General features: G+C 39.6%; 1 protein-coding gene across 3 annotated transcripts; it reads left to right on the top strand.

Moving 5' to 3' along the window:
• The first annotated feature begins 44,393 nt into the window (after nt 1-44,393).
• MED14 (mediator complex subunit 14) lies at nt 44,394-109,788 on the top strand. Of its 3 annotated transcripts, XM_053891703.1 has the most exons (31): nt 44,400-44,751; nt 49,592-49,618; nt 51,945-52,050; nt 56,360-56,533; nt 57,365-57,494; nt 57,964-58,092; nt 58,415-58,522; nt 59,023-59,155; nt 60,155-60,305; nt 61,393-61,504; nt 66,760-66,885; nt 68,883-68,961; nt 73,209-73,368; nt 77,959-78,153; nt 78,581-78,715; nt 81,817-81,893; nt 86,945-87,105; nt 87,235-87,381; nt 88,069-88,160; nt 89,324-89,476; nt 89,782-90,051; nt 93,605-93,745; nt 95,312-95,423; nt 98,005-98,136; nt 99,894-100,076; nt 100,981-101,216; nt 102,760-102,939; nt 103,473-103,580; nt 105,785-105,910; nt 106,330-106,522; nt 109,157-109,788. In XM_053891703.1, exons 1-31 carry the CDS (start codon nt 44,537-44,539, stop codon nt 109,228-109,230), a joined length of 4,365 nt encoding a protein of 1,454 aa, XP_053747678.1. In that variant the 5' UTR covers nt 44,400-44,536; the 3' UTR covers nt 109,231-109,788. The 3 variants fall into 3 exon arrangements, with proteins under 3 accessions (XP_053747679.1, XP_053747680.1, XP_053747678.1); XM_053891704.1 differs by lacking the exon at nt 98,005-98,136 and having other exon boundaries at nt 44,394-44,751; XM_053891705.1 differs by lacking the exon at nt 102,760-102,939 and having other exon boundaries at nt 44,396-44,751.
• The last annotated feature ends 3,649 nt before the right edge of the window (nt 109,789-113,437 follow it).

Below are 113,437 nucleotides of genomic sequence, written 5' to 3' on the forward strand. Positions count from 1 at the left end.
AGGAAATAATAAAGATCAGAGTAGAAATCAATGAAATAGATGACAGAAAAATTATAGAATAAATGAAACCCAAAGCTGCTACTTTGAGAACAATAAAATTGATTAACCTTTAACCAAACTGATCCAGAAAAAAAAAAAAAAGAAAATACAAATGACCAATATCAAAACAGAAAACTTGAAATGTCCTACATTGAATAAATGAAAATTTTAAAGACTTTCTTACAAAGAAAATGCCTGGCCTACATGTCTTCAGTGGCGAATTCTGTGAAATATTTAAGGAAGAAGGAACACCAATTCTTTGTAACTCTTAAAAATAACTGAAGAGGAAGTGATACTTCCCAACTTATTCTCTAAGGCTGGCATTGCCTTGATACTAAAACCTGACAAGGACATTATCAGAAGAAAAAAATTAAAGGTCAGTATCCCTCATGAACATCAATGTAAAATCTAAACAAAATTTTATCAAACTGAATCCAACAACATATTAAAAAATATTAAAAACTTGTCAATACATCTAACAAAAGATGAGAAGACTGTACACTAAAAACCACAAACTACTGGTGAAAGAAATTAAACACTGAAATAAATGGAGAGATATACTATATCCATGGGTCATAAGACTTATTATTAATATGTCAACTCCCTCCAAATTGATCTGTCTATTATATGCAAGCACCAATTCCAGCAGGCTTTTTGGTAGAAATTGACAAGATGCTTCTAAATTTTCTACAGAAGTGCCAAGGACCTAGAATAGTCAAAATAACTTTGAACAAGAGGAACAAAACTAGAAGATTAAAACTAACTTCATTTTTTTTAATGTTCATTTTTGAGAGAGAGAGAGAGAGAGAGAGAGAGAATCCAAAGCAGTTTCCTCACTTTAGTGCAAAGCCTGACATGGGGCTTGAGCCCACGAACCGTAAGACCATGACCTGAACCGAAGTTGGATGCTCAACTGACAGACACATCCAGGTGCCCCCAAATGAGCCACCCAAGTGCCCCAAAATGAACTTCCAAAACTTATTATAAAGCTATAGTAATCAAGACAGTGTGGGACTGATGTCAAGGTAGGCAATTAGAGCAATGGAATGGATTAGACCTACACATATATGGATGACTGATCGATGACAAAGGTGCAAAGACAATTCAGTGGAGGAAGCATAGTCTTTTCAGCAAATTGTGGTGGAACAACTGGCAATAGAAAATGTATTTAGAACCATATCTTACACCATAAACAAAAATGGATTCAAAATAGATCAGTGACCTAAATGTAACAATTATAGAACTTCTAATGTTTATTCATTTTTGAGAGGGACAGAGACAGAGCACGAATAGGGGAGGAGCAGACAGAGAAAGGGAGACACAGAATCCAAAGCAGGCTCCAGGCTCTGAGCTGTCAGCACAGAGTCCGACGTGGGGCTCAAACTCAGAACCTGCGAGATCGTGACCTGAGCTGAAGTCGGATGTTCAACCGACTGAGCCACCCAGGTGCCCCAGAAATTATAGAACTTCTAGAACAGAGCACAAAAGAAAAACCATGGCCTTGAATTACAAAAAGACTTCCTTGAAATAACACCAAAAACCTTATCCATGAAAAAAAAAAAGATAAATTTCATCAAAATTTAAAACTTCTCCTTTTCAAAAGATGAATGAAAAAATAAGCTACAGACAGGGAAAAAAATATATCTGATATATACATATCATATATGTGATAAAAGGCTTGTACTGAGTATATATAAGGAACTCTCGAAGCTCAATAATAAGAGAACAACCTGATCAACAAAGTGAACAAAAGGTGTTTGTAGATACTTCACCAAAGAAGATATATGGAAAATAAGCATGTGAAAAAATGGTCAAAATCACTAGTTATCAGGGAAATAAAAATTAAAACCACATTGAACTACCTCTTCTCACCTTTTTAAATGGCTAAAATTAAGAAGACTCACCATACCAGAGGTTGGTAAGAGTGTGAAGGAACTGTCTGACTTGCATGACTGCTGATTAGAATGTAAAATGCATAAGCACTTTGGAAAACAACTTAGAAGCTGCTTTGAAAGTTGAACACACACCTACCAAATGACCCACCTATTCCACTTCTACGCGTTTATCCAGGAGAAATGAGAGCATATGTCCATACTTTGACTTATACATGAATTTCCACAGCAGCCTTATTGTAATAGCCCCAAACTGGAAGCCCACTCAAATATCCAGCAATAGGTGAATGAATATGTAAATTTTGATGCATCCACACAATGGAATACGACTCACCATTAAAAAGGAATAAACTGTTGATACATATAACACCATGGATGAATCTAAAAATAATTACTCTCAGCGAAATAACCCAGACAAAAAGAGTACATGGTAGTATAATTTCATTTGCATATAATTTTTTTTTAATGCAAACTAATCTATAGTGACAGAAAACAGATCAGTGGTCACCTGGTGGGTGATGGTGGTTGGTGAGGAGCAAGAGGAAGAGGGCTGAGAAAACTTTTGGGTATGATGAATATGTTCATTATCTTGATTGTGGTGATAGTTTAATAGGTATATATACACACATCAAAAGTTACTAAGCTGTATGTGAAGACATCTGCAGTTTCTCATATATCAATTATACCTCAATAAAGGCATTAGAAATAGGATTTTTCAATAACAGTTCAATATTCGTTGCATTGTTATACTTAGCTATGTTCTCTTTGGTTATTTCCAAACTTTTGGCATTTTCTTTGTTCATAAAGCTTTGGATGCATTTTAAGTTATTTTCTTAGGATAATAAATTCCTCAGAGTGGAATTGCTGGGTAAAAGATTCTTAGCGTTTTTTTTTTTTTTTAAGCTCTTGAAAGGCTATTTCAATTTATACTCCTACCATCACTGTAGGAATTATAGGCTTGGGTCATTTTAAAGAAATTTATGTTAAAAACTCATTGAACACTTCATAAATTTACTCTTTTGCTTTCTGAGCAACCTTTACTAATACTATTGCCCTGCTCTAAAATTATCTGAAACTACTTACCTCTTTCTCAAATTACCCCTAATTTTTGCTTGTTGCTATGCTGTGCTTCATTTTACAAACATTCTCCCTTCTTTAAAAAATGTTTATAACAGCTTTATTGAAATATAATTCACATACCACACAATTTATCCATTTAAAGTATACAATTCAATGGTTTTTAGTAAAATTAACAAAGTTCGGCAACTGTCACCAGAATCAATTTTATTTATTGTCTTTTTTTTCAAGTTTATTTCTTTTTGAGAGTGTGAGTGGGGGAGGGGCAGAGAGAGAGAGGGGAACAGAGGATCTGTGCTGACAACAGCAAGCCTAATGCAGGGCTTGAAGCCACAAACTATGAGATCGTGACCCTAGTCAAAGTCAACCGACTGAGCCACCCAGGTGCCCCTTACCAGAAAACCAATTCTAGAACATCTTTATTACCTGTACTCATTAGCAGTCACTCATTTCCTTCTGAATCCAGTAGCCCCAGGCGACCCCTGATGTATTTCCTGTCTCTCTGAATTTGCCTCTTCTGAACATTCCATATAAATGGAATGAATACAGTATGTGGTCTTCTGTGACTGGTTTCTTTCACTTAGTATAATGTCTTCAAGGTTCATTCTTATTGTAGCTTGTATCAGTATTTCATTCCTTTTTTTATTGCCAAGTAACCTTCATTGTACAAAATGCCACATTTGACAATTCATTGGACAACAAATAGGCTACTCAACAAATCGTATTAAAACAACTGGACATCTGTTGGCAAAAAATAAATAAATAAATAAATAAATAAATAAATAACCTGGATCTAAGCCTCTTACCTTATCCAAGAATTAATTCAAAATGGATCTCATATCTAAATGTAAAACATAAAACTGTAAACCATATATAAAGAAAGACAGGAGAAAATCATCATTGTCAGTGGTTAGGCAAAGACATCTTAGACCTGACACCAAAAATATGATCCATTAAAAAAAAAGAAAGGATTTATATCTTGTATATACAAAGAGAGAACTCTTAAAACTACACAATAAGACAATAAACAGCCCAGCAAAAACCTTAAAATACAACCCAGTAATCATACTCCTGGGCATTTATCCCAGAGATATGAACATTTATGTCCACACAAACGATCACAGCAACATTATTTGCAATAGCCAAAAACTTGAAACAACTAAAATGTCCCTCAATAGTTGAATGGTTACACATACTGTGGTACATCTAGACCACAGAATGATTACACAGCACTAAAAATCAACACGTGATTGATATATGCAACAACTTGGATAGATCTCAAAGGTAGGCTGAGAGAAAAAAGGTAATCTCAAACTGTCACATACTGTGTGATTCCACCTATCTAGCATTTTCCATGTGCCAAAAGTATAGAGATGGAAAGCAAATTACTGGTTGCCAGGAGTTAGTGTTGGTTGGGGAGAGGTGCGTGGCTATGAGGATAAAGGGGTAGCACAAAGGAGATATTTATGGTGATCGGACAGTTCTGCATCTTGCCAACAGTGGTGATTACACAAATCTACACACACGACAATATGGCATAGAACTATACACGCACATCATACCAATGTCAATTCCTGGTTTTGGTATTACACTATAGTTATGTTAGATGTAACCACTGAGGGAAAGTGGGTGTAGGATACATGTGACATCTCTATGGTACCTTTGCAACTTCCCAGGAATGTATAGTTATTTCATAATAGAAGTGTTTTTAAAAATTTTTTTAATGTTTTTTTAGGGGTGCCTGGGTGGCCCAGTCGGTTAAGTGTCCGACTTCAGCTCAGGTCATGATCTCACAGTTCTTGAGTTCGAGCCCCGCGTCAGGCTCTGTGCTGACAGCTCAGAGCCTGGAGTCTGCTTTGGATTCTGTGTCTCCTTCTATCTCTGCCCCTCCCCCACTTGTGCTCTGTCTCCCTCTGTCTCTCAAAAATAAATAAATGTAAAAATAAATAAAATAAATAAAATAAAAAATTTTTAATTTTTTTATTTTTGAGAGAGAGAGACAGAGAGATAGAGCACGAGCAGGGGAGGGGCAGAGAGAGAGGAAGACACAGAATCCGAAGCAGGCTCCAGGCTCCGAGCTGTCGGCACAGAGCCCAACACAGGGCTCTAACTCACAAACCGTGAGATCATGACCTGAGCTGAAGTTAGCCGCTTAACTGACTGAGCCACCCAGGCACCCCAAAGGGTTTTGTGTTTTTTTAATGGCAAAAGACTTGAACAAGCATTTCACCAAAGAAAATATACAGATGGCAAATAAGCACATGAAAAGATGTTCAACATCATTAGCCACTAGGGAAATGCAAATGAAAACCATAAGGAAATACCACTACCTGTCTATTAGAATGGCAACAATAAAAAATACTGACAATATCAAGTGCTGGCAAGGATGCAGACTAACTAGAACTCTCATATGTTATTGGTTGGAATGCAAACTGATACAGCCACTCTGAAAAACTCTTTGGCAGGTTAGTTTTTACGAAGTTAAACATACGTTTACCATATGACCCAGCAATCTCACTACTAGGTATTTACCCTAGAGAAATGAAAATTTACATTCACCCCAAAATCTGTACATGAATGTTCATATATGCTCTGCTTATAAATGCCAAAAAACTAGAAACAACTGAAATGTCCCTCAACAGGTGAATGAATAAACAAGCGGTGGTACATCCATACAATGCAATTCTACTCAGCAGTAAAAAGGAAAGAACTATTCATGAATGCAACAACATGGATAAATCCCAAAGGCATTGTGCTTCAAAGTCTCAAAAGGCTGCATACTGTATGCCATTTGTATAACATTTTCCAAAAGATAAAACTATAGTGACGAGAAAGATTAGTGGTTTCCAGGGGGTATGGGTGGGGCATGGATGTGGCTATAAAACAGAAGGTCAGCAAACATTTTCTGCAGAGGGCCAGACAGTAAATATTTTAGGCGTGGTGGACTGCATATGGGTCTGTGTTTATTTTATTGTTATATTATTCTTATTTATTTTTGTTTGTTGCTTTTGTTCTTTTTACAATGCTTTATTTTTAATTTTTTAATGTTTATTTATTTTTGAGAGAGGGAGAGAGCACAAGCTGGGGAGGGGCAGAGAGAGAGGGAGACTCAGAATCTGAAGGAGGCTCCAGGCTCTGAGCACAGCACAGAGCCCGATGCAGGGCTCGAATTTGTGGACCGCGAGATCAGGACCTGAGCCAAAGTTGGATGCTCAACTGACTGAGCCACCCAGGTGCCCCAGCAACACTTTTAAAATATAAAAACCATTCTTAGCTTCTGGGCCCTAAGAAAATAGGCAATGGGCAAGATGTGACTCAGATGTAGTTGGCCAACTCCTACTACAATGAGATAGCACAAGGGAATCCAGAATGTGGTGTGTGATGTCATTGTCCTGTATCCTAACTGTAGTGGTAGTTACACAAATCTACAGATGTGTCAGAACTCATAGAAGTGCAAGAACACAAAAATGTCAATAATATTGTATGCTAATTAAGATAAAAAGACCTCAGTAACCTATCAAATCTGTTCATCTCTGGTACAAGAGATCAAAGGTTGCCTTTTCCCTAAGATACAGAGATCAAGAAACCTTTTTAAAGATATAGTTGCTTATCTATTCTATATTTATAAAACTGTTTACTGTAGTGATTCCCTCAATTAAAATGGAACTCTTGTTCGAATGTGATACTGAATTCTATTATACGTTATTAGGTTGTGGTGATGGCAACTGTTTCTTTGAGGACAGGAAAGGCACGTGTTGATTATTCTCGGTTACAGAGACATAAATGTATTTAGCACTTACAATAATGTCCAGTTTATTAGCTGAGCAATGAACATTGAAGCTCAAAGCAGTATGTGAGTTTCAGCCTGCAAACAGTAATTCAAGCTGAATTGTTTTCGAATAAGGCGCCTTTGTAAGTGCCAGAAATTATAACTTGTGTTATAGAGAATATGCCCTTTCTTAACTTTTCCAAATTAGAGAAGAGAATCTGAGATTTACTTGAATTATCTGGAGAACAGGACCATTGTACCACACCAGTAGCACTGTTCCACAGGCCTCGCTTACTGTCAGAGAGAATACTCAGCATATTATATTAAAAAAAAAAAAAAAAAAAAAAAAGCCAGAGAACTGACTTCTGTGGTCTGGCCAAATGAATAAATTTTTAATGTCTCCCTAAAAATAGCCTTTAGGAGAATAAAAATATTTAATCTTTAGTAGTGATTCTCAAGGTGGTGGGTTGCATACCTCAGAGTCAGTGGTGCGTTGGGAAATTATATGACCTAATACAAGAGCCACTGGCCTGGTAATCCCTTTGGAAAACAGTATAAAATCTTTCATCTGGGTAGTCCTTCAAACTATATTTATCAAGTATATACTTGAGAGCACTGGGTGTTGTATGGAAACCAATTTGACAATAAATTTTATATATTAAAAAAAAAGTATATACTTCAGGTAATCATGTGATATATAACAGAAATCTTTCCTTACATTTCACTCTGGACACAAAAGGATTTCAAAAGTGAGCATCAAACATGAAGCATAAAAAGACACTGAATTTTCTCTGTCCTTGCAGGATGGTGTTATACCAGTGGCTGGCATGGCACTTCTCGCTGTTTCTTTAGAGGCCATCTCTTCCCATCATCCCCAACCGCTGCCCTGCACTCCAAACTAAGTGTTTGTACTCAGGTGATAGACCTCTTCTCCCTTTATGCCTATAAAAACATGTTCACGCAGCAAAAATTTATTGAGTGCCACTATGTGCCAGGTAATAGTCTATACTATTGCATAAATAAGCAAACAAAAGTCCCTGCCCTCATAGAGCTTGCATTCTAGTGGAGGGAGACAGGCCACAAACAACAAATATGATAAATCAGTAAATTATATAGTATGTTAGATACATTTGGATTGCTTAAGGTGCCTGGTTAGCTAGCTTTGCTGAGTTGCTGGTAAATTACCATTCTCCTCCTTCTCTTGTGCATCAGTTTCCCCTTCTCTGTTGCACTATGCTACCAGTGTACCTGTAAAGAAGCTATTATTTCTCTAATCTTGAAAGGACGCCGTCTCTTGATTCATTCTGTTCTCATTATGGCAGTCAGAGTGATCCTGTTTAAACCTAAGTCAGATGATACCACTCCTCCAAAAACCTTCCAGTTCCTGTGCTGCTCACTCAAAGTCAGGTTGTAAGATGTCACAATGGGCTGGGGATGAGCTGCCCTGAAGTACCTCTCCGGCTTCACATCTCTCTCTCTCTCTCTCTCTTTAAGGTCTTCAATGTCTTTCAATAAAGTTTTATTTGTATTGGTTTTTTAATTATGGTTTTCAGGGGCACCTGGGTGGTTCAGTCGGTTTAACGTCAGACTGCAGCTCAGGTCATGATCTCATGGTTTGTGAGTTTGAGCCCCACGACAGGTTCTGGGCTGACAGCTCAGAGCCTGGAGCTTGCTTCGAATTCTGTGTTTCCCTCTCCCTCTGCTTCCCCTGCTCACACTCTGTCTCTGTCTCTCTCAAAAATAAATTTAAAAAAATTACGGTTTTCAGATCTATTTTGAAATAATTATAGGTTCACAGGAAGTTGCAGGGACAGTACAGAGAGATCCCAGGTACCCTTCACTAATTTTCCCCCAAAGTGCATCCCACCTACCTGAAGAACAGTATCAGAACCAGTAAAGTGACATGCGCACAGTGTGTGTGTGCAGCTCTATGTCATTTTATCACATGTGCAGATTTGTGTACCCTCCACTGTAATCAAAACAGAACATTTCCATTGCCATAAAGAACTCCCTTTTTGCTACCTCTTAATAGTCACATCCACGTCTTCCCCCCTCATGCCACAAACTCTAGTTCCTGGCCACCACTAATTTGTTCTCCATCTCTATAATTTTGTCACTAGAGAATGTTATATGAATAGAATCATATAATAGGTGGCCTTTTATTTTTTTATGTATTTTTTTAAAGTAGGCTTCATGCCCAGCATGGAGCCCCATGTGGGGCTTGAACTCAGGACCCCGAGATCAAGACCTAACCTGAGATCAAGAGTCAGACGGTTAACAGACTGAGCCACCCAGGTGCGTCGATACGTGACCTTTTAAAAATGGCTTTTGTTCACTGAGTATAGTGCCCTTGGAATTCCTCCAAGCTGCTGTAAACACCAATAGTTACTTCTTTTTATTGCTGAGTTATATTCCATGGCACAGATGTACCACAAGCCGTTCACCTATGAAAGACATCTGGGCTGTTTCCAATTTTAGGCTACTATAAATAAAACTGCTCGAATAATCATGTATAGGTTTTGATGCGGGCATAATTTTTATTCCTCTGGGATGAATGCCGAAGAGTGTGATTACTAGGCCATATGGTAAGTGTATGTTTAGGTTTTAAAGGAAACGCCAAACTGTTTTCCAGAGTAGCTGTACCATTTTACATGCTACTAGCAGTGTATAAGAGATTCGGTTTCTCCACATCCTCACCAGCACTTGATGTTGTCATCATTTTTTCCCAGTTTGAGATATAACTGACATGTAACAGAATATAGATTTAAGGTGTGTAACAGAGTGATTTGATAATATGTATATACAGTTTCCCTCCACTATCCAAAAGTAGGGTGTTCCTATGAAACTTCTCATAAGCCAAAATGGCATAATTACCATTATTTACATGGAAAAATTTTGAGTGTTTTCAGCCCCTCAAAATCGCTCTCTTAGGCTTGTCTGATACCTTAGGACACATCTTGCCAATGGATGTGCAGAAAAAATCGAGATAAGGCACAGATGCTCACAGATGTAGTTGAAAACTCTGGGGGCCTGATGTGGAGTTGCTGAGAGTGGTTCTGGGGGAAGGAGCTTGGCGGGGCTGCTCTCACTGCTCTCGGGGTGTGCTCTCTTTAATGGCTCTCCGCAAAACAAATGCTGAAAGCTGTTTTCGCTTTTCACCTCTTTTCGAAAAAACAAAAATCCTCTTTGGATTTCTTTTGGTTAGCAAAAATAGGTACTGATGCACGTTTTTTGTAAAAGCGAACTGGTATAATGTGAACTTTTGAAATGCGGGGGATACCTGTGTTGCTAAATAATTACCACGATGGCTTTAGTTAATAGCCATCACTTATCCATCTGGTCATGCCACAGAAGTCAGTTCTGTGTATGCTGTGTACCATATGATCTCACTTACATGCAGAACCTAAAAAAAACCAAATTCATAGAAGCAGAGATCAGATTTGTGGGTTGCTGGAGGCGGGGGTTAGGCAGTGAGAGAATTGGGTGATGGTGGTCAAAAAAGGTATAAACTGCCAGTTTGTAAGAGAAATAAGCTCTGGGGATGTAATATACAATATGGTGACTACCATTAATAATACAGTATTTCATATTTGAAAGTTGCTAATAGTAGATCCTAGAAGTACCCACAAAGAAAAGAAGATTTTGTAACTGTATCAGGTGACCTCAACTCTCATTCTTCGTTCCTTCACTCACTCTGCTCCAGCCACAGTGGCCTTCTGGTAATTCACTCAGCACATCAGACAAGCTCCTGTCTCAAAGTTTTGGCATTTCTTTTTCCCTCTACCTAGAATGCTCTTTCTCCAGATAGTCTCATTTCCTTTGGATATTACTTAATGTCACCTTCTTATTCATCTCCACACCACCACTGCTATCACTCTTGACTGAGACATCGTATCCTCCTTCCTGGCTTTATTTTTTTCTCCATAGCAGGTAGCACTATTGATTGATAGCTCTTTTTATATCTGTATTCTAGAAGTTTACTTATTTATCCTGTTTTTATCGGTTTTGCCCACCAAAATATAATCTTATGAAGGTATGAATTGTTGTCTGTTTCGTTTTCTCTTTGGTCTCAGTGTTTAGAACCAACTCTGGCACATAGTAGGTGCTCAACAAGCATTTTAAATGAATTATGTTGCCTATTTCGTGTTTCAAAAGGGAACGACTGGTTGACTATTATGCTTTAAGTGCTGGTCACGGGGCAAATATTTTCTATAACCTATTTCTTCCACATCTTTCAATCACATTTTCACTATATCAATAGGTATAACTCTAAATAATGAAAGAGAATTTTGTCTCTTAGATCCCCATCCAAAGCATATAAAGGAATTGTGAATATAGGCTCCTCCTTCTTCTTCAGGCTACAGATCTTAATGAGCCAGGATTTTGTTAGTTTTTTCTTAGGTATATATTTTTCTTTCTTCTAGAAATTTCTTTGTGATCTCTTTCCTTTCTTGTGTCATTCATCTTCCTTCCCCACTCTTTGCCCTAAAAAATTTAAGAGAGTAGTTGATATCCAGGAAAACCTTTCATCTTTTACCTTGATCTCTTTTTCAGTGTTATCTCAATTTTGAACAGGCTTAGTTGAAAAAAATAAACATTTCTTAGATATATGTATTATTAGACATACAGTTTTATTCCTCAGGCTGTGCTTACTATAAAGCTCTCTCTGTTGACAACATGTACAGACTGCACTGGCAGGATGAAGAAGGAGGCAGGGGAGGCTTCTTGAACTAGCATCTGTTTTCCTTAAATATCAGAATTACTTGATGATGTTTAATGAGGCACTTGCCCATTAATTTTAGGTTGGTTTTTCAAATTATTTGGACATATCACTCTGCAATATATTTTTAATTTTCCAGACTAAAACCTTTACTTATTCTTCCTATAATTTAAAACTTTTTTAATGTTTATTTATTTTTGAGAGAGAGAAACAGAGCACGAGTACAGGAGGGCCAGAGAGAGAGGGAGACACAGAATCCAAAGCAGGATCCAGACTCCGAGCTGTCAGCACACAGCCCAAGGTGGGGCTTGAACTCAGGGACCACGAGATCATGACCTGAGCCGAGGTCAGACACCTAACCAACTGAACCACCCAGGTGCCCCTCTTCCTGTAATTTTAAAGCACAGCCAGTCATTATGGTATTTAATGGGAATATATTAGGCAGTCAGAAAAATTTTTGAAACTAGATTGATTTAAAAGTTAATGTATGCACATTAAAAATATTTTGCAAGTGTGTTGGGGCGCCTGGGTGGCTCAGTTGGTTAAACGTCCAACTTCGGCTCAGGTCATGATCTCACGGTCCATGGGTTCCAGCCCCACATCGGGCCCTGTGCTGACAGCTCAGGGCCTGGAGCCTGCTTCAGATTCTGTGTCTCTGTCTCTCTCTGCCCCTCCCCCACTCGCGCGCACGCGTGCTCTCTCTCTATCAAAAAATGAATAAACAGGGGCGCCTGGGTGGTGCAGTCGGTTAAGCGTCGGACTTCAGCCAGGTCACGATCTCGCGGTCCGTGAGTTCGAGCCCCGCGTCGGGCTCTGGGCTGATGGCTCAGAGCCTGGAGCCTGTTTCCGATTCTGTGTCTCCCTCTCTCTCTGCCCCTCCCCCGTTCATGCTCTGTCTCTCTCTGTCCCAAAAATAAATAAAAAACGTTGAAAAAAAAAATTAAAAAAAACAAAAAATGAATAAACATTAAAAAAAATTTAAATATTAAAAATATTTTGTAAGTGTGTGTGTTTCCTTCTACGGCTCCTAAATAAAATATAATGACAAGAAGTACATCCCCTACTTTTTATTATGAAGGCTCAATATTCAAGATAAATGCTTTTGTTAATCTTTACTTTTTTGATTGTAACTTTTAAGAAGTTACTCTCAGCAAATGAACTAGAATTACATTTCCACACTTGGGCACCATTAAATTACTAAGTGTACTAGGAATTTTTTAAGGTTTAAAATGCATGATTTTAAGCATTTGGGGAATTTAAGACAAAAGTATAAAGTTATTTGTGGAGAAATTTAAAATGTTACACAATGGCTGAAATAAAATTCTTGGGATAAGAATAGTGTGTGTGGAGGTGGGTTTGAAATATCCAAAAGTCCAACATCTTACTTTTTAAAAATGGAAATTCCCTGTTTTAGTCACTGAGAATTCTAATCACATAGCATGCCAGATTTAAAAATATTTATTTTTAAATTTGAATCTATATATTTGTCTTTTTTATAAATCATCTTATGGTATGCTCAAAGGCACAGTTATTTGGTTTTCAAGTATTTACCTAGAGCCTCTAGATTACTTTTCCGGGTTTCAAATTTGTTGGACTTTATTGAGTAATCACTTATACTTAGGTTATGAGTATTTGTTTATTTTACTCGTCTACTGATGGCACATGGGAGTAAAATCCATTTTCAAGGTCTCCCTCTTTGAAGAGAGAATATACCATAATAACAAGCCTCATTATTTCACCATGATAAAAAAAAAAAAGTCCAAAATCTTTGTCTGAAGGATTCAAATAACATCTGTTACAACACCAAAGCACCAGCTCATTAACTGCCTTTCTTCTCCACTCATAACTACCTGTGTAAAATATAATTCCAGGCTCCCTCGTGTAACTTAATTTTCATTAAATCTTTTAAAAAGAAAATTAGTAAGTTGAAGCAGTGGAGGTGAAGACTGTCACTTTTTTTTTGGTTGTTTACTCCCTGTCCATTCCCAATTATTTCTGCCACCTGGTGCACAGAAGATGTGGTCCAACAAAAGGGATTATCTCACACACATACACATACATCTGTCACAGTCCTGGTCCCAGGAGTTGACATGTTTTACTTTTGTTCTTTGGTTTCTCGTTTTCATGTTCAAGTTATGTAGCTGCTAGCTTTCTTTCTAAATAGGAGTTATTTGTACAAAACAAAACAAGCTGATAAATTATCCCCCCACCAAAAAACCAAAATATGAGCAAGTGGGGACAGACTAGTGACAAGTACAATACTGTCCAAAAGTATTATTATTTTATTATTTTATTATTTTATATCCAGAAGGAATCACAGGGAAGCAATAGGGCCTCTCACTGACCTGAGAACAACAAAACAACAAACAAGTACTCACTGAAAGCTCATAGAGCCAACATGAGGACAGGAGTTAAAACTGTAAAGGGTTTAATATTCCAATGTCAAGTGAGTACCATGGGCCTGCAATAAGGTCTAAGAGGGCTAAAACAGTCTGGCTAACACATACAAACTCTTAGAACTAACCAGCTAAAGCGTCCTTTAAGGGTAAAGATCCACACTGAGGATCTTTACCGGTGAATCTAAATTGAACAGGATAGAGACAATAGAGACACAGGAAAGAACAGATTCAGAAAAATTAAAAGAGGGGAACAGAGTCTGGAAACCCCAGCAGTTAAGCCACCATAGTTTCTGACACTTCACAAAGACAGTAGGAGAGGGCCCTAGCCACAAATTTATAAATCATTTCTAAAAGTTCAGGAAAAGGAATTCAGTGGAAAATGAACAACAAAATAAAATAAATAACAGAAGCTACCTAATCACTAGATAGATATAGAAGCAAGCATCCGATGTTCATAATACAAACTCTCAAGAAACCTAGAATAGAGGAGAAATTCCTTAAGCTGATAAAGACATGTACAAAAACCCTGCAGTTAACATGATACTTAATGATAAAAGACTGGATATTACCTCTTTAAATTGGGAACAAAGCAAGGATGTCCATTCTTGCCACTTCACCGTGGCTACTTCAACATTGTACTGAAGGTTCTGGCCAGTGCAATCAGGCAAGAAAAATAAAAGGCATCGAGATTGTGAAGGAAGAAGAAAAAATGTCTTCATTTGCAAATGACATGAGCCTATATGTAGAAAATTGTAAGGAATTAACAAACAAAAAACTATTAGAACTAATAAATCAGTTCAGCAAAATCTCAGGATGTAAAATCAGTATATGAAAATCAATTGTATTACTCTTTACAAGCAATAAACAATTCAAAATGAAATTAAGAAAGTAATTCCATTCACAATAGCACTAAAAAGAATAAAAACACGTAGGAATAAATTTAATAAGTACAAAACAGGTACACTGAAAATTTAAAAACACTGATGAGGCAAATCAAAGAAGATTGAAATAAATGCAGAGACATTCTGTGACATCCCCAAATTGATCTACAGATTAACACAATCCCTACCAAAATTCCAACAATTATTTTGTGTATGTGGAAATTGATAGGCTGACTGTTGGGAGACGATTCTCCGTGGATATTCTACAGTTCTGCACAGTGTAGGTCTTCTGAGCAAAGAACATGTTTGAACAGCAAAGACCTTGGAAGCTAGCGATTGAGAGATATGTTTCCCTAAGAGACATTTGCTCACATTCCAAGGTTATAAATCTAGAGACCTTCTCCCTCCCCTCCCCAGAGAAGATTTCTTTACATTCCAGAGTAAAGGCAAAGTCATTCTCTCTTCCAAAAGAGAAGAATGGGCAGATATGCCAGCAAACCTTATATGAACTTAGAGTCTCATAATTTGGGGGGGGGGGCGTGCATTCCTGCAGTGAACCCCACTGCACATACAGGCAAACATCTGACCTTCATTTGTGTTTCTCTGTGGAGAACTGCTGCATGGGGAACTGATGCAAGATGCTACTCTGGACGCCACTTTTACCAGGAGTAATCTACCATCTTTGTCCCTGACACAGGGATCTGACATCCTTTGTCAGTATATGCATGTGAAACTGTGACTAACTTAGTTTGAAAGTAGGGTAAAATCTCAGACCCCTCACAGTTTTTGACTTAATACTGATCCTAAAATTAAATGAAATAGACCTAGAATACTCCCCCACACACATAAAGTTTGAAATGAAAATTGGGACTTTCACTTCCCAATTTCAAAACTTATTATAAACTATAGTTATCCATATAGCAGGATGCTAGCACAAAGACAGGCAGATAGATCTAAAGGAAAGAAGTGAGAATCTAGAAATAAACTTTTACATTCATGGTCAACTGATGCTTGATAAAGGTGCCAAGGCATTTCACTGGGGGAAAAGATAGCCTTTTCAACAAACGGTGCGGGGAAAATTGGATATCCACATGACATGACACTCATACATTAGCTCAAAATGAATCAGAGATCTAAGTGTAAAAGCTAACATTATAAAGCCTGTAACAGAAAACAGGTGAAAATCTTAAGGACCTTAATTAGGAAAAGATTTCTTATGTATGACCCCAAAAGTATGATTCATAAAAGAATACATTAATAAATCCAATGTCATCAAAATTGAAAGTTTTTGAACTCTTAAGCTCAAAACACCACTAAGAAACACCAGTTAACACCCTAAGAAAATGCACATAAAAGCCATAGCACTGGGAGAAAATATTTGCAAATTACATACCCAGATAAAGGACCTGTATATCCAGAATATACAAAGAACTCTTACAACTCATTGATAAGAAAACAAACCAATTTTATAAATGGACAAAAAGCTGGACTTGTTCCCTACAACTAAACAGTACAGCCTGCCTATAATGATTAAGTAGGGTCCAGAGTTTCACAACATAATACCCAAAATATCCATGATACAATCAGAGATGACTCATTATACCAAAAATCAGGACGATTGTGTAGATGCCAACAGAGATGACTCAGATGTTGCAATTATCTGACAAGGATTTTAAAGTATCAATCCTAAAAATGCTTCAGTGAGCAATTATGAACACTCTTGAAACAAATGAAATAGAAATTCTCAGCAAAAAAAAAGAAGATATTTAAAAAAAACCACAGAAATTATAGAACTGGAAAGTCTTACCGAAATTAAAAAAAAAAACAACCTCATTGGTTAGGTTCGACAGTGTATTGGAGAAGACAAAAAAAGAATCAGAGAACTCAAAGACAAATCAATAGAATTTACACAATCTGAACAATGGAGAGATCTTACATTTAGGTCTTTGATACATTTTTTTTTTTTACTGTTTAAGGAATTTTTATTAAGGTGATAATTTTATAATCCAGGTTATATTTCCTTGCTCAGTCATCAATTCTGTTATTTAAAACAGAAGTGACATTCTGAGCTATTCCACAGTAAAGAACTACAAAATTAAAAAAAGGGATGCTTTTGAATCTTTGTACTTTGCTGAACTGCTGGGGAGAAGGCAGTCTCTGATGTTTTAATTTTTGTATATATGGTGAAGTATCAATCCAAATTCATTTTTTTGCATGTGGATATCCAGTTTTCCCAGCATCATTTGTTGAAATGTCCAACTGATTTTTGACAAAGGTCCAAAAGCAATTCAATGAAGGTAGGATAGCTTTTTCAACAAATTGTGCTAGAACAATTGGGCATGCATACAGGGGGGAAAAAGAAGAAAAAGTTAAGCCTTGACCTAGACACCTTACCATATAGAAAACTTAATTCTAAATGAATCTTGGATTTAAATGTAAAATGTAAAACTGAAACTTTTAGAAGAAAACACGTGAACATCTGCAGGACTCAGAACTAGTTGAAGAGTTCTTTAAAATGACACTAAAAGCACTATTCATAAAAGAAAAAATAATAGTTTAGACTTCATCAGAATTAAAAACTTTTATGCTGTGAAATATTTTAGTAAGAGGATGAAAAGACAAGCTACAGTGTGGTCAAAATATTTGCAAATGACATTTCCAGCAAAAGCTTTCTTTGTAGAGTAAGTAAAGAACTCTCAAAACTTAGCAGGAAAAAAATCCAATTACAAAAGAGCAAAAGACATGAACAAACATTTCACCCAGAAAGAGATGTGGATGGCAAATAGGTACCTGAAAAGATGTTTAACATCATTACTCCCTAGAGAAATACAAATCTAAACAACAATGAGATATCACTATAAACTTATTAAAACAACAAAAAGAAAATATAATGATGATACCAAATGCTGGTGAGGATGTAGAGAAGCTGGACCTCTTATACACAATGTATTTGCTCATCACTGCTTCCTGCATCCTGCACTACCCTTCAGGATTCAAAATTTTTTTTCCGTAGTGAATCCTTCAGGGGTTCCTAGACTGACATTCTGTGAGTGATAACGTCCTTCAGTCTTTGTCTGAAAATGTCTTTATTTTGCTCCTTTGAATATAAAATTGAATCACGCGGTGTGGTGGCTATGAAAATAGGCCACTCAGCTCTCTTGCTACAGGAGTGTAATTGACAGATGGCCTCAGCTGCTGCACTCTGAATCCACCACCATGTTAGCATGGAGGCCACACCAGGCCACACTTCACACAGGCTGCTCACAGTCAGTGACTAAGCATGTCAAGGAAAGTAAGGCAGACCCATTCCTGCAAGACATGTGATTCCTTTGACAGGCTACTTTGACTTGAGGATTCCTCATCGGCCTGGCTGAACTTGTCTTACAACCACACTGCAGTCTTTACAATCTGCCTGGGCAACCCTCCTTCTTTGACAGGGGGTCAGATCTGCATGGTCATCGAACACTCTTTCCACCTTCTGGGGCTCCCTCCCCTTTTACACTCAAAGGCAATTTCCCCAATGGGGCTCTTACATATCCAATCTCATCTTGCCTTCTGCTTTGCAGAGGACCTAAACTAATGCAGAAGGTTTGTAAATTAAATGAATATAAAATGTATCCAAGTAATAAAAGTCTCATTCCCACCCTTGCCCACATCTACCATTTTCCCTCATCACCACCATATTCGCGCACATGTACATTTTGCCAATTTTTGTGTGTGCCTTTTCTTATGGAAATATAATAAAATATGAATACACAGTTTTACTTTCTTCTTACACACATGGTACCAAAGTATAAACACTGCTCTGGGTCTATATATTTTTTTTAATGTTTATTTATTTTTGACAGAGAAAGAGAGAGAGAGAGAGAGAGAGAGAGAGAGAGAGACAGACAGAGCATGAGCGGGGGAGGGGCAGAGAGAGAGGGAGACACAGAGTTGGAAGCAGGCTCCAGGCTCTGACCTGTCAGCACAGAGCCCGATGCGGGGCTTGAACCCACGAACTGTGAGATCATGACCCGAGCTGAAGTCGGATACTCAACCCACTGAGCCACCCAGGCTCCCCTGGGTCTTATACATTTTATCTTCTAGGCCTCTTAAACTTTTTAAAGTATTTTCAATCTTTGTGTCACTCTGTATCACAGAATTCTGGACATTTCCTTAAATCAATTTTACAGGTTATTTATTCTCTTTTTATCTGTGTCTAATTTGCTTTTTAACTCATCGATTAAATTGCTTTTTGGTGGCTGTATTTTTTATCTTTATATTTCTGTGGTTGTTTTTCCTAATCTGTCTGTTCTTTGTTCATAGCGTCTTGCTCTTTTCTTAGTGTTTTGATCCTTCTTCTGGGCTTCTAAAGTCTCTAAAACATACTGATTTTATATTCTCTTTCAAATTTTATTCTATTATCCCTGGTTTGAGGGGCTTTAATCCTTCCCCTGATTATGTCTGCTGACTTCTGCTTGTGCTGGGCTGTTTCCCTGTGAGGTTTTATACGTTTTTATTCTAAGTTCAATGTGTGTGTTGGCGGCATTTATTTTTCTATGTGTAGCCAATGCAACCTGGGCTCTTGGCATTTACTTTTGCCAGGTGTATCAATTAGAGTCCAGTCAGGACACAGAAACCATGCCAGTAATTGGAACATAATTAATACAAAGGATTACTAACAAGCTAGAGGTTATTACTAAAAGGATAAAAGAGAACTCTGAAGAATATAGGAATAGCATTGCAGGGAGCAGCTATTACCTCTAGAGTTGAGGGAGAAGATTCAAGGACTTGAAAAAGCACTGCCTCTTCTACCACCAACTCAGGCTGGGACTCAGACCTTGGCAGAGAGGGTGGGTTGCAGCCCACCGGATGGTGAAGGAGTCCTCTGAGGTAGAACAGATCAGAGCTGGCCCATAACTGGTAGGCCAAGGCCGGCAAACGGGGAGCTGCTCACCAGGGTGCTGGTGTGCTGGGGCTAGTGAGCTAGAGCTAGAAGACAGGCACCTGCCTGTTTGGGTGCAAGGGAAATTCACTGGACGCAGGCTGCCCCTGGGCCTCCTATACACTGCTAGCAAGGATGCTGCCTGCTTGGAATCTGCTGTAAATTGCTGAATGAGCACCACTTGGTCTTCTGCATACCACGGGCAGTTGCATGATAGATTCAGGGAAAAAAAAACAAACCCACTCCAGACCAGAAAGATAAGCTCTTGCCTCTGCTTCCTTGCACTGTTCCTCCAGCACCCTCACCTGACAAAGCCTAACATTATACTGTCCAGCCAAGGAGAAATGTTTACAAGGTCCGGTATCACAAAACACGACAAAGAAAGGTAGATTTAAAGCTTAAAGTCAATAAACTGATAATTGGTGCAACAGGTCCTTTAGGACCAGGTCTAATTTTTTACATTTTTTGCCTATTTTGGGATTACCAAACCATGTGGGCAGTGTAAATATGGACTTCAAATCCAGAAGAGGCATATTCCTGGAATTTTGATTTTTCAGGGAGACTCCCTCCCCTCAAAACTTCCCATATAGCATTGCCAGCTCATAAAGGAGGCCTTAATCCTATGTGGCAGGTAATTATATAGCCATGATAATGTTTATGCAAAAATACTTGTATGTTTTAGTACTGAAAGAATTGTGCTACAGATTAATTCACACAACTGAAACCTATCTAGAACCCCTTACTGCTAACAATGCCAAATCCATTACATGGAACAAAAATCCATAGACAGAATAACAGAGTATCTGAAGGAAATATAAGCACAAAATCAAGAACAACCATGAAAGAAAATTAGCCAACTCCCCAAATGTTAGAAATAATTAACACAGCAAACTAAAGAAGACTTTAGAATTAAGTATAATATCCCAGAGATATTCTAGATGATATACATGAGAGAAAAGATATAGCTAGAGCTTTTAGAAGTGAAATATATGATCATTGAAATAAAAAACTCGGGATGCCTGGGTGGCTCAGTCGGTTAAATGTCCAACTTCAGCTCAGGTCACGATCTCACGGTCTGTGAGTTCGAGCCCCGCGTCGGGCTCTGTGCTGACAGCTCAGAGCCTGGAGCCTGTTTCGGATTCTGTGTCTCCCTCTCTCTGACCCTCTCCCGTTCATGCTCTGTCTCTCTCTGTCTCAAAAATAAATAAATGTTTAAAAAAAAAAGAAATAAAAAACTCAAGAGATGGGCTAAAAAGAATAACAAACACACCTAAGAATGATTTAAAAATATTTACTGACTAGTATGACACAGTTATCGAATAATCAGAATATATGCCTAACCAGTAAGACTTGGAATAGTATGACCTAACAGTGTATACTGGCTTAATTTCAGTCTTAAACACAGATGAAGAATGAGCCAGATGATTTTTCCAGAATACAATGCACAGGGACAAAAAAATGAAAAGACATACCAAAGGACATAGAAAATAGACTCAGAAGTTTAAATATCCACATGATTGTGATTCATGGTAAAACAGTGAAAGGGAAGGGAAGGAATAAAAAAAATAATGGGGACATCTGGGTAGCTCATTCGGTTAAGTGTTCAACTCTTGGTTTCAGCTCAGGTCATGATCTCATAGTTCGTGAGATTGAGCCCTGCTGTCAGCATGGAGCCCGCATGGGATTCTTTCTCTCTCTCTCTCTCTGCTCTGCACCCCCCCCCCCACCGCCACCCCAGCACTCATGCACTGTGTCTCTCAAAATAATAAAGTTTATATATATATACACACATATACAAACTATATATATAAAGAAATAATGAACATTATCAGAGTTCAGGATGTCAGTCTTCAGGCCACCAGGTCCCACCAAGCACACACATGGATTTTTTATAAAATCCTCCACCTATATACATCTTATAATTTAAAGAAAATCCAAAAGCATTCAGAGAAAAATTAGCTGGTTACTAATACAGAAATGAGAATAAAATTGACAACCATGGATGCTATAAGACAATATCTTGAAAGTTCTGAGGGAAAACTTTTGATCCTAGAATTTTATACCAAGCCTCACTAGCATTCAACCTTGAGAGCTAAATGAAACATTTCTCTTTAGCACCTCTAAATTGTTTTTCCCAGACCCTAACAACTGCAAAATTTCTCAGTGTCTAGACATGTAAACTATTTTTGAAAGAATTATTTCAAGATGTACTTTGTCAAAATAAAAATGAGGCAAGAAGAAAAAAGAAAACAAATCTAAGTCAATATTGCTGTGTACTGCAAAAACAACCACCCCCCCTCCCCCCCAAAAAAAACCAACAGAAACCAGTCCAACTAAATCCCCAGGTGATTTCTATATGTGAGGAGCACAGGTAGCAGAGGAAACTGAATGCATGTTAGAGTTCTTGTTTTGTCGGGGTAGGGTGTGGAGTTAGAAAGATATAGGTATTTATTGATGCTACTTGTTTATTAAAAATACATTGAAATAATGTAACCAGAATTAAACAAACAGAACTACTCAGTAAATTATTTGTAGCAATCCATTTACATTACAGCCTGTTAGGTAGGCCCATCTGAAAATGGTCCCTCTATTCTTACCATCTTTAATCTCAATTTGAAAAAGGGCTATTGAAAAAATAAATAATAGCTAACATTTATCAAGCAATTACTTTGTGCCAACACTGTTTTAAGTACTTTATATGTATTATTTTATTTAAACCTAATAAAAATAACTCTGTAAGACAGAGACATTATTTCTATTTTACTGGCAAGAAAATTGTGGTACAGGGTAAATGACCTGCTCAAATAAGCCAAGATTCAAACCCAGACAGTCTGGTTTTGAATCTCCTTCTTACATACTACTTTGCTGCCATATTGGCAGAGCCTTCAGCTTTACTTATTTTAAAAAAAATTTTTTTTAATGTTTATTTATTTCTGAGACAGAGACAGAGCATGGGTGGGGGAGGGGCAGAGAGAGAGGGAGACACAGAATCGGAAGCAGGCTCCAGGCTCTGAGCTGTCAGCACACAGCCCGACGTGGGACTCGAACTCACAAACCGTGAGATCATGACCCGAGCCGAAGTTGGTCGCTCAACCGACTGAGCCACCCAGGCACCCCCAGCTTTACTTATTTATTTAATAACTTTCTGAGTGCCTCTGAATATCAAGGCAGTGAATGAGTAAAGGAGGGGAGGCTAGTTAGAGGAGAATAAGACTCTGTTCCTAGCTTAATTTACCCTCTTGCAACCAGTGGGTAGATAAAGAAAGTAGTATGGCATAGTGTTAAGAGAATGGATTTGGGCATCAGATAGAACTGGGGTTAAATCTTCACACTAGCACTTACAAGCAGTGTGTTCTTGACTGAATTACTTCATCTTCCTAAGTTTCAGTTTCAACAACCATAGAATAACAATAGTACCTACCTCACTGGGTGGTTGTGAAGATTGAGATGGTCTATGTAAAGAACTCAAGCTATTGTTATTTTAGGCAATAAGAATGTGTCTTTGGAGCTCACAGATAATTTCAAGCTGGGGAGAGTAGGGAACACTTTATGAGAGAAATAATATTTGAGCTAGGTTTTGAAGAACAAATAAGATGTTTAATTTGTAGAAATGGGAAGAGGTCTATTCAGGCTGAGCTAACAGCGTGAGAAAATGCATGGAGGCAGGAAATCAAATTGGGTCAGATCATACAGTACACTAAAGGAAATATTAGTAAATAAAGCTTGAATAGTAGCTTTGATTTCTATTTTGGGAAAATAGATGAAAGGACATTATGAACTCCAGGCAGACAGAAACTCTTTGATTTTCTCCTTAATTTTGCTGCCCTGTGTCACACAGAATAGAACTGAATAGCATAGAAGTTACATGTGTTTCACATGTGTTGATAGGGTAACCCCAGGTCTGTACCCATCTGCTTTTGCCCCCTCCTTGTCTCCATTCTAGAGGCTACAAAAAGCCTTGGTTTCCCAGTCTCCCTTGCAGCCATTGGTGGCCATGTTTCACTGTGTGACTGATGAACTATAAGCAGAAATCTATCGGAGGACTCCTGGAAGAGTTCTGCTTTATAACGAAAAGGACAAATATCCTGTGTCCGTTTCTTTTTCTCTATTTCATGCCATGTCTGGAGTTACAGCAACCATCTTGCAAACATGAACTTATAGAGCAGAGGATCCTGATACAGTTGAGACATTAAACCAATTCCCCAGCAGCCACAAATCTCCAGACACCTTGTTATGTGAAAGAAATGAACTCCTGTCCATCATTAGCCACACTGTCTGTTCTTGCAGCCAAAATCATTCCTAGCTGATACAATGGAAGATACTCTGGCTTTGAGAATTAAAAAAAAAAAGTAGAATTCATTTTTATTTGGGCAGAGTTTCATTTATTCTGTTTTTCTCAAGTCAGTGTCCACAGTCCTAATGATTTCAAAACCTAATCTAGTATTTGGCTGAGGTAAGACCAGATGTGGGAAAGGCTGAATGGGCTGTGACAACTACATACCAAAGACAGATGCTTTACTGTTCAGTGGCACTATCCATCAATACAAGTTTCTGCATGGTCTCTTAAATCTATTTATTATTTGTTCTATCTGCAAAAGTGTTCTGTTGTCAAAGAGAAAATACTTTGGCATTAAATAACGACCTACAGGGGCACCTGGGTGGTTCAGTCAGTTAAGCATCTGACTTCAGCTCTGGTCATGATCTCGCGGTTTGTGAGTTTGAGCCCCGTGCTGGGCTCTGTGCTGACAGGTCAGAGCCTGGAGCCTGCTTCAGATCTGTGTCTCCCTCTCTCTCTGTCCCTCCCCTACTTGCACACTCTCTCTGTCTTAAAAATCAATAAACATTTAAAAAATAACCTACAATATCAGAATAATTGAACACAACATCTATAAAGGGGAAATAAATGGCCAATATGGAAATTCAGCATGACAGAACTGTTACTCCACTGCCACATGTAAAGCAATGTGCTCTAAGTTTCGTGCAGTGAAAATATTGTCACCTACAGTGATTCCAGGGGATGATATAAGCTTAACCCAAAATCAGATTTCAAGGTATAGATGTATCCACGTGTATTTTTATATCTTGGTGGCCCTCAAAATCAAATCGTTTGGGCTCAATGTAGTCTAGGTTCCAACACAACACATACATTTCTGGTTGTTTGAGTTGGCAAAAATAGAAAACTCTGAAAGATTAAGAAAACATATATAAAGGAAATCAGTGAAGAATCAACAATGTCATCATATTTGGCAATCGTATTTTGGACCTTTGGTTTAATGAATACGCTGCTATACCACTACCTATCTCTTGATAGTAACCAATTCAACAATCTTTTGATAACGTCCAGAGGAAGTAAGTTTGGCATCCTTCATAAGTATCAAACAAAAACCAAAGTTATAAATCACGTTTTCCAAGGAGCATTGTTTTCTCTCTAAACTTTGCTTTTGGCTTAGAATTAGGAGTTTCCTTCCCTTTTGGCTCATTCTATCTTCTTCAAAAATCTCTAGAAATAATGGGCTAAAGGTTTTTGAAGTCAAAATGCATTCAATACAAACATTTTCACTGGTTTATAGGAGAGGTGGTCACCACAGGGCTGACGCATCCTTACATTGCCTTGCTAAGGCCTAACCATCCCCTGATACCGACTGGTTTGTATAGAGTCACACACACAGTTAGCTTGGTCAGGGTGACCGAAAGATGACTGCGATGTCACTGCTCCCTGGGAAAGGGGAACTGCCCTGTTTGATGCTTGCTACAGAACATGCTGAGTTCTTGGCACTGAGTTTCTCAGCCGTGGCACGATCCACTATGCGTGTAGCCCCTCACGTCACAACATGAGACTTGGGGGCACGGGAACTGCCACTGCTATGCAGATGCTCCTACTGCTTGCTATGCTGTAATAAAACGTCTTGTGATTGATTGAATCTTGTTGCCTACTTTTCTGACATGTGTGGAAGTAGGAATTTTACTCTGTTAGCCCCATCAGGCTACCAAAAACAAGCTTAGAGTACAACAAAATCAGGTTCATTGACCCACTGCAATGAGGGAGGTCACATCAGAAAAACCATGGGACATTTTAAAAAAAGGAAGGGTAAGATAGAGTCTTTATAGAATTTGGGGGGAGGTTAGAGTTTAGGGGAAATTTAAATGAAGCAGGAGGCTTAAAGCAAGGTTGTGTGTAAAGGGACCAACATCAGTTCTAAGCAGCAAAGTATACCCTTGGATTCCTTGGAATCTACCAAGTTAGGATAAATGCAGAATGTTGAAGCCAGAGCCCTTACCTGAAGCTCTGCACCTAGGGTGAAAACTGCAGCTGTTTCTCTAGATCAAAGTGACTTAAGATTCTCCAAGCAAGAATAGGATGCTTTATTTTTTTTATTTATTAAATTTCTTTTAATATTTATTTTTTGAGAGAGAGAGAAAGAGACAGCGTTGGGGAGGGGCAGAGAGAGAGGGAGACACAGAATCCAAAGCAGGCTCCAGGCTATAAGCTGTCAGCACAGAACCCAACACGGGGGCTCGAACTTACAAACCGGGAGATCATGACCTGAGCCAAAGTTGGCCGCCTAACTGACTGAGCCACCCAGGTGCCCCTGGGATGCTTTTTATTTTTTTATTTTTTTGTTTTTTAACATTTATTTATTTTTGAGAGACAGAGAGAGGCAGAGCATGAGCAGGGGAGGTGGAGAGAGAGAGAGGGAGACAGAGAATCTGAAGCAGGCTCCAGGCTCTGAACTGTTTATTAACACAGAGACCGACGCAGGGCTTGAACTCACAAACTGCTAGACCATGACCTGAGCTGAAGTCAGACGCTCAACCGACTGAGCCACCCAGGCGCCCCTGGGACGCTTTATTTTTAAAGATATATTTTCAAAAAGCAAAGTTTCTGATAGTCTATAATTTTAGAGACTAAAGTTTCTCCATTAGTATGGCAGCATTAGTCACCCAAAGAAGGTGGTTATTATGACATTCTATACCTATAGTATGTCCTTGGGAGAAATATTATTTCCTGTTAACTGTGCAATCATAGTTTTTAAACCCCAAATTCAGTTATATATATATATATATATATATATATATATATATATATATATATATATTTAAACCACAGTAATAATTAGCAGTGTTATTTAAAAAAGGAATTTAACTTAAAAAAAATAAAAAAACTTTTGTCAGAATTATTCAAGACTTTGCTAGAAGTACAAAAAGTAAAAAGAATGTTTTTGGTCTTAACAAAATATGCTCTATGATTTTTAAATAACTCACAACAGAAACCCTCTGTTATCTACGCAGAGAAGTAGCTGGTTGTTTTATTAAAAAACAAATCTAATTTTACTTTTTTTGTATGTCATCTATGTAATAATTTGCAGCAAGGCACTTATATACCTTTTTATTTTATTTTGTAAAGTTTTATTCATTCATTCATTCACTCACTCATTCATTCATTCATTTAAACCAATGTGGGGCTAAAACTCACAACCCTGGGATTAAGAGTCACATACTCCTCTGACTAGGCTAACCAGGTGCCCATATATGCATTTTTAAATAAGTAAACCTATCAACATTGGACATACCCTTTTTTTGCGATTTACAGACCTTTTAAAAATTAATATACTTTCATAATGAGGTAAAATTCATATAATGTAAAATGAACTATTTTAAGGTGTACAACTCAATGGCATTTAGCACATTTACAGTGTTGTACAACTATCACCTCTATCTAGTTCCAAACATTTTCATTACCCCAAAGGGAAACCCTATACCTACTAAGCACTCACTCCCCATTCTCTCCTCCCTCCAGCCCTAGGCAACAACTAATCTGCTTTCTGTCTCTACAGATTTGCCTATTCTGGGTATTTCATATGTGTAGAATCACACAATATATGACCTTTTGTGTCTGGCTTTTTTCACTTGGCATGTTTTTGAGGTTCATCTATGTTGTAGTATATGCCAGTATCTCACTCCTTTTTATGGCTGAACAACATCCTTTGTATGTATGTGTGTATCACATTTTGTTTATTCACTGGTTGAATGGACATTTGGGTTGTTTTCATCTTTCAGCTATCAGGAATAGTGCTGCTCTGAACATTCGTGTGCAAGTATTTGTTTACCTGCTTTAAGTTCTTTTTGGGTATTTACATAAGAGTGGAAGTGCTGGGTCATATGGCAATTGTTCGTTTAACATTTTTGAAGACCAACCAAACTGTTTTCCACAGCAGCTACACCATTTTACACTTCCATCATCCATGCATGAGGACTCCAACTCTCCATGTCCTCACCAACTCTTGCTATTTTCTTTCTTTCTTTCTTTCTTTCTTTTTTTTTTTAAATAACAGCCATCCTACTAGGTGGAAAGTGGTATCTCATGGTGGTTTTGATTTTCATTTCCCTAATGATTAGTGATGCTGAACATCTTTTCATGTATTTATTGTCCATCTGTAGGTCTTCATTTTTTTAAATGTTTATTTATTTTTGAGAGAGAGCGCACACGAGCACATGAGCATGGGAGGGGCAGAAAGAGATGGAGACAGAGAATCTGAACAGGCTCCCCACTGTCAGCACACAGCCCAAAGCCGGGCTCAAACTCACGAACTGTGAGATCATGACCTGAGCTGAAGTCGGAGGCTTAACTGACTGAGTCACCCAGGCACCCATTTCTGTATGTCTTCTTTAGAGAAATGTCTATTCAAGTCCTTTGCACATTTTAAAACTGTATGGTTTGTCTTTGGGTGAGGTGTAAGAGTCCTGTATATATTCTGGATACTAGACTCTTCTAAGATTTATGATTCACAAAGCACAAATTTTCTTTTGTTCTGTAGTTGTATTTTTACTTTCTTGATAGTGTCCTTTGATGTACCAAAGTTTTTAATTCTTTTTTAAAATTTTTTTAAGTTTACACCCAAGTTAGTTAGCATATAGTGCAGCAATGATTTCAGTAGATTCCTTTTTTTTTTCATGAAATTTATTGTCAAATTGGTTTCCATACAACACCCAGTGCTCATCCCAAAAGGTGCCCTCCTCAATACCCATCACCCACCCTCCCCTCCCTCCCACCCCCCATCAACCCTCAGTTTGTTCTCAGTTTTTAACAGTCTCTTATGCTTTGGCTCTCTCCCACTCTAACCTCTTTTTTTTTTTTTTCCTTCCCCTCCCCCATGGGTTTCTGTTACGTTTCTCAGGATCCACATAAGAGTGAAACCATATGGTATCTGTCTTTCTCTGTATGGCTTATTTCACTTAGCATCACACTCTCCAGTTCCATCCACGTTGCTACAAAAGGCCATATTTCATTTTTTCTCATTGCCACGTAGTATTCCATTGTGTATATAAACCACAATTTCTTTATCCATTCATCAGTTGATGGACATTTAGGCTCTTTCCATAATTTGGCTATTGTTGAGAGTGCTGCTATAAACATTGGGGTACAAGTGCCCCTATGCATCAGTACTCCTGTATCCCTTGGATAAATTCCTAGCAGTGCTATTGCTGGGTCAGTAGATTCCTTAATGCCCCTTACCCATTTAGCCGATCCCCCCTCCCACAACCCCTCCAGGAACCCTCTGTTTGTTCTTTATATTTAAGAGTCTCTTATGTTTTGTCCCCGTCCCTGTTTTTATATTATTTTTGCTTCCCTTCCCATGTGTTCATGTGTTCTGTGTCTTAAAGTCCTCCTATGAGTGAAGTCATATGATATTTGTCTTTCTCTGACTAATTTTGCTTAGCATAATACCCTCTAGTTCCATCCACGTAGTTGCAAATGGCAAGATTTCATTCTTTTTGATTGCCGGGTAATACTCCATTGTATATATATACCACATCTTCTTTATCCATTCATTCATCGATGGACATTTGGGCTCTTTCCATACTTCGGCTATTGTTGATAGTGCTGCTATAAACATGCGGGTGTATGTGCCCCTTCGAAACAGCATCCCTGTATCCCTTGGATAAATACCTAGTAGTGCCATTGCTGGGTCGTAGGGTAGTTCTATTTTTAATTTTTTGAGGAACCTCCATACTGTTTTCCAGAATGACTGCACCAGTTTGCATTCCCACCAACAATGCAAAAGAGATCCTCTCTCTCCACATCCTCACCAACATCTGTTGTTGCCTGAGTTGTTCATGTTAGCCATTCTGACAGGTGTGGGGTGGTATCTCATTGTGGTTTTGATTTGTATTTCCCTGCTGATGAGTGATGTTGAGCATTTTGTCATGCGTCTGTTGGCCATCTGGATGTCTTCTTTGGAGAAGTGTCTATTCACGTCTTTTGCCCATTTCTTCACTGGATTATTTGTTTTTTGGGTGTTGAGTTCGATAAGTTCTTTATAGATTTTGGATGCTAACCCTTTATCCGATATGTCATTTGCAAATATCTTCTCCCATTCTGTCGGTTGCCTTTTAGTTTTGCTGATTGTTCCTTTGCTGTGCAGAAGTTTTTATTTTGATGAGGTCCCAATAGTTCATTTTTGCAAAAGTTTCTAATTATGATGGAGTCCAATTTATCTCCCTCTTCTTTTATTGCCTGTGCTTTTGGTATCATATTTAAGAATCCATTGTCAAATCTAAAGTCATGAAATTTTACCCCTATGTTTTCTTCTAAGAGTTTTATAGTTTTAGCTTTTACATTTAGGTCTTTCATCCATTTTTGAGTTAATTTTTGTATATAGTATAAGGTAAGGGTCCAATTTCATTCTTTTGCATGTGTATACCTAGTTTCCCAGTACCATTTATTGAAGAGACAATTCTTTCCTCATTCAATGGTTTTGGCACTCTTGTCAAAAATCAGTTGGCCATAGATATACAGGTTTCTTTCTGAATTCTCAACTCTATTCCATTGATCTATGTTGTTGCTTGTTTAGTAACTTTTCTAAACTATATTTGTAAAATCTGTATTCTTTGTCACATATGGCTACCTAAGCCTGTTTTGTTAGCTTTGTGGTCAGTTAGTACAGAGTTTCTGTAAATACTGGGAGAGAAGAAAGAAGAAGAGAAAGAGGAGGAAGAAAGAAGAACAAAGGGGAAGAAGGAAGGAAAAAGAAAAAAATAAACTACTCTTCCAGTCTTCTAAGATTGGCTCAATGTGGGAGCACTTCTCCAATGCTTAGTCAGGCCATTTGTGACTCTGCCTTAGCCTTCACATCCTGATTGTATGGAGCCTGAAGTCGAGCTGGAGGTAAAAGCTTAGGGTCTTTTCAGGGTTTTTTTGAGGATGTATCCAGCCCTGGGCACACATGAGGCCTTCCTGATTCCCAGGTATATGTGGGAGCTTCTAAAAGTCCCTAATTCTCCATGTATCTCCTTTCCCAATCTCTTCCTTCCTAGGCTTTATGGTCTATTTGTTGTCCTGACTGTTGTCCCTTGCTCCCAGGCTGCTATAGCCAATATGTGGGCCTTTAAATGTTTTTGGTAAAAGCTGCTCGGGAAGGTGCCCCAGGTCCAGGAATGCTCTGAGTTGACAGAAACAAAGGTAAACATTGTGCGGGTCCTTTAGAGAGCTACCAGACAATTCTAAACCCACAAGCACAATTATTTGAGAATAAGGTCCATATTGCTCTCCTAGGCACTAGCAACCTGCAGTAAGAGTGTGGACGGCTGTCCTCTTGGTGCTCCCAATCTAGGGTGTGGGGGACCGTAGTGGGCAATTTAAAAGGCCACTATGTTCTCTTTCCACAGCACAGCAGCTGTTGCCTTCATCAAGCCTTCCTCTGGTAGTTATAACTGACTCGATTCTAGTGTTTTGCAAAAGCTGATTATGATAGCTTTTGCCAGCTCATTGGTTTCTTCTGGGGAGGATGCAGCCCTGGAGTTCCCTACTCTGCAACGTGCAGTGACATCACTCCTTAATATCCCTTCATATGAATGTGTTTGTATGTAAACATATAGCAATGTAAATACACAATAAAATTAAGGGCTTTAATTTTAAGACATAATTAGTGTTGACATATTAAACAAAATATGAATTACATTGAAATTACTATTTTAATAAGTTTAATAATTTAATAAACTTAATAATTTCCCTAACAGACAAATAATATCCATTTTCCTGTATACATATTCATGTTTTATGTAATTATTATATTGCATATAATTATTTTTATTATCTCCTTTAATCTCCCCGGCCAACTTTGGCTTTCTCCAGACCCAGAGAAAACCAATAGACAGGAAATCAAGAACCTTCTAGCCAAGATTCCCTGGATACACTTTTTAGATTATATTCATAGGGGGCCTGGGTGGCTCGGTTGGTTGAGGATCCGGCTCTTGATTTCAGCTCAGGTCATGATCCCACACTCGTGGCATCAAGCCCTGCATTGGGCTCTGTGTTGAGCATGGAGCCTGCTTAAGTAGAACACTGACTTGCAATAATTTTACAGATTAAAACCAAAAGAAGACACTCTTCTCACCTTGTAAGTCTACTAAAAAAGGCCACTATTTAAGTCTGTCATGTTTTCTAAAGCGAAAGAAAGTTTATTATGTTTTTTCTTCTCATAGACATTTACGACTATCTGTACTAGATATTCCTAGAATATGCACCTAATGACAAAATAATTTTTATGATAATCTTTAAAATTTCCCAAGTGAGGCAAAGAGAAAAAGAAAAACTGTAAAAGGAGAGAAGGAACCGGTTTCAGAATGAAATTATCACTGCAAAAGCTAAACACCCATTTTGACAGTTATATACACCTACCCACAACAGTCATTGGAGGTGTTTTAACCAATAACTTAGGGCCTTGGTAATTTTATCAAGTCATACCAGGAAAATTCAGTGCTTATTAATACTCAATGCATGGGAAAATAATGTGATTTCTTTTTTTTAGACAAGGTAGTCTCCTCATGAGTTTTTTTTTTTTTTTTGTTCTAAAGCCCCTCTCAGACGAACAATCTTATTCGTGTCAAAGTTGCCTAAAGTGGCCATTACAATTCTAAATTGTCCTCAGTGAAGTTATGCCGGAAGTTAGTATGTTCATTAGCCAAAAACCCCATGGGACATTAGCTGACACTCAGTTAAACATAAAAATATCACTTACGAATGACTTGGGACCTTGACTCTAATGTTAAATCACTTCAACTGCTGACTGGAGAAATCAGCAGCCTCCTGGAGGACAGAATATTTACAAAGATCTCTCCCAAGGCCAATCTCTAAGTTCTCAGACAACATACAAGATGATGGACATGCAGAACACAGAGGATGGTATTAAAAGGCATATTTCATCAGAGGCCACCACAGATTGATCAGAACTCTAAAATCCCAGGATGGTATAACAAATCTGACAACCAAAGAGCCAAAGAGATCATCAGGGTCCAGATTCAGTGCAAACTCCATGTTATTAGGGATAGAGATGTCTCAAGTGGATGCGATGCAAGGGGCTGCAGATGTGTACATTATTACCAAATGAAGGGTGCTGGTCCATAGCAGTGAGGGGCTTGACCATACCTGGGTAGAAACTCCAAATGATCCTACCCTAATCAGCCTAAGATCACCAGGGACAAACCTGGAGTCCAACAAAATCAGTTTTCAATCCACCCATTCTGGTGAGGGACACCCGGGATGGCTTTGGCTGACAGACTGGAGAGCTGTTGAAGACCTGGCTGGTATGTCTGTGTGATGAGGGAGCGAGAATGAATGGCAGCAGCTAGGCTGTCTCACATGCTTTAAGCTACTATGTAACTGGGACACAATTATGCCCTCAACAAGGCTTGCTACTTTGAATTTTTAAAAATATTTAAATATTGGGGCACCTGGGTGGCTCAGTCAGCTGAGTGTCCGACTTTGGCTCAGGTCATGATCTCGCAGTTTGTGAGTTCGAGCCCTGCGTTGGGCTCTGTGCTGGAGCCAGCTCAGAGCCTGGAGCCTGCTTCGGATTCTGTGTCTCCCTCTCTCTGCCCCATCCCCACTCATGCTCTGTCTCTCTCTCTCAAAAATGAATAAATGATAAAAAAAAAATTTTTTTTAAGTTTTTAATGTTTATGTTTGAGAGAGAGACAGAACGCGAGCAGGGAAGGCGGGGTTGCAGAGAAAGAGGGAGACACAGAATTCGAAGCAGGTTCCAGGCTCCAAGCTGTCAGCACAGAGCCCTACATAGGGCTTGAACCCACAAACCGCAAGATCATGACCTGAGCCCAAGTCGGACGCTCAACCGACTGAGCCACCCAGGCACCTGTGAATTTCTGTTTCAATGATGACATTATGGCCAAACCAGAAAGCTTTCCCCAATGCTGATTTTAAAAATGCCATGGAACACCATGGAAGAAGTTATTCAAAGCCTGAGTGCTGTAGATGCTCCAGACTGACTGCAAAATGGACACAATGAAAGCCCTCATGATGAGCCCCTCACTTCAGAGAATGGCTGAAAGGGTGTTGTGGTTTGCCCCCCCGCAGGTGGAAGACTCCACTACCTTTGTTTTTAGTACTCGAAGGCCCTCTGTGTGGGCACTGCTGACCCTGAGCCAAAAAAATGCCTGGGATAAAGATGGGCAACCCAAACAAGGCAAAGACTGCAATGCAAGACAAAACTAAGGAAGGGAGTATCAAATTCCCTCCAAAGGGACCCATAAGGCAACGTGGATATGGCTGTTCAAGCAGGGGCTAAGCACAGAAGACATGGAGAGGGTGAGGACCGAAGAGATTTGGTCCGGATATTGAGCTATGGGGGAGGGGGCAGCAGCCAGTTAGTCATCGACCCAGTTGGAACTGAGAGTGCCTCTGTGAAACCAGATCCCTCCACAGAAATCATTCTCTCTACTGGAGGAACTAAGAAGCCAAGCGGTTGCCTTAAAACAAATTCTTCCTTCAGCACCTTTACCACTTGACCATGAACTATGTATTCTGATTTAACTGCCTTTAAGGAGAAAGGGGACTAAGGGTGGGGGTTGAAGTTTCTCCACCCCCAGGGCAGACCAGAGGCCTTAGTCTCTAATGAGGGTACAATGAGGTGAAGGGAGGGCAAGGAAGCAGGATAAAAAATTTTATGACTTGAATACCAGAGCTCGTTCACAGCCATGCGTTCAATTGGCCAGAATTGGAAATGAAGTAATATGAGGAAGGGAATTAACTGTAACCATCTGAGTCTGGCTTTTTGGACCCTTGTCGTACACCTCTGGTGAAGGGAGGCTGCTTCCGCTTGGAGGCATCCCCTGGGACTCTGGACTTGCTGCCACCCTAGCACCTACCCACAACATTCCATTTGCAAAACAGCTACTGGTCTGCTATTAGGTGGGCACTTGGGGAGACTGAGCATCTTACCCAGTACTTCCAGGTAACACTGCACCTAGATATTCTCTTAGGTTGGGCCCACTCGATGGTAACAGAGTTGGAAAGGCACAACAGTCTTTTCTTACTTAATGAAAATAGCGTGCTTAGCCCCACAGGTGTGTCCTCCTCACATGAAGATATTGGGGCCACAGGTTTAGGGGCCATCGTAGCTCCCCCTCCTAGATCACTCGCAGGGCCAGCCTCCAGAGTGTCCCTAAGGGTCCTTGGGCTTGGTTTACTGATGGTTCAGCCAAACTAAAAGCTGATGATGTGTCCTGGGTGGCAGCACCTGTGTGTCCCCAACAGGTCTGGAAGAAAAACTGTGGTAAGGACTGGTCAGTACAATGGGCCAAGCTTATAGGTATTACTCTTCTCTTAGGCGGTACTGCTAAGGACCATCCATGTTATATGTTCAACTGCCTCAGGCTGTGGCTGATGCTCTAGCTCTCAGGTCAGGCACCTAGTAGTAAAAACACTGCTCTGTGGGGCTGTGAACTCTGAAAAGCCATTGCCACAGGCCAATAGCACATTCATGTGGCCCATGCAGACAGTGGTAGAAAGAGTCCACACCTGGGTGAGACTGAATGGAGCCATATTGCCTATTAGGCTTCCAAGGGAGCATCTCCTTTGGAACAGCCATGTAGGGAAGGTCAGGACTGAAAGGTTGGGAGCAACGGGAGTCTGGGACTCTGTGTTTGTGATTCCACCCTGACAATCTCTAGTCACTCCTCACCGTTTTCCCCCTCTGGTCCTAGTACCTGGGAAGCCTCACTGGCTTCATCTTAAGGTGGCAGTTGGACCACAAAGGGAAGGTGACTGCATCTGTTGCTTCTGCTACCACTTGGTTTCAGTTGTTCGGGGAGGAAGACTGCTGGCCATGAGGATAAGAGTCAGTTGGTGAAACTTATGAGCCCTGGAGTATCCCTACGGTGGCCTGCTTGATGGTGGGGGAACTCTTGGTTCTACCAAGTTCCATCACAGCACGCATCTGAAATGGAAGAAGGTCTGCATGGAGGTAGGAGTCAGGTGAGTGAAGAGAGACATAGTGGCTACTGACTTAGAACAAATGACCTTCACGGCCATGGAAAGAGAATAACCCTGGTACCTGATGGTGGAACGCCTGCATCCCTGTGAGGTGTGTGCGGGGGTGGGGGGGGAAGGGGTGGGAACACTGAATGCTTTCTTTGTCCCCTTCATCCAGCACTGCAGCATCACAAAACAATCACGTGGTTCACATGAGTCAAGCAGCAGCTACAGTTGACACTATGACCCTGCTGCTGGGTTTGTCATCTCATCCTTGAGCTAGGAAAACAGAAAAACTCCTGTGGGTGCGGCCACATTGGAACTATTCCCCTGTGCTGGACACCCTCGGGATGGCAGCACTATTCAGCTCTGTCCGATGCCCCGATGAAAGCAGGACTGCTCGGCTGTGCCTGACACTTCAGCTCCCTTCTCACGTGTGCACCAGTGTAATCTTGTTTCAGTCTGACTGATGATGATATGAGGGTGATCTGGCTGTGACATCTGTCACTCCATTGACCGCCAGGGTTGATTCGGCTGATCTGGCTGGCTAGGCGGGCCTCCCTTCCTACCTCACCACTCCATGTACATCACTCCCGAAGCTGCACACTTGGTTGAAGAGGACGACCTTCTCCGATAGAGGACTGTTCATCAGTCAGAGGTATACGACTATCTGTGCTTCCCTGCTGGAACCTCCTAACAAGCTCTCAATCTGATTGATGAGAATTAAGGTGTTGAACCCTTGGCCCTGGGTTTCTCACCCATGATGCAACTTGCTGAGCACAGGGTCTCCATCTGCGTCCATCACATCATTTCATGGGACTTGGGGGCATGAGAAGCAGAGCTATCATGCTGATGTCCCTGCTATTTGCTGTGCTGAGGTTTAATCTGGCCACTCTGATCTGTGCTGAGGATTACTCTGGCACCTATGGATGCCACCTATGGATGGTACCAACACCTGGCATCCAGAGGTTGGCATTCTTCCCTAATGAAGATAGAATAAGGCAAGATAAGATTTTTATCTTAGTGATGAATATAATACCAGCATTCTAAATATAGTTCTTATAATTCTTTTTCTTCTTCCTTTGTTCATCCATTAGAAATCATTTGTTTAAAAGATAATGAATTTTACAAAGAGGTATCTGCACCCCACATGTTCACTGCAGCATTATTCATAATAGCCAAAACATGGAAACAACGTGTCTGTCAATGGATGACTGGATTAAAAAAATGTGATACTCATCTATCTATGTACACACACACACACACACACACACACACACACACACACAAAGACACACAGAGGAATATTAATCAGCCATAAAAGAAGGAAAGAAGGAAACACTGCTATTTGGATAAAACTTTGATGGCAATATGCTAACTAAAGTAAGTCATACATAGAAAAACAAATACTGTATGGTTGCACTAACATGTGGGAACCCAGAAAGGCCAAACTCATAGAAGGAGAGAGTAGACTGGTGGTTGCCAGGGGCCGGGGGTGGGGGAAATGGGGAGACAGTCAAATGGTATAAACTTCCAGTTATAAAATGAATAAGTTCTGGGGATCTAATATACAGCATGGTGACTATAGTTAACACGTGCTGTATATTTTAAAGTTGCTAAGAGAGTAGATCTTAAATGTTCTCACCACAAAATTTTTTAAAAAGTAACTGTGAGGTGAAAAAAAAGATACTGAATTTTAGCACAGCTAGAAATTCTTAAGATTATAAATCTGGATAAGTTTTTTTTAGAGCTCCTTGCAAACATTCTTATTCCAAGGCCTGAAACCAAAATTGTTAAAATATTTGACACATTCATTTCTTTTACAAGCAGTTATAATTTAAATTTCCTTGTAGTTTTTTTAATGTTAAACACTCCATAAATTACAAAAATGTTTTAAAAACTCTCAAAGATTGAGTAGATACATATATTAAAAGCTGTCGATTAGGAAAGAAAAAAAGATCTGGACCTTTAGTTGAGTACCCAGTTTTGATTTTTCAAAACTTTTTATTATATATATTCTCGTGCATACAGAAAAGAGGAGAAAGAACAGAGTGTAAGAAACTTCCATGTATCCATCATCAACTTTAATAACTGTCAACATGTTGCCAATTGTAGTTCATCTACCTCCACCAAGTTTTTTTCTTAAGTGTTTTTGTAGAAAGCCTAGACACTTCTTTTTCACACGTAAATACACGTGAGTCAATCTTAATCCCAAATAGGTTAACGCAATATAAATAGAACTACAGTGTATAGGTGAAGGAATATACCTGTCCCATTCATTCATTAAAACCAGATAGCTAGGGCACTATGCTAGGTGCTGGGATTATCAGAGCGAGAGCCACATGAGGGCAGGGAAAGACAGTAAATTCATAGGTTATTAGGTGAAAAACCAAATATAAGAATTATTACTCCTAAGTGATGATGGTGGTAATAGTTAATATTTATAGATCACTTACTGTTTGCAAATGTTAACTCATTAGTTCTTCATGGTCATCCTCTGAGGTAAATACTATTATTACAGATGAGGAAACTGAGACCCAGAGAAGTGAAATAACTTGCTGGAGAGCATTCAGATGGCAAGTGGTCAAGCTAGGACTTTAATCTAAGTGGTCTGATTCCAGAGACCATGCTCTAAGGGAAAAAAAAGAGAGAGAGAGAAGACTACTTTAGTTTTGTGGTAAAAAGAAATATTCTTTGTTCGCCAAACCATTTCATTTTCTTCCTAGGCACACAAGAAGACTGTATTTCCCAGCTCCCTAGCCTTTATTTTTTAAAAAAATGTATTATTGAAGTGTAATTGACATACAATATTATATTAATTTCAGGGGTACAACATAGTGATTTAACAATTCTATACACTAAGCTGTGCCCACCACGGAAGTGTAGTCACTATCTGTCTCCATATAACGTTATTATAATATTGTTGACAATATTTCCTATGTGGTACTTTTCATCTCTGTGACTTACTATAACTGGAAAGTTGTACCTCTTAATCCCCTTCACCTAGTTCATCTACCCCTCACTCCCTGACCTACACTGAAGCATTATTTACGGTAACAAAGACATGGAAGCAACCTAAGTGTCTGCTGATAAATGAATAAATAAGATGTGGTATATGTACAGTGGAATATCACCCAGCCATAAAAAAAGAATAAGGTCTTGCCATTTGAGACAACATGGATCGACCCAGCTCCTAGCATTTAAAAGGGCTATGTAACTAATTCTGACTAATGGAATGTGGGTGGACATAGAAAAAAATCTCCCACTTAGAGCGATGGCTTCCCAAAATAGAAGGAGTCCTGGGGCACCTGGGTGGCTCAGTCGGTTAAGTGTCTGACTTTGGCTCGGGTCATGATCTCATGTTCGTGAGTTCGAGCCCCACGTTGTGCTGTGTGCTGACAGCTCAGAGCCTGGAGCCTGTTTTGGATTCTGTGTCTACCCCTCTCTCTCTGCCCCTCCCTGGTTCTCACTGTCTCTCTCTCTCAAAAATAAATAAACATTAAAAAAAAAAAAAAGAAGGAGTCTAGATCTCTGGGTTACTACTTAGAGAGAGCCTCTCCATCAGGTACATCTTTACTGAACTTTGTGAACACGAGAAATAAACTCTTATCATGTTAAGTCACTGAGATTGGGGGTTTGTTATGGCAGCTTTTATAAATTATACTAATAGAAACATTTTAATTTCAACTTAAAAAAATTATGAAATCTTGGGGCCCGAGTGGCTCAGTTGTTTGAGCATCCAACTTCAGCTCAGGTCATGATCTTACGGTTCAGTTCAGGCCCCATGTAGGGTTTTGCACTGACAGCGCAGAACCAGCTTCAGATTCTCTGTCTACCTCTCTCTCTCTGCCCCTTCCCCCTCACACCGTGTCACAAAATTAAATAAACATTAAACATTTTTTAATTATAAAATCTTTATAAAAATATTGAAAAGTACAGAACATATTTACAATCATCTCTCTCTCCCCAGATTTAATAGATATTAATATTGTCACATATCCTTCAGGTTTTTCTTCAGTAAACCCATTAGATATAACTAATAGCTAATATCCAATAAAGCACTACCTCGTCCCTTACCCCTCCCTAGAAGTAACTACCATCCTGAAAGTGCTATCATCTTCATTGACATTTTTTACCTTGACTACAGTATATAAAATTACAGTTATTTTGTGTGCTTTAAAAATGGACAGATAAGAGGGGCGCCTGGGTGGCTCAGTCGGTTGAGCGTCCGACTTCGGCTCAGGTCATGATCTCGCGGTCCGTGAGTTCGAGCCCCGCGTCGGGCTCTGTGCTGACCGTTCGGAGCCTGGAGCCTGTTTCGGATTCTGTGTCTCCTTCTCTCTCTGCCCCTCCCCTGTTCATGCTCTGTCTCTCTCTGTCTCAAAAATAAACAAACGTTAAAAAAAAAAAATTTTTAAAAAAATGGACAGATAGGGGCGCCTGGGTGGCGCAGTCGGTTAAGCGTCCGACTTCAGCCAGGTCACGATCTCGCGGTCCGTGAGTTCGAGCCCCGCGTCAGGCTCTGGGCTGATGGCTCGGAGCCTGGAGCCTGTTTCCGATTCTGTGTCTCCCTCTCTCTCTGCCCCTCCCCCGTTCATGCTCTGTCTCTCTCTGTCCCAAAAATAAAAAAATAAAAAACGTTGAAAAAAAAAAATTAAAAAAAAAAAAAAAAAAAAAATGGACAGATAAGAAACAAAACGAATGAGTGAAGGAAAAAAGAGAGAAAGAGAGAGACAAAGCAAGAAACAGACTCTTAAGTATAGAGAACAAACTGATGGTTACCAGAAGGGAGGTGGGTGGGGTAATGGATAAAATAAGTGATGGGGATTAAGGAGTGAACTTGTCATGATGAGCACAGGGTAATGTATAGAACTGTTGGATCACTATATTGTATATCTGAAAATAATATAACAGTGTATGTTAACTATACTGGAATTAAAATTAAATTTTAAAGAATAAAAAAAATAAAAATGGACAGAAATGGTATTAAAAAAGATGGCTGTTTTCATTCAGTATTGTTTTTGAGATGAATCCATGTTGGTACATGTAGGTCTAATTCCTTCACTTGAATAGTTACATGGAAATATAGTAATTTACTTAACCATTCTACTGAGACAGCTAAGATCATATGGTTTGGTTTCTACAATGCTGCAATGGAATTCCTTATATATTCCTAATATCAAATAGCCAAGGGAGGCCTCCCTAAGGATTTTCTCATTTAAGCTGACACTGGAAGGATGAGAAGCCAGAAACATGTGATGAGCTGGGAAACAAATGTTTCCCATATCTGGAACAGTGGACAAGCCTTAACACTGAAGGAACAGCATGTGCTAGACCCAGTGTGGTTACAGGTGTAGTGAGCGAAGGAAAGAGTAGTAGGAGATAGCAGTGGAGAAGCAGACAAGGATCACTCTCTTAGGGGCTTTGGAGACCACGGTAAGAAGTTTGGGTTTTCTTTTATAGGCAAAACAATTAAAGTGTTCTCATTTTTTCTAGGTTGGTCAGACCATACTCAGAGTGTTGTGAGCACCTTCCCTCAACTTCACCGTGAATGGAGCATCTATTGAATGAATGCAGTTACTGCTTTTGCTCTGTTTTAGAGGAATTAATTGTAGTACCTCACAAAAAGGAAGAAACAAACTACTTTTCAATCCCTTTCCTACTCATTTGTGTCTGAGGGGCAGCCGTATGTTTCAAAATGAAACTATATTTATCACAATTTCATTTTTCCAGCAAAAGGGCTTAAAAGGAAATGTTATTTTATTTTTCCATATTTTGCAATCAATTTCTTTTATTAAAATTGGACTGGCTTCATGAAAGATTTCAAGTGTTTAGTTCAATTGAAGAGCCACGGAAGTATCATGCTGCTAGTTCTGAAACTATCTGAAGTGTGACAGAATCTGGTAATGACCAAATAGAGGAACAATTGAAATATGTGAAAGAATTATGTATATATACTATAGTGCCAAACATTGTACTGTAAGTTTTAAAATGATAAATTATAGGATTTCCAAAAGTGATTTGGATGTGAGTCATTCCTTTAGTAACTCAGCCAAACATGCTAACATTCTTCCTCCATCCCCATTCATTTCTTCTATTTGCACTTCCTGTATTTGTTTAGTGGCTACATTATCAGCTTGGGAGGGAGGGTTATCACTTCTTTCAGGAGCTTTCATTTATGTTACCTCCCTGATCACCAACAACTCAAACATAGCACATCTCACAGTTGTATTAGTAAGATTTTTGCCCTATTTTCCTTTAGAATATCCTTTTTAAAAGGTACTTTTCAATTTTTAAAGATATCTATTGAAACAGAAATTTCCAAAGATTTTAATCTGACGGATGTGAGTGAAATGTTCTCTATCCTAAAACAATTTTTTCATCCAATTAATTATTTTCCTTTCATTTGCAAGCTGGTTGTGCTGTCTCTAGGTAGAACCTTACTGCCAAATTGAACGTATACCAAAAGACATGGTGTATAATAACTGTGTTTAATATATGCAATAAGGCAGAGTTAAAATCCTATCAACATCACACAGAATCAGAATCTGAGAGTTAGAAAAGACCTTAAAGACCACCTTGTACAACCACCAATTTTCCTGGGTATGTGATCACCGGGTTTTTTTGTTTGGTTTTAAGTCAGTAGTTCTCAAGAAAGAGGGAAAATCTTCAGTAAAACAAATCAAAACAACTGCAAAAGAAATGGTACCATTCTAGCTAACATAAAAATTTGTTCCCTAAGGTAGCTTGCATAGGGAGGAATGATAATCTCTGCCCTCCAGCAAGGGGTGTAACACTAATGCGTTTTGATAAATATCATGATGATATTGCGTGTAAGTGTTCTTTAAGGTCCCAAAAGAGGGAGCAAGCGACTATACTCCAAAGGTTACACCTTCAGAAGACAGGTGAATGGCCTTCAAGAATTACTGAGAATTACACAAGCGGACAAGAATAAGATTATTTTGGGGCGCCTGGGTGGCTCAGTCAGTTAAGCGTCCGACTTCGGCCCAGGTCATGATCTCATGGTTCCTGAGTTGGAGCCCCACGTCAGGCTCTGTGCTGACAGCTCGGAGCCTGGAGCCTGCTTCGGATTCTGTGTCTCCCTCTCTCTCTGCCCCTCCCCAGCTCATGCTCGCACTCTGTCTCTGTCAAAAATAAATACACTTAAAAAAATTTTAAAAAAGAGTAAGATTGGTTTAACCTTAAAGAACAGCAAGAGTATCTCTTCCACCTAGGAGTTACAGATAGGAATCTGCAAAAATGTTTGAAAAAAGGGTAGGAGCCATTGACGCTTTTTAACAATAGACTTCTACGTTAGTTGCACATCAGAGTCACCTAGGAATCTTTAAAACCTGGAAGCCCAGATCTCACATCAGACCACTTAAAGCCGCATCTCTGAGCGTGGCATAAGTATTTTTTTAAACCCCGCCCCCGCCCCCGCCCGGTGATTCCAACGTGAAGGCTACGTTGAGAATCACTGTTTTAAAGCAGGAAGCAAAATTTTGAAGGGGAAAAGTGGAGGCAGAACATAGAAGAAAAACTGAAAACCCTGGGAGGGCAGGGCGTCTACTGCAAGGGCAGGGACAAGAAAGAAGGGAGTGAGAGCCAGCGGTAGAGGATTTAAAGGCTGTCTCTGTGGTAGAACTCCCCGGATTTGGGGCTCGGTAACGAGGTCGGCATATGTCCAACTCCATTAAAGTGAAGTTATTCTGCCAGCAGCCCTGCTCTTATCCCCCATCATATTTTCTCGCATCTTTTCCCACAGTTAAAAAAAAAAAAAATGACGGAAACGTTTTCTATCCCACGAAAGGCGCATGAGCAGACTGTGGGAGGAGCAAAGGTCTGAGAAGCCACGAGAGCGCAGCCGCAACAATTTCTTCGCGACTCCAGAACCACAACTCACGAACATCTAGGAAGGAAACCTACCCAGCCACGTTCGCCCCGCACTGGGGAGCGCTGATAAATACCTCAGGGTACATTGGAGCCTTTTAAACACCGGAGGGCGGCGAGGGCAAAGGCGGGGCAACTACTGACGTTAACGGTGACGTCCATGGCTCCGCCCTCACACCCGCTTCCGGCGACGCGCGGCTACCGCTTCCGCTTTCCCCACCCGCGCTCCGGCCCCGCCCCACTCCCACGCGCCCCCAAGCGTCACGGCACCGGACAGCCGGAGAAAAGGCACAGGTTGCTGTCGGAAGTCCCCCTGCAGGTTCCCCTTCCGCTCTGCCTAACGACTTCCGCTTTGGGCCGTCAACATGGACGCTGCGGCTGCTTGGCGAAGCGGCCTCTGATCGGTTGCGGAGGCGCAGCTTCTCTGCGGAGGCCTCCCCGCTTCCCCGCCCTCCCCGCCTCTCCCCCGCCCCTCTCTCCAGTCCCTGGGGCCGGCGGGCTCGTTGCTACATGGGGGCGGGCCTCCGCGGCCGGCTCACGGCTTCCTGTTCGGAGGCGGCCTGGCGGTAGGCGGCGGCGACTCTGCCCGCGCCCACTTCGGCGCGGTGACCGAGCGCCCGGGAAGCTCGAGGGCTTCATCTTGTGCCGCTGCACCAAGCCCGGCCCTGCGCCGCCATGGCCCCAGTGCAACTGGAGAACCACCAGCTGGTCCCTCCCGGAGGCGGTGGCGGGGGCAGCGGCGGTCCCGCCTCAGCCCCGGCGCCTCCTCCTCCCGGAGCTGCCGTGGCGGCGGCAGCTGCAGCTGCGGCCAGCCCCGGCTACCGGCTGAGCACCCTTATCGAATTTCTGCTGCACCGGGCCTACTCGGAGCTCATGGTGTTGACGGATCTGTAAGTGCCGCGAAACCCATGCCTGCTCTCCAGCCCCCCCCCCCCCCCCCCCCGCTCTTCCCGCCCAACCGGTTTAGATAGGCTCGCACCTCCCTCTCTCCAAGGGGCTGCTGTTTTCTCCTTTCCTCTGGGCTAATCTAGAATTTTTGAACTCTTGGGGCTCAACGGAGGTGGAGGAAAAGCTTTGCATTTGGGGTCTTTCTGGAGATGAAGCAACGGACACTTGTTAATTATGCATGTTAGACTTGCACTGAAAATCTCATCTTTGGGATTTTTGCTCGAGTTGCCAACCGAACCCTATTAATTTCTTGGTTGGAAGCTTTCTAGCCGAAAGCCCACTTTTAGGGTTTAGGAATACATAATATTCGAATTCCTAAAGACAGGAAATCTGTTTTACAGCGTCTTGACGGTACTTTTTAAACGAAGGTTGTAATTGCTTCTGGCAAAGTTTGAACTCAGGAGATGTATTGTGTATAAGATAATCCAAAAATTTGGAATCCAAGGTGTGTGTGTATGTGTGGTTTTTTTTCTGGAATGTTTGAGAGTGTTCTGAGTCTTAACAGTGTAAGTAAAAGCTGTAACTGGTCTTCTGTTATTGTCTCTTGGAGTATGAAGGGAGTTTATAGATCACTAAGTTACCAATGAAATGCCATGGGACATGATTAGGGTGTTAATCCCTTCAGAATAGGATCAGACTACACTAATGATTTTTAGTGTGTGAAGAAAAGGCATTATAAAATTGCGGGTATATATACTTTACTGTTTTACATTTTTAAATCCAGGTTCAGAAAAAGTAAGAATTATAAGTGTTTTTTTTTTTTTTTTTTTTTTTTTTACGTTTATTTATTTTTGAGACAGAGAGAGACAGAGCATGAACGGGGGAGGGGCAGAGAGAGAGGGAGACACAGAATGGGAAGCAGGCTCCAGGCTCTGAGCCATCGGCCCAGAGCCCGACGCCGGGCTCGAACTCACGGACCGTGAGATCGTGACCTGAGCTGAAGTCGGACGCTTAACCGACTGAGCCACCCAGGCGCCCCGAATTATGTTTTTAATTGTAGTTTTTATCTTCGATCTATTGTTAGATTGCAGATCAGTATTTTCAAGTGGAACATTAATTTGTTACTAGAGACTAAAAATATTTGTTTGCAGATGAATGAAAGAGTTAGAATAGGTTCTCCTTATTCCTGCAAAACATCATTCTCAATTTGGATATGTTGTACTTTATTGAATGGAAGAGAAAGAAGACTACCCCTGCCTAATGAGAAACTTAAATAGCTGTCATGATTAGGTGTCGTAGTAATATACCTGTCTGAGCCAATTACTGGTGGATATCATGAAAATTTAAGAGTATCCATGAGAAAATTTCATACATGTAAAGGTCACCTACCCAATGTATAGCTAGGGAAAAATGTTGAAAACTGCTATCAGTGGTTGTATAATTTGTTTTTTTTGTAGAGGATTTGTAGAAATTCTTCGAGCTATACTGCGTTCTTACTATTTTACAGTTTAGTTATGAAGAAACATCTGTTTTACTGCTGTAGAATAAGTACATAATTTTAATCCTGCACCCTTTATATGATGATGATTCCCATACTTCTATCTTCAGCAGAGACCTCTCCACTGAACTCCAGACTCTATATCCAAATGCCTACATTTAAATACCTAATGGGTATTTCAGTGTACCAAGTCCAGACTCAAACTCCTGATTCCACTTGATCCCCCCCACCACCTTCCCTGTCTCTCTAAAGAGTATCTCCATTCTTCCTGTTGTTGCTTAGGCCAAAAATTGGGGGTAACTCTTGGCTCTTCTTTCTTCCAATCCTACACCCAGTACATCAGCAAGTACTGATCATCTCTGACTTCAGAATCTGACCACTTTTCAACATTTCCATCAAGTGTGATTCCTTTGCCCCTGTTAACTGCAGTAGTCTGCCATCTGATATCTCTACTGCTAGCTTGCCCCTTTACAGTTTTTGTCATCCATAAAATAGGATGATCCTTTTAAAACTTCTCACATCTCTCCAGTGGTTCTCCATCTATCTCACTTACAGTAAAAAGATTTTATAGTCACCTATATATGGAGTGACCATAAAAGTTATGGTCCAAGTCAGGACACTTTTGAGCATGAAAGGTGGTGCTGTTAATAATAATGTTGGAGCAACAGGCACAAACCAGGACTATCTTGGGCAAACAAGGATACGTGGTCTGAGCCTTCTCTCTCTCCCTTACCTCTTTATCCTCATTTCCAAATACGCTCCTCTTTGCTTATTCTGTTTCAGCCACATTGCCCTTCTTGATGTTTTTTCATAGTGCCAGGCACACTCCCACCTTAGAGCCTTTGCTCTTCCCCCAGAAATCTATGTGGTTTGCTTTCCTATTTCCTTTAGGTCTTTGTTCAGATAGAACTTATCACAAAGACTTTCTCTGACCACCCATGAAAAGCACTCTGCCCCTGCTGTCCATTCTTAACTCACTATTTCTCTTAATCACTAGTGGGTACTCTTAGTTTATTGTGTGTCTCTTCCTTACTGGAGGCTCCATGAGAATGGGGATTTTGATTTGTTTGCTATGTTCGGTGGGCCTAGAACAGTGTCTGGCACATAATCGGGGATTAAGTAAGTATTTATTGACTTAACACATCAACAAATGAATTTTTAGAATTGTAATTGCAGACCATGGAGTATTTAACAGGAAAATACACTGTTGTTCTTAATACTTAGAAAAGAGTAAGATAACTCTTTTCTCTTTTGATTTGTGCAAGCCAAAATTAGTTTAAGAACTTACTTTGGAGTTCCTAAATCCTGTATTTTCCCTTGTTCCAGCTGGAAGCTGTCAGAATTAACGTATTGATGTAAAACTAGTGTTCTAGGTATACTTAATACGAATCTTATTTCTGCCACATTTGATGCTTGTCTGTGAACTATTGAAAGTAAAAAGGACCGCCTTGACAATTTCAGTGGTTTATTTTGGGCCATGGATTTCTGGTTTTTTTTCCTTCTCCTTGTCTATCCCAACCTCCTTACACACTCTCATCTAAGAGTTTATACTCTGCCTTGACTTTTTAGGGATGTAGGTCCTACTTTTTTCTTCTTTCTTTCTTTTTTTTTTTTTTTTTTGCCTGTTTTAATTAAAATTAGAAAATGCTAAGATCTCCATCACGTAAACTTGTCTTATCACACTTTGGTGTAAGTTTCTGTGACTTCCAAAAATTTGTGTTTTAGGGCTTTTGCCCCAAATGGTGGATTCATTATCCATAAAGGAATTTTAAATAGATTAGGAGGAATTGGGCAGGTGGGGGGGGGGGGTGGTGGTGCAGGCAACAGAGCCTTATAATCTTGGTCCCCAAAATGATACCACCTCTGAAATGAGGTGATCCTTTTAGGCTGTCCGGGGCAGGTCGAAAGAGCTGGAACAATGTTTCCTGTTCTTTCTACCTGCAAAATCTCTCCTCTTTTGTTTCTCTGTGTCTGTTAAGCACACACAAGCATCCATGGTTCTTATGCTTTCCCTCCCTTGAGGATGAGGGTTGTGGCTCCTCGGGGAGTGTTAGGAGCTTTCACATGTAGAGGAACTTACCAGTAGTTGTTTTTACTTGTAGTCTTACAAGGCCTAATGTATGCTTCATCTGATCTGCTGGCTCATCCAGCTTCTGCCCGGTTTCCTTTATCACCAGATCATAACTTCAACTTCTATGTCACTGTCTACTCTCCGAATTGTAGTTATCTACAAGCCAGAGCTCATTTTAATAGTTTCCCCTCCTTCTGCCTTGAATCTCTGGTTTTATTGTTTCTGCACCTGTGGCCTGTGGGGGTGGGGTGGGGGAGAGGATCTAAGTAGTTCAGTGTGTGTTCTTCAAGAAGTGCTTAGATGTGGAGCGCCTGGGTGGCTCAGTCAGTTAAGCGCCAGACCTCAGCTCAAGTCATGATTTCACGGTTCATGGGTTCAAGCCCTGCGTCAGGCTCTGTGCTGACAGCTCAGAGCCTGGAGCCTGCTTCAGACTCTGTGTCTCCCTCTGCCCCTCCCCTGCTCACGCTCTGTCTCTCTCTCTCAAAAATAAACAAACATTAAAAAAAATTAAAAAAAAAAAAGAAGTGATTAGATGTAGAGGAGGTTTTAGAGTTGCTCAGGCAGTTGAATCTTGGGCCATGGGATAGGGGTTTCTAGAATGTGATTCATGAGGCAGATCGGGACCTCTGTAAGCATCAGTGGATGTGAGAGTGTTAAATAGTATAATTTAACAGGGAAAATGGTGACATTGGTAGCTGGCTGTTGTACTGGAAAACTAGCAAAAAGAAATCAAAACCTTATTGGAGCTATTTAAAAGTAATCATTTACAGCTAACCACCATGCAACATTATAATTACCATAAAACCCTTGGCTGACACTGGTCCTTTTGTGTGCTTAGCTTCCAGTTTTGCCCACCCTAACAAAACATGGAGAGGTTATTGCTTGGAGGCAAGGTTCCATTGGATACAGGGAGGCTGACAACTAGTATTCTGCATCCATGACTATTTTGGTTTTAAAAGAGTATTTTCTATGACTCTGTGATATAGTAGTGTGCGTAATGTAAGACTTGAGCTTTTTCAATGTTTGAGGCTCATGCAATACCTTTTGGAGCATTTTGAATGGAGAGGAATGTTCCTTTGTTGATTTTTGTCCCTTATGGCCATATTGCTGGAAACTCAAAAAAGAGTAGGTAGCCACACAAGCTTGTAGTGGCTATTGATCCAGCTTTTCTGAAATGCTAAAGTATGTAATAGAGTCAGAATAAAGACTGTTATCATTTTGATGAAGGTATGCATATGTTTAGTCAATTTCTTTTGTGTTTTTTCTTTCTTAGACTGCCAAGGAAATCTGATGTGGAAAGGTAAGTATGAAAAAAACCTTAAATCTGTGTCTGTGTTGTTAGATCTATGGGAGTGTGTATATGTGTATGGTATATGAGAGAGAGGGAGAGAGAGAAAGTGTGTGTGTGTTTGTGTGTCTGTGGGTGGCAGGGCTGTGGATTGGAAACCTAGGCCCAGGGAACCCAGGGTGACGTTTTACTCCATTTGTTTAGGGGGCCCTGGGAAATGTGGTTTCCTCATCCTTGACAATTCTTGGTGTGAGACCAGCTCTGGACCTTCTGTTCTAGAAACCTTTGTTGAGTCACTGACCAGGTCAAGTCCCTGAGGGGGGTAGAAAGATGTAGAAAACTTAGAACTTAATAAAAAAGCTGAGAAACAGGTTCACTTTAGAAAGTTGGCTGCTAGTTTACCACGATGCCAGATATCTTTAGAGAATTGACATTTGCCTACTCCGTTGCTGCTTTATAGTTGAGATTATTTTTATTGAGTTGGAGTTGGGAGCTTAAGACATAACTAGACACCAATGTTTCCATAGGCCAAGGGAACAAGATAAATTAAGGTTTCAAGGCAATCCTGTGGTAGAGATTTAAATTGTGGCTATAGTATAGACTACTTGACTGCATCTTTGGCACTAATGCTCCTTGATTTTTTTTTTTTTTCTCTAAAGACCAAGTCACTAGGGAGGATTTATTAGTGCCTATGCTCCACCCCCACCACCAGCTCTCTTTCTGATGGAATTAGACTGAAAAGGCAGAGATGGGGGAGACAGTTGAAAGATACCTTTTTTATGGTTTGGCTGGTCAGTTTTAAAGGAAGGAAATGAAAATCCAGATTTCTTCTGTCCACTCTGGGGTAGGAAGGGAAACTGGACCTTGGGAAAACAGACTCATGCTGCTTATCACCTGAGATTGCATGGTGTCAAAAAGATCAAGTTACGGTAGTTTACAAAGGTGGGTGTTTGCTTTCCAGTAGAGGAGCTCATTTGGGAAAGCAAGTTAATAATATACAGATATGCTTGCTCTAGGAGAGCAACCTCACAGCAGCTCTGTAAGTTGTTGCTGAGTTAGAATGATGGTACTAATTCTCCTAGCATGGAGGTGGCTGTCAGGTTGTAATGTGCGTTGAATATTTTTTCTGTGTTCCAGTCTTGCCGGTGACGCTCTGGTAGTTTTATCTCTTAAGATCCTTCACAGACACTGGCAAAGAGTCTTAACTGTATCTGTGTCCTTGATTCTTTTCTTTGTACTACCACTGATCCTATTGCTGGCTGAATCTTAAGCCTTTCACGTTGTCTGTGGGCTCCATACACATGCTTTCACTAGGAGTTAGACTCTGTAGTCAGTCAGGATTATACTTCAACAGAAACTTTTGGTTGGGTGCATTGCCTCATGGTGTTGCTGTTGGTGAGATGCAGGGATGTGGTTTGGATCTGCAGGTCATTGAACAGCTGTACTGAGACTAATACAGGTTAGAGTCCACTTGGCGGGAGGCTGATGTCCTGCTGGCTTCTGTCATCAGTCCTGGCCTGTTCAATATTTTTTTTTGGTATCTTAAGGTAAACTATGAAAGTGATTTTCAGTTTTATAGCTGACAGGAAATTGAGAGGTCTAGTTCACACATTGATTGACAATGTAAAGCTTTTAAGGCTTTATGAGGAGATGATAAAAATACGGATGAGTATTGGGAGAAAAAGCATCATAGTGGGTATAGCATAAAAATAGATACAGACTGACCATCTAGCTGTTACTTTTAGTAGTCAACTTACTTTCCTTAACTTTGTTTAGATAATTTAATATCTAAGCTTGTCGTTGAAATTAGTTTGGTAAAGAGTTGGATAGTTCTTTTTAAATCATGCTCTTGCAAGATGGGAAATGGACCCTTGCTTTTGTAGAAGTAAGACAGTTTCAAGCTTTGGTAAAGATCTATTTCGGTTCCTTTCTTGTACCAAAAAGGTTGCCAATTCATAACTCATAACCACAATTATGAAATTCCTAACTCCTAATTTGATCTCCTCTGTGACCTGGTTAACTTCTATATTGTACTTTTATATCTGTGAATTGGGTATATTTTAGTGAGCAACTTTTATTGTCCTGCAAAATTCGTTTCTAAAATGTGATTCTGATTGTTACTCTGATACTATTGGATTTATTACCCTGAAGTAGAAAATTAAAAATGCAGCCAGTATGCAAAATGTGACAATAATTCATACTTATAAATATTTTAGGTGATTCATTTTGTTGTAATGGTTATAAACATAGATTGAGTCACATTTTAGCTCAGATGAAATAAATTGTTAAATATTCTTTTCAACTATGTTGGTTCATTAAGAATTGTTTTATTTTATAGGAAAATAGAAATAGTGCAGTTTGCTAGCCGGACACGTCAACTCTTTGTTCGATTATTAGCTTTAGTCAAATGGGCTAATAACGCTGGCAAGGTGGAAAAATGTGCGGTGAGTTAAACTTTTGATTATGTTTTATATTAAGTAACTTTTTGGAATGTTAACTTGTAATAGATATAACTTTTGATTTTAGCTTAAATTTATATATGCTGATTTGTTTGAGAGACATTACTTAAGTAATTCTGTTTCTGTACGAAAATGTGTAATATATTTCTGTAGAAACTTAGTATTTGATTACCTGACTAGAAAAAAGAGTAGGCCGTATCTGAAGACATTACTCTAGAAGATATTAAAGACAAAGACTTGAATTAAAGGGGGGAAACAGCCTTACATTTGTACACTTCCTTAAAGTCTGCAAAGTGCTTCTTGAATTTTGCCTATTCTTGAAAACCCTCAGTATGGCAGAGTCGGTATCTTCGTCTTGTTTTACAGATGAGAGAATAAGGTTTTCAGAAACTAACTGGCTTCAGTCAGGGCCACAGAGCTGATGACAGCATTTATCTGTTTGCTGTTCATCTATTCATTCTCCAAACCCTTAGTGAGCACAGAGTATAGGGTATAGTGGATGACACCCAAGTAAGGCACAGCCCCTACCCTCAAGAAGCTCATAGCTTTTAAAAAAAATTTCTTTTAATCTTTATTTATTTTTGAGAGAGAGAGAGAGAGAGAGAGAGAGAGACAGACACAGAATCCGAAGCAGGCTCCAGGCTCCAGGCTCCGAGCTGTCAGCACAGAGCCCGACGCGGGACTCAAACCCACATACCACAAGATCATGACATGAGCTGAAGTCAGACATTTAACTGAGTCACCCAGGTGCCCCAAAGCTCATAGTCTTTTGACTGTTACATACCAGAGATGCTAAAATCTGTGCCTCCCTCCCCGCCTCCCCCACCAAAACAAACAAAATTTTTTGAAGCTGTATTCAAGAAGTGTTGAGGGAAAACATCAGTAGGGGTCTTGTGTTAGCCTGTTGAGCTCCTAACTTGGGGAGGATGGTGCCTCCCAATTACTCCCTTGTGTTTTCCTTTGGTCATTTCCGGTGAGGAGAATGGAAAGAGTAGAGTACCTTTTCATACTGGAAAGGGGAGGGTAATTATCATAAAATGAATAAAGTCCTAAAATAATGAGAGCATTTACTCACTTTAATTGAGGTCTGCTCTACAAGGTCAAGTAATCTAGCCACTAGTCAGTTTTATTTGGGAAAGTGGGTAGATTCTCTAAGTGAGCTTGATACTGATGCTCATACTCTTTTTTTTTTTTTTCCATTCAGTTATGTAATAACATTAAAAATTTTTTTATCAGTTTTAATAGGTGAAGGCAGAAAAACAACTTTACTTTGGTTAAATTTTATTTGAGTCATTTTCAAATTCTCTTAAAGTTTACTAGACTTCCTGGATAAATTAAAATTAGCAGCTACCCACTTAGTATAGAGGTACCATAACAAGTGTATTTTTAGCACTCTGACAAGCTAAGTCTAGAATATTTTTAGAGTAATTTTATATTTGCAAATCTGTCAGGGTTTACCTATTCCATAAAATCCCACTTCAGAAAGGAATCTACAGCACAGTTGTGTTTCTGCACGTGTGATTTCTTGACTTCTCACCTCTGTTGTAGCCACTGCATTCACTGCCCTCGGTTTTACTAGGTTCCTTTATCGTTAGACCCCAAGTCTGTGTGAAAGTTGCTAAAGTGAAAGGAGAAAAGGGGCTGTGAAGAAGTTGAGAATTTTAAATTCTAGGAGAATAATTGTTTTTAGGTTAAAAATAAAACCCGATCTTCACTGAAGTTGATACTCCATTCCAGCTCTACCAACTAAGCTAGTGATCAGACTGGAAGAATTCTACCAAGACACATTCTAGTCACATATCTCTTGTCTGTAGGAGTAAGCTGTCATCCTTCTATATAATATCGATCAAGGGTTTATTTAGAGGGACGGTATTTTGTACCATACATTTTCCTTATGGGGGAAAACATTCTTTTATTCATTGGCTGTCTGTTGGTATGATAGGGAAGTTAAAGTTTATATTCAGAGGGTCTTTTGTACACCGTAAAGCATCATACAAAGAATGGTTTTGATTATAAATATTAACAAACAGACTCATTCCAAGCTTATTTATGAGAAAGTTTTACAACTCATTGTTCTGGAAATTTGGACACCAAATGTAGTAAATCTGTTTTGGCTGAAATGAGGTAGCATGGTATACTGTTTCTGAAAAGCCTGGGGTTTCTTCTCAATAATTAATTTGGAGCAATCTTTTCTTAAAGATGTTCAAACTTGCAGTGAAAAGTTAGGTGTCACTGAAGTAAATCAAATCCAAGTGTTCAATTTTTCAAATCTGGTGTTAAATTCCTAATTATATCATGGGTATTTCAGTTACCTGTTTAATACTACTGAGTTCAGTAACATAGTGTCAGGGAAAATCCAAAACTCTTGGTTTTAATATTGAGCCATATTGTAATTCATCTTTCATTAATTCAAAGTAGAGTATTCTTCTATTAGTTTCTTGAGTTGGCTGTTCAAATAAATCACATTCTGAATGAAGTCTCATATTGAACTTCTGTAAAGTTTTGGTATTTTGTGAATGTAGACACAGATGTGTTTATGTCAGGTGTAAGGTCCATCAACTGAAGAATTAGAAGATTATTCATGTTTTAACTCTTCTGTTCTCAACCTAGTGATTATTTAACTAGTTTCATTTGAGGTTCTTAATAGATAATGATCTTTAGCCATACCAGACATATTATGTGTGTAGCTGAGTGTGTAAATACATAGTTTGTAGAATTCTAATGGTGAAACAGTCTGGATAATGTTTTATTTAAGAAAAAGAGGAAATAATCCTATTCCTAGAACTTTCTGAGAAACAGTTTTATTCAGATATAATTCACATACCATACAATCCACCCATTAAAGTGTCTAATTCAATGGTTTTTAGTGTATTCAGATATGTGCAACCATCACAGTCAATTGTAGAATGTTTTCATCATCTCAAAAAGAAAACATGTACCCTTTCACTGTCACCCCAAGTGCCCCCATCCCAGCCCTAAGCAGCCACTAATCTGCTGTCTATAGATTTGCCTATTCTGAACATTTCATATAAATGGCATCATGATGGAGTCTTGTGTGACTGGCTTGTTTAATTTAGCATAATGTTTCCAAGGTTCATTCATGTCGTAGTACTTCATTCCTTTTTATAGTTGAATTGTATGAATCTGCTACCTCGCTCGAGGCTCGATCTGACGAACTGTGAGATCATGACGTGAGCCCAAATCAAGAGTTGGCCACTTAACTGACTGAGCCACCCAGGTGCCCCTGTCTTAACCTGAGTCTCAATTTTCTCATCTCTAAAGTGATAGGAATTATCTGATTTTGTCTGTTTCCTGGAGTTGTGAAGATCAGATAATAAAATGAGTATGGAAATACTGAGAAAATAAATGTAGGGCATTGTGTGCTGGTATTAATTGTGGGTGTGATGTGGTATTAATTCTGGATACCATGTTTTAAGTTAGCCACTGATAAATTGGAGCCTTTCCAAGGCAGCAGAACAAGGGTGGTGAGATAGAAATTTGGAGATGTAAAGACTAAATTGAAGTGACTTGGAATGTTTAGCTTTGAAGATAGGGTGGGCTTCCCCATGTTGGAAGGACACGAGAGACATTACTGCTGCAGAATAGAAAAGTTTCAAGGAAGGAGTTTGCAGCTCCGTGATGAGCTCTACTATTCAGAAACGCATTCAATAGAGAACTGACGGAAAGGATTTCTGTTTGGGGCATGAAGATGGCCTAGATGTCTTATAACAGCATTTATGGAGTATTTTATGTGTTCTAGGCACTGTTCTTAAGGTTTTGTGTGCAATAACTCTTGCTCCTCAGAACAACCTTGTAAGGTTGGAAATCATCATCTCTATTCTACAGTTGAAAAACCTGAGGCACAGAGAGGTACTTGCCTAAGGTTACAGGGATAGTAAGTTGCAGAGTTAAAATTGAGACCAAGGCAGTTTGGGTCTAAGAGGCCATGCTTTTAACTACTTCATTACCGGCCAACTCTAGAAATCTGTAAGAGGAAAAAGCATTTTGTTCTGTTTTTCCTAACTTCTTATATGTATGTGTAATGTTAAGGATGGAGAAACAAATTGGAAAACGTTTTACTTAAAGTGATAGGAAGTTATTGTTTTTAATGTTAAATCTAAACGTATTAAATATTTCTTCACATTACTGGAAAATTTTTTGAGGAAATATTTTGAAATGTGGAAAACTTATATTAATGTCCCTCAGAGTTTACTTTGGAATGAATAAATGATATTTGAAGTGCAAAGTAGCTAGCTCTCAATGAAGTTTAATACATTTACCCTTTGCTTTAAAGATGATTTCAAGCTTTTTAGATCAGCAAGCCATTCTGTTCGTGGACACTGCTGATCGCCTGGCCTCATTAGCTAGAGATGCCCTAGTCCATGCACGCCTGCCTAGTTTTGCCATCCCGTATGCCATTGATGTACTGACTACTGGATCTTACCCACGACTGCCCACCTGCATTAGGGTAAGTGCACTGCTCACCACTCCTGTTCTTAGAAGTTAAAGGCTTTGGCATTGGAGTCTACTGTGTTATTAAATTGTCCAGCAAAACAACTGTTCTATATATACATTTCTGAGTTTATTTAATCATTTTTGAGAGAGAGAGTGGGAGAGAATGGGGGAGAGGTAAAGAGAGAGAATCCCAAGTAGGCTCCAAGCTGTCTGCGCAGAGCCCAAGGCGGGGCTCAAATTCACAAACCATGAGATCATGACCTGAGCCGAAATCAAGAGTTGGACGTTTAACTGACTGAGCCACCCAGGTGCCCCTGTTCTATATTTTAAAAGATTTCATGTAATTCACTTTTTTCTCCATAATTAGAATTGTGTTTTTTTGGAATACATTGAGGCCAAAATGTGAATAGCTATCAAAATAGATAAATCGGGGGGGGGGGGGGGCGGTAAACAGGTGTAAATTAACTTACATCTATTTCATATGTGAAAATACGGTATGCTAGTTGCTTTTTGGAAGCTTTTTTTTTTTAAGTAGTGCGGTAATAGTTTACTGATGTGGTGCTATTGTATTTTATACTTTTAAGAAGTGGTGAAAGTCATCTAGTGACATGAACTTGATTTCATAAATAGAGCGTGAAGAAGATCATGTTGCATTACTGTCTCAGCTGGGTGGCACTCGGATGCACCATAGTTAAGGGGCATATCACTATTATTGGATGTCGACTTAAGAAATGAGTGTTGAGATCCTCTTGGGCAAAGTGAGAAAATACTATGTTAAGACAGGTGCAGGTAAGAGTTGTGTCTCTTTGTACATTGTTATAAAATCACTGAATTTTTTTTGTAGGATAAAATTATTCCTCCAGACCCGATTACCAAGATTGAGAAACAAGCCACACTTCACCAGCTCAATCAGATTCTTAGACATAGGCTTGTGACCACAGATCTCCCTCCTCAGTTAGCCAATCTTACAGTTGGTATGTACCGGAAGTTTATCTTTTTTAAGAATTGACTTGTTAGAATTTTTTTCAAACAGCTTTTGGGGTTTCATTCAAAGAACTCTCATTTTGAGGGTTTGGTCTGCAATTCAGGTAGTGTTCACATCTGTGACTTGTCAACTGATCGTTTCTCTTTAGTACCAAGGGATAAAATTTTAGTACCTGGAGATAAAATGGTGGTATGTGAAGCTGGGAACAGGGAGATCACCTGGGGCTGGAGGAGAGATGATGCCCGAGTTATACCTCAAGAGAAAATTGTCAGTTGATGTTAGAAGTGTTCACTGCCTTTGGCTATTGCTTATGCAGGAACTACTGAGTTCTTTGGACACTTCTGAAAGAACTTTCAAGCTATTTAAAATTTCTTGTAAGCAAAATTGAACGTTCTAGGCTAGCGGGAAGCTGGTTATTTTCTAGCAAAGTAGACTTCTTCTTCTTCTTCTTTTAAAAGCAAATGGCCGGGTGAAGTTTCGAGTTGAGGGAGAATTTGAAGCCACCTTGACCGTGATGGGAGATGATCCGGATGTACCGTGGCGTCTTCTCAAGCTAGAAATTCTAGTTGAGGATAAGGAAACGGGAGGTAAATCATAAATACTGATTTAAATCATAAATATTAATTCAGATGTTTGGTGTTTTTATATTATTGAAACATTCTTACAGAGTACTAAATGTTTGGCAATTTATTCTGTAATTTGAAGTAGATGTTATGATAATCATACTTACTTTCCATGGAGATTTTAGTGTTTCTCAAGTATAATGTTCTCTGATTTCCATGGATAATTTCAGTTCTTTTTTTGTTTGTTTAATTTATTGTTAGTTGGTGTACTCTTCCTTAGTTGGTACTATGATATGATCTATGCACTTTTCTGGTTTACCGCCTTTTTTTCTCCTGCCAATGGAAGATGGGCGAGCCTTGGTTCATAGTATGCAAATCAACTTTATCCATCAGCTGGTGCAGTCTAGACTCTTTGCTGATGAAAAACCTCTTCAGGACATGTACAACTGCCTACGTATCCTTTTGAAATTTGAGACCTGTGTTTGTAAGGAATTCGTGTGTCCCTGTCCTCCCCATATTTCCATTTACCCCCTATCCTGAACTTTCCTTTTTTGGAGTAGAAATGGGGCTGGGGAACTGGTGAGTGTGGAGAATAGTGATACATCTATAATAGACCAAGTTTTAAATTTTACTGTTGGTAAAACAAAAATGAGTAAGAAATCTAGAGGGGAGAAAATAGTGCCATTTGTTCTACTCATATTCTCTAAACCATGATGAATTCGCAGGCAACCTGGGCCTTATAGTTTATGTCGGTTCAAACTGAAATATAAAACCTTTTTCTAAAATTGTGCCACAGTTGATCACACCTTTTAGTATATGTCATCAAAGAAATAGAATTCCAGAAATTTCCTTCATAGCCAGCTTTTGGGGAATAGAGCTTTTGTTAAATGAAGTTTGCTTGTAGTTCATGGCCCTTGTAGTGATTTATTAAATTTGCTTAACAAACCCCATCAGATTCATTCTGCTTGTCGCTTCAGTTAGAAGTGCTACATTCCCAAACTCTAATGTTAATCCGAGAGCGGTGGGGAGACCTTGTACAGGTGGAAAGGTACCATGCTGGCAAGTGCCTCTCCCTCTCAGTTTGGAAGTAAGTGAAATTGATTCTGGCAAGTTCATGCTGTGACTGTAAATATCCTTTATGTTTCTCTTTTTCTTTCCTACATCTGATTTACTATAGACCAATAGCTGTGTACCTCTAGCAACATGATTTTATATAGTAAAGTCCCATGGTATCATATAAACCACATAAGACATCTGTAATTGACTCCTTTCTTAGAACATGGCATGTTTTAAATATGTAGACATCTGTTTGTACTAAGACTTGCTATTCTCAAAAAGTTAGATTACTCTGGCCTTATACCAGATTGCTGAAAGACCATTAAGATTGTTGGGTATGTTTTTAAAACATGTTTGCTTATCACAATTTTATATTTTGAACTGTGCCTCTTAATGTCTTTTTTGAGGGAGAGTTTTGGGGAAAATCAGTATTAGGCTGTTTATAATCCTCAATTCCCTGTTTGAACTTTGCTTGATTCTCATTTTCTGTAAAGGAATTAGAGATAAATAGACACCATGTAGAAGACAGATTGTTTTGTTTTCAGATTTCTTTGTGTGCATGTGTTTTTATTTTTTACTTATTAAAAATTTTTTTTTAATGTTTATTTTTGAGAGCAAGAGAGACAGAGCATGAGCGGGGGAGGGGCAGAGAGAGAGGGAGACACAGATCCAAGCAGGCTCCAGGCTGTGAACTGACAGCACAGAGCCCAATGTGGGGCTCAAACTCACAAACCGTGAGATCATGACCTGAGCTGAAGTCAGAAGCTTAACTGACTGAACCACCCAGGCACCCCACGTGTGTTTTGTTTTTAAATTCTGTGTCTGTTTTTTTTAAAAAGGATGTAAATCAAATACTGCGTTGGATTACAGAATAGCTGTCTTCTCAATATTAAATTACTCCCTCCACAAACATTGAGGGCCTATCATGTTCTAGGCTCTGGCTAAGGCATACAATAGATTGTTTCTGTTTTATTCCAAAAATTAACAGGCTGTGTTGAAAAAAAATCATTAGTATTTCTTTTCTCTTTAGTCAACAGGTTCTTGGGAGAAAAACAGGGACGGCATCTGTTCACAAAGTTACAATTAAAATTGATGAAAATGATGTCTCTAAGCCTTTACAGATTTTTCATGATCCTCCTTTGCCAGCTTCTGATTCCAAATTAGTAGAAAGAGCCATGAAGGTAAGAGATCTCAATATATTTTAATATTGGTTTGATTAAATGAATGTATATAACTTACACTTTATTCTTAAACTTTTAACACATTCTTTAAAATACATGGTGGGGCACCTGGGTGGCTCATTCAGTTAAGTGTCCTACTCTTGATCTCAGCTCGGGTCTTGATTTCAGGGTCATGAGCACAGGCCCCGTGTTGGACTCCACACCAGGCATGGAGCCTACTTAAAAAATAATAAAGGGGGCGCCTGAGTGGCTCAGTCGGTTGAGCGCCGACTTCGGCTGGGGTCATGACCTCACAGTTCGTGAGTTCAAGCCCCACGTGGGGCTCTGTGCTGACAGCCTGGAGCCTGCTTTGGATTCTGTGTCTCCCTCTCTCTTTGCCCCTTCCCCTGCTCATACTCTGTCTCTCTCAACTGTCTCTGTCTCAAAAAGAAATGAATATTAAAATAAAAAGATAAAATACCTGATTGTTCCTAAAACCCTTTATTAAACTTGTTTTATGTGAATGTTACGCTTTTGCATTTGTGGGGTTTTTTTAATGTTTATTTATTTTGAGAGAGAGTACACGCATGCAAGTGGGGGAGGGGCAGAGGGAGAGGGAGAGGGAGAGGGAGAGAGAGAGAGAGAGAGAGAGAATCCCAAGTGGCCTCTGCACTATCAGCGCAATCTCAGGAACCATGAAATCGTGACCTGAGCCGAAATCAAGAGTTGGATGCTTAAACAACTGAGCCACCTAGGTGCCCCACATTTGTTTTTTTAAATAACTAATGTTATGTATAATTCGTAAGATGTTCTTTCACATTTTAAAATTTAGGTCATATCACCATTTTATTTTTAAGGTCTGACATTTAATCACCGATAACCAGTACATAACCTATCTTGATTTGTAATTGCCAAAATGTTAGCTGTAGTCTTTAAGCTCCCAATACCATCTAAGTTTATCTTTTTTACCTTTAAGTTTGCTTTCTTCTACTGGTTAACACTCAGTGTGATTCTAAAAGGAACTACCTTGAGCCACAGTAATCTACTCTCAGACTTTTAAAGTGAAAATGTTTAAATTGCACATATGATTCTGTTCTTATTTATGCAGATTGATCACTTATCAATAGAAAAGCTCCTGATTGACAGCGTCCATGCACGAGCTCATCAGAAGCTCCAGGAGCTGAAGGCCATTCTGAGAGGCTTCAATGCCAACGAAAACTGTAGGTTCTTTTAAACTGGCATTTCCACCTTTCTTTTGTTTTCATTAGTATCCACTTTTATTTTATGAAACGTCTTTCTTAATTAGACTTTTTTCCTGGTTTTGTTGTGGAGTTGGGCATTTCTGCATTTTAACTTGTGATCTACCAAGCTTGTCCAAATTTTTCTCTAATTTTCTTTTTAATTATTTAGTTTGGCCTTCTTTTTTAAAGGTATGCATATTGAACCTCCTTAAATTTTTTTTTCCTATCGAAATGGAAGTTATTTTAACATTTGAATATGAATCATTTCTTTTAGGTCATCTTCTAAGAATAAGGTAGCTTTGCAGATACTTATGATGTTATTTATAAAATATGTCTCTTTGAGTGAAGCAGAATTTATCCTTTGTCTTTTTAAAGATTTTTATTTAGTTGTTAATACATGAGCAGGCCTCAAATAAGAAACACATATACACTCATAGCGAAAAATCTTCTAAGTTCACTTAGTAAGTACGTTTAGAGCTTCGGGGGACAATCATTTAGAAAGTAAGTGCTTTCATTCTAGTAATAGTTTCACAGTATTATGAGCATACACTATCCCTACCTCAGTTTTTGGTTGTGATGACCTTGTGCCCACAGTGAACAGCCTTTAATTAAGTGAAACGATGTATGTGAAGTGCCGTAAAAATGATGTCTTTAATAACTGTGGTAGCTAAAGTACTGCGTTGCACCGTCACAGAGCCCAGCTCAATCCATTATACTTAAAAAAGCAGCTTCTTCGGTACCACTTTGACGAATTAGCTAAAAATACTGCCTGAAGAGAGGACAGACAGGAAAATAAATTTGTATTCAGAATACATAGTCATTCAAAGAAAGTGAAAGAACAGAGGTGTGAAAGAGGGTCTGAGACAGACTAAAGACTAAGTGGAAACAGCTTAACTAAACAAGTGCAGGCCTTAAATACAAAGTATGCGAGACATCTGATGAATGAATGTAGTGTTTTAATCTATTTTGAGGGGGCATGTTCACTAGCCCCAACAGGGCTTAACATTAGATTTATCAAGTCTTGATGATTTTAATTTAATTATAAGGTACATGGAAGTCCTCATCCCCCTGCCCCCACTTGAATCCCTCAAGCAAAGATGTTATAAATACAGACCTAAATTTTCTGATTAGGAAGTATAATCAAAACTTTCAAAAAAAAAAAACCAAACAAAAACTTTCATTGGGGTTAGAAAGCACACATAACCACCCTCCTGTTTTGTTCTTTTTTAGTAATAGTTTTGAGGTATAATTTGCATACAATTCACTCATTCAGTGGTTTTTTTCTTTAACATACTCAAGTTGTACAACTGTCTCCACAGTCTAATTTTAGAACATTTTCATCATCCCCCAAAGAAACTCCGTATCCAGTAGCAGTCACTCCCCTATTCATCCCTCCCCTCAGCTCTTGGCAACCACTAATCTACCTTCTGTCTCTATAGAATTGCCTGTTCTGGACATTTCAGATAAATGAAATCATATAATGTGTGGTCTTCTGCATATTGTTGTTAGCATAACGTTTTTGAGGTTTGTGTATATTAAAGCATGCTTTGGTACTTCATTTTTATTGTCAAACAATCCATTGCATGGATATACCACATTTTATTTATCCATTCATCGTTGATGGGGTTCCTTCCACTTTTTTTTTCCCCCTATGATGAATAACACTGCTATGAACGTTCTTGTACAGGTTTTTGTGTGGACTTGTTTTCATTTCTCCTGGCCATGTACCTAGTAGTGGAAGGGCTGGGTCATATGGTGACTCTGTTTTACCTTTTTACATGTTTAACACCACCTCTTAATCCCACCACCAGTAGTGTTTGAGGGTTCCAGTTTCTTTGAATATTTACCAAGACCTGTTATTGTCCTTTTTGTTTTTAGCCGTTCTGGTGGGTGTGAACTGGTATTTCTTTGTGGTTTTGATTTGAATCTCCCTAATGATTCTTAAACATCTTCTGTTGAGTAGTTTTAGCTCTTACATTTAGATTACTTTTTGAGTTAATGTTTGTATGTGGTATGAAGTGGTGGTCCAACTGCATTCTTTTGTAGGGGGATACACAGTCATTCCAGTAACATTTGGTGAAAAAATAAAGTTTTCCCATTTAGTAGTCTTGGCACCCTGTTGAAATATACCTTTCGTTCGTAAAGAACCCTATTAGGTACCAATTTTTTTTTTTATTTCTGATTTTTCAAAATAGTAAAATTCTAAAATTCATTTGTTGGGATTGTAGAAAATCAGGGTTTGTGATCTTTTGATATTTTGATAAGCTCTGGTTTAATTTAGTATCATCTGTAAACAAGGTTTAGTTTGTTTTAAGTAAGTAAAAACTCAGTATGTTTGCCCAGGAGATACTTAAATTACTTTGAAAAATAGAGTGACCAGGTGTTTACATAAGAAACGTACTTTTGTGTCTTGTTAATGTAAGTTGCAAAGATTTTTCTTCAGCACCATTTTGTAGAGATCTCACTGGTTGGGCAGCCAGAAGGTGTGAGTTGAGCTGCATGCTCTTGAACAAGTAGCATTCTTTGGGCTCCATTCTCATCTGTAACTCAAGGATGTTAGTCCAGGCTCTTCCTAGATCTCTGACTCTAGTGGGAGTGTGCTCCAGCATCGGTTTTCTAGTTCTAGGTGTCTGTAGAATTCTGGGTGTGAGAGAAGGGTGCTTTGGAGACTGTGTTTTGGAGGAGAGGTCGGTGCTTGTGTGTGGGGTTGGGCCCCTCAGACCTGCTTTAATCAGAACAGTTGTGGATATGAGGGCCATTATAGGAAAGGGCCTGCTGACCCACCATTTTATTACCTATGCTTTAGCTTGTTTTTAAAATTCATGTTCATGCATTTGTATTCTTCGTGTAGTCTTACTTGATCCCTTTTGTGATGGGAAAGCATGCTTTAGTCAAATCCTTTACTGGGACCTAGGGCTGTTCTTGGAATCCCTTTGTGCAATCACCCTTAATCACCTGGCTTTTCTTCCAGCTCCTCCCTGGAATAAGCCAAGGAAGTGAGTAGCTTGGACAATGGAGCATTTCAAGGGAGGGCTAGGGGAATGTACAGATAGCAGGTTTGGACGGTCTAGATGGCAGCATGTGGTTTCATGGGGGTGGGAATGTCTCAAGGGAGAGTAGGCAGAACTTTGGAGAGAAGGTCAAAAAAGGCAGTGCAAGGCACTTCAGGTCACTTGCCCCAGGTGGCCTCGCTTGCAGCATTCCTGTCTCTTGAAAGCCAGGGGAGTCTCCCTTGTGTTGTGCTCTGTCAGAGCCAGAATCAAGGGATCCAGGGCAGTTCAGAAGCTGAGAACCACACGCAGCTATTCCTACCTGGGCTTTAGTTGCTTCTCTTTAGTCTTCACACTTTACATTACTATGTATTGGTCCATTCCTCATTTTGTCCTTGATAAATAGGGAGAAATCAAAAAGGAGATGTGTATATATTTCTGTTTCAGGAAAGAGGAGTGTACCATCCTGTCATCTTGCACAACCTTTAACTCTCCCTTCTGTGTTTTAAGTTTTGCCATTTTTGATACCTTCAAGCCAGTTGCCTTTAAATGCTTAGGGCCTTATATATCTTATTTTTTGCAAAGAAAAATGTGGACATTGGCAGTCATTAGAGATACATCAAAGTATGTTTTATCTTTTGGACTGTGCTTTCTATATTCTTCTCTAATGCCCTGTCTTTTCAAGAATACTCAATTTTGATAATTAGATTGGAATGATCATTGTTATCCCAATTGTCAGAATTAGTTTTACACCATTACTACACTAAGAATACATTCCTTCTCCATTGGGAATTATTAACAGTCCAGATAGATGTGGAAACCTAGCAACCCTGCTTCAGATCTGTAAGCACTATTTATTATATTAACCTGGTAAATTCAGCAAAACATCATTTGAACTAATTTGTCCTCCTGCTCTGAGTTATAAGGTATTGTAAGAGGAATTTCTGTTTGTACCTATTTGTTCTTTCGTGTGTGTGTATGTGTGTGTGTGTTTTAGGTGAGAGCTCTGCTGGCCCTGTATGTTCAACAGTTCTTCACAAATGTAGTAGATGGACTGGAAAGCAGTTTGTTTTCATCTGATTAAATATGTCTCCTGCAGCTCTCTTTGCTTTATTAACTCGTTTGATAGTTTCTTTGTATAGATAGCACCAGTGGTAACTCTGCCCATTTTCATTATTGTGCAGATGCCTGATGAGAGGGTTTGGCTTGTTTCTTTGATTCATGAAAGGGGTATAGAGAATGTACATTGTTGAGCACTTTGCTTTGTAAGGCACCTTTTCAAACTTGTCATTTCTTCCTCCTAAGGACCCAAGGCACGGACAGGAAGATGTTACTGTTCTTGTTTAACAAAGTAGCACAGAGGAGTCACACCTGGTGAAAGGCTGGGCCTATGTAACCACTCTCCTCACTGCCTGCCTTTTTTCTGTGCTGTAGCATTAGAGGACCATGATAACTAGAAGAGCATATTTCTTTAGAACTCCTCCACCTGATCAGCACGGGGTGTGATTTCAATGAATGCTCTGCTCCTTTAGTGGATTTCGTTATGCCAGCTTGTGGGATTAAGGGAAGAGTTAATTGGGCCAGGTGGAAATACTGTGAAACTTGAGAACGAGTATATCGGCAGCCTTGGGACTTTGTGTGTAACAATTGCTTATGTTCTTATTTCATCTGTGACTTGAAAATGAGGTATAGAAGTAACGTGAAGAAAAAAATGTTTTTCCTATATAAACAATAATGTTTAATGGTTTTCAAGTGTTTTTCTTAAACAACATGGGCCCTAATTGCCAGAAAACCTCTCTTTGTGAGGAATGGCATTGAAAATATTTAGGCCGTTGATGAAATTTATTCTGTCTACCAAACCATTTTCTTCCCACTGTATCAAAAAGAAAATCCTTAAAAACTAACTTATTAGTGATTACTGAGTGAAAAGTAAAACTAGAACTCGGCTCACTGATGAAGTTAATATTTTCCCTAGCTATTTTAACCTTTTTTTTAAAGGAATCCTGGGATTTTTCTTGCTGTAGCGGTTGAGATGGGTATGTTCGTTTCAAGTCACCCCGAGGAATACATTCTTCCTTTTGAGCCACTAATTGACATAATAGTACCAGTCCAGTTTTGCAAAATCATGTTTTTCCTCTGATATTCAGGATTGTTTGATAGTTGGTTTGTTTCTACACACTGAGAAATGATCTTTTGTGGAAAATATTCAGATAGAAATATACTTTTTCATTCTTAACTGTTCAGCTTCCATAGAGACTGCACTTCCAGCTCTTGTCGTTCCCATCTTGGAGCCCTGCGGTAACTCGGAGTGTCTACACATTTTTGTAGACTTGCATTCTGGAATGTTTCAATTGATGCTTTATGGACTTGGTAAGTTACCCAATGACATGGTCACTCAGTGTAAGGAAAAATATTTTGACAAAAGCAAAACAAAATTTTTCTGCCATTAGGTATTGGGAAGGGGTGGTATCAGCAGTACAGAAAGTAGATGTGGAAGGAATGACTCTGGCCGATGTCCGTTCCTTGGGGCCAATTTTAACCCTGCCTGGGATTTTCTCTTCCCAGAAGTTAAATTTCCCAGTATGAAGTACATTTATGTTGTTTCTCTTATGTAGAAGTAATAATGGTGATGGCTGATGGTTTTTAGATGAACTGTTTTTACCACTAACAGTCAGGTGACATGGAAATGACTACAAGGGATTCTAATGGCTAAAGAACATATACGAATGACAGTATAAACATCTAAAAGATGACTTAGGGTACAGAATCCTGAAGGAAAGGATGTTTATATTTCTGAGTTAAACACAGTCGAAATTAAAGTTTGATTTACCATGTTCTGTTACCGAGTTGGTGTTCTGAAATGATGAACTACTTGGAACGTAGTGTTTTTGTATTGCTAATGGAACAGTGTCCTTGAATATATTAGCACATTTACCATTTGAAATTAATATTAAGCTAGATGAGCGAAAATAAATGATTTTCTGCTCATATAGCTGTAAAGGTAAGTGTTTCAGGGAGCCTGGCTGGCTCAGTCGGAGGAGCATTTGACTCTTGATCTCGGGGTCGTGAGTTTGAGCCCCACACATTGGGTGTAGAGATTACTAAAAAAATAAATAAACTTAAGAAAAAAAAGATAGCTTCTTCTATGAACCGTTCATGGAAAACTGGCTTCATTACTTTGAATCACATCGCATTTACGATGGCTTATTAGTGACACACTTATGAATTACCGTTTAACTGTGGTTTTGAACCACAAGGCAGCTGTTGTTCATCCTTCAGAATTTTTTTTGCTTAACTGTTTTCTTGACTGTTTACACAGTACACACTCATAGATAAAGAAGATGACCATGTAAAACTGAGAGAAGCCAAAAAAAGTTACCTGTTGGCAGTCATTCTTGTTTTAGGGGATATATGCTTATTTTAGCTGAGGCTGCCATAACAAAGGACCACAGAGTAGGTTGTTAAAAAGAAAATTTATTTTATCATAGTATTAGAGTTTGGAAGCATAAAATCAGGTTGCCGGCATGGTCAGATTATGGTGAGGGTTCTGTTCCTGGCTCGTAGGCCCAGGCCTTCTCCCTGTCATCACGGCAGAAGAGGAGAGCAAGCTCTCTGGTGACTCTTCTTATAAGGGCACTAATCCCATCAAGACAGTGCCACCCTCATGACCTCATCTAAACCTGATTATCTCCCAAAGACCCCATCTCTAAATACCATCATCACATTAGGAGTGAGGGCTTCGACATACGAATTTTGGGGGGTACAATTAAACCATGGCAGTGCTGCACTAATTTTCTTATACTTTTTTTCTTGAGCTGAAATCATTGTATATTTTGCTTTTGTTCAAAACGTGCTATTGTTAGCATTTTTTCGGTGTCATTAAAAATTCTAAGTGACATTTAGGAAGCTGAACTTCAGCCAACAGCTCTTGCTTATGCCAGAAACCATTTGTGTTGAATAAATAAATATTTTAGTGGAGTTTTACAGTTTTTACATTTTTAAGGTTCTAAGTTTGGTAATACTATGAGTTAGAAATACATGCAAGTTAAAAATATTAATTAACTAGGCCTAGGGTTTGGGAATTGAAATGCAGGCAGATAATGAGTTCATGTGTTTGTTACTTGTTCTTCCTGCTAATGTATATTTGCTGTTAATCAGTTGTCTTAACTATAACTCTCCCTAAATGTTAAAGAGAGAAAACAAATTAGGTTAATTTATGCCTAATGATGGATTTAGTTTAGTTTTTCTCTGACTCAAAAATAACACTAATTTTTGCCTAAAACAATAATTTTCATTTAAGTTCTGGGCTACCTAAATATTTTGTGCCTCGTGTAAGCAACGAATTAATGAAGTGCTATATTCTATAGACCAGGCCACGCTGGATGACATGGAGAAGTCTGTGAACGATGATATGAAACGAATTATTCCTTGGATTCAACAACTTAAGTAAGCTTATTTATTTAGCTCAAGACTAAAAATGGAAAGTTATTTTGACACGATATATTTTCTTCTCCATCATTACTCTTGATCGGTCACTGTCCTTAATGTTTATGACATGAAACTTGAGCACCTTTTGGTACTTGGAATCGAAATTGTCTTGGAATAGGCCCAAGATAGCAATGTTTTGTATCCAGTTCCCCTCTAGGGCAAATACAGGTATGAAGGGCATGACACTCAACTTTTCACTCGTCGCCATGGTTCCTCCTGGAAAAGCACTCTGCAAATCACTTACACAATGGATTTTATTGACTCTAGTGTTCTCTGCAATAGTCTTATTTGTTCTTACCCAGGATAATCTTCATGGTATGAATCTACCAGCTGACCCTTGAGAATAGTTGTTTCTGCTTCTCTAATACTGTCATTCAATATTGTCTCAAAGTCCTTTGAATGCTTCATACTGTCAAACTAAATAAAATTGAAAATGGAGCTAAAGACAATTCTGTGAGGTTTCATTGCCACCCTGGTACACAGAGGTGCCATTATGGCAACTCTAACAAACTCGCTTTTAAAATTAATAAAATTCCAAGGGATAAAAATAAATTGTGGAGCTCAAAACCCAAACTGTCAAATGGAGAAGGGGTGAGGGCTAGACTGTTCTTTGTGATCTAGCCTACCCCTTCTCCTTTTGCTAGTTTGAGTTGTATAAATATTTGAAGGCTTCACTATAATCAAGTAGTGTTTTCGTTAACGAGATGTGATTTTTAATGCCAACCAGATTGGTGATATTATATGAGCCTCCTTTTGAATAGCTGTTTAGTTTAACTGTGTATGAAAAGTGATACTCCTTACTCTGAGTAAGGAATACTCTAATAACAAATTCCAAAATTTTTAGCGCTTTGGCATTTTTTGGTGCATTGTTGTGCATTCTGGCTAAACAAATAAGGTTCAAATACTTAAATGCTCAATAATTCACAGCTTGCATAACTTGAGGTGGTTTATCTGGCAGTTCCAGCGAGAGGAAATATAACCTAAAACCAGAAGGCCAAGTCCCCAAAGCCTTAAACTTATCAAATGTGTCTCTGTACTTAAACACATAATTTATAAGAAAGGTCCCCTGGTTATCACTTGTAATCATGCTTCTCAAATGATCTTTGGTGAATGACCAGCTTATTGCTCATCTGTTAATCTGTCATGGGACATTAATTTTTTGAAATAACTTTATTGAGGTATAATTTACGTACCGTAAAATTCACCCATTTTAAGTGTGTAATTCAATGACTTGTAGTAAATTTACTGAGTTTAACCATAATCACAATCCATTTTTAGAACATTTGGAACATTTTCATCACCCCAAGCAGGTGTTCATTTACAGTTAAACCTCATTCCCAACTTCAGCCCCTGGAAACTATGAATCTACTTTCTGCTTTTATAGATTTTTTTGTGTGTGTGGACATTTTATAGAAGGAATCATAAAGTATGTGGTCTTTTGTGACTGGCTTCTTTCACTTAGCATAATGTTTTGAGGTTCATCCATGTTGTAGCAGTTATCGATGCTTAATTCCTTTTTGTGGCTGAATAATATTCTGTTATATGGATATATACCACATTGTTTATCCATTCCTAAATTGATGGGCATGTGGGTTGTTTCACTTTTTGCCTGTTATGAGTAATGCTGCTGTGAATAGTCATGTCTAAGTCTATATGTGAACTTAACATTTTCATTCCACTAAGAGTAGAATTGCTGGGTCATACAGTACATTTATGTTTAGCTTATTGAAGAAACTGCCAAACTAGTTTCCAGAGTAGCTATGCCATTTTAAAATCACATCAGCAATATTTGAGGGTTTCCATTTCCCTGAGTCCTTGCCGAAGCTTGTTACCATTTTTGACTATAGCCATCCTGGTAAGTGTGACGAGGTATTGCATTGTGGTTTTAGTTTACAGTTTTCTAATGACAAATGATTCTGAGCATCTGTTCATGTGATCACCTTTCTTGTCATATGCAATGAAAACAAATTGTAGAAAAAGGAAATGGAAAAACATGTATAAAATATAAGCCCCAGGACGCCTGGGTGGCTCAGTCGGTTGAGCATATGACTCTTGATTTTGGCTCAGGTCATGATCTCAACGGTTTGTGGGATCAAGCCTGCACTGACACGACGGAGCCTGCTTGGGATTCCCTTTCTCCCTCTCTTTCTGCCCCTCCCCTGCTTGCTCTCTCTGTCTCTCTCTCAAAGTAAATAAACAAACTTAAAAAATAAAAGCCCCAATTTTTTTATTGTAAGGATCAACAGACAGAATTGCATCTCAACAAATATAATCAGAACAAACAGTATAAAAATGAAAAAAATCTCTACACGTTTTTCATTGGAAGTGTACACAGGCAGTTAATGTAGAAAATTCACTCTTTTGTCCCATGAAATCGTAATAAGACAAAAGGTTGAGTAAAATGGCCATTCCATGTGTGCTTTGAAAAGAGTATGTTGTGTTTACAATTCGTATGAATACACGTTTATATATATTTAGAATTTACATTGTGTTTAGAATTTTTAAGGTGACAAATGAGCTTGTTTCTTGCTTGTAACTTATCTAAGTTGGATTGATGATGATGCTCGTCACAGGAGATAATGTGTATCTTTTTCTGTTTTTCTTTTAAAAACATACATAATAGGGATACCAGTCTCACAGTCTCACTTGTTGATGGGACTGGAAGTAGAGATTTGAAAGCAGTTTTAGCAAGTTCAGAATATTCATTTTTAACTTCTACCTTAAAATGAAGCAAGTATGGTTGTATTTTCAAGATTTTTCTTCATTTCTTCATTTGTGGCCAGTTCTAGCAATTGATTCTGTGATGTTGCAGTTAAATTTGTTTTTTCGGTGGGGAAAAAAACAGGTTTCTAGACCTTCTACATTTTTGGGTAATAGTTGACAAGCTAGCCTTCAAACATCATATGTTAGGTTTTACTGCATGTGACTAGCACAGGGTCGGTGCCACACGCAGCTCACCACACCAGTGCAGCAGCACCCGGACGGGTCTGTACCCTGTTCAGCAAGGTGAGCCTACTGATTGTGAGCTGGGATGTTGTGATAATTGTTACATTGCTGTGAAAAGTTTCTAAATTCGTATTCTTATTTTCTGTAGTTACTTCATTGTGAATCAGTGAAAGTTTGTGAACCAGTCATTTTATCTCTTTTTCACGTATCTTATACACACACACACACACACACAGTGTCTAGCCTCAAGGACAGCTAATGAAATAAGTGAGAGGAATATTATAAAAAGCTTCAAACTGAAATCTGGTGGCTGAACTGAGAGAGAGGAGGGAAAGAAGGTAATTAATACCTTCCTGGCACCCGCTATATATACCTATCACTTTACACATACACAGTATAACAACTAGGACTGTATATCTCCAGTGATACTAAAAAAAGTAGGCACCTTTGAGGCACCTGGGTGGCTCAGTCGGTTCAGGTCATGTCATCACGGTTCGTGGGTTCAAGTCCCGCCTTGAGCTCTGTGGTGACGGCTCAGAGCCTGGATCTTGCTTCAGATTTTGTGTCTCTGTCTCTGTCTGCCGGTACCCAGCTTGTGTACGCGCACACGCTCTCTCAAAAATAAACATTAAAAAAATTTTTTTAAGAAAAATTAGGCACCTTTATACCTATTTATTGTTTTCTCTTTGCTTTATAAACACTAAAGGCATTTTATGAAAGATGTTGAGGTTAGTTATTGCTGTCTTAATAAACCCTGGGAAATCTGTCCTCCTCTGTAATAAACTTCTACAGTGTCCCAGCCTTAATACTAGTTAATTCTTCCTTATAACTAATCAAAATCATTCACATTGCAGTTTCAATTCCTTAAACTAGAGCTAGAACTAACAGGGGCGCTTGAGTGACTCAGTCAGTTGAGCATCCGATTCTTGATTTTGGTTCTGGTCATGATCCCAGAGTCGTGGGATCGAGCCCTGCATCGGGCTCTGTGGTGAGTGTGAAGCCTACCTGAGATTCTCTTTCTCTCCCTCTGCCCCTGTCCCCCACTGTCACTCTGTCTCTAAAAACAAAGAAAAAGAACTAGAACTAACAGACCAATGTAAAACTGGAGAAATGATTCATCGGTATGGTTATGTGTCTTTTTACTAGCAGTTAAGTTTCAGGTTGTTATTTTTTAGTGGTCTTCAGTAATCAATTTACAAATGAGTTGCACACAGAAGAATCTATGATTTTGTGACGTAAATTATTTTCTTTCAATTAAGGTTTTGGCTTGGACAACAGCGTTGCAAACAATCTATAAAACATTTGCCTACATTAACCAGTGAAACATTGCAGCTGTCCAATTACTCAACCCATCCTATTGGAAACCTTTCTAAGAATAAGCTGTTCATTAAACTTACCCGTCTTCCACAGTACTACATTGTAAGTATGAAAAGGGGTGATTTGGGTGATCGAATTCAGTTCATTCTCGTAGTATCTCAAATGATTTATTGCTTAACTTAATTTACAAATATATTTTATTGGATATTTAAGTTTAGTGATTTTCAACCTAGGAGGTAGGGGTAGGGGAGAGAGGAAAATCATGTGTGTAAGAAATGGTACGATGATCAGGCAGGGTTGGGGAATATAGGTGTGCCTCTATCCCTCACTCTTGGATCTTTCCTGTAGTGAGGCCTAGTTTCTGCTTTGGATGAAGCATCTCTATATAAGAAGAATTTTGAAAGCAACTACTGTGAATGTTTGGATATCTTGGTGTCAGAGAAACTTGATTGGTTTTAATCAAATGTTAACTTGCATAATGCAGCTTTTTAAAATATGGGCTGGCTGAAGTGAAGTAGCTTTATATTCTCATCCTTTTGATGTATGTACCTTTCAGGGCATGGTAAGATCCTTTCTCGTTCTTTTTTCACTCTTTCTGTGTGTCTTCTAGTTAGTTTCTTTGAGATCTTTGAATTGGTTAAAATTTGCAAGAATTTGAAATATGAACTCACCCTAAATATATTTCCCTGCTTATAGAAATTTCTGTTTATACTAAGTAGATGTTTTTGGCAAAGAATATAAGATGTTTAAAAAACTTAATTCAAGATTGTTGGTTGAAGGCAATAGGATTGAATTTTATTTTATTTTTTTGATGTTTATATTTGAGAGAGAAAGAGCGAGTGGGGGAGGGGCAGACACAGAGGGAGGAAGAGGAAGAGAGAGATGGAGACACAGAATCCAAAGCAGGCTCCAGGCTCTGAGCTGTCAGCACAGAGCCTGACGTAGGGCTTGAGTCCACGAGCCAGGAGACCATGACCTGAACCAAAGTCAGACACTTAACCGACTGAGCCACCCTGGCGCCCGTAGGAGTGAGTTTTTTAAGGTCTTGAGCTGTACTTTTAAAAGATATTATCTTAAGGGGCATCTGGGGTGGCTCAGTCAGTTAAGTGTCCGACTTCAGCTCAGGTCATGATCTCATGGTTTGTGAGTTCGAGCCCTGCGTCATGCTCTGTGCTCAGAACCTGGAGCCTGCTTCAGATTCTGTGTCTCCATCTCTCTCTTCCTCTCCCCTGCTCTTTCTCTGCTCCTCCCCTGCTTGTGCTCTGTCTCTCTCAAAAATAAATAAACATAAAAAAATTAAGTAAAATTTTAAAAAAGATAGTATCTTTTAAAAAAAGTGCCATGTGTACCCTGACATATTTTGTTAGTGTTATTTATGTAGAGCAGAGCAGTAAGTCTGTCAGTGATGTGAATTTCACTTTTCTCTGAATTTAAAACCCCAGCTGTAGAACTAGATTTGATACATGACAAAGGATTGTTTCCGCTCTTGGTGAGCTGCCTAGTCTACATATAAAATGATATTCAGAATATATGCATAATAATCAAACCCATGAACACACAAAGATCCTTATACATAGCCACGGACAAAATGGTTTTAGTATTTCTGATCTTATTTAGTATCACCAGAAGCCAAATGTTAGTTTCAGTGACTAATGTCTTATTGAAAAGCAGTAAGTTGTTTCACATGGTTTAGACCAAAACTGAATGTACATTCTCTTCATCCTTCTTATTTCTCACGTAGGGGTGATACATTCATAGAAGTGGAAATGACCACGGACATTAAGAAGTACAGAGGAAAGTCTTGCTACCTTTAAATATTTTTTTTAATGTTTATTTTTGAGAGAGAGAGAGAGAGAGAGAGAGAGAGACAGAATGTGAGCGGGGGAGGGGCAGAGAGAGAGGGAGACAGAATCTGAAGCAGGCTCCAGGCTCTGAGCTGTCATCACAGAGCCCCATGCGGGGCTCGAACTCATGAACCGTGAGATCATGACCTGAGCTGAAGTCAGATGCTTAACCGACTGAGCCACCCAGGCGCCCCAAGGCTTGCTACCTTTAAATGTCTTTCTGCCATTTTACTTTTGTCAGCTTTATTAAGATGTAATTTACATACAGGAAAAATTTAGACTTTTTGTGTTTGAGTTGGAATAAATGCATACACTGTTGTAATCCCCATCTCAGCAGAACACAGATCCATTACCCCCAAAATGCCCTAGTGCTGCATCTCTATAATTAAACCCTCCTCCCACTTTCAGCTGGTGACCACTGACCTGTTTTCTGTCTTTTTTTTTTTTTTTTAATTTTTTTAAATGTTTATTTATTTTTGAGACAGAGAGCATGAACAGTGGAGGGTCAGAGAAAGAGGGAGACACAGCATCTGAAACAGGCTCCAGGCTCCGAGCTGTCAGCACAGAGCCCGACGCGGGGCTCGAACCCACAGACTGCGAGATCATGACCTGAGCCGAAGTCGGACGCTTAACCGACTGAGCCACCCAGGCGCCCCCTGTTTTCTGTCTTTATGGGTTTGCCCATCGATCTAGTTTCTTTCACTCAGCATAATGCCTTTGATTTCCACCCATACTGTGGTGGTGTTATAGTTCATTCCTTTAATTGGGGTGCCTGGGTGGCTCAGTTGGTTAAGCGTCCAACTCTTGGTTTCAGCTCAGGTCATCATCTCGCAGTTCATGAGTTTGAACCCCATTTCGGCTCTGCACTGACAGTGTGGAGCCTGCTTGGGATTCTCTCTCTCTCCTCCTTCTGTCTGTCTCTCAAAATAAATAAGTAAACTTTAAAAAATAAAAACAAATATTCCTTTAATTGGAGTAGTATTTCATGGTATGGATGGTTTATTTAACCAGTCTCTGGTGATAGGACATCTGGGTTATTTCCAATTGGGGCAATTATAAAGCTGCTATATAGGTTTGTATATAGGTTTCTTTGTGATCTTAAGTTTTCACTTCTTTTGGATAAATAACTAGTGGGATTGTTGGGTTAAGTTATATGATCAGTGTATGTCCAGCTTTATAAAAAACTGCCAAACTGTTTTGCAAATTGGCCGGGCCATTTTGCATATCTGTTGGCAATACAAGAGAGTTCTAGATGCTCTGCATTCTTGCCAGCCCTTGGCTAAAAAAAATTTTAGCCATTCTGATAGATGTGTAGTGGTATTTTATTGTCATCTTAATTTATGCTGTCCTAATGACTGATGATATCAAATATCTTTTCATGTGTTTTATTTGCCATCCCTTTATCTTCTTTGGTGAAGCATCCATTTTACTTTTAATTCTTCTATTTCCTCAGGTTCATCAGTGTGATATTAGGTGTTAGCCTAAGAATTTCCTGAAGAGAGTGTGTGGGGAGGCAGGGGGAGAGGCAGAGAAGGGAGGTGAGAAGAGAGACAGGCAAGTATGTGTCGGAGCAATGGTCCAATGGCATTTCTTTCTCTCCCTAAAGTATTTAGGGGACTTTTCTTAAATTTTAGGTAGACATTGAAAATAGTAAGCTGGTATAGTGGTTAAGAGCAAGGTCTCTGGAGCCAAACTGGCATCAGAGCATGAGTCCATCACTTCTCAGCTCTGAGACCTTGGGCAAGTAACCAAACTATTTTGCACCTCAGTTTTTCCATCAGAAAAATGAAGATAATAATCCCTTCTCTACAGAGTTATTAGGAAGATTGAATGTGTTAACATTTGTCCAATATCAGGACAGTACCTGGCGTGTAGTAAGCTCTATATCAGTGTTGACTTTTTTTTTTTAATGTTTGTTTATTTTTGAGAGAGAGAGACACAGTGTGAGCAGGAGAGGTGCAGAGAGAGGGGGAGTCACAGAATCTGAAGCAGGCTCCAGGCTCTGAGCTGTCAGCACAGAGCCCCATGCAGGGCTCAGACTCACAGACCATGAGATCATGACCTGAGTCGAAGTCATACACTTAACCCACTGAGCCACCCAGGCGCCCCTCCATGTTGACTCTTGGTGGTGGTGGTGGTGGTGGTCTTTATCCTCACCGTGACCTATTTTTTAGTTGAAAATCAGGGTTTATTTTTATATGCTTCCAGTTGTAAGAGTTAGTTGTCATTTTTCTCTGCTATAACAGTGGAATTCTTAAGATGTTTTGATGGTTAAGGGCAACAGGGCAATTTAAAATAGATACCATGCTAGGGCCACCTGGATTGCTTAGTTTGTGAAGCATCCAGCTATGCACTTCGGCTCAGGTCATGAACTCACGGTTCTTGGGATCCAGCCCCACATGCTGTAGGCACAGAGCCTGCTTGGGATTCTCTCTCTCCCTCTCTCTCTGCCCCTCCCCCGCTTTTGTTCTCTCTCAAGCTTTAAAAAATCAATCAATAGGTCCCATCCTAGAAAATCTAGCATACCTGCTAGACTTAAGCATACAGTGTTTTAAGCTCAGGTATGAATATCAAGAACAGTTAATGCTGTAGTAGTCTAAATATTCCATTTGCTATAGTTTATGGTGGGTTTTGCTTTTCTTGTCCTTCAGTCTGCTCTATTTTTTTAGAAAACAAAGTATATATATTTAACAGGAATCCCTTTTTTGTTGAGAATCCTGATTTGTCCTTGTTTAAAGAAGAAAAACCATCTATGTTAGATTCACAGTTCTGAGCCCTACTTGCTGTAAGGTGGCAAATCTACCACACTTAATTCTCTGAGTCTCATTTCTGATTTGGGCCTTTTTAGGTTGTGGAGATGTTGGAGGTCCCCAATAAGCCCACACAGCTGTCATACAAGTACTACTTCATGTCTGTGAACGCTGCGGAGCGTGAGGACGCCCCTGTGATGGCGCTCTTGCTGCAGCAGTTCAAGGAAAACGTCCAGGAGCTGGTTTTTCGCACAAAATCTGGGAAACCACCTAAAACCGGCACCAAGCGCAAGGTATGATCACATACAGAAATGAGCACAGAATTTGTGTGTTTTAACTTTGTTGCTTTCTTCAACCATTTTTAATATGGGAGATAACTAGATAGGGTTTAAAAAATAAGAATTAGATACGGTTTTTAAGAGATTGGGTGGCAATAAGGCTTAAATAACAATTGTCTATGTTTTCTTGAAAATGCCTGTCTTTTAATTAATAATTAATTATACGCCATTTCCACCAGAAAGTTTGCCAAATACACAGTAGTTACTTAAATTTCCAGTATTTACATCAAAATATTTGCTCAGTAAATATTTGTTGAATGAATAATATTTGTTGATTAATCTTGAGCTATAGTCATTTTAACTGTCTTAACTAATTGCATCACCTGTATTTTTTTTTTTTTTTTTTTTTTTTTTTTTTGCCTACTTGTGTTCTTCATTCTAGCTGTCTGATGATCTGTGTCCAGTAGAACCTAAGAAAACCAAACGATCAGGAGAAATGTGTGCCTTCAATAAAGTTCTAGCTCACTTTGTTGCTATGTGTGATACAAATATGCCATTCGTAGGACTTCGGTTGGAGGTAATTTTTTGGAACAATTTTGAGTATATGAAAGACTAATTTCTAAAATGCCTTGCTACAGCTATGTGGATTCCATTAAGAAAAACCAGAATAGCTGTGATCTTGTTCATTTGGGGAGGGATGGGGTTGAAATCATAGCATCTCATGGTGTACCTGTAAAACACACATTATTTCGTCTTTCTGATTCCAAATTGTGGGCATTCTGTTCTTTATGGAAATGGAAAGTAAATTCTTCCCAAGTTAAAAAAAAAAAAAAAGACATCTTTTGAAAATTAACATCTTAACTTGTATACCTCTTAGTAGGAGCATTATCTCTTTGTGGTAGTTAGTTGATGATGGGGTGCTTATTTTTGAGTTGGTGAAGCCATACATACTGCTTACACACTAATAAACCTGGGTTCCTTTTGAAAAGCAGACCAGAAAGACTATTAAACCCAATTTTTACTGTCACATGGAGTAAGGAACAGACCTACATATAATTAGTGTCTTTCAAGAATATGCAGTTGTGATATCCAGCATGATCCGCAAACATGAGAGGAAAGGGAGGTAACAGAACCTGCATTTTTACATTTCCAAGAAAGGCTTTGGCCAAGGATTGGCATCCCTTTAAAGGGATACACCACGACGTTAATGATTTCGCTCTATTTTAAAGTTTTACTTTTTGTAAGACTCCTTCCCTCTGTAAATTACTATGAATGAAGTGGAGACTTTTACCACAATTAAAACTAAAAAAATTTTTAAAAGAAAAAAACATGTTTATGAGTGAAACAACTGAGGATATAAAAAAAGTAGAAGAAGAAGAAGAGACCTGACAATGTGGAAGTGAATTATTTCAGTTAAACTGACGATGGTAATCTTGGGAAGGAAGACTTATTGAACACTTTGATGCTTTAGAGCAGGAATTGCCAAACTTTTTCTTTTTTTTTTTCTTTTTTAAAAATTTTATTTAAATCTGGCTTAGTTAACATATAGTGTAATAATGATTTCAGGAGTAGAATATAGTGATTCATCTCTTACATATGACACCCAGTGCTCATCCCAACAAGTGCCCTCCTTAGTACCCATCACCCATTTAGCCCATCCCCTCACTCACCTCCCCTCCATCAGTCCTCAGTTCTCTATATTTAAGAATCTCTTATGGTTTGCCTCCCTCTCTCTTTTTATCTTATTTTTCCTTCTCTTCCCCTATGTTCATCTGTTGTGTTTCTTAAATTCCACATGTGAGTGAAATGATATTTATCTTTCTCTAATTTCGCTCAGCATAATACACTCTAGTTCTGTCCACGTTGTTGCAAATTCACCAAACTTTTTGTATAAAGGGCCAGATAGTAAGTATTTTAGGTGTTGGGGGGGGGTCACATGGTCTCTTATAGCCACTCAGATCTGCTGTTGTAGTGTGACTCAGCCATAGTTGATGTTTAAACAGATGAGTGTGGCTATGTTTCAGTAAAACTTTATTTACAAAAACAGGCAGTGGGCTGGATTTGACCCATGAGCTGTTGTATGCTGACCCCTGTTTTATCGAGCTTTGGGATCTGAAGGCAGAGGGTAAGGTGTAAAACTATAAAGAGCAGGAATAGCCCAGAGAAATCGAGGCCCAGAAACAGTTACCTAAAATAGATGCTCGTGTCCTTGATGTCCTAGCTCCTAGAACTGTGAGCTTGATAAATGTCTTGTCTGGGTACTAGCCATAGCTCCTAAACTGTACAGACAGGGTCCATGCTTCCCATCTACTTGACTGTGTTCTTGGACTTCTTTATTGTGCCCTGTGGATTGATTACACGAATGTCATCCACGTACTACCTTTCTCATGGGAAGGGAGGCTACGTGGTACCCAGGGGCAATGTGATGTCTGTCTCCCTGCTTGCTCTCCTCCCTCCCCACCTACAGGCTCATGATTGCAAGAAATTGTGCCTTTGTAATACCCACAAAGACTAACACCTATAGACATATGTCCTCTCTGTCCCCCTTCTCTGTGTGCCTATACCTGTTGCACATATAGGACATGTAAGAACATTCTGTAGTACTTTGTCAAACTCGGTCAAACTCCTAAACAATCTACTTTTTCTTTTCTCAATAAAAAAGCCATGTTGAAGACAAAAGACAAGCACATTTTCTGCTTAATTTATACTGAGATGTGAATAAATCTCATCTTACAAGGGATGTTTATATCACTGATCCATAGGATAGAGACCATGTTTTTGAGTCTTCCCACACGTTGCTTCCTTTTGAACCTGAACTCCTGTGGCCTATTTGGTCAGCAGCTATTTTTCTTAAACATGTGCCCTTTCCAGGCCCAAAGCAGGGCTCAGTCAAATACTTAGAGCTGTTTTAAATCCTTTCTGGAACAAGGTGGGTATAAATAAATAGCCTGCCATAGAAGACCCAGGAATATGAGCCAAAGGCAGTCTTCTCTTTGGTAGATCAGATGACTTTTTGGCATACCTACATAACCTGCAGTTCCACTCACGGGGCCTCAGGCACTATCCCTGCGTTGGTCTTTTCAACTCACTTTCCAAATCCTCCAGTTGAGAAAGATATCTCATTGGAAAACTGCATAAATTGGAAATCTTTTTTTTCTTGGGTTTCACCCAGGAAATGGTTTAATTGTTAAAAATGTATTCCAGGTAAGTTACAAACTACAAACTATTGTTTGTGATTAAAAGTGAGATGTGACTAGGCCTTAGACCTAGTGTTTTGAACACTATGTTTTGACCAAACATAATTGAATTACACAAGAAAACCAGTCTTATTTTGCAGTTGCCTCATTTGGAACCATCAGGATTGATTCTGGATTACTTTTGGCTCGCTGCCAAAGTAGATCAATCTCCAGAATTCTGAATATTTGCCACCTGGAGGTGTTTTTTGTTTTTTGTTTTTTTTTTTTAACTAGAAGCTCTGGGTCACCTTTGAGTTTCACTGGACTTGACACAGTTGCCCAGGAAATCAAATGATGGAGGACAGTGTGCATGCCTAATACGTTGTAACTTTGGAACAGAGTAGTTCTAGAAGAGGTGCCATGAGAGTGGACAGTAGTACTTAGAAAAGGAAGTTTCCTCTGTAAAATTGCTGATCTGATCTAACTACTTCTGTCTTACCAGTTGTCCAATCTGGAGATTCCCCATCAGGGAGTGCAGATGGAAGGTGATGGCTTCAGCCACGCAATACGCTTACTAAAGTAAGTCTCCGTCCTGTGTCTCACTCAGGGCCACGCATTAGAAGTCACATCTGCTAGAGCCGCTCCTCTCCTACTGTGAGACTGCATAAAGCAGAGTTCCCAACTTGTGCACATCACTGATTTCTGCACGGAATTACTGAGGTCTGGGGGAGGATTCTCTTTTCACCTGCCGAGTGGAGGTCCAGCACCACTTGGTATTTGAGGATGTCTTTCCTCTGCATTTCTTTTCCTTCGTTTAATGGATGTTTCCTGAGTGCAACGGTGTATCAGGTTTGAATTCTGCTAGGGCCCTTCAGGATGCCGTGGGTGGGAGGATCTGAGCTGGTTTGGAAGCCAGACAGGGTAGCCCTGAGGGAGTACCTGTCATACTGGAACTGAAAGTGAGGTGAGAATTAGGTAGAGAGGGAGCTGAGGGGGGAGTGGGCAGTCCTAACTAGAAGGGATAATTGCTGATGTGGAGTCTTGGAGGCAAGAGAAAGAAAGCTCTATGTCCCGGAACTGAAAGGAGGTCAGAGTGTCAGGAGTTGAGAGAGATGAAGCTGGAGCCAGAAGGGGGAAAGGGATCAGATCCTGAAGGACTTTGGAAGTGTCCTTAAGGGATGTAGACTTTATCCTAATGGCGATTTTAAGCAGCAGCTGACATCATTAGATAGGTGTTTTTGAAAGCTTATCCTGAAAGCCATATAGAGAATAAATTGCAGGAGAACAAGACTAAGTAGTGAAACCAGTCGCTGAAGTGGTTCACGCCAGAGTTGTTAGTAGCTTAGACCTCGTAAGGTTCCACAAGGACTCAGGGAATGGAATATTCAAGGGTTGGTGATGAGATTGATGTTGAAGGTAAGAAAGAGAGGATGGCACAGAAGCCTGTTCGTTTCATCTTAGGCACGTGATGGATGATTGTGGTGTTTCCTGAGATAAGGGATACCTAAGATGTGAGTTTGAAGGGGCTTTGCTAGGTTTGAGGTGCCAACACATGCCTTTGGCCGGGCAGGGCTGTGTATCAAGCTCAGGTGACAGGCCTGGGCAGGAGAAGTAGATGAGTCATCACGAAGCTGATAGTAATTGAGCTGGGATATTAAAATAGATTGCCAGGAAAGAGTATACGAGGGAGTTGGGCAGAGGGCTTGGTTCTAAATGGATCGAGGACAGGAGGCCAAAGGATGCTTAGAAGGAAAGCTAAGATGGTGCATGTGCTACATAAGGTGACCAGGATGGACTTGCAAAGCTAGCGTGCCATTTAAGAGACCAACCTTTTTGGTGCAGTAAACAGTTTTTCTCAGGGTGTGTGTGTGTTGGTGGGGGGGTGTTGCATTGTTTCTTAGGTGTTGCTTAATAATACAAATCACAGAAGCAGTTTTTACTTCTCGAATTTCTCTGTCTGCCAAAATATGGCAGCTCTATGATTTGAGCCAGTGGGTCTTTAATTTTTATTTCCTTGGGAATCAGTTGGTTTCTGTGGAAGATGGGAAGGGCTAGCAAATAGCACGTTCTCCACCCTTGCGTCATGGTGCTCACTTGAGTTGGAGTTGAAAGAATGGCTTTCCCTTCCTGGCTGTGTAAACACCCTTTCTACAAAAAGTTCTCAGGGTCTCGAGAGAGCTGGCCTTGTAATGAAAATCAGTAGAGAAATGTGATACTTTTAATGGCTTTTGGTCTTGAATTACTTCTGCCTAAAGTATAGGGGATTGGTTTTTGTTTTTTTTTTTTTTAATCTTTTCACTCTTCTTGGTAACTGCAGATAAATAGATAATGTTAACATTTGTGTTCTACTCTCTTAGTTATGTTTTTCATGTGTTGCAAGTCTTAAAATATCTTGTTCTCAGCATATTTACAAAGAAATTCCAACCCCCTTCCTTCTTGAATTCAAGAGAACCCATAATATAGTCCTACCTAGGAAGGAAGCATTTCCTATGTTTTAAGCTTCATCTTATAATAGTTTTTTAAAAGTCTTTATAATATCCTGGCTATTATTTTATTCAAAACTTAAAAGGAGAAAATATAGAGATGGATAAATTAAAGATATCAGTCTGTCTGGTGCCTGCTGTCTACTATGGGGGTAGTAGAATGAAAGGAAGACGGAAAAAGTAAGCAATAAATGTGTAAACATGGTTTTATGAAATTAAAATCTGGCAAAGGTCTAATTAGTATATAATTGCTTTAACGCATTTAATCTTTAGAGGGTCCTAAGCCTTAGTCCTAGATACATTAATATTAAATGTGTAGATGAGTCGTTGATACTTCAAAGCTTTAAATTTGAGGACATTTTTCTCCGCTTTGTTAAAAATATGTTCTGTTCTTGTACAACTTTTTGAAAATCTGTTGAGCAGGCTTCCCTGATCTATCTGTGAAAGTATCATGGTAAACACCTTAGATTGCTAGGGCTCATGGGTGTGTTGCCTCGTGTAGATTCCAAAGAGCCTTGATCTGACAGCACAGATGACACAGATCGCCAGAGCAGCACGCTCACAGTGCCTAGTTTTGAGCTCTTGAGCCAACTTCCCTTCTTCTGAACTAACATTACAGTATCAGTCAATGGTTGGTGCCGGTCTGCTGTCCGTACCCACAAGGTTTTTTTTGTCTTGTCCGTTGTGTTTCTTTGCCTCTTGCAGCTTATGCAAATAATGCATAGGCACAGCTCATTTTTGCAAGTTGTGGGACTTAGCTTACATCAGTGGAGTGACTCAGTCCTTTTGCATATGCAGGTGCAGCCTTTATAAAACCCTCTTCACTTTCCTTGTAGGCACCGTGTGGCGCTTCTTGTACTAGCACTTTCAGTGACCTCCCCGCTTGTGCACCACAGGACCATAGTGTGGTCCCTGACGTTTGTAAAACCCCTCAGAACGGAACCGACATGCGGCACGCTGTGGCGCTAACACACCCTTGCCCCGGAAGACCAGAGCCTAGTTCCTACGTTTTTTCCATACTCAGAATTCTAGGAGAAAAATCAGCCAGGGGTAGCTGTTGACGTTACAAAAAACTTTTTTTGGATTGGTAGAAATTTTCAGATAAATTTAACCCATGGTCCAGGAAACCTCTTCCACGGTTCTTAATTTTTGGTGAATATAACAGTATTTTGAGTTTGTAGTAAATTTGTCAGGTTTCCTCACATGGGGGAGGATTAAAGGTATAATTGTAGTTTATTTTTGTTCTGTTACATTTGTAACCTTAAAAGCAAGTGAAAGGTTACAGGTTCCTTGAAGTAGAGCCAATTCTATCTGTATCACAGATGAAGAAGATGACATAGAATGCATTGTCAGGCTCATGCTGTCCCTCAGAGCATAAATCGAAAGGAGTCTTACTTTTCTTCTTTGAAAACATGCCGGATTCTGTGTGTTCATTTTCTAACCAGATGGATTTCGTGAAACACCTATTTATGTGAAAGGAAGATAATGTGCTGCATTTACATTTCTTAAATCAAGATTTAAAAATCTGTCTGAATTGGCTGCTTTATATCTCTTATGGTTGGGGTTATGTTTTCAGGGATAAGGACAGGCAAAAGTCCTCAGTATACCTATGAAGTTTTCATGAGAAGCATATATGTAACGTATGCAGTTACTATATATAGTTACCCCTAGCAACACTGGACAAAATCTTTCTGGTAATGAGTGATAAACGTATGTAGTATGAAAGAATAACTTTGGAAAACATTAAAAAAAACTGTACACTTAAGAGGAGCTGTGGTGGAATTTTTAAGTCAATGAGAAAATTTTAGTACTATGTGAATTCTGTTTTTGTGTAACCTGTGTAGCTGTTCTCTCTCCTACAAATTTTGTTTTTTATCGTATGCAATCTCTGTCCGTCTTTTGCTCTCATAAATTGTTTATCCTGGGCAAGTGGTTCTCAACGCAAGGGTGATTTTGCCCCCCAGTGGACATTTGGCAATGTTTGGAGGTATTTTTTGTTATTGTTAACTGAGAAGAGGGGGTGGGAGTTACTACTGGCATCTGGTAGGCAGAGGCCAAGGCTACACAACAAAAAATTATCCAGCCTAAAATGTCAGTATTGCTGAGGTTGAGAACCCTGTTCTAGGTGTTTCTGAATAAGAGGCCTGAATCAAGATTCCGTATTTCCAATTGTTTTTTGACTTAGATATAGATAATCTTTATACCAAGTCTGAGAATTAATCTACCTTCCTTATGAGTTAAAGTATAATGTGTAATTAAAAAATCTGTTATCTCATTATTTCATCTGTTACTGAAAAACCAGTGAAAATGTCCACAAAGTAGCAAGAAGAAAACGGGTGGGTACGTATTTTAGTAGGTAGGTATTTTACGACACCAAAACTGATACATTCCTCTTCTATATGAGATACATGTAAGTAACAATATGTCAAATGAGTTGAGACATGCAAAGCTCCATCCCATGAGTGTTCCCTCTACAGAAGAGGAGAGGAGGGGGCAGATAGTGAACCTGGCGTTTTGTCTTGGCAGTCAGCGAGCGAGACTTGGTTTTACTGCAAAGGGGAACTAACAAATACGAATACCGACCGTATCGGCTGCCATGAGCACTTTACATATGTTGTGTCATGTTTTAAGATCAGTGACCCACAAGGTAATTATTTATCTCCATTTTGTAGTCAGGGAAACAAATTCAGAGAGGTTAAATGTGGCTGAGTCAGAAGTAGAATGCAGGTCTATGACTCCAAAGCCCACATTGTTTCCACTGTATCATTCTGCCCTGGAAGAGGGGTTTTACGAGTGTTTTGTTCTCCTTAGGTTTTCCTTGAGGATGTTCTAGGTAGATTTCATAGAAAGCCAACATCCTTGATTTTCACTCTGAAGAATCGTGGTGTTTCTAATAACGAGATTAAGGATGAAGACAAACACTGTTAAAACACTCAGACACACACTTTGTTCAGCCAAGAGGTCCTAATCCATGTTGGCGTGAATGGAGACGGGTTAAATGCTGTGTATTGCCGTGAATTGCTATGGATCACTTCCTTCTTTTGCAGAAGGTGCCTAGTAGTGGAGTTTGAACTGCCTGTTGTGTAGATTGTGCTTTTGTCTTTCTGTGATGCCAAGTACACTTCATGTGCTATCTTTCGCCGCCAGAATTCCTCCCTGTAAGGGTGTGAATGAGGAAACCCAAAAGGCTTTGGACCGCTCTCTCCTTGATTGCACTTTCCGATTGCAAGGTAGAAATAACCGCACGTGGGTGGCAGAGCTAGTGTTTGCAAATTGCCCACTTAATGGCACTTCTACCAGGGAGCAAGGTGAGATGCTTCACACATTTTGTCTTTGCATATTTCTTTTTTTTTTTTTTTTCATATTGATAGCTATTAATCCTCTTTTCTTTCTTTTTTTTTGTTTTTGTTTTTGTTTTTGTTTTTTAAATCCTGTAGGGCCATCCCGGCATGTTTATCTGACATATGAAAACCTGCTGTCCGAACCAGTTGGTGGTAGAAAAGTTGTTGAAATGTTCCTTAATGACTGGAATAGCATTGCACGATTATATGAGTGTGTGTTGGAATTTGCACGTTCTCTACCAGGTACGTGCGATGATCTTCCTTTTGTCGGGGGGAAGCCTCCCCCTTCCTTTTTTTAACTGAAGAAGTAAAAGATGCACATTATAAAAAAAAAAAAAAAATTCTTTTTTTTCAGGAGAATATCTAATGAAAAAATAAGTTTCCCTTTTACCTCAGGCTTTTATTTCCTTCCCCCAGTTTCTGAGTTCTCAACTCAGTTTCTTAGGTATCCAGAAATCGTTACTCCTAGCTATACCGTATTATAGTAATAGGTAGTATTTAGTGAGAGTTTACTACATGCTATATGATGTAATAAACAGTTTGCTTGTGTTGACCCATTTAATCCTTGCAATCACCCTGTGAGGTAGGTAATTTATTACTCCTCATTTCACGAATGAAGGAAACAAGTCACTGAGAAGCTTGCTGAAGGTCGCATAGCTAGTGAAGGGTAGAGCTGCAACTGGAGCTTCCTGACCATTGTGCTGTATACTGCCTGAGTATCTCTCTGCCCTGCCCTGCACCCCTTGTTTCCAAATGGAAATGGAAGCCCACTATCTATGCTGTTGCTTTCCTTGTTTTATTTTTAATTCTTTTGTAACGAAATCACATATTTAGAGCTCTCAGCCTGTCTGGGCATATGATACTGCCACCATGTGTGTTTTAAAGTTTTGCGAGTTATCTTAATCTCCCTTTTGCTTCTTCTCTCTCTAGACATACCTGCGCATCTAAATATTTTCTCGGAAGTTCGTGTTTATAATTATCGAAAACTTATCTTGTGTTATGGAACCACCAAGGGAAGCTCAGTAAGTCTGTGAACTTAGTAAAACTGAAGTTCCTCTCCTAAATCTTCTAAAATTTTTTTTTCATGTTTATTCATTTTTGAGAGAGCAGGGGAGGGGCAGAGAGACAGAGAGAGAGAGAGAGAGAGACATAGAATCCGAAGCTGGCTCCAGGCTCTGAGCTGTCAGCACAGAGCCTGACGCGGGGCTAGAACCCACAAACCGTGAGATCATGACCTGAGTCGAAGTCAGATGCTTAACCGACTGAGCCACCCAGGTGCCCCATCTCCTAAATCTTCTAAAAAGCAAGAATTTCAAAACTATGAAAACTACCTTGAAATAATTGAGGACTCAAATAAATATTGGGGATAAAAATGATAAACTTTAAGTACTTTGATGATATTTAATGTATTATAATGTTTAACTCTTTAAAATCAAAAGCAAAAATTATGCCCTCTTTGATGGGGTATATAATCTTGATGAGTTTTGGACAAGGTAATGTACTTTTGGTGTTTGTATTTGTTTTCTTCACGGATTTCAAATCTGGTTAGTAGCAGGATCACTTTAATGAAAGATTATGAATGGTTTTGAACAATACAGTATGTCTCTGCTTTTGGTCACATGACTATCAACATTGTTTGGTCCTGTCTCAGTCTTGAAGGTATTCCCTGTAATCTCTTATTTCCTTATTTTCTTCCCACCCCATATGTAAAGTCCTAGAAATTTCGCATAAAAATTCAGCCAGCTGGCTTCTTTCAGGACTCTTCTACATCAAGTAATATCAGAAATTCCTTGAGTGTTTTAAAATCTATTAACTGAAGGCATCTGTGTTGGAGGTGGCTTCCTTTCCCTTTACGACAGTGCTCACCCAGAGGGTGACTTTTCTTCAGTCCTAGATAAGAAACACCCCATGATGGTTTTTAAATAAAATTTAATCCAAATTGTCTTCTTTAGCACCTTCTCTTTCTGTTTTATTTAGTGGAAGTGGGCTAATACATAGTCTGCAAATGTACTGGCCCATAGTACCAGTACATCTGGAGTTCACAGAGTCCAGCCTTCTGGCTGGCTTTCCAAAAAGACCTCATGTACATCTTTGGCGTTTTGCCTTACTGTTGAAACATTGTTTTTTCTTCTGCTGGAATCTGTTACTTTCTCAGTTTCTGAAACCTGTAATCTCTTTGATTTAGATTAGTATCCAGTGGAATTCCATACATCAGAAATTTCACATCTCTTTGGGAACTGTTGGTCCAAACTCAGGTTGCAGTAACTGTCACAATACCATTCTCCATCAGCTTCAAGAAATGTTCAACAAAACACCGAATGTGGTTCAGTTATTACAGGTAATTAAGTTTACTTTCTGTGTAAAAATAAGAGTCAGTGTCAGGGTCTCATGTAAGGCTCCTCAAAAAATCGTGTGGTCTTGTCTTCAGTGACAAGGATGTGTATTTTTGTCTTTTATATATTGCATTCTTCTTGGGGAATTTTCTTTTGATTCAAAGTAGATGCAGTGATATAATTTGCATTCTCTTCAAGGGAACGTTGTATGGAACGTGCCAGAAAGACATTGTCTCACTTATGACCAGAAGAGATTCTGAGGCTTTAGCATTTGTATGGAAACCGGTTGCTCTCATTGTGTCTCTTTTAGGTACTCTTTGATACTCAGGCTCCGTTAAATGCCATCAACAAACTCCCCACTGTGCCGATGTTGGGCTTGACCCAGAGAACCAATACTGCTTACCAGTGCTTCTCCATCCTGCCACAGTCGTCCACCCACATCAGACTGGCCTTCAGGAACATGTATTGCATTGATATTTACTGCCGGAGCCGAGGCGTGGTGGCAATACGGGATGGTGCCTATAGTCTTTTTGACAATAGCAAGTTAGTTGAAGGTTTTTATCCTGCACCCGGACTAAAGGTAACCGACTTCGGTATTCTAGCATGAGTAAACATAGACATCGCTAAAACAGTTGCTTTGAGGGGGAAATAATGGGGAAAAGCAACAAATTCCTGCTTAAAGTTAATAAGCAGCTGTGTTAGTTCGTCATCTCTGCAACTTCATTCTGAAGGAGCAGGAGGTTCTCATGAGGTGCTGTGCCTATGTGTATGAGATGATAAATTCTCCTTTCCTTGTAATGAGTAAGGTGGAGGGTAGTGCAGAGAGTCCCGTTTGCTAGTTGGAACTTCAAGGAACTTCAGCAATGTCTTTATCCTTGATTATTGAGAAGGTTTGATTCATCAGTTCAACCATGACGGTTTTTTTTGTTTGTTTGTTTTTAATGTAGGATCCTGGGCCACAATATCTGCAGATTCTGGTATAATAGCTCAATTGTATATGCTTCTAGTTTAGAGTCAGATGGTTCCAAATGGCTTGTTTTGAAAATTTGTCCCTTGCAACCCACTCTTGCCATTTTCCTGTTCTGTTTTCAGCTCTTATATGAGGATTCTCTTGGTATTTACATCTCTGTCCCTAAATGAAATGCTTACATTGCTGTTCGTGGACTTCTTGGTTGAGGGCATTATCTGATTCTCACAATGGAAGATGAGGATTTAATTCTTTTTTAATTTGTATATGCTCCTTCTTCCTTCCAGGCTGCTCCCAGTATACCTTCTTTCTTTCCTCCTATCCTTGCAATATGGCTAGGCAGCAATTATGATTAGATAATTTTTCGGTGTTGTCATTATTATAAATATGTAAACACTGTCCACCAAGCTTACTATGATTACTTTTCCTTTCTTGTTCAACATTTTATTTTCCTGGGAATTATTAATTTACTTTTTTTTTTCTTCTTAGCTTTCTCTGTACTTATCACTAACTCAACCTTAGAGTCTCTCCCATGTATGTAACTTTCCCCTCCGCGCATTCATATATGAGCTCCCTCACTGGTTTCATCTTGAAGAAATCTCTTCTATAATCCTCTGACCTCCAATCTGGAATGGTAGTGCTCCAGACCTGTTGCACAGTTTTGATTCAGGAATCTGTAGAAGGATGGTGAAGAGGGAGAGAGAGTCCTTTACTTCTCTCTTGTGTTGCATGCCTTGTGGCTTTGCACCGCAGGTCGTCTTCTTGGTTTACTCCATTGTTTTTGTAGAAAACCTCCTACATAGTTTCCTGGAAGAAGGTATGTGGGAGGTTAATTTGAGACCTTGTGTGCCTAAAAACATCTTTAGTTTACCCTCATCTGATTGAGAGAATGGCTAAGTGTAGAATTTGAGATTATAATCATTTTCTGTGAGAATTTTGAAGACATTGCTCCATTGTCTTCTAACTTCTGTTGTGACCACTGAAGGATTTAATCTCATTCCAGTTCTTGAACCTTATGTAATTAAGTGGGCTCTTTCACTCTGGAAACCCACATCCTTTTGCTCTGGGAATTGCCTTGTATCATTTCTCAATTCTTCTTTGTTTTCTCTGTTAGCTCTTCCTGGAACCCCTACTATTCTGATTGGTATCCTGGACTTTTCCTCTAGTTTTCTTATCTTCCCTGTTTTTGTCTCTATTTTTGGGAGATTTCCTCATGTTTTCTTTCAAGCTTTCTATTTTTGATAATTTTTTTTGTGATCTTTTAAAACATTCCCAGGAGTTCTCTGTTGTTTCTAAATAGTCATTAAATGTTCATTTTATGATACCTTGTCATAAATGGCTGTCTTATCTTCTCGTACCTCTTTTCTTCCTACATACTTTCCATTTCATCCACCTTGCTTTTTTGTTGTTCTGATCTCTTTCATATTGGTGATTCTTAACTCACTGCTCTTATTTATTTGTTTCTTTATTTAAATGCTTATTTTTGAGAGAGTGCACGCATGCGCAAGCAAGGGAGGGGCAGAGGGAAGAGAGAATCCCAAGCAGGCTCTGTGCTGTTAGTGCAGAGCCCGACACAGGGCTCTATCACACGAACAATGAGATCATGACCTGAGCCAAAATCGAGTCAGATGTTTAACTGAATGAGCCACCCAGGTGCCCCCTTGCTGTTCTTATTTAAAGGTGAGACTTGCTGACTGTGGTTTTCACTGCAGGATGACCTGCTTGGGCCATTTCTTTGGCTAACTCCCAGTGTCAGTAGATTTAGGTCTCTCTGTTGGGCCGGTGGGAGTGCCAGGGGAGGAGTATTCAAGTCTCTGCATAGATGGGATGCATCTGGCCCCCAGTTTCTGGCAAGTCAAATAAGAGAAGGAGAATACTATTTTCAACATTCAGTATGTAAGCTTTAATCTTCATTGTTTTTTTAAAGTAATCTCCACCCCCAGCGTGGGGCTCAAACTCACGACTCTGAGATCAAGAGTCACATGCTCTTCCGAGTGAGCCCATCAGACCCCCCCCCGTGGTCTTCATTTTTAATATGGCACTCCTCTCAATTGGCGCCGGAACCCCCCTAGTCAGAGACTCTCCACCAGAGTGGTAGAGGTCAGCGTCACCCAGTGAGACTGACAGAGGTTCTGGGAGGCTTTCCATGTCGCCTAAAAAGACTTTCGGGCAGTCCTATTTTTAGTCTCACTTTTCATCCCCCCTTCCAGAGGTGTCTAGTGCTGCCGGTTCCTACATGTCTTGGGGATCTGGACAGAAATAGCTTTGCTTCTTGGCTTTCCCCACTGCTCGCTTTAGGCTACAACTTCCTCACATCAGATAGTTCAGTTACCACTCAGCCATCTGCTCTGCAGCCTCCAGAATTCATGGCTATTTTTCTCTTCTCTCGTTCTGTCTTTGTGACTTACTGCTTGAAAAAAAGTTTTAGGACTTTCAGTGGGTTACTGGGAAAAGATAAAATGTGCATTGTCAATCCATCATCTTTTATTAGATATCAGACAGCATACTTTGAAAAGCTTTCTAGTGATCCTGATAAGCTTTTGATCTATGTTTTTGAAGATCGGGAAGGTGGAGCGTATTAAAAGGAAGAGAATGCTTGAGATGCAAAGTCTGGTCGCCTTGCTGAAATTTTGATGAAATACACCATAAAACAAGATTGTCCCACTCTTGGTGGTTCAAGATTTCAGTCGCGTTAAGATAAAAAGAGGAAAGATGGCTTGGTTTCTGTATTCAGTTTTCTTCTGTCATATTTTCTAGCTCAGAAGGTAGAGAACTCTTACCAAATAGGACATTTCACAAAGTCACTGAAGTGATTTATATGGCCAACATACAACTTTTCTCTTTTTTCCTGCGTTTCTGATTCAGAAGTTAACAAGAAAATACTTGGACCTGGTGTGGGGAGGTACCAGGGTATACTTCTTTCTTCAACTTTGTACTTGCACAATACTTCTCGAGAGGACTTTTAACTTAGATGTTATTTCCTCACTTTCCCTGCCTTCCTTCAAAATTATCAATATGTCTTCCAGTTTGTCCTGGAAGTGGCCACGTATCAAACTTACCTTTCAGAGTTGGGCGTGGTGTATTTGTTTGTGTTAATCTAAATGTTTAAACATATCTTACAAAAGGTAGGTAAAATAATCTGAATTCTACCTGTTTATATCCATAGACATTCCTGAATATGTTTGTTGACAGCAATCAGGATGCTCGAAGAAGGTCTGTAAACGAGGATGATAATCCCCCTTCTCCCATAGGGGGAGATATGATGGATTCTTTAATCTCACAGCTCCAGCCACCACCCCAGCAACAGGTGATGTCTAGCTGAAATTACAAATGGTATCACATTTGCCTAACTTCACGGCTTCTACGGGTGTCTGGGCTTCTCTGTTGAAAGGCAAGGAGGTCCTTGGTGAGCCCAAGATGTCCAGGACGTCCATATGAAAAAATAGAGACAGAGGGAGAGGAGGAAGCTTCTAGTAATGGCAAGTGAATTAGTACCACAACTAGCTCTAACCTCAGACTTAAAATGCTGTGAGGTGATCACCCATGTGATCACAAAGAGTAAGCACAGAAAGGGTGTTCCACATCGTTTGGCATCACAGAAATACAGCTTGAAAGCACAGTGAGAGAATACTCCACACCCACAAAAATGGCTTGGAGGAGAAAACTGACAATCCTTGCCAACATTAGGTATTAGCAGTGACGGAAACTCACTTACGAGTAGAGGGTGCATAAAATGGTACAGCTCCCTTGCAGTGGTGTTTAGAAGTGCTCCAGGGTGTTAAATGTGAACATTATGCTTACCTCTGACTTAACAATTCTACTCTTAGGGGTATGAGCAACAGAAATGCCCCAGAAAACACAAGAATATCCTTATCAGCCTGATTTATCTAAAACTTGCAAGCTACCCAAATATCAAACAGCAGAATGAGTGAATAAGTTGGGGTATACTAATGCAATGGGATACTTTACAGAAATAAAAAAAAACAGACTTCCTGCTGCATGCAACAGCATGACGAATTTTGCCGACATAATGTTGAACAGAAGAAGCCAGACACTAATAAGTACATTCAGTATTGATGTAAAATGTGAAAAGAGGCAAAATCAAGCTTGAGTGACCGAGGTCAGAATAGTGCCTACCTTTGGGAAGGTGCTAAAGACTTGGGAGGCGTATGAGGGAGGCCTCCGGGGCACTGGGAGCGTTCTTCAGTGTCTTGATCCATGTGGCAGTTACGGTTGTAAAAATCCATCAGACCGTGCGTTTGTTAGGATGTGTGTACTTGACTATATGTGATTTGTAACTCAAGTAAAAAACCGGATTAGGAAGAATTACATCGTCCTAGGCTTTTCTTTGCTGGAGATGAAGGTAAAGGTGAGTAGAGATAGGCTGAACTACCATGTTTCACTGCCTTTAAATCTCCACCAAATGGGAGTTGCACTGTTTTTTATGAACTGCCAGAAACAACACTGCCAGTTTCGCTATGCCATGCCATGAATTGAAAGACACACCCTGATTTCAGAGATGTGAAAATGTGGAGGGGAAGAAAATCTTGAAATCGGTGAAATGGTAGATCACCGATACAGATAAATCAGTGATATGGTAGATAAGATGAGCAAAAAACATTTTGAGGGATATAAGCAAGGGCATTACAAGGTCAGGAGTGAGATTCTTGCTGTGTTTTAAACGTTTCGAAAGTCAGAGAGTTATTAAATTTCTGAATTATTGTGTATTTTGCACATTTTCATATCATGTTTCCTGTTTTGTAACCAGTGAAATGTGTAAATGTTAACACTTGAGCTGTAGGCTGTGTGCTGTATGTACTATATACTCTACTTGGGTGGCCGTTTGACCAACGTTTACTTGTTTTCTTTTCAGCCATTTCCCAAGCAGCCAGGGTCATCAGGCGCTTATCCTCTTACTTCACCCCCTACATCTTACCACAGCACAGTTAATCAGTCTCCCTCTATGATGCACACACAGTCTCCAGGTAAGGTGTTACCTGTGCTCTTGTCACATTCAACTTTCACATCCAGAATACACACATGCACACGCACGCACCACACATGTAGCCTTGACTTCAGAAACAACTTCTTATCTCTGGCTAAACATTGGCCATTTGTTCCTTATGGCAGGATTGTGAAATCTGTGTTCACGATTCAGGTTTGAATTAAGTGGAGATATTGTCACCCAGAGCCAGGCTCATGGCACAGCTCCAAGAAGTGCTAATCACAATATGATCTATGTCAGAGGCCAACAAACGAAGGCCCTGGGCCAAGTCCTGCCCGTCACCTGTTTTTGTAGTTTTGTCGGAACCCAGCTACACCCATTCGTGCAGTGTCGAGGCTGCTTTCCTGCTGTGCTGGAACCCCTCACAGAAAAAGTTGGCCAAGCCCTGGTATGTGAGACGTGCCCCTCAGAGGGGGGCGCAGCCTGCTCGTCCAATCAAAATGGCTCTGTTGGCAGCCTCATGAAGTGCGCTGTGAAATTGTTTGAGGATGCCGAATTTTTACTTGTAACTGAACGATCTGTTAGTGTTGCTTAAGCTCTTGCCCTGTGCCAGTGCTGTGTGGTGCTGGGGATTCAGCAGTGAGCCAGACACCGGCCCCACTCTCCAGCTCATCATCCAGCATGGAAGATAGGTGTCACATTTCTTGGGTAGATGATCCCTTACGTGCTCATCAGAGGTGCTGGGACTACAGATGAGGATTTGGAAGTTACTGTCCTGTCGTCTAAGGTCACCGAAGGCTGAGTTCGGTGGGTGAGCGCAGACCCTGACGAGTACTGGCAGCTGCTTCCCAGGAGCAGGAGCCTGAGAAGATGCTGCCAGGGAGCAAGGAGAAAAACAGACATGAGCATAGAACCCAAGGGGGAGTGTGTTTCTAGGAGATGAGTGAGGTTTTATATAAAAGGAAGTAGAAATAATTTTGAAGTAATTCTAGTAGCAGACAGGTATATAGAATTTGCTGTGTGCCAGGCCATGTTCTAAGCACTTCATTTAATCCCCACAGCAAACCCACAGCTAACTATCTAAGTATGACACTTAAAGGTTAGTCGAGTTGATGAACGTATTTACTGAATGTAAGGCACTACATTACGTGTAGAACATAAAAAATATGAAATTCTCTTACGCAGTAGAGAATTTAAAACCTGCTGTTACGGAGGATAGTTATGGTAATGTAGCAAGTATTTCAGTGTTGAATTTATTTATAGTTTTGGTAGCATGGTTCCCCCTTTCCTGATCCTCAGTTGAAACTAGTCCTGTGGTAAATCCCATCTTTAAGCTTCTGGCTCTCAGTTTTTTAATATCTGCCATCTAGACCTCTCCCCTGAACTCAAGTCCTGTATCTCCCAGCTGTCTAGTCAGCATGTCCTTGTAGATGTCTAGACAGTGGCTGAGACTTGAACTCCTAACACCCGCCCCTGCCCCCACCCTATCTCCGGAAACGGCAGCCCCTTCCTTCCCGCCGCTTGGCCAGAGCTGTTAGAGTCGTGCCCGACCCCTCTTTCTCGCGCACCCACTTGAGCAGTTACCGGTCACTGTCCGCTCTGTACTCAGAATTTATCCAGACTCTAACCGCTTTTCACTTCCTCAGCCTCCGCCCTCGCCCAAGCCATTAACCGTCTTTCACTCGGATTATTAATGTGGCCTCTAACTGGTTTCCCTGCCCTTGCCCTACAGTCTTATTTTCCACACAACGCCTAGAGTGATCCTTTGGAAACAGAAGCTAGTTTATGACTCCTTTGCTCCAAACTTTGCAGTGGTTTCCCGTCTCATTCAGGGTAAACCCTGTGTCCTTAGAGTGGGCCTATAAGCCCCCGTGTGATCTGGGGACACCCCCCACAGCCACTCTCTGTCCTCATCTCCTCCCACTGACCCTGTGCACCCACTGATCAGCCACACTGGCCTCCTCCCTGGTATTTATGCTCCTGCCTCTGGGGCCTCTGCACTGGCTCTTCTTTTTGCCTGGAATACCTTATCCCCTGGGTATCTTCATGCCTTACCCTTCAGTTTCTTTGTGACAAGGCCCACATGCTCTCAGAGCGGTCTTCTCGGGTTGCTTTATATCAACAATAGCACCCACCTCCGCCACTACATGAAATTGCCCCCTTTCCTTGCCCTGTTTTTCTCCATAGTTCTTACCACTGACATATATTGGTTTGTCTTTCTCATTTTACTAGAATATAAGCTCCGTGAGGGCAGGAATTTTTGTCTCTTGTGAACTGCTGCATCCCCACTGCCTACAACAGTGCTTGGCGTGAAATTGACATTCATGCCCATGTGCTGAATGAATGAGCGAATAAAAAAAAGTACACTGGATATTTTTGTAGAACTCAGTCAATATAAGGGCTAGAATTTGGGCCCCAAGGAATTGATCTCTCCCTCTCTCTCTCTCTGTCTCTCTGTCTCTCTCTCGTTCGATAACAAAATCATTCCAGATTTTCTTTATGCTATGTATGGGAGCTTTACTACCTATTTCTTTAGTCTGTTGAGAGTCTTAACTTGAGGTCCTCGGCCAGGACATAATATGTGTCCTGCAAGATCATCTATAATTATTTTCCTTCATTAGGGAATCTGCATGCCGCCAGCTCCCCCAGTGGGGCTTTGAGAGCCCCTTCACCAGCGTCATTTGTTCCAACTCCTCCCCCATCCTCGCATGGAATCTCAATAGGACCAGGGGCCAGTTTTGCTAGTCCACATGGTGAGTCTGTACATGGAAATCGCGATAGCATAAGAATTTGACGTGAAAGTCGTTGTTTTGTTAAATAAATTATTTTCGTATTGCAAAAGTAGCACTCTGTTTATTGGGGAAATCGCAAAAGAATGAATTTGTCCTAATCCCACCACGCAGAGACCTACCAGTTGGCCTCTCTGCTTTGAACCCTCTGTCTCTCTCTCCCTCGCCCTGCCTTGCTCTTCCCGTCACGCACCCCCTGCTTGCCTGCTTGCATCTCTGTTGCCCTCCACCTGTCTGCTTGTCTCTCCCCTCAGACACCTCCCCCGGTAGTTGGGACTGTACCATATGTATTGAGACTTGGATTTTCTAACTTTTTAACTAAAAATAATCTATTTTGAATTGGTTCAAATAAAGAAGAGGTAGCCAGTGAAGGGTTTCTATGCCACCAACCACCTAGTTCCTCTTCCCAGAGGCATTTAGTGTTATTAATTTTTCATGTGTTCTTGCAGAGGTGCTTTATGCATACAGAAGCAGATACCTGTAAGTGTACGAGATCTCCCCTTCTCTTTTACACTGATGACAACACACTTCAGTGCCTTACTTTCTTCATTTATTTTATTCTAATGCCATGCCAAATCACAACATGAAGAACTTTCCCAGTTAATTACAGCTATGTAGCATCTGTGGTTTTACTCTCTACTGTTAATATTTGTAGGAACATTTCTGTCAGTAAGAACTCTACATCGTCATACTAAATGACTTCATAGTATTCCCTTGTCTCGGCATACTGTAATGTAACTGTCCTCCTATGTTTAGAATGTTTCCCTTTTTTTTTTTTTTTTTAACAACTAAAAATGGTATCATCTCTGCCTACCTAATTATTTCCTTAGGTTAGTTACTAGAAGTGGAATTGCTGTTTCAAAGGGTTTGAGAAATTCTAAAGCTTTTGAAGCATACTGCAAATTGCTCACCTGAAAGGCTATGTCAATTTCCTGTAGCATCAAACAAGAGTATCTATTTTCCTGCATCGTTGCCAACACAGGGTATTAATGATTTTCAAAAATCTAAGTCATTTTGATAGGTGAAAGTTTCTTGGATTATTAATGAAATTGAACCTTCCCCCTGCCCCCCATGGATCTTTGGTGTTTCTCATTTTATGCCCTGCCTATATATTCTTGTGTTTTTTCTGAACTACTTATAAGACTTGAAGTTGGGACCATCTACTCTCCTCTGATACATGGTAAAAGTGTTTTCTCAGTTTGTCGTTTGGTTACGGAGGGGTGTATATATAATATGTTAACGGTATCTGCAGGATGAAATTTAAATATCAAATTGTTCAGGAAGTTGCTGCTTTCAAAACTTGATTCTTGGTTCATCTCTCAGTGTAGCCTTTACCGAATAAAACAAAATTTTCCTGTCCTCAGCCTTGAGTAGAATGAAAATGTAATTTGTCAGTGTTACTTGAAAAGTAGATTTCTGCCCTTAAATGAGCTTTGAGATTTTTTTGCTCAACATTTTCAAACATGTTTGCAAATAGGCTTTGAAAATAGTAGGTTGTTACACAATGTCCATGTTGAAGCTTGGGTGAAGGTAAATTTTATCCTGCCTCGGTCTGTATTTTTCTAATTTTGTATCATGTTAAGAAGCATCATACTTCAGTGAAATAGCAAAAGAAAAAATAAAGCAGTCACCTTGTAAAGTGTCGAGTGTTTCAGTGCTGTCAAGTACTTTTCAGTTATTAAAATACAGGTTTTGAAAACCATCTGTTTACTTGTTTACAGGAACCCTGGACCCTAGTTCTCCATACACTATGGTGTCACCAAGTGGACGAGCCGGGAACTGGCCAGGGTCTCCTCAAGTGTCTGGCCCCTCACCAGCAACGCGCATGCCTGGAATGTCACCAGCCAACCCATCACTACATTCTCCGGTTCCAGATGCTTCTCATTCCCCTCGAGCTGGAACAAGTGAGTGTCATCACCATTTTTGTGTTCATTTTTAGTCTAACCTCCAAATGACCTATTTTTTTCCATCCTCACATTTGAAAGCCATGACCTACTTGTTAAATGGGGATACTTAATAACTTAAACTTTTATCCACTTAGTAAATTGGTTAACAATAGTCAGTTTGCAAAGTTAAGCAAAACGTAAGAAAGAAATGTCTCCTCCAGAAATCTTGTGAGGTTGACCCCCTTTGTTCTGTTACTAACTTAGCTACTAGACCTTAAAAGACACCTAAAGTTAACTGATAAGGTTATGCAAGTTAACACAGAAGAGAAAAATTGTACACGTACGTTAGTTAGCTTTGCCATGTAACACTTCATGACTTAAAACAATCTTGTATTAGCTCACCATTGTGTAGCTTGGTGATTTTGGGCAAGTTTTCCAGACTCTGTTTTGCTCACTCACGCGTCTGTGCTCAGCTCCTGGGTTGGCTGGGGCCTGACTGGCTTAAAATGGTCCCAGTTGGTGTAGCTTCCTCTGTTCCATGTGGTCTCATACTCGAACACAGGCTCGTTGACCTGATGGGTAGACAGGGTTTCAGAAACGTGAGTGGAACCCTAGGTTTGCTGCTGGCACCATGTCCCTTCTACCACATTCTGTAAGTGAGCAAGTCACAAGGCCAGCCCAGATTCCAGGTAAAGTAGACTCCATCCCTTGAAAGACTTGCTACAAAGCCACTTTGCAATGGACCTAGCTATGGGGAGAATAAGTCTGACCATTTTGCTAACAGGAAGCTAATATGATTGTTATAGCACAAGGAGTAATGAACAGCATGGGTTGCTTTAGAATATCAAAGGTTTATAATAAAAGCGAAACAGAACGAGACAGTGTGATTTGTAAATGAAATGACGTGTTTTCCTTCCCACAGGTTCCCAGACTTTGCCAACAAACATGCCTCCACCTCGTAAACTACCTCAGCGCTCCTGGGCAGCGTCCATACCTACCATCCTCACTCACAGTGCCTTGAACATTTTACTGCTGCCCTCTCCAACACCAGGCCTTGTGCCTGGCCTGGCAGGTAGTTACCTTTGTTCTCCACTTGAGAGATTCCTTGGATCCGTCATCATGAGACGACACCTTCAAAGAATTATTCAACAAGAAACGGTATGGGTACCTAGTGAACTCAAAAGTGGTGATTGTCGAAGGCGGGTGCTAAGCTGCCCCACAGAACAGGATCTGAATGAAATTGATACTGCTTCACCTCCTTTAACTAGCTCGTTTAGAACTATGTTTTTCACCCTGCTCTGGTGTTAAAAATGCACTCCACTATTTTATTTTCCATTCTTACATTAACATATTCCTGCATTTTACGTTTGTTCTGCTGTGGCTAACATGGATCTGGAGATAGGTCCCACAAGGTCCCTACAATGTCATAGGACAAACGTATCCAAGATCTGGCTCTGGAGAGACTAGCGTACAAGTGACTATTTGCCCTCTGGAATTGGCTTCTCCACTGAAATAAAATTATTTATGATCACAAGGTGGAAAACTTTTTCAATACATGGGCGATTGAATTGAGGTAAAATTTTTATAGAAAAAACTTCTGTCCTGTGGTGATAACCCTTCTGAGATAGTTCAGGGTTGATGGCACCGGTTCTGGAGCCCGGCCACTTGGGTTTGTACACAGGCCATGCCACGTGCTAGTACAAGCTTAGGCAGATCTCTTCCCCTTTTTGATAAGAGTAGATAGTGGTATTTACCTACCTCATAACAATTGGGGAAATTTGAGGTATTTCATAGAAAGCCCTTAGCATAATGTCTTAGTGTTTTTCAGTGCATTTTAGTTACTGGTAACTGTTGATGTATATATGTTTTAATGAAGTAGAATGGTGAATGTTTAAAATATCTACTCCATGGATGGCACCAAGGTAATTTGCAACCTTTATATTCAGATGTTTTGAAAAATCGAGGTTTTAACGTAAGTTGAATAAATTAGTATTTTAAAAAATGATTATTATGAGATCTGTAATCTACCCTACCTCTGCCACTTATGAGCCGTGTAAGCTTTCAGCTCTTTGAACTTCATTTTGCTCATCTGCATAATCAATATATTAAGCTAGAGCAGAGGTCAATAAACTGGCCCAGGGGCCAAGTCCTATCCACCACCTGTTTTTGTAAATAAAAGTTGTACCGGAACACAGTCACACCCATTAGTTTACATACTGTCTGTAAATTCAGCTATAATAGCATCATTGAGTGGTTGCAACGGAGACCATATAGCCCAAGATAATTATTCTCCATTACTTCACAGAAAAAATTGCCAACCCCTGGGCCAGTGTAAGGTCCCAGTCCAGATCTAACATTGCATCCCTTTGGAATTATTTAACATGTTCTTTCGACCCTCATATTTCTATAATATTGGTCCATCCACAGATCTAACTACTGAGTTCAGGCTCAAGTTTGTTGTTATTTTACAAAACTATTCCATAGGTTGTGTTCTGTTCTTCCATCAAGGACACATCATGTACAGTTTCTTCTTGAGGATGTTAGCAGCTGGTGGTGCTCACTGCCTAGATATTTTTGTTTGGGAACAGGTATCAACTTAGCTGTTTTCCCTTTGAAACCGTTTTCTCAGCAGCATTTTCATTTTCTCTTGTCTTACATGCTGTCTCACATGTTCACTTGATGCACCCTTCATGTTTTGCAGCTGCAGCTGATAAACTCCAACGAACCTGGAGTGATCATGTTTAAAACTGATGCGCTGAAATGCAGAGTAGCCCTTAGTCCCAAAACCAACCAAACACTTCAGCTAAAAGTGACACCTGAAAATGCAGGACAGTGGAAACCTGATGAACTTCAAGTTTTAGAGAAATTCTTTGAAACAAGAGTATGTGTTTATTAACGCGTAATTTTAATACAGGCATACCTCGTTTTATTGCACTTTACCTCATTGCGTTCCGTAGATAGTATATTTTTTACGAATTGAAGATGCGTGGCAACCCTGCACTGAGCAAGTCTGTTGGGGCCATTTTCCCAACAGCATTTGGTCACTTCAAGTCTCTTTGTCACATTTTGGTAATTCTCGCAATATTTCAGGCTTCTTCATTTTTGTTATGGTGATCAGTGATTATGACTCATTGCAAGTTCAGACGATGCTTAGCATGTTTTAGCAGTAAAGTATTTTTTAATTAAGATATGTACCCTGTTTAGACATAATACCATTGCACACTTACACTATGGGATAAACATAACTTTTATATGGTCTGGGAAACCAGAAGATTCGTTCGACTCGCTTCATTGCGATACTTGCTTTATTGCAGTCTGGAACTGAACTCCCATCTCTAAGGTCTGCCTGTATAATCAACAAAAGAGAAGAGTTGACGTAGAATGCAGAGTAACCTGCTTTCTTTATCCCTGTAGGTTGCAGGACCGCCATTTAAAGCCAATACTTTAATAGCCTTCACCAAGCTGTTAGGAGCTCCTACACACATCCTCAGGGACTGTGTGCATATTATGAAGCTAGAGCTGGTAAGTTACAGAGAAATACACACTTTTATGCATAGCAAGATCTGTCTGAAGGGGTTGGAGTTAGTGGGAGCAATGTTTATTGGTTTTCCCCTTTTTATGTACTCTGCTTTTCTCTTAAACTCTTCTTAATTTTTAACTTGAATTGTATTTTATCTTTGAGTAAGTAATACAATCTTCCTGTATCTTTTGAATTTAGATCAAGATGATACAGTGGAAAATTTCCCATCTATCCCTGTCCAGCCATCCAGTCTCCCTCCGCACAGGCAACCCGAGTTGTACCTCTTATAAAAGCAAATACGTTTGGGGCGCCTGGGTGGCTCAGTCGGTTAAGTGTCCGACTTCAGCTCTCAAGTCATGATTTCATGGCTTTTGAGTTTGAGCCCCGCGTCAGGCTCTGGGCTGACAGCTCAGAGCCTTGGAGCCTGCCTCGGATTCTGTGTCTCCCTCTCTCTGTGTCCCTTCCCTGCTCATGCTCTCTCTCTCGCTCTCTCTCACTCTCAAAAAATAAATAAACATCACACAAAAAAATTTTTAAAGCAAATATATTTAAGGGTGCCTGGGTGGCTCAGTCGGTTAACCGTCCGACTTCGGCTCAGGTCATGATCTCGCAGTTTGTGCGTTCAAGCCCCGCATCGGGCTCTGTGCTGACAGCTCAGAGCCTGGAGCCTGCTTCGGATTCTGTGTCCTCCTCTCTCTCTGCCTCTCCCCTCCTCGCACTCTGTCTCTCTCACTCTCAAAAATAAATAAAAAGATATAAAAAAAAATTTAAAGCAAATGTATTTAATACACTCTTCCTGCTCTTAGATACTGAGATGGTGCTCCCGTGGCTTCTTTTAATATTTCTTTTAATACTGTTATAGATTCATTTTTTTAATTACTTATTTAAATTTTTGTTCCATTTAAAATATATCTTAGTGTTGGGGCACCTGGGTGACTCAGTCAGTTAAGCATCCGACTTTGGCTCAGGTCATGATCTCACAATTCATGGGTTTGAGCCCTGTGTCGGGCTCTGTGCTGACAGCTCAGAGCCTGGAGCCTGCTTCAAATTCTGTGTCTTCCTCTCTCTCTGCCCATTCCCCACTCACTCTCTGTCTTTGTGTCTCTCTCTCTCTTTCAAAAATAAATAAACATTAAAAAAACTTTTTAATAAAATAAATCTTACCGTCAAATGTGAGGTGTGAATCTAGCTTTTTCTGATGCCCCCAGTTGCCCTAATATCATTTATTTAAAAAAAAAAAACAAAAAACAAACAAAAAATAAAAACTGTCTTCTCTGGGGAGACTAATTCCACTTCTCTCCTGTGAAAGTGTATCATATAGATGAAATTCAGATGGCAGCTGATTATATTTTTCCAAGCTTACAACACTGTCATTCAGATGTTTCTAGTATTGCTTTGGTTAATTCCAAATACCTCACTCCTTTTTCCAGTTGGTGTTTTACTGTTAATATTGGGATGGCAGTGTTCCTTTGCTAATAGTCTCAACATTTGCTTCTGTTCTTTCCAATAGCCTATAGGAAACATTTATATCAAAAAGGATGCCCTTTTGTGTTTTTAAAGGAATAAGTATTCATGTAGCTAAAAAAGACACCACTGAATACAATTTAAAATTATTAATACAGTTTGACAGTTTGACTCGTTTGTTTTAGGAAAGGGGTTGGAAATGAGACTGGGAAGTCTAGGTTGGCACCAGCTAAGAAGGGCCTTGAATGCCGGGTCTCGGTCCTGGGAGGGGAAGGGAACAGCATGTGTCATTGTGTGTCACTGATCATTTGTGAGCTTGATGAGAACCGTGCTCTAGGACATTTGCCTGGCAGTAGTGGGAGGAGGAACTGGGAGAGGCAGCCACCAGAAGGGACCATTAGGGGCTACAGGAGAAGTCACGAACCCTGGAACTTGTTGGGTGGCATCAGTGAAAATAGAGAGGCAGGAACAGATGTCAGAGCCACCAAGGAAACAGAACCCACAGGCCTCAGGAATTAATGGAGTGGGAGGGAAGGAAAGTGGAACACATCCCAGAAATCTGGAGTTGACTTTTATTTAGTAACTTTATGGATGCGTTTTCTTTGAAATAATACAGGCTGCTGTCATCTTTATGTCCTGTTAATAATGGAGTATAAGATAAAATGCTAACCTTTCAGATTCCTGTACTAAAGTATAATTTTAAATGTTCATATGACTTGATCATGATTTCTTTTCAAAACAGTTTCCTGACCAGGCAACACAGCTAAAATGGAACGTTCAGTTTTGCCTGACCATTCCTCCTAGTGCACCACCGATCGCGCCTCCCGGGACGCCCGCTGTGGTGCTGAAATCCAAAATGCTTTTTTTTGTAAGTACCGTCCAGCGTGTGTGTGTGTGTGTGTGTGTGTGTGTACGCGTGTACGCGTGTACACGCACGCGCAGAGCCCCTGAGGCAAAAGCCGTGCGAGGATAGTAGAACAACTTCGGGATAACTGCAGGATTACCCTTTGCTGCCAAACATAGGCTCAGATTCCTTAATTGTCAGTTTAGACTTGACGTAATCCTGGTTCCTTTAGTAAGAACAGAAATTTACTGAACCAGATAATTGTGTGGCACCGTTGTATCTTAAGCGTAATACTCAGTTGTCACTTTTCTTGTCCTACTTCATTTTCTTTTGCCTGAGGTAACTTAATCTGATAGAGTGCATGATAGTACCCTTGATAAATTTAGGCAAATGTTTTTTCTTACTACGTTTTTATTCTCTTTGTATGTGTTGTGTGTCTTCAGCTTCAACTAACTCAGAAAACATCGGTCCCTCCCCAAGAGCCTGTTAGTATTATAGTTCCAATCATTTATGACATGGCCTCAGGCACCACCCAACAGGCAGACATTCCCAGACAGCAGAACTCTTCTGTTGCTGCGCCCATGATGGTCAGCAACATTCTGAAGAGGTTTGCAGAGATGAACCCACCGCGACAAGGTACATGACCGGTACATGCTATCGTATTGCATATATGTTATAAGAGTTCTTTTGAGAGATTCCTCCTCCTCCCCCCACCCCACCTCCTTCCCCACCCCACCCCCAATCCTAGTACTAGAGCGCTGATTGCTGTGGCCCTCTTAACGTCTGCCTGTCGCTTTCTTCCTTTCTCACTGGTTCTTCATTTTTGTCCATGTCTCTGCTGCCTGGACTTCATTTTCGTTAGTGATTTACTATCGGGACTGACCCAGCTGCTAATGCCAGAAGCTTGTGTTCATAGCACACATTGCCACAGAGCCCTAGGTTAGGATGATAGACTTTTCATGGCCGTGAATTCCTGCCCTACTACCATCGATAACCTGCCACTGTACATCACCAGTTGAAATGCATGTCGGTTTCTCATACTTCATGGTTCAGTCATGAATAGAATATTATCATTCAAAGTTCTGTATCTTCTAAATGTTTTGTGAAGAATAAAAACTGATACAAATGGCATCACTGCTTTTTGGGCTTCTTATATAAGTGTCAGGTGGGTGCAAGTGAACCTTTTCACCAAGTGCACAAGGAAGCTCTCAAACAACATTTTCAAGGAAACCTGAATGTTTCTGGCAGATAAACAAGGTCCCTTCGATACCATAGTAGCCTACACTTAACACACACCTCCTGGCAGTGCTAAATTTTTGGTTACAACACATAAAAGCTCAGCAAAGAGAACGTTTCTTCCATTTTCCTTGTTTCTGATTTTCAGGAAATTAAATTTACATTTAAATTTGCTTATATCTAATATTAAGGAAGTCCTGTGTAGCTTTCTGTTCAGAATAGTACGATAACAGAATTATGTTTTTAAATGAGGGAAAGTTGTTCTCTGAAACATTTTTAGGTACCACAGTGTCAAAATTTTACTAGAGACAGGAATCATGGGAGAAATTCTATTTGTTTATTTCTCCATATTTATTTCTCCATATTGTATACATCGGCAAGTTTTCACTCAAGCATAGTTTATAAGGAATGAACTGGGCAGTAGAGAAGGGTATGCTTCTTTTGTTGTAATACTTCTTCCACTTCTTACAATTTTCTGCTTTCATCCTTTGACTTATCTCTTCTTTCAGCTAAAAATAGGTCCTTAAAAATCAAAGTTTAAAGCTAAAAGAATTTTCAAAGTAGCAATCCAGTAGAACTTTGATGATAACGCCATTCCTTCACCAGCAGATGATTATCATTATTATGTCTTGTGGAATTTACAATTAAGAGGAAAGAATGTTTTGATCCTATTGGGATCAAACAAGTTTTTCTACCTACCAATAATGAAAATGTGTTTTTAAAAACGAAAAAGAAGGATATAACTTTTCCTTTTATTTGAGAAATTGTTGGGATGTTTTGGGAGGGTTTTTCTTTTTCTTTTTTTTTTTTTTCTTTTCTTTTTTTTAATTTCTACCTTAGACGGGGCAAACTTTGGGTTTCATTTTCTTTCTGTACCGGTTGGAAAGAAGCGTGCAGTAACTTGCACAGGGTCACTGCACATCCCACCCTTGGCCAAAAGGCCATTCATTATTCAGTTGGGGTCCCTGGTTCTCTCACTTGTAGCCACTGTAGCACCAGGCCATGCTCCAGGACAGGGAGCCAGCTTTTGGTTTATATTATTTACAGCTGGTTTCAGTTGATTATGTCTAAATATATGTCATGTTCACAAGAAGTAAGAGGCAGGGTCTTTGGTTTCTTTCAGCAAAGGGGAAATTGAAAGGATGAATGATTAGCCTCCCCTCCACCCACAAGCAAGTCTTGTTTTTGGATTGTTGGTGTGCCATACTTCAGCGCCCCTCCCCCCCTCCGAACCCATTACTTCTCCCCTCCCAGTGAAGTGCTTTTACGAAAAATCACTTTTTTTTCCATTGAATTTAATGTTGAACTCCAGAAGTTATCATTTCCGTTAATTTTGAGAAAACTCCAATATATGTCACAGAACTGCACTGTCCAATATAATTGTCACTACTGGCCACATGTAGCTTTTTAAATTTAAGCTGATTAAAATGAAATAAAATTTAAAATTCAGTTCCTCGGTCACACTAGCCATAGTGCACATCTAGAATACTTCCATTAGTGCAGAAAGTTCTACTGGACAGTGCTATCGTTAGACATTTTTATCTGGTCTTTGAAGCGACATTAGAAGGACATCGTAGATGTTGTAGCTGATACACAAATATGAACTAGATCTTTGCATTAGTTTCAAAATGCATAAACAAACTGTCCGCAGCCTTGAAACCCAACTTTAAAGGCTTATCCAATGCTCCAGTGTTTCTATGGAGAAACTCTAGGCCTATCTTACTACGTTCACACCTAACTGGGACTTACCCAGAAATTCCCCATGAGGAAAACAAAACCCTAACCAAGTATCATTTGATACTTAACACAAAAGCTTAATCCCCTATAATCTGTGCAGTTAAAATTTAGTCTTTTATTTTGGACCCTTAAAGTTCTTTCTGATTTTAGATTTTTAGATTTAATTTAATTTGATTAAATTTAAATTAAATTTAATTTAATATGATTTTTAGATTTAATTATCCCTACCCCCACCGGTGTGTTGACATCATCTTTCCTGTATTGCGAATAGCTAATGACCATTTTTCTCTGTTGCAGGTGAATGCACAATATTTGCAGCTGTTCGTGATTTAATGGCTAATCTTACACTGCCCCCTGGTGGGCGTCCATAGACACTATTGTTTTTAAACCAGGAAGGCTGACAAATGAGACAAAACAGCAAAAAAAAAAAAAAAAAAAAAAAAAAAAAATCTGAATTTAGCCTTCAGTTTAAAAAGAAAAAGGACTTTTTTGACTTTTAGAGATAAATATTCTAAACTGGCAAAAATTTTCAGGGTGCACTTCTTTCATCAAAAAGACCATCAATCTTTTGTATAGTGAACTTGTATAGTGTGTTTAAATGGGACACATTTCAAACTAGGTAAAACATCAGTGTCCGCTTGCCAGTAATAGATTTAATATTCTGTTTTATACTATAAAGTTATGGAAATGCCAAACTTGTTTATTTAATTGTTTTCTTATGTTTTGGGTGTAATAGTCCTTCTTTTGGTTTTTGTTTGTTTTTTAAGGCAGGTCTGTCTTTTTTGAATACTGTAAAACTGTGATAAACTTTATATTGAAGCTGTATTTTAATATGCCCGCTTTGAATCCTTACATGAAAATGTTCTGGGAGTTGTTATAAACACATCCCAAAGCAGCAATATTTAATAAAACTAGGTTTAAAAAAAAAAAACAGTGACACTCACTTGTGTGTATATCAGCTCTATAGACTTCTCAGGGCCTCCCTTCATCTTTCACCTGGTGGGGCCAGTAGTTAATTTCTAATGATACATGTCTGGAATTTTACCAAAAACATCCGCTTCTTTGTTTCAAGGTTAATTTATTTTCTTCAAACATTCCTAACTTGACCCATGGTGAACATTTTGCACCTTAGTTGTCTTTTAGTGTAGGATTTGGGTAAAAAAGAAGGAACCAGTCTTTGAGAAGAGACAGTGAGTAGTTCATATTGATCAAGGATCCCAAATTACTGCAGTCATTCTCATCCATTGAAGATACGGGAACTTTTTTCTGTTAGGCAAATTTAGCTTACAGGGTGCTTCTGCATACAGCATTTAATAGGAAACACAGAACTTGGATGTCCTACCCTTGCATGAAATTTCTGTGACATTTCTTTATCTTGCTTATTAACCTCTCCCCCTTGCCTCCCCACCAAAATTGGGGTTATTCTACACAATCCCAACTTAATTCATTGTCACCAAAACGGTACAATGTTTTGCTTGGAAGAAACCTGGCACAGTCCCCCCACTTTGAAGAATCCAAGATCCAGTGCCCATCCAGGGTCACATGGAGTTTCTGGTGCTGACACATCTCAGCAGAGTTTCCTTTTGGAGCACTGTGCTCTCTCCCAGTCAGGAACCTTTTTAAGCTTCAAAGAATGCGATCAGAAGCAAAGGTCTTCTGGTGACTTAAATGTTATTTGGGAAAGTTTTTTTATATGATAATACTACACTGAATTATCTGGTCACTGTAATACTGGCCCTCCAGTAAAGTTTAGATGTTCTAATTCCCCTTTAAGATGATTCGAGCTTCTATTAACTATCAACTACCAAATTCTAGTTTCAAACATCTCACTGCAGTTATATCTGTTCTTAACTTTGCTTGATTCTCCATTCACTTCTGGTCAGAACTGAGGCCTTCTTTGCCTTTCTTCTGTGTCTTATTTCTACCTTTATCCCCTCCTTCTTGCCAAGCTCTGTGCTATTCAGGAGCAGGTGACTGAACTTTATCCTTCCTTTAACCTTTATCCTTCAGTTTTCAGTTCTCCTTATAATGGGAATCACATCAGTTTGGCAATCTACGATGTCTTTATCAAGGGTCAGCACTTTCCTATTTGGAGCTGAGTCCTTTCTTTCATGTAGAAATCTACATGTATGTACAAGAAATGTATTTTTATCTGCAGGACAATATTGTCTCAAATTTTACAAGTAGAGTAAGCTTTTCAGGTATCCTCCCTTTTAAGTGGTTTCAAGACATTAATTGTATTTTTAAACATGATGCATTCAGTGGACACTTTTTTTCCTGATTATAACTCATCTCTGAATGCCTTGTGCAAATCAAAAGATAGGATTCAGTGAGCAGAATTTGCTTTTGCTGCTTAAGAGTAAACCCATGATATGAATTTTGATATGCTTGGGACTTGGAATCGGTATATACTTTATTAAAGCTTTGAAAATACTAGCATTCAAATCTTAGGTTCCATGACAAACCATGTCCTTTGCCTCTTTTGTTACCCAGGTTCAATCAAAGGGACTGGATGCCTATAGTGATTTTTTTTTTTTTTTCTGATAGGTGGTTTGGGTCTTTAAGGTGTTTTCAATGTGATTTTAGTAATTTTGGTAATAAATTTATACAAGTTTCAGAGAACTACCAACTCTCTCTAGTTAATTTTCACGGGGATATTTTGGATAATAGTCTGGTTTAGTATTAGCTTGATCTCAAAAGAAGAAATTGGTCCTGATTTGCCACCTTCTTTTTTTCATTTGTGGAAATGATGTTTTGGAATGTACAGAAATACTTTCAGAATTAGGAAGAAAGCAAAAAATTCAACAGAACATATCAAGTTATTAGTAACAGGGGCTGAACCTTAATGTTTGAAAGTTTACCCTCAGCTACTGCAAGCAGAAACTAAAATATACATGATAATGAATGTAAATACCACTAATAACGGTGTTGCAGTTAATACAATAACTCGTTCAGCCACAGGATACTAACAGTCTGTTAGTCATTCTTTGGACCATGATTAATTTGATAACTTCAAGAAGTATAATTTTGCTATAATTTGGAATCTAGCTTCTATATAAAAAGTTCCTTTCTTTCATGACTTTTCCCCTCCAAGTACTACCTGTTATATTTTACTTTAATATTTATTATCCAAGTGTTCTTTTTTTTTTTAATGTTTATTTTTGGGAGAGAGCATGAACCGGGGAGGGGCAGAGAGAGAGGGAGACAGAGGATCCAAAGTGGGCTCCGCGCTGACAAGCAGAGAGCCCGATGTTAGGCTCAAGCTCATGAGCTGTGAAATCATGACCTGAGCCAAAGTCAGACACTTAACCAACTGAGCCACCCAGGCGTGCCCCCCTGCCAGGTGTTCTTGATCAAAATCAGTATACAGAAAATTTTAAGAACTTACCAGAAACTTAAGGGAAAGGGAAAATGTTCATGTGTGTTTCACTATTTCTTGTGGAATTTTCTCTTTCATTTCCTTTCATGGGAGTGGACAGTATGTCTAAGGGAATGATTTGAAGTTTACTTTGGATGGATTTAGTATCGAGGTTATTAAGAGAAAATAAGAGGCCAGACAGCATTGTGCTGCACAACCCCAGGACATCATATCTCACAATCTTCTTTAAGTCGCCTCCACTTCCAAGTGGCCAAGTGATTTATTCAAATACCTTGCCCAGGAATATGACATTGATGGAAAGGCACATTTAGATCAATATAAAATAAGAGCTAATATTCACCGAGAGCTACTATTGTCAGGCACTGGCCTAAGTATTTCAGTGTGTGTTTAATCCTCCCATCAATTCAGTGGGATATGTATTAATATCCTCCTTTTACACACGAGTAAACTGAGGCCCAGAGAAATGAAGTTTCAAATTTGCTGAGATAAAATTAAGTTTGCTTAAGATCAAACAGCTAAAAGGGGGCAGTCTGAGTCCAGAGCTAGCATTCCTACACACTGTGCCACTTTGTTTTAACCATGAAGTCAGGGGAAAGTTTTGTGTAGGCTCTTCCGCCAGAGCCTTTGACCCCACACAATTTTAACACTTTTCCAAGCTCAAGAAGCTCACTAAAAAGCAACTAAAACTGAAAGGACCTCTTGTCACATGGGGTTGACAGTCCATTACCTTCTGACCCTCATTACACGTATTCGGAGCTTAACTAAGACTGCCTTATGTAAGAAGCGCTAATTATAACCGAGAGTACTAAATAATCATCTAAGCTGGATGCTTCAGGACCATAGTGGAAGAAGCCCTTACCGGGCTCAGGGCAGTGCAGCCCTCCAGGATCCAGGGCATGCGTCGTCCCTGTTTGCCTCTGCTAGATGGCCCAGTGGCGGATGTTTTTGAACTTTGTGTCACCTTGGCACACTGCAGGAGCATGGTAGATGCGTGGTACAGGCAGCCGGCGGTCACACCGCACTAATGCCCTTATTTGCCACAGCCAATGTGTGGGCTTAGGAACTAAATAAACTTCATAGAATTGTATAATGCAAGGAACATCTGTAATTCAAGAAGTGTACCTTGAGCACCTTACACATCTCTACAATAAAAGAGGCACGGACACCAGGAGGGGGAGTCGAATCGGGGACTGGCAGGG

The sequence above is a fragment of the Panthera pardus genome, unplaced genomic scaffold, assembly GCF_024362965.1.
Source record: "Panthera pardus isolate Hobbes unplaced genomic scaffold, ASM2436296v1 HiC_scaffold_27, whole genome shotgun sequence".
In the NCBI taxonomy this organism is placed as follows: domain Eukaryota; kingdom Metazoa; phylum Chordata; class Mammalia; order Carnivora; family Felidae; genus Panthera; species Panthera pardus.

What these genes read in the sequence shown, in the direction of transcription:
- MED14 (XM_053891703.1), top strand. Translation starts at nt 44,537, where the DNA reads ATGGCCCCAGTGCAACTGGAGAACCACCAGCTGGTCCCTCCCGGAGGC. An exon ending in CTCTCCCTCTCAGTTTGGAA is followed by an intron (nt 59,156 to 60,154) that starts GTAAGTGAAATT and finishes TTTTCTCTTTAG; the next exon opens with TCAACAGGTTCTTGGGAGAA. An exon ending in GTCTTCCACAGTACTACATT is followed by an intron (nt 73,369 to 77,958) that starts GTAAGTATGAAA and finishes GGGCCTTTTTAG; the next exon opens with GTTGTGGAGATGTTGGAGGT.